Source organism: Rhinoderma darwinii, unplaced genomic scaffold, assembly GCF_050947455.1.
Source record: "Rhinoderma darwinii isolate aRhiDar2 unplaced genomic scaffold, aRhiDar2.hap1 Scaffold_729, whole genome shotgun sequence".
Classification (NCBI taxonomy): Eukaryota; Metazoa; Chordata; class Amphibia; order Anura; family Rhinodermatidae; genus Rhinoderma; species Rhinoderma darwinii.
This window is the reverse complement of record NW_027464290.1, coordinates 80,029-198,286: the sequence shown is the minus strand read 5'-3', so window position 1 is coordinate 198,286 and position 118,258 is coordinate 80,029. Positions and strand designations below refer to the sequence as shown.

The window sequence follows — 118,258 nt, the reverse complement described above, 5'->3', positions numbered from 1 at the left end:
GATGTGATTAAGTTAGATATGATTGAGATATATGTTTTTATGCGGGAAAAGTGTAGATTGGCGGAGAGTATGAAGAGTGGAGTGGTTGTGCTGATTTATAAGAAAGGGGATGAGAAGGATGTAAGGAATTGGAGACCTATAACTTTGTTGAATGTGGATTACAAGATTTTTGCTAAAATGATTGCCAATAGAATGAGAGATGTGATCGATCAGGTGATTGGGGAGGATCAAGTGTGTGGAATTCCTGGGAGAAGGATTGGGGAGAATCTTTGTTTATTGAGAGATGTGTTGTGGGATGCAAGGGAGAGAAAGCAAGAGCTTAGTGTGTTATCTATTGATTTTGAAAAAGCGTTTGATAGGTTGTCGCATGATTTTTTGTTTAGAGTGTTGGTGAGGATGGGGTTTCCTGGAGAGTTTGTGAATATGGTGAGGATGTTGTATAAGGGTGTGGGCAGTAAGATTTTGATAAACGGATGGGTGAGTGAAGAAGTGAAGGTGTGTTCGGGTGTAAGGCAGGGATGCCCTTTGTCCCCTATAATCTTTGTGTGTGCTTTAGAACCATTATTAGAGATGATTAGGAAGGATAAGTGTATGAGAGGAGTGCAGATTCCAGGGAGTGGTGGGAAAGAGCTGAAAGTGTTGGCGTATATGGACGATGTGTGTGTGCTGTGTGATTCTTTTGCAGTTTTGAGGAGGGCAAAATTATTGGTGTCTTTGTTTTGTGGTGCGTCAGCTTTTAGGGTAAATTGGAAGAAAAGTGAGTATAAGAGGTTTGGATGTTCAGGTATGAATGAGGACTTGGGGGTGAAAAGAGTGGACGGTGCGATTCAAATTTTGGGGGTTAAAATGGATGAAAAATTGGATGGAAGTGAGAGTTGGGTAGATGTGGAGAAAAGAGTGAGTAGGAAGTTGAGATTTTGGAGTTTGAGAGAGTTGACGTTTGAAGGAAAGATAATGGTGATAAAAAGTGTGATTTTGCCGATTTTTCTGTATCTTGCTGTGGTGTTTCCTCCGGGGTATATGGTTGTAAGGAAATTGAATAGAATTGTGTTTGTGTTTTTTTGGGGAACGACAATGGAGAGAGTGAGAAGAGAGACTGTGCTGAAGGAGTGGGTGAATGGGGGTATGAATTTTCCTAATATTGAAGTGTATTTAGGGGTGAATGTGATGTTTGCAGTGAAGAGGATGCTGGGAGGTGATTGGAAATTTGCATGCATGGTGAGATTTCTGGGTGGGAAGGTGTTAGGGAAAATAGGATGGATAAAAAGAGATTTAAGGAAGCCGTATGCGTTTGTGAGTCCTAAATGGTATGAGTTTATTGAGAATTTTATCAGGAAGTTTGGATTGACAGCGGTGAAGAAAGAATGTTTGAAAGATAAGAAGAGTGTGTTTAAGTGTATAAAAGATATGGAAGTCCAATGTAATATAAATATGGTGAGAGGTCAGTGTGTTGGTAAGGTGTGGAAGGGGTTGAGGACAGATGGTATTACAAATAGACAGAGAGAGATTGTATGGCAGAGTTTGCATGGTGGGTTGTCAGTTAGAGAGTTTCAGAAAAATCGTGGAGTTGTGAGGAGTGATTTGTGTCCAAGAGAGAATTGTGGTGGGAGTGAAAGTATAGTGCATCTGTTTTGGAATTGTGGGGTGGCACAGGGAGTTTGGAGGGGTATGGGTCCGTTACTTAAGGAGTTGGTTGGGATTAATAGGTTATGCATGGAAATAGTTTTGTTTGGGCTTGCGAATGTAAGTCAGAAAAATCAAAGGGTATTATTTGTCATATTAGCAATTATAAAAGAGGTTTTGTGGGATGTTAGGAACCTGTATGTGTTTAGAAAGAAAGATGTAACTGTGGAAGGATGTTTGAGAATGGTATTGGATAGGATGTATACAGTGTATTTGGTAGATAAGGAAAGGTTGGGGGAGGTGGATGCAGAAGGGATTTGGAAGGTTTTGAAGTGGAGGTATATGGTGAGAGTGTAGTGGAGGGGTGGAATTTTTTATATTGTTTCTGTATTTGCTTTGTGTTATATGAAAATTTAAAAAACCAAAATGAAAAAGCCTGATGATGATTGGATGGAATCGTTCAGAAATGTCTAGGATACTGATAGTAAGTATCGACAGGATATGAACGAGTGTTTTTAAAAATAATTAATCCAAACCTGAAGGTTTTAAAAAAAAAAAATAAAAAAAAAAATCTGTTCTTATCAGTTTAATATCTGATACGTCCCCTATCTGGGGACCATATATTAAATGGATTTTTAGAACAGGGAGATGGAAATAGAGCTTGCTCTGTCCACTCCACGCATTGACCTGGTATTGCAGTATTTCCAGGACCGGTGCACCCTTTCCTTATGTGTTGACTAAAATCAGATTCCAAAAGTGTTTTTTGTGTTTGCCATTGTTTCTGTCTTTCTGAAGGGATCTCCCCTTTTAATCCCATTATTTCAACACCTGTTGGACAATGCATGAGTGATAATGAGCTAATTGATTAAATGCAATTAATGAATACATTGCCACCTCTTGTTTTGTGTCGTCTGTGTGTCTGTGTTTCCGGCATTTCACATTGGAACAGCTCATTCACCTTCCTTGTCTTCTCTTCGCCCTCCCTTTTAGGTAAGTTAAAGAGCTGCACCTGAGCCAGCCACTGATTGATGCAGCACCACAGTCAAATAGTGGAGTGGAGTAGGGGAACAGCAAACAGCCATTAAAGCCGCCCGCCCGCCACAATGGACCTACCTGTGTACACTAGATGGATGTGATGGAATGTACTGTCATCCCTACATTTCAAGAAGGAGTAAGAATTGCAGTTGCAACAAAGCCTTGCTTGCCTACAAAGAGAGCAGCAATTTGGATTTGTTACTATGTTACCTAGAAGAATAACAAACTGTGCAAGGATGGAGGTTGTAGGAGCAAGGAGAAGTTGTCTGTAAAGTTGGTGGATGCTTATTTTCCATTTTGCAGTCCCTTGTCTCCCTCTTGTGGCCTCCTGGAGGCAACTAGCTGTGCAAAAAAAGACAGCCTGGCGGCCGGCTGTTGCAGTGTTGCCCTCTCAGGCAACACTGAGTGACTGACTGAGCCGCACCGTCTTATATAAAGTTCAGACGGAACTTTGCACGTGTCATAGTGGAGCCCTGAGGAGCCAGAGCCAGCTTTCTGACATAATAATGGGGCCTCAGAGATAAAAGCCTGGGCCCAGGCAGTGTTGGTCAGTGCTGCTCAGCAGGCAGCACTGGACTGGACTGGATTACAGCTGATACAAGGTGTGAAGGAACAAGGGGTGGCTGTGGGCATGCACTTGCTGCCGCTGCCAGTGTTTATCTGCATGGCAGCAGGGCATTTGGGCGTTGCCAGGAAGGCGTTTTTATGTAGATTCCTCCTCTTTCAGCACTGCATTGTGGTGCAAGCAAAAGAAGCAAATCCTGTCTGGCTTCCTCTCCGGCCTTTATTCACCTCCCGTGTAGCTGTGAGTGTGTGAGCCTGCAGGGCCCCATGGAATTGCCTAGAAGTAGGCTGAATCGCTGCAAGGGCTGAACAGCAGTATCGGGCAGGCTCGGGCAACGCGCGGCCCGTTCGGGTTATCGCTTCTCGGCCTTTTGGCTAAGCTCAAGTGGCTTGTCAGAGGGTCTCCTAGCCTGTCATACCCTTGGCCTTAGAGCATTGGCAGTTTACTGTCTTAAGCTCTATGCTGCTATAAGGGGAAGACCACGGAGAACAAGAAGGCGATCGACTGAGTTCCCAGACAGGGATACAGATAATATGGTTTCTTATGGCCGAATCCGATTCCTGGAGCGTGGACAAAATTTTGTGAAGAACGGCATCCGAATTGATATTGGAGAAGATTATCGGGAGGAATTCGGATTGAAACATCTGGCTACAGAGATCCTGTTTGGACTTCTTCTGGTGGAAAAGAATGACATTCTCTGCCTACAACATCCGGCAAAAGACTATTATATCCTGGTCTTGGAGACAACAGCTGCCTGCCAGAACTTCTACCAGACTCTGAAATTGAAAGAGGGGAGTCCAGAGCTGGAAGGACTTAAATTCACCTTGCTGTACTCCTATGGTGAAGCGTATGTGACTGTCTTCATGTACAATCCGTATGTCACCATGGACAATATTGCTCGGTTCCTGCTGCGGTATTGTACGGACATTAAAAATGGCCAGAAGGTGATGGACGAAGTTGGCCTATGGACAGGCAAATACAAATTTTTGGTGAAGTTTGGAGCAGACCCAGATGGGATTGGGGGAGTTCACCATCAGCCTTCCAATTTCACCATTGGCCGTGACAGAGGCTATCTGTTCTACAACAATATGCCCTCCTATTGTAGGAAATGTAGGAAGTTTGGGCACAAGCCAGATGGATGCAAAGCAGAGGCGGCTGACACACGCTTCTGCAGTCACTGTGGGAAACTTGGCCACAATAGAGACGGGTGTCAGGAGGAGATCACATGTAATCTGTGTGGTGGGAAGAGACACACGTTCAAAGATTGCCCAGATAGGGTAAAGACTTGGGCGCAGGTTGCAGCGTCAGCTCAACAACAACCTGAACTGACTATTCTATCCAAGGAGCCTGCTGCTGGGCCACCTGTTGCTGGCCTCATACGGAAGGTGGCCCCAGTATCAGAGGGAAAAAAGAACCTATCCGTTATCCTGAGTCCTTCCGTAATGGTGGCAGGTCCTGTAGCAGTTACAGAGTCCGATGTCCCATCCGAGGCCGAGGGTCTGCCATCTAGCGGTTCTCGTGTGACTGATGTCCGCTCTCCCGGTCTTCCTGATGGCCAAGAGGATGACTGGGGTGAAGTGATGGAGCTGGAGGAGAAAAGAAAAAGGAAAAAGGTTGAGTCGGCTGAGTCTAGTAGTGTCAAGTCGAAAAAGACTATGAAGGCAAAATTAAAAGACGTACAGCCAGTGCTGGCAATGGAGACACCGCAGCCAGTATCGGCAATTGAAATGTCTCAACCTATCCAGCCCACCATGGATATCCAGGAGTTCGCAACTCCAAGCCTGGGGGATATACTTCCTGAACTTTCTGATTCTGATGGGTCACCATGAAGTCTGAATGATGTCCTGTCTGAAGTTGCTCTCGCTGAATGTGAGGAGTGTGAGGAGCTCTGCCAGAAGGGCTGCCTTTTTTTCGTTTTTGAGCACATTGAACTTTGATATTGTTTTTCTGCAAGAATGTGATATAGATCACAGTATGGACTATAAAGAGCTGAGAGACAGTTGGCCTCACGGACAATCGGTTTGGTCAGGCGAAAATTCAAATAAGTCAACAGGAGTAGGTGTTTTATTGAAAGGGCAGAATTGCCGAATTATTTCCTTTGTTGAACTTATCCCCGGGAGGGCGCTTTTAGTTATTGTTGACTATAATGGGAGTGAAGTGAAACTCCTCAATGTGTATGCCTCACCTGATACTAATGAAAGGTCAGAATTGATTGAAGATATCCAGCCATTTATTGCCGGCTCAACATCGCTTGTAGTAGCAGGTGATCTCAATTGTGCACTCGAAAGTGAAGATCGAACTGGAGGTGCTGCAAGAAGAGTAGATAAAACCGTGCAACAGTGGAAAAATTTCATTTGCGATTTTGAATTGTCTGATGTATGGAGGAGTCTGAAGAGGTCTGAACCAGGTTATACCTGGGAGAACATTACAGTCAAGTCCAGACTGGATTATGTACTCACATACAAAAATATGAAGCCAGTGGATATTAAGATTGAAGACAATATCTTCTCTGACCATAAAATGCTCAGTGCAACTATTCATATCCCTGCAAATGAAAGAGGAAGAGGAGTATGGAGATTAAATACCAGCTTTCTGGAAGACAAAGTGATGCAGGAGGAATTCATTGTAGCCTATAAAAAATGGGCAACTGCTAAAGGAAAATTTCCATCAATCCTAGAATGGTGGGACAATACTAAAGAGAAGATCAAGAACTTCTTCTTAGATTATGGGATTAAAAGAGCCCGAGAGAAGAAAAGGTGGTACAAGAGACTCAACACAAAATTACAGACTTACCTGAGTTTGAAGAACGCTGGTGTTGATGTCGCTGACCTGGTGGGAAAAATTAAAAAAGAAATTAAAGAGGTCATCCATCAAAAAGGACAAGAAGTGATCTTTAATACTAAAGTGCAACAGTTGGAAAATAACGAGAAATGTTCACGCTTCTTTTTCAAGAAAAGTATGGAACAGAAAAATATCATGACCAATATCGCTGGTCAAACCAGCAAAGAAGGTATGCTTCAAGAGGCCAAGAAATTCTATCAGACTCTCTTTGAAAAAAAGAAGATAGATATGTCTTTTGTCTCACACGCCCTAGAAGCGCTAGAACTTAAGCTTGGCCAAGCTGAGAAAGAAGACTTATGCAAGGAACTTACCTTGGGAGAACTCCTGAGTGTAATCAAGAGTTTCGCAAGTTTCGGAAGGCTCCAGGATCAGATGGTCTATCAGTGGAGTTCTTTTCAACATTCTGGAACACTCTGAAGGAAGACCTGCTGGAGATCTTCAAAGCAGCAATGAAGAGCGAGCTGTTACCTGAGTCATGGAGGAGAGGAATAGTTACTTTGCTGTTCAAGAAAGGAGACAAGACCAGCCTTGAAAATTGGAGGCCAATAACCCTCCTCAATGTCGATTACAAGGTGTTATCCAAAATCTTGGTCAATAGAATTAAGAAACACATCGACAAGGTCATCCACCAAGACCAAGTTTGTGGGGTACCGGGTAGAAGTATCGCAGATAACCTAAATACCATCAGGGACTGCATCTGGTACTCCAAAGACAGAAAGCAAGATTTGGCCGTGTTGTCACTGGACTTTCAGAAGGCCTATGACCGAGTCTCGCACGAGTTTCTGTGGCTTGTGCTGAAGAAAATGAATTTTCCTGAGACAGTGATCAAACAAGTCGCATTACTGTACAAAGAATCCTATAGCCAAGTTACCATTAATGGCTTCTTGTCTGGAAAAGTGGATCTGATGTCTGGGGTAAAACAAGGATGCCCCCTGTCGCCCATCCTCTTCATCTGTGTCCTCGAACCCCTGCTCACGCTGTTGAGGAAAGAGAAGATCATTAGAGGGGTGCCGATTCCAGGAGGAGGTGGGCAGTCAGTGAAAGTAAGTGCCTATATGGACGATGTCAATATTCTATGCTCCAATAAACAATCTGTGAGGAGGGCGCTACTGCTAACAGACTTCTTCTGTCAAGCATCAGGATTCAGATTGAATAAGAATAAGTGCGACTGCTTCACACTGAAGGAATGGAGGGATTTCGACTTACCTGAGGTCAATACCCAGTGCGACAGAATCAAAATTCTTGGTGTCATATTCACGCCCCAGAATGATGGAAAAGAAAGCTGGGAGCTGATAAGTGAAAAGGTGAAGAAGAAGATTGAGTTTTGGAAACTCAGACAGCTAACAATTGAAGGGAAGAACTTGGTCATCAAGGCATTAGTACTACCTCTGCTGTTGTACTTGAGCCAGGTTTTTCTACCAAGCGAAAATCGTCTTAAGGAACTCCAAAGGATATGTTTCCATTTCATCTGGAATTCAAAAATGGAGAAAGTTAGACGAGAGATAATGTACAAGCAGAAGAAGAATGGAGGAAAGGAGATTATCTTCTTTAAACGCTTTCTATATCTGCAGTATTTCTCCTTGTGTTTCAAGAACATCAAGATGAATAAAACCTGGGCCTACTTTCTAAGGTATGCCGCTGGACACGTGTTCAGAAAGAGAAAGTGGATAGAGCTGCCCCTTACAAAGCCTACCCTGCTGCTACCACCTGTGCAGTATGTATGTTTGGAAAGAACCATCCATGTCTACCAACTGGAAGGTATGGAACAGGAACATCTTAAGAATGCCAGAAAGCTGAGAATGTTGCTGGACAGTCACCAAGAGACAACAAATGTGAGTAACTTCACAACATCAAAGTCTATGGAGCTATGGAGAATCACCAACGCTCCTTACCTATCCAATGTTCTTAAAGACTTGTCTTGGATGATTCTACACGAAAGTCTCCCTACCAGGGCATTTCAGTATAGAAGAGGGCTCGTCTCCACTCCAAGATGCCCAAGAGCTGGGTGTCCTGGAGAAGAAAGCGTCATGCACTTAATGTGGAACTGTGCCTATGCTCAGAAGGTATGGAAAACTGTTGGCATTCTACTGAAATTTACCTGTGAATTAAGGTTCCTGAACCATGAAGTGGTGCTGTATGGAGACTTCAAGCATCCTGTGGGAGAGAAGAAGAGAGTGTTGTGGATTATCTTGAACTGTTTAAAAAATGCCCAATGGAAGGTGCGCAACATCTTACTGTTCAGAAGAGACACCATTTCCGAGAAAGACTGTATAAAGCTGGCCCTAAGTGAAATTTACGTCTTCTATTTGTTGGACAGGAAGAGAGTGGGTCCAAAAGCCTCAAGCTGGTGGAATTTAAGAAGTTGGAACGTCCTGTTGGAACATGTTTGAACTGAAGCTTTTTTCTGTTTCGCAGATTTTATAAGAAATAGCTGAATAAGAACTAAAAAAATTAAAATGTAAAAAAAAAATCTGTTCTTATCAGTTTAATATCTGATATGTCCCCTATCTGGGGACCATATATTAAATGGATTTTTAGAACAGGGAGATGGAAATAGAGCTTGCTCTGTCCACTCCACGCATTGACCTGGTATTGCAGTATTTCCAGGACCGGTGCACCCTTTCCTTATGTGTTGACTAAAATCAGATTCCAAAAGTGTTTTTTGTGTTTGCCATTGTTTCTGTCTTTCTGAAGGGATCTCCCCTTTTAATCCCATTATTTCAACACCTGTTGGACAATGCATGAGTGATAATGAGCTAATTGATTAAATGCAATTAATGAATACATTGCCACCTCTTGTTTTGTGTCGTCTGTGTGTCTGTGTTTCCGGCATTTCACATTGGAACAGCTCATTCACCTTCCTTGTCTTCTCTCCGCCCTCCCTTTTAGGTAAGTTAAAGAGCTGCACCTGAGCCAGCCACTGATTGATGCAGCACCACAGTCAAATAGTGGAGTGGAGTAGGGGAACAGCAAACAGCCATTAAAGCCGCCCGCCCGCCCGCCACAATGGACCTACCTGTGTACACTAGATGGATGTGATGGAATGTACTGTCGTCCCTACATTTCAAGAAGGAGTAAGAATTGCAGTTGCAACAAAGCCTTGCTTGCCTACAAAGAGAGCAGCAATTTGGATTTGTTACTATGTTACCTAGAAGAATAACAAACTGTGCAAGGATGGAGGTTGTAGGAGCAAGGAGAAGTTGTCTGTAAAGTTGGTGGATGCTTATTTTCCATTTTGCAGTCCCTTGTCTCCCTCTTGTGGCCTCCTGGAGGCAACTAGCTGTGCAAAAAAAGACAGCCTAGCGGCCGGCTGTTGCAGTGTTGCCCTCTCAGGCAACACTGAGTGACTGACTGAGCCGCACCGTCTTATATAAAGTTCAGACGGAACTTTGCACGTGTCATAGTGGAGCCCTGAGGAGCCAGAGCCAGCTTTCTGACATCATAATGGGGCCTCAGAGATAAAAGCCTGGGCCCAGGCAGTGTTGGTCAGTGCTGCTCAGCAGGCAGCACTGGACTGGACTGGATTACAGCTGATACAAGGTGTGAAGGAACAAGGGGTGGCTGTGGGCATGCACTTGCTGCCGCTGCCAGTGTTTATCTGCATGGCAGCAGGGCATTTGGGCGTTGCCAGGAAGGCGTTTTTATGTAGATTCCTCCTCTTTCAGCACTGCATTGTGGTGCAAGCAAAAGAAGCAAATCCTGTCTGGCTTCCTCTCCGGCCTTTATTCACCTCCCATGTAGCTGTGAGTGTGTGAGCCTGCAGGGCCCCATGGAATTGCCTAGAAGTAGGCTGAATCGCTGCAAGGGCTGAACAGCAGTATCGGGCAGGCTCGGGCAACGCGCGGCCCGTTCGGGTTATCGCTTCTCGGCCTTCTGGCTGAGATCAAGTGTAGTTCTGATTACTTGTAGTCAGTGCTGCCTGGTCTTGGTTAGGAGGTGCTCAGGTACCCTCTCTCTCGGCCTCGGGGGATCGTCCAGGTTCGCCTGGACTTCACCCCCGTGCTGCTATTTGGGAGAGAGGCTTAGTCCTGAGCAACGAGTTGCGATCCACATATCCCCCGTGTAGGCTTCGGCCGAAAAGGGGAAAAGCTGCGTAGACGTTACGTCACCAACTGGTGGCGTAACTTTCCTTGAAAACCCCTCACCATGGACGAAAGTCCTGGTGAGATACCGGCGTATGCCCGGATAAAGAATACAATCCGTGTAATTGTATCAGAAGAGAAGGCGACGACCTGCGGCCTGAAGTTCTTGGTGGAGACCGTGCTTGTTGGCATTTTCAACATTCAGAAGCGGGAGATATTGGCGGTACAAGACTATCCTAGGAGAAGAACATACGACATAACTTTTGTACAGAATGGAGTGTTCCAAGATCTGCTGGCGGCATACATGGTAAAAAACGATCCGAGACTGGACGGTATTGAATTTTACGAACATGTGTTGGACATCACTAAGATGATTGTGATAAAAATGTACTGCCCGTTTGCTGATTTAAAAGATGTGATGTCCTTTTTATCCCCCTATTTCAAAAGTGTAAAATGTATTGGCAAAATAATGAACGAAGTTGGAGTTTGGACGTCAAAGTGGAGATTTTTAGTAACTTGTTATAGAGATGCCAATACAGCAGGGGGGATAATGTTGCCGCCAGCACGCTTTAAATTAGGTGATATGGCAGGAGATCTTTTTTATACAGGAATGCCTCCATTCTGTAGAAAATGTCAAAAGTACGGTCACACCAAAGAGTTCTGCGAAAGCACCTGTAGGAACTGTGGCAGCTCTGAGCACGAGGCCAAAACTTGCCCTCTGGGGAAAAGGTGTCGTTTTTGCAGCCGAGTTGGTCATCTATATGCTACTTGTCCCCACAGATCGGAACAACCCGAGGTCCGGCCGAGGCGTCCAGAGCAGCCAGCAGGCCAGATCGCCCCCGCACAAGGAGAGGAACCAAGAGGTGAAGAGGCAGATGACATGGACACCTCCAGCAGACCCCCCCAAACAGGTGACCCAAAGGAGCAAAGGCGGTTTAAGAGAAGAGCCAGTGATCAGCGGACGAAAAAGCCCCCTCAGGAAACGGAGGAGATGGGTAGTTCGGATGAAGCTGATCCGCCTGGGCCGCAGGAGGTGCTGGGTCAGCCTGTACCTGAGGCAGAGGACCCGGGCGGAGCGGCAGCAAGGACTAAAAGGCGTAGGGCGTACTCAGAGGTGGCAGCGGGGGTGCCGATGGGAGTACCTGCTAGAGCGAAAGCAGGGAAACCAGTTGACGCGCCCCCGGAAGCACCAGCTGAAGGTCTCCCCCCTTCTCGCCAGTTGGGGGAGACAAGCATAGCTACCTCTGAGGTGACAGAAGTCCCGGAAACGGCCGCGAGTGCGTTTCCTGCCCCTATCGTAGGGGAGGAGGCTGCCATACAATATGCTCCAGAAACCTTGCCCGTGGAGTCCATCTGGGACCCATTTGCGATAAGTGCCTCAGGTATGGCGGGGGGTCAGCTGTCTGACATGAGTTCCTCTCCAATCTCCTCAAGTTATACAGTCGGTTTGAAGTCGGAGGGCGATGAGAGTTCGAGTGAGGTCTCTGGTAACGCCGAGGACTGCTGAGGCCACCTCGGGTAAGATTACATAAGACTGTCTCTTTTCCCTTTTCCTCATGGCAGAGTTAGGTGGCATTTCCTTAAATGTTAGGAGCGTGCATTCTAAGACGAGAAGAGCTGCCCTGTTTGACTATCTTTCTATTTTTTCCGCCACCGTTTTTTTCCTACAGGAATGCTGTATCCCACATCGCACGAACTACAACAAATATAAGGAAGACTGGAGACTCGGACCTTCAGTGTGGTCCGGGTCTAACGATTCCAGAGCCGCAGGTGTCGCCATTTTATTTAAAGGGAACGTTTTAATTGACAGTTTTAATGAAATTTTACCAGGTAGAATTTTATTGGTCAAAGCTTTTATAGACGGTATTAGATGGCAGTTTTTAAATTTTTATGGGTCCTCGGACAAGAATGAAAGAGCTAGAATGCTAGAGATTTTACCCCTTTTTTTAAACGATTCAGAGCCACTTGTTTTAGCGGGTGATTTTAATTGTATTTTAAAGGGGGAACGCCGGTTCTCTAACTCAGTAAGCAGGAATTATGACAAAACCTCCTCATTATTAAAAGATATAGTTACTGATTTTAAACTTACTGATGTTTTTAAGAAATGTAACAGCAATTTATCTGCAGAGGCCGGCGTCACCTGGAGCAATGTGAACTGTAGCTCCAGGATCGATTTTATATTCTGCTCTTATCAAGTACTGCCTTTTAAATGTGATCTTAATCCCAATGTTTTATCTGATCATAAATTATTGTATTTTAAAGTTAAAAATGATATTGGGAAAAATACTGTCAAAAAAGCCTGGAAAATGAACGTTTCCCTTTTAGATGATCCGCAAATTTTATCTGATTTTATTACCTTTTATAAGGGCTGCAGACGGGTAAGACATCCAAATATGTCCATAGTCTCATGGTGGGAGAAAATAAAAATAAAAATAAGAGACTTTTTCATAAAAATCGGAAGGAGAAAAGCAAAAGAAAAACAGGATTTTTTTGCTAATTTGAATACCCGTCTGCAGACCCAATACAAGTTCAGAGAACAGGGTATGCAGGTGGAGGAGGAGATTATGGAGATTAGGAAGGAGATCTCCCAGTGCCTGGAGCAGAGAGGTAAGGAAATTGTCTTTCGTTCAAAAATGAAACACCTCGAGGAAAATGAGACCTGCTCCAGGTACTTTTTTAAGAAAATTAACGATAAGCATACCCTGTTAGACAATGTTGATGGAGATACAAACACTGACAATATTTTAAAAAAGGTACACAGATTTTATGCGGATCTTTTTAATATAAAGCTTGTTAATGTTGATTTGATGAACGACTCATTGAAGGAGGTTGACGCTGTTTTAAATCCTGTCTCCAAAGATTTTTTATTACAGGATATTACGGAACAGGAGATTTTAGATACCATCAAGAGTTTTAAAACAGGTAAAGTCCCTGGCCCTGATGGTATACCCATAGAGTTTTATGTCACATTTTATGGAGTTTTAAAAGAGGATCTCTATTCCCTTTTTACTCAAGTTTTTAGAACAAAAGCCCTCCCGGGGTCCTGGAAGAAAGGTGAGGTGTCCCTGCTTTATAAAAAGGGGGACAAAACAGATATTAAAAACTGGAGGCCTATCACCTTACTGAACACAGACTACAAAATAATGGCCAAGATTTGCGCGAATAGGCTAAAGGCTGTTATAGAGAAAATCGTCCACTCCAACCAAGTCTGTGGGATACCTGGGAGGAGCATATGGGACAATTTAAACCTTTTAAAAGATGCTATTGGTGATACGAAGGAGAGAAAAGGCAGATTGGCGGTTTTATCCATAGATTTCGAGAAAGCCTTTGATAGAGTATCACATTTTTATCTTTTTAAGGTTTTAGAAAAGATGGGTATACCAGAAGGCTTTTTACAGTCTCTGAAGGCCTTTTATGAAAATTGTACGAGCAAGATTTTAGTAAAGGGTTTTAAGACACAGGATGTCCTTTTAAACTCCGGAGTGAAGCAGGGGTGTCCCTTGTCCCCACTACTTTTTATATGTGCGATCGAGCCTCTACTCTGCAGATTGAGGAATGACAAGCAGATATGTGGAGTCCCCCTGCCGGGCGGGGGGGGACTAGAGGCAAAAGTAGTGGGGTACATGGATGATGTCGCGGTCCTGTGCAGGGACGCCCCGTCACTGCAAAAAGCATTACAACAGATATACCAATTTTGCTGCTCCTCCGGTTTTAAAGTCAATTTTAATAAAAGTAATATTTTAAATATTGGCAATATGATTTTACAGGACATTCCAGTCCCTGTGTCGGAGTCTGTACAGATTTTAGGGGTCTCCTTCAATGAGTCAAACAATGGTTTTATCAGTTGGGACTTGGTGGCACAAAAAGTTAATAAGAAAATTTGTTTATGGAATCTTAGAAAACTGACAATGGAGGGAAAAATTTTAATCACAAAAATGGTGATTTTACCAATTTTATTATATCTAAGTATGGTTTTCCCTCCCCCTGATATTTTATTAAAAAAGATTACCAAGGCATGTTTTACATTTTTATGGAATTCTAGGATGGAGAAGCTCAGGAGAGAAAAAGTGATGTTACCAAAGCTAATGGGTGGTAAAGATTTTCCAAATATAAAAGCATTTCTTTTAATCCATTTTTTTACACTGTGTCTTAATACTGTTTTTAAGGAACACTACTGGTCTTATTTTATCCGTTTTAACACTGGCTATTTTATGAGGAGGTACGGATGGTTCTCTACGGTTTTAAGCTCGCCATATGCTTTTAACCTGCCAGACCAGTATAAGATTTTAGAAAAAATAGTGAACCTTTTTAACCTAAAAGACAAAAGAATAGAAGATGTAAAAAATAGTAAATATGTTTTAAAGGAAATAAAAGAAAATGTTTTAATAGCCCCCATTAGCAATTTTAATGAAAACAAATGCAAAATTATCTGGAGCATGGTTAATGCTAAATTCATTTTTAATTCACAGAAGGATCTGGCCTGGAGCTGCGCCCACGAGTGTCTTCCATGCCGGGCATTCCAGCATCGAAGGGGACTGACCAACTCGGCTGCGTGTCCAAGGGGAGGATGCCGCGATGACGAGACAGTCTTACATCTCTTTTGGCAATGTTATTTTTCACAACTTATATGGACAAAAATCCTCCCCTTGATGAAGAAGATAACCGGAATAAAGAGAATTACAAGTGAAGGCGTTTTTTACGGATGTCTGGAGTGCCCAACAAGGACTCAGAAAATTATGGCATGGAAGATTACTAACTGCGTTAAAGCAGCTCTGTGGGCGGCCAGGAATATTCTTTTATTCAAACATGAAATTTTATCTGTGAATGATATTTTAGGAATTTGTTTTTATGAAATGCACAAGTATTATCTTTTAGACAAAAAATTCTCTCCTGTTTTAAGTAGAAAATGGTTTTTTAGCGAATGGAATTCTATAATATGATGCCACCAAGTGCCCTTTTATAAATTGTATGATTTTAATCTGACAATTTGTATTTATTTTTTTAACCATTGTTGTAAAATTTGAATCCCTGTAAAAATGTTGAAAAATGTTAATTTATTGTAAAACCTGAAAAATTTTAAATAAACGGTTACCCCCAAAGTTGGGGTAGTCAACTTAAAAAAAATCTGTTCTTATCAGTTTAATATCTGATACGTCCCCTATCTGGGGACCATATATTAAATGGATTTTTAGAACAGGGAGATGGAAATAGAGCTTGCTCTGTCCACTCCACGCATTGACCTGGTATTGCAGTATTTCCAGGACCGGTGCACCCTTTCCTTATGTGTTGACTAAAATCAGATTCCAAAAGTGTTTTTTGTGTTTGCCATTGTTTCTGTCTTTCTGAAGGGATCTCCCCTTTTAATCCCATTATTTCAACACCTGTTGGACAATGCATGAGTGATAATGAGCTAATTGATTAAATGCAATTAATGAATACATTGCCACCTCTTGTTTTGTGTCGTCTGTGTGTCTGTGTTTCCGGCATTTCACATTGGAACAGCTCATTCACCTTCCTTGTCTTCTCCCCGCCCTCCCTTTTAGGTAAGTTAAAGAGCTGCACCTGAGCCAGCCACTGATTGATGCAGCACCACAGTCAAATAGTGGAGTGGAGTAGGGGAACAGCAAACAGCCATTAAAGCCGCCCGCCCGCCACAATGGACCTACCTGTGTACACTAGATGGATGTGATGGAATGTACTGTCGTCCCTACATTTCAAGAAGGAGTAAGAATTGCATTTGCAACAAAGCCTTGCTTGCCTACAAAGAGAGCAGCAATTTGGATTTGTTACTATGTTACCTAGAAGAATAACAAACTGTGCAAGGATGGAGGTTGTAGGAGCAAGGAGAAGTTGTCTGTAAAGTTGGTGGATGCTTATTTTCCATTTTGCAGTCCCTTGTCTCCCTCTTGTGGCCTCCTGGAGGCAACTAGCTGTGCAAAAAGAGACAACCTGGCGGCCGGCTGTTGCAGTGTTGCCCTCTCAGGCAACACTGAGTGACTGACTGAGCCGCACCGTCTTATATAAAGTTCAGACGGAACTTTGCACGTGTCATAGTGGAGCCCTGAGGAGCCAGAGCCAGCTTTCTGACATCATAATGGGGCCTCAGAGATAAAAGCCTGGGCCCAGGCAGTGTTGGTCAGTGCTGCTCAGCAGGCAGCACTGGACTGGACTGAATTACAGCTGATACAAGGTGTGAAGGAACAAGGGGTGGCTGTGGGCATGCACTTGCTGCCGCTGCCAGTGTTTATCTGCATGGCAGCAAGGCATTTGGGCGTTGCCAGGAAGGCGTTTTTATGTAGATTCCTCCTCTTTCAGCACTGCATTGTGGTGCAAGCAAAAGAAGCAAATCCTGTCTTGCTTCCTCTCCGGCCTTTATTCACCTCCCGTGTAGCTGTGAGTGTGTGAGCCTGCAGGGCCCCATGGAATTGCCTAGAAGTAGGCTGAATCGCTGCAAGGGCTGAACAGCAGTATCGGGCAGGCTCGGGCAACGCGCGGCCCGTTCGGGTTATCGCTTCTCGGCCTTTTGGCTAAGCTCAAGTGGCTAACCAGAGGCGTCCAGTGCTGAACTCTCGGCCCTGCAGCATCGCCCTTTGGGGCTTAAGCTGCTTGTTGCTATAGGGAGACAGCCAGTGGCAGGAAGGCGATCGACAATGGGCGTAATTGTGCGCCATGCTATGGCCGGGGAAACCCGGGTCAAATATGGAGTTCGTATTGAAGTGGATGCTGGATTGGAGAAAACCCTGGATATGCGATATTTGGTACGCAATGTCATTTTCGGAATTTTGAAGGTGGAACGGACGAAGATTCTCTGTCTGCAGGAGCACAAGGTTGGTCATTATACTTTGATCTTGACGGATTTACCTGCTTGCCATAATCTGCATTTCAACTTGATGGAAAATGTTAATAACCCTGAGCTTGCTGGACTCTCTTTTGTTTTACTCTATGATGAAGGAGAAGTCTTCTTGGTGGTTTTTTTGTATAATGCACATGTACCACTGCAGGATATTGTGGCCTTTTTGTCCAGGCATTGTGCATATGTCAAGTATGAAAACAAAATCTTGAATTCTGAACTGCTATGGACCGGGAAATACAAATTTCGTGTCCGTTTTCGCCAAAGCATTGAGGAACCAGGAGGTTTTCATTTCCCTCCTTCAAATTTCTCCATTGGAAGAGATAGGGGATATTTGTTCTTTCCCAGGTGTCCACCATTTTGTAGAAACTGCAAGGTTTTTGGCCATACAAAAGAAGGGTGTCAGAAAACGGGCAGGTGCTCCAAGTGCAATCAGGAGGGGCATGCAGCAAAGGAATGTGTTAATCGCATTGTCTGTAACCTGTGTGAGGTGAAAGGTCACGCCTTCAAAGACTGCCCTCTGCGAAAAAAATCATATGCAGATGCAGCCAGAATCAGAGTGCCTGGGATGGCGGGGCTGATGGGATATGCAAATGAGGCAACTATTGTCCATCATGCCTCTGGAGTTGCAACTTTAGCAGAAGTACAAGTGGAGGAAGGGGCAGGTATGGAGGCAGCCCCTGTCGAGGAAGATCTCCCTCACCCAACTGATGTCCAGACTGGGCTGCAGGGTGAGGGTGAGGGTGAAATTGATGATGATGTGCCTGTGAATCCCGATGTCTCTTGGTGTCTGGATGAGGTGTTCCCAGAGGAATTTGGAGAGCAAGGGGACTTCACTACAGTTACCAGACCTGCTGATGAGATTCTGGACATGGGAGCCAAGAGGGCCAGGTTGACTGCGTCACCTCCGGTTACCCCTGGAAGAGATGCTGAATATCCTTCATCCATGATATCTTTGGATCAGCCTTTTCTGGAAGAAGGTCAAGGGACTCATCTCTTCATCTTAAATTGCCCGCCTCCAGAAGGCAAAGGCTGAGAAATAAATGGACAGTTTGTGGATATTTGGTTGCTAAAATCAAAGTATGGCCACCAAAACTCTATGTAATGTCGTATCCTTAAATGTGCGACAAATTAAATCTAAGCCCAGGAGGGCTGCAGTCCTTGATTTTTTTTAAAATATAGGAGCTGATATTTATGCTTTGCAGGAATGTGGAATAGCAGAACCTGTGCCTGAGCAGGAGTGGCCACATGGCCAATGTATATGGTCTGGTTCCTCTATGAATAAAAATGATGGTGTAGGAATTTTGCTAGGGAATAGGAATTTAAAGTTAGAGAGCTATACTGTGGTGGAGGTGGGGAGGTGTATTTTGGCAGAGATTAATGTCAGAGGATGGAGGGTAAGGGTAATTAATATATATGGAGCAACAAAAAAAGAAGAAAGGTTAGAGCTCCTAGAGAAATTGTCTTTTTTTTTGCCAGGGAGAATTCCCACGATTTGGGTTGGGGACTTTAACTGTGTGACGGAGGGGGAAAAAATGGATGTATCTGGTAAAAAGTTGTACCAAATAATCAAAGATTTTTCTTTTATAGATGCTGCTGAGGTTCATTTGGGAAAGCCACCACCCGACACTTATAGATCTGATAGAGGAGGGGTAACATCAAGGATAGATCGGGTGCTCTTCTCAAAAAATGTGGGGTGTATAAGTTTGCAGCAGCGTGATGTGACCTTTTCTGACCATGTGTGTATGTGTGCAACCTTTGAAGGGGATGCTCGTTTAGTGCGTGGTGCAGGCGTATGGAAGCTAAATGTAAGTTTGTTAGAGGATGAAAGAATTGTGAAGGCTTTTATATATGCTTATAAAGGATGGAAATTGCGGCAGGAATTTTTTGGGAATGTGTTGGAGTGGTGGGACTGGATGAAGAATGAATGTAAAAAATTTTTTAAAAAATGGGGCCATAAAAAAGCAGCTATGCTAAGAAACCAATATAATGAGTTGAATGTTAGAATAGAATGGTTAAGAAATCTTAGCGAGCTAGGGGTGGATGTGAGTGATTTGATGAGGGACGCAAGGAGTGAAAGTAGACGTTTACTAGAGGAAAAAGGGAAAAAAATTATATATACATCAAAAGTGGAAAACTTAGACAAAGACGAAAAATACACACGATTCTTTTTCAAAAAAATATGTGGTAAAAAGGATGATATGGATGAATTATTGAATGATAGGGGTGAGTGTGTTTCTGGAAAGGATGTGATGAGTGAAGTTGAAGGTTTTTATACCCAGTTGTATGGAGAGAAGTGGTATGATAAGGATTTGATGAATGAGGTTTTGAATGGGTTGGAAAATAAACTTGGAGAGGAAGATCGTGAGTCTCTGTGTGGTGATATTACCATGGATGAAGTGAGAAATGTGGTGATGAGTGCAAATAAAAATAAAACACCTGGGAAGGATGGGATCCCAATTGAATTATATGTGAGGATGTGGGATATAATGGGTGGGGATTTGCTTGAGGTATGTCAGTATATGTGGAAGCATGGTGTGCTGAGCGAATCTATGAAAGAAGGTGTGGTTGTGCTGATATATAAAAAAGGTGAGAAGAAAAACTTGGCAAACTGGAGGCCAATTACTTTGTTGGCTTCTGATTATAAGTGTTTTAGTAAAGTATTGGCCAATAGGATGCGTGAGGTTGTTGGTGAAGTGGTGAATGAAGATCAAGTGTGTGCAGTGCCTGGTAGAAGTATGACTGATAATTTGTTGTTACTAAGGGATATGATTGGGGACTGTATGGATAGAAAGCAGAAATGTATGGTCCTATCTGTGGATTTTGAAAAGGCATTTGATAGGGTGTCGCATGAGTTTATGTTTAGTGTGCTGTGTAAAATGGGTTTTCCAAGAAAGTTTGTGTATGCAGTGTAAGGTTTGTATAGGAACGTAACAAGTGAGTTTCTCGTAAATGGGTTTCTGAGTGGAAAAGTGGGGATAAGGTCAGGTGTCAGGCAGGGTTGCCCTATGTCCCCTGTCCTGTTCATTAGTGCGATTGAAGTATTGTTGTGTATGGTTAGAAGGGAAAAATTTATGAGGGGGTTATTAATCCCTGGGAGTAATGGGAAATTTGTGAAAGTGTTGGGTTATATGGATGATGTGGTGATTGTTAGTGAAAGAGAGGCGGAGATAAATAGAGCGAGATTGTTGTTGAGTTTGTTTTGTAGTGCGTCTGCGTTTAAAGTGAATTGGGGTAAATGTAGCTTTAAGTGTTTTGGTGACAGGTGTGTGAGAATGGATGGGGTTAATTGTGAGATGGGTGCTATTAAAATATTGGATGTGCAATTTAATGAGGATCTGAGAGGGACTGAAAGTTGGGATGAATGTGGTATGAGAATAGAACGAAAGCTGAACTTTTGGAGCCTGAGAAGTTTGACACTGACGGGAAAAATTCTGATAGTTAAAGCTGTTATATTACCAATTTTACTTTTTTGTGCAGTTGTTTTCCCTTTTGCTACCCATAAAATTAAGAAGACGGAAAAGATGATTTTTACCTTTTTTTGGGGGAGTAGAATGGAAAAATTGAAGAGAGAGTATGTGTATAAGATGTGTGTGAATGGTGGTTTAGATTTCCCAAATGTTGAGCTATTTTTCGGTTTGAATTATATCAAAGTGGTGTCTGTGTTAGTGCAGAGGAATAACAAGACTGGTTTCATGATTAGATACTTGGCTGGTTGGATGTTGTATGGTCTGAATTGGGTACAGAGAGATGCAAGTGTGCCTGTGGCTTTCAAGTGTCCAGTGTGGTATATGAGGATTGAGGTTTTTGTGAGGAAAAATGACTTGCTTGCTGTGCCAATGAGTGAGTTTAAAAATAAGAATGCGGTGATGAAGAGAATACGTGCGAAGGAAATCCCATGTGAAATTGTAGGCTTGAGGTCTAATGAAGTGCAGAGTGTATGGAGTAAATTGAAGGTGAGTGGTATGTCAAACAGACAGCGTGATATTGTATGGATGTCGCTGCATAATATCCTACCTGTTAGGCAAGTGCAGAAAAGAAGGGATCTTATTAGGTCTGAGGTTTGCCCGAGGGATGGATGTGGTGCAAGTGAGAGTGTGAGACATATGTTGTGGGATTGTGACTATTCGTATGAAGTATGGAAAGGGGTGGGTGGTTTGTGTAAAGAACTGGCGGGGGTAAAATTAGTTAATTGGAAAGTAGCGATGTTTGGAATGGGTGCAAGTAGTCGTATGAAAGATAGAATTATGTGGTTAATTATGGCATGTGTGATGGAAAGTTTGTGGGATGTGAGAAACTTGTTAGTGTTTAAAAGGAAATTAGTGCCTGAAAATGAGTGTATTAGGATGATTTTGTCTAGACTTTACGTCATGTAGTTGTGGGATAGACAGCATGGTGGTGGCTTAGATTCAGAGGGGATATGGAAGTTCAAAAAATGGAAATTCCTGATACGACGTAGGTAATATTGTTCTGTTTTTTTGTGTGATTGTTTATGTGAATTGATTATGAATAAAGAACAAACCAGAATGATGCTAAGTTTGAAGCAACGTGGTTTTGATTTTCAAGTTTTGAGAAACATTATAAGTTGCTTATAACTAACTGAAATGGTTTTAAAAAAAAAAAAAAAAAAAAAAAAATCTGTTCTTATCAGTTTAATATCTGATACGTCCCCTATCTGGGGACCATATATTAAATGGATTTTTAGAACAGGGAGATGGAAATAGAGCTTGCTCTGTCCACTCCACGCATTGACCTGGTATTGCAGTATTTCCAGGACCGGTGCACCCTTTCCTTATGTGTTGACTAAAATCAGATTCCAAAAGTGTTTTTTGTGTTTGCCATGGTTTCTGTCTTTCTGAAGGGATCTCCCCTTTTAATCCCATTATTTCAACACCTGTTGGACAATGCATGAGTGATAATGAGCTAATTGATTAAATGCAATTAATGAATACATTGCCACCTCTTGTTTTGTGTCGTCTGTGTGTCTGTGTTTCCGGCATTTCACATTGGATCAGCTCATTCACCTTCCTTGTCTTCTCTCCGCCCTCCCTTTTAGGTAAGTTAAAGAGCTGCACCTGAGCCAGCCACTGATTGATGCAGCACCACAGTCAAATAGTGGAGTGGAGTAGGGGAACAGCAAACAGCCATTAAAGCCGCCCGCCCGCCACAATGGACCTACCTGTGTACACTAGATGGATGTGATGGAATGTACTGTCGTCCCTACATTTCAAGAAGGAGTAAGAATTGCAGTTGCAACAAAGCCTTGCTTGCCTACAAAGAGAGCAGCAATTTGGATTTGTTACTATGTTACCTAGAAGAATAACAAACTGTGCAAGGATGGAGGTTGTAGGAGCAAGGAGAAGTTGTCTGTAAAGTTGGTGGATGCTTATTTTCCATTTTGCAGTCCCTTGTCTCCCTCTTGTGGCCTCCTGGAGGCAACTAGCTGTGCAAAAAAAGACAGCCTGGCGGCCGGCTGTTGCAGTGTTGCCCTCTCAGGCAACACTGAGTGACTGACTGAGCCGCACCGTCTTATATAAAGTTCAGACGGAACTTTGCACGTGTCATAGTGGAGCCCTGAGGAGCCAGAGCCAGCTTTCTGACATCATAATGGGGCCTCAGAGATAAAAGCCTGGGCCCAGGCAGTGTTGGTCAGTGCTGCTCAGCAGGCAGCACTGGACTGGACTGGATTACAGCTGATACAAGGTGTGAAGGAACAAGGGGTGGCTGTGGGCATGCACTTGCTGCCGCTGCCAGTGTTTATCTGCATGGCAGCAGGGCATTTGGGCGTTGCCAGGAAGGCATTTTTATGTAGATTCCTCCTCTTTCAGCACTGCATTGTGGTGCAAGCAAAAGAAGCAAATCCTGTCTGGCTTCCTCTCCGGCCTTTATTCACCTCCCGTGTAGCTGTGAGTGTGTGAGCCTGCAGGGCCCCATGGAATTGCCTAGAAGTAGGCTGAATCGCTGCAAGGGCTGAACAGCAGTATCGGGCAGGCTCGGGCAACGCGCGGCCCGTTCGGGTTATCGCTTCTCGGCCTTCTGGCTGAGATCAAGTGTAGTTCTGATTACTTGTAGTCAGTGCTGCCTGGTCTTGGTTAGGAGGTGCTCAGGTACCCTCTCTCTCGGCCTCGGGGGATCGTCCAGGTTCGCCTGGACTTCACCCCCGTGCTGCTATTTGGGAGAGAGGCTTAGTCCTGAGCAACGAGTTGCGATCCACATATCCCCCGTGTAGGCTTCGGCCGAAAAGGGGAAGCTGCGTAGACGTTGCGTCACCAACGGGTGGCGTAACTTTCCTTGAAATCCCCTCACCATGGACGAAAGTCCTGGTGAGATACCGGCGTATGCCCGGATAAAGAATACAATCCGTGTTATTGTATCAGAAGAGAAGGCGACGACCTGCGGCCTGAAGTTCTTGGTGGAGACCGTGCTTGTTGGCATTTTCAACATTCAGAAGCGGGAGATATTGGCGGTACAAGACTATCCTAGGAGAAGAACATACGACATAACTTTTGTACAGAATGGAGTGTTCCAAGATCTGCTGGCGGCATACATGGTAAAAAACGATCCGAGACTGGACGGTATTGAATTTTACGAACATGTGTTGGACATTACTAAGATGATTGTGATAAAAATGTACTGTCCGTTTGCTGATTTAAAAGATGTGATGTCCTTTTTATCCCCCTATTTCAAAAGTGTTAAATGTATTGGCAAAATAATGAACGAAGTTGGAGTTTGGACGTCAAAGTGGAGATTTTTAGTAACTTGTTATAGAGATGCCAATACAGCAGGGGGGATAATGTTGCCGCCAGCACGCTTTAAATTAGGTGATATGGCAGGAGATCTTTTTTATACAGGAATGCCTCCATTCTGTAGAAAATGTCAAAAGTACGGTCACACCAAAGAGTTCTGCGAAAGCACCTGTAGGAACTGTGGCAGCTCTGAGCACGAGGCCAAAACTTGCCCTCTGGGGAAAAGGTGTCGTTTTTGCAGCCGAGTTGGTCATCTATATGCTACTTGTCCCCACAGATCGGAACAACCCGAGGTCCGGCCGAGGCGTCCAGAGCAGCCAGCAGGCCAGATCGCCCCCGCACAAGGAGAGGAACCAAGAGGTGAAGAGGCAGATGACATGGACACCTCCAGCAGACCCCCCCAAACAGGTGACCCAAAGGAGCAAAGGCGGTTTAAGAGAAGAGCCAGTGATCAGCGGACGAAAAAGCCCCCTCAGGTAACGGAGGAGATGGGTAGTTCGGATGAAGCTGATCCGCCTGGGCCGCAGGAGATGCTGGGTCAGCCTGTACCTGAGGCAGAGGACCCGGGCGGAGCGGCAGCTAGGTCTAAGAGGCGTAGGGCGTACTCAGAGGTGGCAGCGGGGGTGCCGATGGGAGTACCTGCTAGAGCGAAAGCAGGGAAACCAGTTGACGCGCCCCCGGAAGCACCAGCTGAAGGTCTCCCCCCTTCTCGCCAGTTGGGGGAGACAAGCATAGCTGCCTCTGAGGTGACAGAAGTCCCTGAAACGGCCGCGAGTGCGTTTCCTGCCCCTATCGTAGGGGACGAGGCTGCCATACAAAATGCTCCAGAAACCTTGCCCGTGGAGTCCATCTGGGACCCATTTGCGATAAGTGCCTCAGGTATGGCGGGGGGTCAGCTGTCTGACATGAGTTCCTCTCCAATCTCCTCAACGTATACAGTCGGTTTAAAGTCGGAGGGCGATGAGAGTTCGAGTGAGGTCTCTGGTAACGCCGAGGACTGCTGAGGCCACCTCGGGTAAGATTACATAAGACTGTCTCTTTTCCCTTTTCCTCATGGCAGAGTTAGGTGGCATTTCCTTAAATGTTAGGAGCGTGCATTCCAAGACGAGAAGAGCTGCCCTGTTTGACTATCTTTCTATTTTTTCCGCCACCGTTTTTTTCCTACAGGAATGCTGTATCCCACATCGCACGAACTACAACAAATATAAGGAAGACTGGAGACTCGGACCTTCAGTGTGGTCCGGGTCTAACGATTCCAGAGCCGCAGGTGTCGCCATTTTATTTAAAGGGAACGTTTTAATTGACAGTTTTAATGAAATTTTACCAGGTAGAATTTTATTGGTCAAAGCTTTTATAGACGGTATTAGATGGCAGTTTTTAAATTTTTATGGGTCCTCGGACAAGAATGAAAGAGCTAGAATGCTAAAGATTTTACCCCTTTTTTTAAACGATTCAGAGCCACTTGTTTTAGCGGGTGATTTTAATTGTATTTTAAAGGGGGAACGCCGGTTCTCTAACTCAGTAAGCAGGAATTATGACAAAACCTCCTCATTATTAAAAGATATAGTTACTGATTTTAAACTTACTGATGTTTTTAAGAAATGTAACAGCAATTTATCTGCAGAGGCCGGCGTCACCTGGAGCAATGTGAACTGTAGCTCCAGGATCGATTTTATATTCTGCTCTTATCAAGTACTGCCTTTTAAATGTGATCTTAATCCCAATGTTTTATCTGATCATAAATTATTGTATTTTAAAGTTAAAAATGATATTGGGAAAAATACTGTCAAAAAAGCCTGGAAAATGAACGTTTCCCTTTTAGATGATCCGCAAATTTTATCTGATTTTATTACCTTTTATAAGGGCTGCAGACGGGTAAGACATCCAAATATGTCCATAGTCTCATGGTGGGAGAAAATAAAAATAAGAGACTTTTTCATAAAAATCGGAAGGAGAAAAGCAAAAGAAAAACAGGATTTTTTTGCTAATTTGAATACCCGTCTGCAGACCCAATACAAGTTCAGAGAACAGGGTATGCAGGTGGAGGAGGAGATTATGGAGATTAGGAAGGAGATCTCCCAGTGCCTGGAGCAGAGAGGTAAGGAAATTGTCTTTCGTTCAAAAATGAAACACCTCGAGGAAAATGAGACCTGCTCCAGGTACTTTTTTAAGAAAATTAACGATAAGCATACCCTGTTAGACAATGTTGATGGAGATACAAACACTGACAATATTTTAAAAAAGGTACACAGATTTTATGCGGATCTTTTTAATATAAAGCTTGTTAATGTTGATTTGATGAACGACTCATTGAAGGAGGTTGACGCTGTTTTAAATCCTGTCTCCAAAGATTTTTTATTACAGGATATTACGGAACAGGAGATTTTAGATACCATCAAGAGTTTTAAAACAGGTAAAGTCCCTGGCCCTGATGGTATACCCATAGAGTTTTATGTCACTTTTTATGGAGTTTTAAAAGAGGATCTCTATTCCCTTTTTACTCAAGTTTTTAGAACAAAAGCCCTCCCGGGGTCCTGGAAGAAAGGTGAGGTGTCCCTGCTTTATAAAAAGGGGGACAAAACAGATATTAAAAACTGGAGGCCTATCACCTTACTAAACGCAGACTATAAAATAATGGCCAAGATTTGCGCGAATAGGCTAAAGGCTGTTATAGAAAAAATCGTCCACTCCAACCAAGTCTGTGGGATACCTGGGAGGAGCATATGGGACAATTTAAACCTTTTAAAAGATGTTATTAGTGATACGAAGGAGAGAAAAGGCAGATTGGCGGTTTTATCTATAGATTTCGAGAAAGCCTTTGATAGAGTATCACATTTTTATCTTTTTAAGGTTTTAGAAAAGATGGGTATACCAGAAGGTTTTTTACAGTCTCTGAAGGCCTTTTATGAAAATTGCACGAGCAAGATTTTAGTAAAGGGTTTTAAGACACAGAATGTCCTTTTAAACTCCGGAGTGAAGCAGGGGTGTCCCTTGTCCCCACTACTTTTTATATGTGCGATCGAGCCTCTACTCTGCAGATTGAGGAATGACAGGCAGATATGTGGAGTCCCCCTGCCGGGCGGGGGGGGACTAGAGGCAAAAGTAGTGGGGTACATGGATGATGTCGCGGTCCTTTGCAGGGACGCCCCGTCACTGCAAAAAGCATTACAACAGATATACCAATTTTGCTGCTCCTCCGGTTTTAAAGTCAATTTTAATAAAAGTAATATTTTAAATATTGGCAATATGATTTTACAGGACATTCCAGTCCCTGTGTCGGAGTCTGTACAGATTTTAGGGGTCTCCTTCAATGAGTCAAACAATGGTTTTATCAGTTGGGACTTGGTGGCACAAAAAGTTAATAAGAAAATTTGTTTATGGAATCTTAGAAAACTGACAATGGAGGGAAAAATTTTAATCACAAAAATGGTGATTTTACCAATTTTATTGTATCTAAGTATGGTTTTCCCTCCCCCTGATATTTTATTAAAAAAGATTACCAAGGCATGTTTTACATTTTTATGGAATTCTAGGATGGAGAAGCTCAGGAGAGAAAAAGTGATGTTGCCAAAGCTAATGGGTGGTAAAGATTTTCCAAATATAAAAGCATTTCTTTTAATCCATTTTTTTACACTGTGTCTTAATACTGTTTTTAAGGAACACTACTGGTCTTATTTTATCCGTTATAACACTGGCTATTTTATGAGGAGGTACGGATGGTTCTCTACGGTTTTAAGCTCGCCATATGCTTTTAACCTGCCAGACCAGTATAAGATTTTAGAAAAAATAGTGAACCTTTTTAACCTAAAAGACAAAAGAATAGAAGATGTAAAAAATAGTAAATATGTTTTAAAGGAAATAAAAGAAAATGTTTTAATAGCCCCCATTAGCAATTTTAATGAAAACAAGTTCAAATTCATCTGGAGCATGGTTAATGCTAAATTCATTTTTAATTCACAGAAGGATCTGGCCTGGAGCTGCGCCCACGAGTGTCTTCCATGCCGGGCATTCCAGCATCGAAGGGGACTGACCAACTCGGCTGCGTGTTCAAGGGGAGGATGCCGCGATGACGAGACAGTCTTACATCTTTTTTGGCAATGTTATTTTTCTCAATTAATATGGACAAAAATCCTCCCCTTGATGAAGAAGATAACCGGAATAAAGAAAATTACAAGCGAAGGCGTATTTTACGGATGTCTGGAGTGCCCAACAAGGACTCAGAGAATTATGGCATGGAAGATTACTAACTGCGTTAAAGCAGCTTTGTGGGCGGCCAGGAATATTCTTTTATTCAAACATGAAATTTTATCTGTGAATGATGTTTTAGGAATTTGTTTTTATGAAATGCACAAATATTATCTTTTAGACAAAAAATTCTCTCCTGTTTTAAGTAGAAAATGTTTTTTTAGTGAATGGAATTCTATAATATGATGCCACCAAGTGCCCTTTTATAAATTGTATGATTTTAATCTGACAATTTGTATTTATTTTTTAACCATTGTTGTAAAATTTGAATCTCTGTAAAAATGTTGAAAAATGTTGATTTATTGTAAAACCTGAAAAATTTTAAATAAACGGTTACCCCCAAAGTTGGGGTAGTCAACTTAAAAAAAAAATCTGTTCTTATCAGTTTAATATCTGATACGTCCCCTATCTGGGGACCATATACTAAATGGATTTTTAGAACAGGGAGATGGAAATAGAGCTTGCTCTGTCCACTCCACGCATTGACCTGGTATTGCAGTATTTCCAGGACCGGTGCACCCTTTCCTTATGTGTTGACTAAAATCAGATTCCAAAAGTGTTTTTTGTGTTTGCCATTGTTTCTGTCTTTCTGAAGGGATCTCCCCTTTTAATCCCATTATTTCAACACCTGTTGGACAATGCATGAGTGATAATGAGCTAATTGATTAAATGCAATTAATGAATACATTGCCACCTCTTGTTTTGTGTCGTCTGTGTGTCTGTGTTTCCGGCATTTCACATTGGAACAGCTCATTCACCTTCCTTGTCTTCTCTCCGCCCTCCCTTTTAGGTAAGTTAAAGAGCTGCACCTGAGCCAGCCACTGATTGATGCAGCACCACAGTCAAATAGTGGAGTGCAGTAGGGGAACAGCAAACAGCCATTAAAGCCGCCCGCCCGCCAGCCCGCCCGCCACAATGGACCTACCTGTGTACACTAGATGGATGTGATGGAATGTACTGTCGTCCCTACATTTCAAGAAGTAGTAAGAATTGCAGTTGCAACAAAGCCTTGCTTGCCTACAAAGAGAGCAGCAATTTGGATTTGTTACTATGTTACCTAGAAGAATAACAAACTGTGCAAGGATGGAGGTTGTAGGAGCAAGGAGAAGTTGTCTGTAAAGTTGGTGGATGCTTATTTTCCATTTTGCAGTCCCTTGTCTCCCTCTTGTGGCCTCCTGGAGGCAACTAGCTGTGCAAAAAAAGACAGCCTGGCGGCCGGCTGTTGCAGTGTTGCCCTCTCAGGCAACACTGAGTGACTGACTGAGCCGCACCGTCTTATATAAAGTTCAGACGGAACTTTGCACGTGTCATAGTGGAGCCCTGAGGAGCCAGAGCCAGCTTTCTGACATCATAATGGGGCCTCAGAGATAAAAGCCTGGGCCCAGGCAGTGTTGGTCAGTGCTGCTCAGCAGGCAGCACTGGACTGGACTGGATTACAGCTGATACAAGGTGTGAAGGAACAAGGGGTGGCTGTGGGCATGCACTTGCTGCCGCTGCCAGTGTTTATCTGCATGGCAGCAGGGCATTTGGGCGTTGCCAGGAAGGCGTTTTTATGTAGATTCCTCCTCTTTCAGCACTGCATTGTGGTGCAAGCAAAAGAAGCAAATCCTGTCTGGCTTCCTCTCCGGCCTTTATTCACCTCCCGTGTAGCTGTGAGTGTGTGAGCCTGCAGGGCCCCATGGAATTGCCTAGAAGTAGGCTGAATCGCTGCAAGGGCTGAACAGCAGTATCGAGCAGGCTCGGGCAACGCGCGGCCCGTTCGGGTTATCGCTTCTCGGCCTTTTGGCTAAGACCAAGTGTACTTGTACAGGAGGTTTTTAGTCAGAAGGTGCTCAGGTACCCTCTCTCTCGGCCTCGGGGGATCGTCCAGGTTCGCCTGGACTTCACCCCCGTGCTGCTATTTGGGAGAGAGGCTTAGTCCTGAGCAACGAGTTGCGATCCCCCCCCAGCCCTTTGGTAAGTCTCAGGACCCCATAGGGCGCAGCAATTGCTGTGCGGTTCGGCCTGGCCACGGAAATGGCAGGCGAGCCTGATGCGGTGCCGGTGTATGCCCGGCTAAGGAACTCTGCCCGATTTATCGTGGCAGAGGGTGGAGGCGGTCCACGTGGCGTAAAGTTCTTGGTCCACAAGATCTTGGAAGAACTACTGGCGGTCCACAAGAATGAGATTCTGGCTATCCAGGACTACCCGAAACGAGGAATTTTCGACGTCACCTTTATGGGAGAAGGAATCCTCCATGATGCCATGGACCGAGCTGAGAGGAGAAAAGGTGAACTCGTGGTAGCGGGAGTCCAGGTAGTAGAACATGCCTTCGAAATTACCAAACTCGTTGTGATTAAAATGTACTCCCCATATGTGAAGGATATGGAAGTGGCAGCATTCTTAGCTGCCTACTTCAAGAATGTCAAACTGTTGGGGAGAGTTATGAACGAGTGTGGAGTGTGGACCGTCAAGTGGAAGTTTTTAGTAACATTGATAAAGGACCCCTCCACCCAAGAAACGAGATTACCACCGGCTCGTTTTAAAATTGGAAATGTGAATGGCGACCTCTATTTTTCAGGGATGCCAAACTTCTGCAGGGCCTGCGGTACCTATGGACATACCAGTTTTAACTGCGATGTCACCTGTAGAAACTGTGGAAGCAAAGAGCACAATATGAGAGAATGCTCACAAGAGAAAAAATGTAATTTTTGCCAAAAAACTGGTCATCTGTACTATTCTTGTCCCCATAGGTACCGAGGCGAAGAAAATGAGCAACCCGAGGCGCCCCCACGTGCTCCACCAGCGGACCAGTCCCACCCCCGGGGAGAGGAGCATGCCGGGGCCGCGAAGGAGCAGCCAGCAACCGCTGAGGAAAGGATGGAGTCCAGCGCCAAAGATAAAAGGCAAGCTAAGAGGAAGGCGGAAAAGGAGCAGGCCACCAATGATACTGTGGCATCCCAGAGGGCTGGTTGTCCAGTGGGTGCCGGGCCTGCTCCTGCACCTGGGTCTCAGGAGTCTGACTCCGAGCAGGAGAACTGGGTAGCGGTGGGTCCCCGAAAAAAGGGAAAACAGGAGCGTGCTGGTAGGAGGGAATCAGGGGAGGAGCAGATGGACACGTCCGTGAAGAAAAGTGAGGCTCCTCCTAGGACCACCTCCTCGCCTGACCTGGTGAGGAGGGTGGGCACTGTTCCCTCCCAGATACCGGACACCCCGCCGTGTGCGCAACCTCCCCCTCTAAGATGGCGTCAACAGAGCCTGGGGGGAGAGGCGGGGCCCTTGGGGGACCCACCCGAAATGGACCTACGTGGTCACCCAGTTGAGACCCAGGTGACGCTAAGCGAGAGTGGGCTCCCCTTGTACGAGATAAGAGTTGCTGGCACGGCTCTCAGTGAAGGTAGTTCCTCTCCCTTTTCGTCCCTCTTTGCAGGCGATTCGGACGAGGGTGAGGATATGAGCGCAAACGAGAATTCTGGTAATGCTGGTGGAGGAAATGTCTGATTTTAAGTTCCACGAATATTTATTATTTTAAAATCAAGACGTTATTTTAATCTCCACAATGTCTGAAGTAAAGGGAATCTCCCTCAACGTGAGGGGCGCCAAGTCCAAAGTTAGAAGGGTTGCTCTCTTCAGCTTTTTAGCTGGCCTGGCAGCCTCTGTTTTTTTCCTGCAGGAGTGCGGCATTCCCCATACGATGAAGTACCATAAATACCAAGAGGATTGGAAGTATGGTCCATCAGTCTGGTCTGGATCTAACGAGTCCAGATCAGCAGGGGTCGCCATTCTTTTTAAGGGAAACGTTTTAATCGATTTTATCCAAGAGATTCTTCCAGGACGTATTTTATTGGTTAAGGCTTTTATTGACAGTGTGAAATGGCAGTTTTTAAATTTTTACGGCTCACCAGACAAAAATGAAAGAGCAGAAATGTTAGCGATTTTACCTCTTTTTATTAACACGACTGAGCCTTTTATCCTCGCAGGTGATTTTAATTGTATCCTGAGAGGGGAACGCCGGCTTACCAGCGCTACAAGCAGAAACTATGACAAGACCTCTGGACTGCTCAAAGATATGGTGGGTGATTTTAAATTAAAAGACGTTTATAAAGAATGTAACAGGAGCAGTCCAGAGGAAGCCGGCGTTACCTGGAGCAACGCCACCTGTAGCTCCAGGATAGATTTAATATTTTGTAACGAGAATCTACTGCCTTTTAAATGTGAAGTTTTAACCAATGTTTTTTCCGATCACAAGCTTTTATCATTTTATGTAAAGCGTGATTTTAATAACATTATTAGTAAAAAGTCCTGGAAGTTAAATGTTTCCCTTTTAGATGATCCACAGGTTTTTACAGATTTTATTGAATTTTACAAAGAGAGTAGGCGGGTGAGAGACACACGGGCTCCCATCACTGAATGGTGGGAGAAAATGAAAAGAAAAATAAAAGAATTTTTATTAAAAAAAGTGTGGCAAAAGCCAGAGAGAAGAAAGCTTTTTTTAAAATCCTCAACACCCGCCTACAGACCCTGTACAAGATGAGAGAGCATGAGATAGATGTAAAAGACGACATCACCAACTTAAAAAAAGAGATAGCTCAGTGCCTGGAGCAGAAAGGCAAAGAAATTATTTTTCGTTCCAGGATACAACACGTGGAAGAGAACGAGACCTGCTCCAGGTACTTTTTTAAGAAGATGAACAATAAAAAAGCTATTCTTAAAAACATTGATGGGGTGTCGGATGTACAGGGTCTTTTAAGTAAAGTTCATGAGTTTTATACTGACCTTTTTAATGTGAAAACTGTGGATCGTGATTTTATGCGTGACTCGCTGAAGGAGATTACCACTGTTTTAGACCCTGTCTCCCAGAATTTTTTATTGCAGGAACTGTCGGAGCAGGAGATTTTAGAAACAGTGAAGAGTTTTAAAGCAGGTAAAGTTCCTGGCCCGGACGGTATACCCAGCGAGTTTTATGTCAAATTTTATGACATTTTAAAAGATGATCTCTTAAACCTTTTTACCGAAGTCTTTCATTCCAAGATGCTGCCTAAGTCCTGGCGGAAGGGTGAGGTCTCCTTGCTATACAAGAAAGGTGACATCGCAGTTTTAGAGAATTGGAGACCAATAACCCTTCTGAATAGTGACTACAAAATAATGGCAAAACTATGCGCAAACCGTTTAAAAGCCATAGTACCCCACATCATACACTCTAACCAGGTGTGTGGGGTGCCAGGCCGCAGCATCTGGGATAATATTAATTTAATAAAAGATGCGATTGAAGACACAAAATCTAGAAACGGAAAATTAGCAATTTTATCCATAGATTTTCAAAAAGCTTTCGACCGAGTATCGCACTTTTATCTTTTTAAGGTTTTAGAGCGGATGGGTATACCAGAAGGTTTTTTATTATCTATTAAAGCCTTTTATAAAGATTGCACAAGCAAAATTTTAGTAAATGGTTTTAAGACACAGGACGTTCTTTTAAACTCTGGGGTGAAGCAGGGGTGTCCCTTGTCCCCACTGCTTTTCATATGTGCACTAGAGCCTCTGCTATGCGCAATACGCCGTGATAAACAAATACGTGGAGTCCCCCTGCCAGGGGGAGGCGGCATAGAGGCTAAAGCAGTGGGGTACATGGATGATGTGGCGATACTTTGTAGGGACACCCTGTCGCTTCAGAAAGCCCTAAAACAAATTGAGTTTTATTGCTGTGCTTCCGGTTTTAGAATAAATTTCAGCAAAAGTAATATTTTAAGAATAGGAAGCATGGTTTTTAGAGACGTACCCGTTCCTGTGTCAGATACTATTAAAGTTTTAGGTATCTCCTTCAGTGAGCACGACAATGGTTTTATAAGTTGGGACATGGTGGCGCAGAAGGTAAACAATAAAATTTGTATGTGGAATATGAGGAAACTCACTATGGAGGGAAAAATTTTAATCATAAAAATGGTCATTTTACCCCTTCTTTTATACACAAGCATGGTGTTCCCTCCCCCAACAGTTTTATTACGAAAAATAACAAAAGCATGTTTTACCTTCTTTTGGAGTTCCAGGATGGAGAAATTGAAACGAGAAACGGTAATAAAGTCCAAACCAAAGGGTGGCAAAGATTTTCCTGATTTTAATAGGTTTCTTTTAATTAAGTTCTTTAGTTTCTGTTTTAATTCCCTTTTTAAAGAGCACTATTGGTCTTACTTTTTACGTTTTAATACTGGGTTTTTTATGCGGAGGTTTGGTTGGTTCAACATAATTTTATCCTCACCATACGCTTTTAAATTACCAGCGAATTACGTAATTTTAGAAAAAATAGTGGCTCTCTTCAATTTAAAAGGGAAGACCGTGAACGAACTTAAAAACAGCAAGAAAATAATTAAAGACCTGAGAGAGAGCGAGACGGTCAGCAATGTAGAGAATTTTAATACGCAACGATGTGCTTTTATTTTCAAAATGATTAATGTGTTTTATCTTTTTAATGCACAGATGGACCTGGCCTGGAGCTGCGTTCATCAATGTCTTCCATGCCGGGCATTCCAGTACAGAAGAGGATTCGCGAGGTCTGCCGTCTGCCCGAGGGAAGGCTGCCAGGCCGAGGAAACTATAAGACATATTTTTTGGACATGTGACTTTGCAAAACAATTTTGGAAAAAAATATTCCCTCTTTTGGTGAAGATGGCAGACCTAAAGGACTTAAACTATGAAGATATTTTATATGGACTTTTTGGATGCCCAACCGCGAGTCAGAAGATAATTGCATGGAAGACGATGAATTGCGCCAAAGAAGCTCTATGGAAGGCCAGGAACATCCTCCTTTTTAAGCACGACGTTTTATCGGTTGATGATGTTTTGGGTCTTTGTTTTAGTGAGATGTATATTTATTTTTTACTAGACAAAAAAAGGAATGCCACCCTTCTAAATAAATGGTTTGTGACTGACTGGAACTCCAAATAAATAAAGATTTGCCCCATGTCCCTCTACATAAATTTTATGAAAATTTGATTTTACTATTGTTACAATGTAAAAATTCTTTGTATATTATCTATGTAACTAAAATGTGTTTTATTGTAAAATTGAAATTTTTATAAATAAATCATTGACACCCCCGCGAGGGGGTAGCCAACTGAAAAAAAAATCTGTTCTTATCAGTTTAATATCTGATACGTCCCCTATCTGGGGACCATATATTAAATGGATTTTTAGAACAGGGAGATGGAAATAGAGCTTGCTCTGTCCACTCCACGCATTGACCTGGTATTGCAGTATTTCCAGGACCGGTGCACCCTTTCCTTATGTGTTGACTAAAATCAGATTCCAAAAGTGTTTTTTGTGTTTGCCATTGTTTCTGTCTTTCTGAAGGGATCTCCCCTTTTAATCCCATTATTTCAACACCTGTTGGACAATGCATGAGTGATAATGAGCTAATTGATTAAATGCAATTAATGAATACATTGCCACCTCTTGTTTTGTGTCGTCTGTGTGTCTGTGTTTCCGGCATTTCACATTGGAACAGCTCATTCACCTTCCTTGTCTTCTCTCTGCCCTCCCTTTTAGGTAAGTTAAAGAGCTGCACCTGAGCCAGCCACTGATTGATGCAGCACCACAGTCAAATAGTGGAGTGGAGTAGGGGAACAGCAAACAGCCATTAAAGCCGCCCGCCCGCCCGCCCGCCACAATGGACCTACCTGTGTACACTAGATGGATGTGATGGAATGTACTGTCGTCCCTACATTTCAAGAAGGAGTAAGAATTGCAGTTTCAACAAAGCCTTGCTTGCCTACAAAGAGAGCAGCAATTTGGATTTGTTACTATTTTACCTAGAAGAATAACAAACTGTGCAAGGATGGAGGTTGTAGGAGCAAGGAGAAGTTGTCTGTAAAGTTGGTGGATGCTTATTTTCCATTTTGCAGTCCCTTGTCTCCCTCTTGTGGCCTCCTGGAGGCAACTAGCTGTGCAAAAAAAGACAGCCTGGCGGCCGGCTGTTGCAGTGTTGCCCTCTCAGGCAACACTGAGTGACTGACTGAGCCGCACCGTCTTATATAAAGTTCAGACGGAACTTTGCACGTGTCATAGTGGAGCCCTGAGGAGCCAGAGCCAGCTTTCTGACATCATAATGGGGCCTCAGAGATAAAAGCCTGGGCCCAGGCAGTGTTGGTCAGTGCTGCTCAGCAGGCAGCACTGGACTGGACTGGATTACAGCTGATACAAGGTGTGAAGGAACAAGGGGTGGCTGTGGGCATGCACTTGCTGCCGCTGCCAGTGTTTATCTGCATGGCAACAGGGCATTTGGGCGTTGCCAGGAAGGCGTTTTTATGTAGATTCCTCCTCTTTCAGCACTGCATTGTGGTGCAAGCAAAAGAAGCAAATCCTGTCTGGCTTCCTCTCCGGCCTTTATTCACCTCCCGTGTAGCTGTGAGTGTGTGAGCCTGCAGGGCCCCATGGAATTGCCTAGAAGTAGGCTGAATCGCTGCAAGGGCTGAACAGCAGTATCGGGCAGGCTCGGGCAACGCGCGGCCCGTTCGGGTTATCGCTTCTCGGCCTTTTGGCTAAGCTCAAGTGGCTAACCAGAGGCGTCCAGTGCTGAACTCTCGGCCCTGCAGCATCGCCCCTTGGGGCTTAAGCTGCTTGTTGCTATAGGGAGACAGCCAGTGGCAGGAAGGCGATCGACATGGGCGTTATTGTACGTCACGCTAAGGCCGGGGAAACCCGGGTCAAGTACGGCATTCGGATCGATGTTGATGTTGGATCGGAGAAGACCCTGGACCTACGACACCTGGTGAACAACGTCTTGTTTGGAATTTTGAAAGTAGAGCGGAAGAAAATCCTTTGTCTTCAGGAGCATAAGGTTGGTCATTTTACCTTGATATTGACGGATTTACCTGCCTGCCATACTTTCCATTACAATTTGATGCAAAATGTGAACAATCCTGAGCTTGGAGGACTTACTTTTATCCTGCTGTATGATGAAGGAGAAGTCTTCCTGGTTGTTTTTCTCTACAATGCACATGTACCTTTGCAAGATATCACAGCATTCCTGTCTAGACATTGTGCATATGTTAAGTTTGAGAATAAAATCTTGAACACTGAAATGATCTGGAATGGGAAATATAAATTTCGGGTCCGGTTTCGGCAAGATATTGAGGAACCAGGAGGCTTCCATTTCCCTCCATCGAATTTCTCCATTGGAAGAGACAGGGGATATCTGTTTTTTCCCAGGTGTCCTCCCTTCTGCAGGAATTGTAACGTTTTTGGCCACACAAGGGAAGGATGTCAAAATTCAGGGAAGTGTTCCAGATGTAACCAGGAGGGTCACAAAGCAAAAGAATGTGTCAACCGCATTGTTTGTAATCTCTGCGAGGTGGAAGGGCATACATTCAAAGACTGCCCTCTGCGGAAGAAGTCATATGCAGAGGCAGCCAGGAGCCAAGTGGCTGAGATGATAGCGAGAACTGGACGGTTGGGCGAGGAGGTACCCGCTGACTATCTGGCTTCTTTAAGCACATCTCCAGTAGAAGTACGTGTGGAGGAAGGGGCAGGCATGGAGGTAGCCCCGGTCGAGGAGGATCTTCCTCACCCATCCTGTAGCCCAGACTGGGCTACAGGGTGAGGGAGAAATTGAGGGCGATGTCCCCGTGACTCCTCCTGTTTCTTGGAGTCTGGATGAAGTGTTTCTGGAAGGAGTTGGAGGTCAAGGGGATTTTACCACTGTAGGCACCCGACCTGCAGACGAAATTCTGGATATGGGGGCTAAGAGAGCCAGGCTGGCCGCGTCACCCCCTGTAACCCCTGGAAGGGAGGCGGAATACCCCTCATCAGTGATTTCGTTTGATGAGCCTTTTCTAGAAGATCAAGGGACCAGTTTCTTCACATTAGGTTGCCAGCCTCCAGAAGGCAAAGGCTGAAGTGCAAATGGACAACCTGCGGTTATCTGGTTATGAAAATTAAAATATGGCATCCAAACCTACATTTGATGTCGTATCCTTAAATGTACGACTGATTCAATCTAAGCCCAGGAGGGCTGCAGTTCTGGATTTTTTAAAAAATTTAGGAGCTGATGTATATTGTTTGCAAGAATGCGGTATTAGGGAACCTGTGCCAGAACAGGAATGGCCATATGGCCAATGTATATGGTCTGGTTCTTCTATAAATAAAAATGATGGGGTAGGAATATTGCTAGGGAATAGGAATTTAAAATTAGAAAGTTATATTGTGGTGGAAGTGGGGAGGTGTATTTTGGCAGAGATAAATGTCAGAGGGTGGAGGGTAAGGGTAATTAATATATATGGAGCAACAAAAAAAGAAGAGAGGTTAGAGCTCCTAGAGAAGTTGTCCTTTTTTTTGCCAGGGAGAATTCCTACGATTTGGGTTGGGGAGTTTAACTGTGTGACGGAAGGGGAAAAAATGGATGTATCTGGTAAAAAGTTGTACCAATTAATCAAAGATTTTTCTTTTATAGATGCTGCTGAGGTTCATTTGGGAAAGCCACCACCCGACACTTATAGGTCTGATAGAGGAGGGGTAACATCAAGGATAGATCGGGTGCTTTTCTCAAAAAATGTGGGGTGCATGAGTTTGCGGCAGCGCGATGTGACCTTTTCTGACCATGTGTGTATGTGTGCAACTTTTGAAGGGGATGATCGTTTAGTGCGTGGTGCAGGGGTATGGAAGTTAAATGTAAGTTTATTAGAGGATGAAAGAATTGTGAAGGCTTTTATATATGCGTATAAAGGATGGAAATCGCGGCAGGAATCTTTTGGGAATGTGTTGGAGTGGTGGGATTGGATGAAGAATGAATGTAAAAAATTCTTTAAAAAATGGGGCTATAAAAAAGCAGCTATGCTAAGAAACCAATATAATGAGTTGAATGTTAGAATAGAATGGTTGAGAAAACTTGGCGAGCTTGGTGTGGATGTCAGTGATTTGATGAGGGACGCAAGGAATGAAAGTAGGCTTTTTTTAGAGGAAAAAGGGAAAAAAATTATATACAGATCAAAAGTTGAGAACTTAGACAAAGATGAAAAATGTACAAGATTTTTTTTCAAAAAAATATGTGGTAAAAAGGATGATATGGATGAATTATTGAATGATAGGGGTGAGTGTGTTTCTGGAAAGGATGTGATGAGTGAAGTTGAAGGTTTTTATACCCAGTTGTATGGAGAGAAGTGGTATGATAAGGATTTGATGAATGAGGTTTTGAATGGGTTGGAAAATAAACTTGGAGAGGAAGATCGTGAGTCTCTGTGTGGTGATATTACCATGGATGAAGTGAGAAATGTGGTGATGAGTGCAAGTAAAAATAAAACACCTGGGAAGGATGGGATCCCAATCGAATTATATGTGAGGATGTGGGATATAATGGGTGGGGATTTGCTTGAGGTATGTCAGTATATGTGGAAGCATGGTGTGTTGAGCAAATCTATGAAAGAAGGTGTGGTTGTGCTGATATATAAAAAAGGTGAGAAGAAAAATTTGGCAAATTGGAGGCCAATTACTTTGTTGGATTCTGACTATAAGTGTTTTAGTAAAGTATTGGCCAATAGGATGCGTGAGGTTGTTGCTGAAGTGGTGAATGAAGATCAAGTGTGTGCAGTGCCTGATAGAAGTATGACTGATAATTTGTTGTTACTAAGGGATATGATTGGGGACTGTATGGATAGAAAGCAGAAATGTATGGTCCTATCTGTGGATTTTGAAAAGGCATTTGATAGGGTGTCGCATGAGTTTATGTTTAGTGTGCTGTGTAAAATGGGTTTTCCGAGAAAGTTTGTGTATGCAGTGAAAGGTTTGTATGGGAACGTAACAAGTGAGTTTCTCGTAAATGGGTTTCTAAGTGGAAAAGTGGGGATAAGGTCAGGTGTCAGGCAGGGTTGTCCTATGTCCCCTGTCCTGTTCATTAGTGTGATTGAAGTATTGTTGTGTATGGTTAGAAGGGAAAAATTTATGAGGGGGTTATTAATTCCTGGGAGTAATGGTAAGTTTCTGAAAGTATTGGGTTATATGGACGATGTGGTGATTGTTAGTGAAAGAGAGGCGGAGATAAATAGAGCGAGATTGTTGTTGAGGTTGTTTTGTAGTGCGTCTGCGTTTAAAGTGAATTGGGGTAAATGTAGCTTTAAGTGTTTTGGTGATAGGAGTGTGAGAATGGATGGGGTTAATTGTGAGATGGGTGCTATTAAAATATTGGGTGTGCAATTTAATGAGGATTTGAGAGGGAATGAAAGTTGGGATGAATGTGGTATGAGAATAGAACGAAAACTGAACTTTTGGAGACTGAGAAGTTTGACACTGACGGGAAAAATTTTGATAGTCAAATCTGTTGTGTTACCAATTTTACTTTTTTGTGCAGTTGTTTTCCCTTTTGCTACTCACAAAATTAAGAAGACGGAAAAGATGATTTTTACATTTTTTTGGGGGAGTAGAATGGAAAAATTGAAGAGAGAGTATGTGTATAAGATGTGTGTGAATGGTGGTTTGGATTTTCCAAATGTTGAGGTATTTTTGGCTTTGAATTATATCAAAGTGGTGTCTGTGTTAGTGCAGAGGAATAACAAGACTGGTTTCATGATTAGATACTTGGCTGGTTGGATGTTGTATGGTCTGAATTGGGTAAAGAGAGATGCAAGTGTGCCTGTGGCTTTCAAGTGTCCAGTGTGGTATATGAGGATTGAGGTTTTTGTGAGGAAAAATGACTTGCTTGCTGTGCCAATGAGTGAGTTTAAAAATAAGAATGCGGTGATGAAGAGAATACGTGCGAATGAAATTCCATGTGAAATTGCAGGTTTGAGGTCTAATGAAGTGCAGAGTGTAAGGAGTAAATTGAAGGTGAGTGGTATGTCAAACAGACAGCGTGATATTGTGTGGATGTCGCTGCATAATATCCTACCTGTTAGGCAAGTGCAGAAAAGAAGGGATCTTATTAGGTCTGAGGTTTGCCCGAGGAATGGATGTGGAGCAAGTGAGAGTGTGAGACATATGTTGTGGGATTGTGACTATTCGTATGAAGTATGGAAAGGGGTGGGTGGTTTGTGTAAAGAACTAGCGGGGGTAAAATTTGTTAATTGGAAAGTAGCAATGTTTGGAATGGGTGCAAGTAGTCGTATGAAAGATAGAATTATGTGGTTAATTATGGCATGTGTGATGGAAAGTTTGTGGGATGTCAGAAACTTGTTAGTGTTTAAAAGGAAATTAGTGCCTGTAAATGAGTGTATTAGGATGATTTTGTCTAGACTTTACGTCATGTATTTGTGGGATAGACAGCGTGGTGGTGGCCTAGATTCAGAGGGGATATGGAAGTTCAAAAAATGGAAATTCCTGATACGATGTAGGTAATATTGTTCTGTTTTTTTTTTGTGATTGTTTATGTAAATTGAAGAAAAAATAAAGAACAAACCAGAATGATGATAAGTTTGAAGCAACGTGGATTTGATTTTCAAGTTTTGAGAAACATTATAAGTTGCTTATAACTAACTGAAATGGTTTTAAAAAAAAACCCCGCGAGGGGGTAGCCAACTGAAAAAAAATCTGTTCTTATCAGTTTAATATCTGATACGTCCCCTATCTGGGGACCATATATTAAATGGATTTTTAGAACAGGGAGATGGAAATAGAGCTTGCTCTGTCCACTCCACGCATTGACCTGGTAATGCAGTATTTCCAGGACCGGTGCACCCTTTCCTTATGTGTTGACTAAAATCAGATTCCAAAAGTGTTTTTTGTGTTTGCCATTGTTTCTGTCTTTCTGAAGGGATCTCCCCTTTTAATCCCATTATTTCAACACCTGTTGGACAATGCATGAGTGATAATGAGCTAATTGATTAAATGCAATTAATGAATACATTGCCACCTCTTGTTTTGTGTTGTCTGTGTGTCTGTGTTTCCGGCATTTCACATTGGAACAGCTCATTCACCTTCCTTGTCTTCTCTCCGCCCTCCCTTTTAGGTAAGTTAAAGAGCTGCACCTGAGCCAGCCACTGATTGATGCAGCACCACAGTCAAATAGTGGAGTGGAGTAGGGGAACAGCAAACAGCCATTAAAGCCGCCCGCCCGCCCGCCACAATGGACCTACCTGTGTACACTAGATGGATGTGATGGAATGTACTGTCGTCCCTACATTTCAAGAAGGAGTAAGAATTGCAGTTGCAACAAAGCCTTGCTTGCCTACAAAGAGAGCAGCAATTTGGATTTGTTACTATGTTACCTAGAAGAATAACAAACTGTGCAAGGATGGAGGTTGTAGGAGCAAGGAGAAGTTGTCTGTAAAGTTGGTGGATGCTTATTTTCCATTTTGCAGTCCCTTGTCTCCCTCTTGTGGCCTCCTGGAGGCAACTAGCTGTGCAAAAAAAGACAGCCTGGCGGCCGGCTGTTGCAGTGTTGCCCTCTCAGGCAACACTGAGTGACTGACTGAGCCGCACCGTCTTATATAAAGTTCAGACGGAACTTTGCACGTGTCATAGTGGAGCCCTGAGAAGCCAGAGCCAGCTTTCTGACATCATAATGGGGCCTCAGAGATAAAAGCCTGGGCCCAGGCAGTGTTGGTCAGTGCTGCTCAGCAGGCAGCACTGGACTGGACTGGATTACAGCTGATACAAGGTGTGAAGGAACAAGGGGTGGCTGTGGGCATGCACTTGCTGCCGCTGCCAGTGTTTATCTGCATGGCAGCAGGGCATTTGGGCGTTGCCAGGAAGGCGTTTTTATGTAGATTCCTCCTCTTTCAGCACTGCATTGTGGTGCAAGCAAAAGAAGCAAATCCTGTCTGGCTTCCTCTCCGGCCTTTATTCACCTCCCGTGTAGCTGTGAGTGTGTGAGCCTGCAGGGCCCCATGGAATTGCCTAGAAGTAGGCTGAATCGCTGCAAGGGCTGAACAGCAGTATCGGGCAGGCTCGGGCAACGCGCGGCCCGTTCGGGTTATCGCTTCTCGGCCTTTTGGCTACGATCAAGTGCAGTACTGACGTAGTCAGAGGTGCGTGGCTTCTGGCTTGTCCAGGAGCGTTCCTTGAGGAGGGATACATTTTGTTTCTGTGGGAAAACGACAGATTTGAAGATGGCTGGAATCAGGAACACCATTCGTCTGCAGGTGGATCCAAACGATGGAAGAAGGAACAACGTGGTGTACTTGATCTGGGATATCGTGGAGACAAGGGCTGGAGCATCCCGGAAGGATATTTTCAGTGTCCAGGAGTTCCCAAGGCAGGGTCTGTATGACGTAACCTTTGTGGATGAAGGTATGTGCCTGACAATTTATGAGTGGATGCGGGGACATGCTGAGGATCAGGTAATGACCGGGATCCGTTTCCAACCGCTGTTTGGTCTTCAGGAGAAGGTAATCACTGTACATGTGTATAACCCCTTCACTGAGGTGGAAGTCCTGATGAACTTTCTGCGCCAGTACTGCGAGTATGTGCATGCGGGAGTACCACAGACAAATGTGTTGGGAATTTTTAATTGCAAGTATAAATTTAGGGTCAAGTTCAGACTGGATGCTGGGTGTATTGGAGGATGCAGACATCCCCCAGCAAATTTTACTGTGGCTGGGCATAGAGGGTTCCTGACTTACCCAGGTCAGCCCCAGTATTGCAGAAATTGCTTTATGTTTGGGCATACCAAGGCTGACTGTGCAAAAAAGCAGTGTTGCAGGAATTGCAAACAGGAGGGTCATTTGGCGGGAAATTGCCCAAGTCCCAAAGCGTGTGATATGTGTGGACAGACAACTCACATGTATAGAGACTGCCCTAATGTGCATAAAGAAAAAGCAGAGAGGGAGGAAAAGCAGCAGGAAGCAGAAAGAAGTCGCAAATCCTATGCTGAAATGGCTAAGGAAGTGGCCAGACTGGAGAAAGAGCTGCGTGTACCAGTTCAGAGGCCAGGAGTGAGAGTGTTGGTTGCTCCAGAGTTGCCTCCTATGAGAAACCTGGAGGAATTAATTGAGGAGACCATAAGCCCAGTTCACCTCTCTGACCCTGTTAATATTGAGGTGTTTCCATCTGGTGAACCTGGAGGTGGAAAGTGTCCCAGGGAGGGTGGAGGGAATACTGTTTCAGAGGAGGAGGAGGAGGACTTTGTGCAGGTTGAAGGGAAGAAGGCCTTCAAAAAGAGAAGATGTGAGAGGAGTGAAACAAGCACTACAAAAACCAGCAATGTCTATCAAGCGCTGGAGGAGAACAGTATGGACTCTGGTGGAGGTGGCTCTACAGTATAGATAGCCATGTGCTGGTTGTATGGCCTTACTTTCTGGCTTCATGTAAAATGAAGGCCTGTTTCCTTTTTTAGCTATGAAAAAGTGGAGTAACATGTGCTTTAAAAGTTGTAACATGTGCTTAACATGTGCTTGTGTCTATGTACTGCTTTGCCTTGCCTCATTTGTGTTTGCAGGTGTTCCAGCAATGAAGAAAGGGCTGGGGGTTGGAAAATGCTCCACCTGTATTTTTTTTGTCTGTCTTAGGCTTCCTAATCAAAGGGAAAAGAAAGTGGTTGCTGCTGGAATGCTGGGAAGTATGCAAATTATGCAAATTTTATGTTCCCCTTAGGTTTGTGGGTTTACACCAGAGTGTGATATTTTGTTTTTGTGCATTTGCTTCTTTTTAGGATGGTTTTTTCTATTTGCTCTCAGAATGTTAGAGTGTTTAAGAGCAAGGTTCGGAGGAGTGCAATTTTGGAATTTTTAGCACAAGAAAATGCTTCAATATATTGTTTACAGGAGTGTGGACTGTGTGAATGTATTGGAAGTGATGAATGGGCGTATGGTAGTACAGTATGGTCAGGTAGTACATTGAATAAAAATGATGGGGTGGGTATTTTAGTAAAGGGGAGGGAAGTGTCTTTAGTTAACTATACAGTAATAGAGGAGGGTAGGTGTATATCTGCAATTTTTGAATATAGAAATATTAAGTTTTGTGTTATAAATGTTTATGCCTCAACAGATAAATTAGAGAGGAAGTTATTATTTGAAAAAATTAAGTTATTTATCCCAGGGAGAATGCCCTTAATTGTAGTGGGGGATTTGAATTGTGATATCACAAAAAGTCATGTGGATGTGTCTGGGAAAACTTTTTTGGAGATTGTTAGCGACTTTAATTTGGGAGATATGCAGAAATTATGTAAAGTAGATCCGATGTTAGACACATATCATGCAGACAGAGGGAAAATTCACAGTCGTTTAGATTATTGTTTTGTGTCCCAGAATGTGGTACCTGTAAATTATAAACAAAAAGGTGTTTTTTTTTCTGATCATGAGTGTGTAATGTGTGATTTGGATCTGGATGTAAAGGGTGTGTATGGGCGGGGTTTATGGAAACTGAATGTGAGTCTGTTAGAAAGTGAGGATGTGAGGCGGGAATATGCAAATCGGTATGAATGTTGGGTAAGGAAGAAAAGTGAGTTTACTGATATCTGTAGGTGGTGGGATTGGGTGAAGATGAAAACAAGATCCTTTTTTAAGACTATTGGGTATAAAGTTGCCGCAATAAAGAGGGAGAAGTATGTGAGGTTGAATGCTCAGTTAAGTTTGTTGTATAAGTTAAGGGATGGAGGTGCGGAGGTGAGTGAAGATATAATAATTGTTAAAAGAGAAATTAATGAGTTTTTGTCTGAAAGAGGTAGAAGTATTATTTATAGGGCTAAGTTGGAAAGAATGGAGTTTGATGAGAAATGTACTCGTTTCTTTTTCAAGAAGGTTTTTGGTAAAAAGCAAAGTATGAATGTGTTAATTGGATTGGATGGTAGTGAGGTGAGTGGTGATGATGTGAGTGAGGAAGTTGCAAAGTTCTATGAAGAATTGTACGCAGAAAAATGGAGGGATGATACTTTGGAGAGTGAGGTGTTGAATGGAATGGACAAAAATTTGAGTGAGGCTGAGAAAGAAGGTGTTATGAAGGATGTGACTATGGATGAAGTATGGAAGGTAATAAATAGTATGGCTGTGAATAAGACACCAGGGGAAGATGGACTCCCTATAGAGTTCTATAGGCTAATGTGGGATGTGATTGGAAAAGATGTGATAGAATTGTGTAAGTATATGTGGGTGAATGAAGCAATTACTGAAAGTATGCGTGCGGGTGTGATTGTGTTGATTCCGAAAAAGGGAGATCTGAAAAACTTGAAGAATTGGCGCCCGATTACGTTACTTAATTGTGATTACAAGATTTATGCGAAGGTGATAGCCAATAGGATGCGTGATGTGATTGAGAGTGTGGTTGGGGATGAGCAATGTTGTGCGGTGCCTGGGAGAAGAATACATGAGAATTTGTGTATGTTAAGAGATTGCTTGTGGGATTGTATGGGAAGGAAGAAGGATGTGCATTTGTTAAGTTTGGATTTTGAAAAAGCCTACGATAGGTTGTCTCATAAATTTTTGTATAAGGTGTTGCTGAAAATGGGGTTTCCAGCTGAGTTTGTATGTAGAATCAGGAGTTTGTATGGTGGGATATATAGTCGTGTGTTATTGAATGGTTGTGTGGGTAGGAGAGTGATTGTGTCTTCTGGTGTGCGTCAAGGATGTCCGTTGTCGCCGGTTGCTTTCATTTGTGCGATTGAGCCATTATTGTGTTTGTTAAGGAAGGATAAGGTTGTACGTGGTGTTCAGGTTCCAGGGAGTGGGGGGAGAGAGTGGAAGGTAAGTGGCTATATGGATGATGTGTGTGTTCTATGTGATTCTGAATGTACTATAAAACGTGTGAAATTGCTAGTGTCGTTTTTTTGTGGCGCGTCTGCTTTCCGTGTTAATTGGAATAAGAGTGAATGTAAAAGCTTTGGGAATGGTAGATTGAGGGGTGATATAGGTGTAAATGTGGTGGATGGACCTATCAAAGTTTTGGGAGTGAAATTTACAGAAAAATTAGATGGGAAAGAATGTTGGGATGATGTGAAGAAGAAAGTGGAAAGTAAATTATGTTTTTGGAAGATGAGAAGTTTATCGTTTATTGGGAAGATTTTGATTATTAAGAGTGTTGTCTTGCCAATATATTTGTATATTGCTTTAGTGTTTCCACCAAATTATATGTCTTTGAGGAGCTTAAATAGGATTCTGTTTGTTTTTTTGTGGGGCTCGAAAATGGAGCGAGCGAGGAGGGAGGTGGTAATTAAATCTGTGAGGAATGGTGGATTGGGTTTTCCTAACTTAGAAGTATTCTTTGGGGTAAATATGTGTATCTTTCTTCTAAGAGTAGTCAGGGCAGATTTAAAATATTCTGTTATGTGTAGATATTTGTTTGGGACTTACCTGATTCGGATGAAGTGGTGTGCGAGAGATTTACGTAGGCCAGTCGCGTTTGTTGTGCCTGTGTGGTATGAGTGGATGTATAAGTTTCTTGTGAAATATAAGTTGCATGGTGTGGATGTTAGGATGTTGCGCAATAAGAGTTTGGTGTATAGGATGATTGAGTGTGCGGAGACTGAGTGCGGTATAAATATGGTGAGAGGAAGAGATGTGGGGAAAGTATGGAAGAAAGTAAGAATGGATGGTTTGACAAATAAGCAGAGTGAATTGTTGTGGCAAAGTTTGCATGGAGTGTTGCCAGTAAGAGAATTCCAGAGGAATCGTGGGCTAGTCAGGAGTGATATGTGTCCAAGGTCTGACTGTAATGGAAGGGAGAGTGTTACTCATCTGTTCTGGAATTGTAAGTATGCAAGAGAAGTGATAAAGAGAATGGGACCGTTATGTAAGGAGTTGACTGGGGTGAGTTTGTTGTCTTTTGAAATGTTTATGTTTGGTTTGTGTGCGTGTAGTGGAGAAAAAGAGAGAGTGTTGTGGTTGTTGCTTGCATGTATAAAAGAAGTACTATGGGATGTTCGGAATGTATATGTGTTTAAGAGAAAAGAATTAGCTGTTAGAGATAGTGTGTGAATGGCATTGGGAAAATTGTATGTTTGTTTTTTGTGGGATAAAAAAAGAAAAGGGGAAATGGACGCAGAGGGGGTGTGGAAGGTGATGAAGTGGATAGATATTGTTGATTATTCATCATGATATTGTTTTCTGTATTTTCTATGTGAAGACATTGTTTGTTTTTCTTGTACATATTAAAGAAAAGAGTAATGAACGCTGTCTAGATGATGATGGGGACAATTGATGGAAATTGTCTTGGATTGAATATGGTTGGTTTTTGATCGTATTAATTCCCATCTGAGGGATAGCAAAAAAAAAAAAAATCTGTTCTTATCAGTTTAATATCTGATACGTCCCCTATCTGGGGACCATATATTAAATGGATTTTTAGAACAGGGAGATGGAAATAGAGCTTGCTCTGTCCACTCCACGCATTGACCTGGTATTGCAGTATTTCCAGGACCGGTGCACCCTTTCCTTATGTGTTGACTAAAATCAGATCCCAAAAGTGTTTTTTGTGTTTGACATTGTTTCTGTCTTTCTGAAGGGATCTCCCCTTTTAATCCCATTATTTCAACACCTGTTGGACAATGCATGAGTGATAATGAGCTAATTGATTAAATGCAATTAATGAATACATTGCCACCTCTTGTTTTGTGTCGTCTGTGTGTCTGTGTTTCCGGCATTTCACATTGGAACAGCTCATTCACCTTCCTTGTCTTCTCTCTGCCCTCCTGTAAAGGATCTGCCAGGCACTGCGGGGTTAACTCCCAGAACTAATCAGTCAGCACCTGAGAATACATCCCTGAGACTGACTCCTGCTTCCACCATTCAGGCTGGCAGGCTTAGGAGTGGGAGAGCCTATCGTAACCTGGCCAGACTCAGCTAGCTCCCGCCCTCGGTCTATTTAAGCCTGCACTTCCTGTCCCTCGGTGCTTGTTATTGCTTTTGTTTCCTTCCTTGTGGTTCCTGGCCCAGCTACAGCTCCTGCTATTTTTGATCCTGCTCCATACCGACCCTGGCTTACCGACTACTCTTCTGCTTTTCGTTTTGTACCTCGCACACTCCTGGCTTGACTCGGCTCGTTCACCACTCTGGTTGCTCACGGTGTTGCCGTGGGCAACGGCCCCTTTTCCTTGCTTGTGTTCCTTGTATGTTTGTCGTGTTTGTCGTGCACTTACTGAGCGCAGGGACCGCCGCCCAGTTGTACCCCGTCGCCTAGGGCGGGTCGTTGCAAGTAGGCAGGGACAGAGTGGCGGGTAGATTAGGGCTCACTTGTCCGTCTCCCTACCCCCTGCCGTTACATAATAACAAGCCCATACCTAGTCTACCCCTGGTCCCTGACACCACTATGGATCCCCGTGAGACCCTGGCTCAGCAAATGCAGGGTCTCTCCCTACAGGTCCAGGCCCTGGCTCAGAGGGTCAACCAGCCTGATGCTACCCTGGTAGTTCCCCGCACCGCACCTCTTGAACCCCACCTCAAGTTGCCCGACCGGTTCTCAGGGGACCGGAGGACTTTTCTCTCCTTTCGGGAGAGTTGTAGGCTTTACTTTCGTTTAAAGCCTCATTCCTCAGGTTCTGAGAGCCAGCGGGTGGGTATAATTAGGTCCCGGCTCCAGGAAGGGCCCCAAGAGTGGGCCTTCTCCTTGGCTCCTGACGCCCCTGAACTTTCCTCCGTTGATTGTTTCTTTTCTGCTCTCGGACTTATTTATGACGAGACTGACAGGACTGCCTTTGCCGAGAGTCAGCTGGTGACCTTAAGTCAGGGTAAGAGACCTGTTGAGGAGTATTGCTCTGACTTTCGGAAGTGGTGCGTAGCTTCTCGGTGGAATGACCCTGCCTTAAGGTGCCAGTTTAGGTTGGGTCTGTCGAATGCCCTGAAAGACCTGCTAGTTAGCTATCCCTCTTCTGACTCCCTAGACCAGGTTATGGCTTTAGCGATACGACTTGACCGACGTCTCAGGGAACGACAACGTGAACGTTTATGTGTTTTCTCCTCCGACTCCCCCATGATGCCTCCCAAAGCTCCGTTGCTTCGTTCCTCCCCGAAAGATTCAGAGATACCTATGCAACTCGGGGCCTCCGTGTCCCCCCAACAACGTAGAGAATTCCGCAGGAAGAATGGTCTCTGCTTCTACTGTGGGGACGACAAGCATCAAGTGAACAACTGTCCTAAGCGTAAGGTTGCAGCCAGAGAACTTCCGCGTCTAAGTGATCATCGGGGAGGTCACTTGGGCGCACAGGTATTTCCCGTAAATATGAAACGTACTAAGATCTTGCTTCCCTTTCAGGTCTCTTTTGGTGGTAGGTCTGCTACCGGCAGTGCTTTCGTGGATTCAGGGTCCTCTACTAATATCATGTCTGTGGAATTTGCTATGTCCCTTGCTATGCCTCTTATTGATTTGCCTAAACCTGTCCCGGTAGTGGGTATCGACGCCACTCCTCTTGCTAATGGTTATTTTACACAGCATACCCCTGTTTTTGAACTCCTTGTTGGCTCCATACATTTGGAGCAATGCTCTGTACTGTTGATGCAGGGATTATCGTACGATTTGGTGCTAGGTCTTCCCTGGTTGCAGTTGCATAATCCTACGTTTGACTGGAATACTGGGGAGCTAACCAAATGGGGTAATGAATGTTGTACGTCATGTTTTTCTGTTAATTCTATTTCTCCCCCTAAGGAGGCGAATACGCTACCCGAGTTTGTTCAGGACTTCGCTGATGTTTTCTCTAGGGAGGCCTCCGAAGTGTTACCTCCTCATAGAGAATACGATTGCGCTATCGAATTGGTACCAGGAGCTAAGCTTCCTAAGGGTAGGATATTTAATCTTTCTTGTCCCGAACGTGAAGCTATGAGAGTGTATATCCAGGAATCCCTGGCCAAGGGTTACATTCGTCCCTCTTCTTCTCCGGTAGGTGCTGGCTTCTTCTTCGTGGGGAAGAAGGATGGTGGTCTTAGGCCATGCATTGACTACCGTAGCCTGAATAAGGTCACGGTAAGGAACCAGTATCCCCTTCCTTTGATTCCTGATCTCTTTAATCAGGTTCAGGGGGCCCAATGGTTTTCTAAATTGGATCTACGGGGGGCGTATAACCTTATTCGCATCAAAGAGGGGGATGAGAGGAAGACTGCGTTTAACACGCCCGAAGGCCATTTTGAATACCTCGTCATGCCCTTTGGGTTGTGTAATGCCCCTGCGGTCTTCCAGAATTTCATAAATGAGATTTTGAGAAATTACCTGGGGATTTTTCTGGTAGTGTACCTTGATGACATACTGGTGTTTTCCAAGGACTGGTCCTCCCACGTGGAGCATGTCAGGAAGGTGCTCCAGGTCCTTCGGGAAAATAAACTGTTTGCCAAAACCGAAAAATGTGTGTTTGGGGTACAGGAGATTCCATTTTTGGGTCAAATCCTCACTCCTCATGAATTCCGCATGGACCCAGCCAAGGTTCAGGCTGTGGCGGAATGGGTCCAACCTGCCTCCCTGAAGGCGTTACAGTGTTTTTTGGGGTTTGCTAATTATTACAGGAGATTTATTGCTAACTTCTCGGTCATCGCTAAGCCCCTTACGGACCTCACTCGCAAAGGTGCTGATCTCCTCCACTGGCCTCCTGAGGCTGTCCAGGCTTTTGAGGTCCTTAAGAAGTGCTTTGTCTCGGCCCCGGTGCTGGTTCAGCCCAACCAAATGGAGCCATTTATCGTGGAAGTTGACGCATCTGAGGTGGGAGTGGGGGCTGTCTTGTCCCAGGGTACCAGGTCCCTCACCCATCTCCGCCCCTGTGCCTACTTCTCCAGGAAGTTTTCGCCAACTGAAAGTAACTATGATATTGGCAACCGCGAACTCTTAGCCATTAAATGGGCATTTGAAGAGTGGCGCCACTTCCTGGAGGGGGCTAGGCACCAGGTAACGGTCCTTACCGACCACAAGAATCTGGTGTTCCTAGAATCTGCCCGGAGGCTAAACCCGAGACAAGCTCGATGGGCGTTATTTTTTACCAGATTCAATTTTTTGGTTACCTATAGGGCTGGGTCTAAAAATATTAAGGCTGATGCACTGTCGCGTAGCTTCATGGCCAGCCCTCCTTCGGAGGAAGATCCTGCTTGTATTTTGCCTCCAGGTATAATCATTTCCTCGATCGATTCTGATTTAGTCTCTGAAATTGCTGCTGATCAAGGTGCAGCTCCCGGGAACCTTCCTGAGAACAAGCTGTTTGTTCCCCTGCAATTCCGGCTAAGGGTACTTAGGGAAAATCATGACTGCGCACTATCTGGCCATCCAGGCATCCTGGGTACCAAACACCTCATTACCAGAAATTATTGGTGGCCTGGGTTGCCTAAAGACGTTAAGGCCTACGTCGCCGCTTGTGAGGTTTGTGCTAGGTCCAAGACTCCCAGGTCCCGACCAGCGGGCTTACTGCGTTCGTTGCCCATTCCCCAGAGACCTTGGACACATATCTCCATGGATTTTATCACCGATTTGCCTCCATCCCAAGGCAAGTCGGTGGTGTGGGTGGTGGTGGACCGCTTCAGTAAGATGTGCCACTTTGTGCCCCTCAAGAAACTACCCAACGCCAAAACGTTGGCTACCTTGTTTGTCAAACACATCCTGCGTCTCCATGGGGTCCCTGTCAATATTGTTTCGGACAGAGGGGTACAATTTGTTTCATTGTTTTGGAGAGCCTTCTGTATGAAGTTGGGGATTGATCTGTCCTTCTCCTCTGCCTTCCATCCTGAAACCAATGGCCAAACGGAGAGGACTAATCAGTCTCTAGAACAATACTTAAGGTGTTTTGTCTCTGACTGTCAATTTGATTGGGTCTCTTTCATTCCCCTCGCCGAATTTTCCCTTAATAACCGGGTCAGTAACTCGTCTGGGGTCTCTCCTTTTTTTTGTAATTTTGGGTTTAATCCACGGTTCTCCTCCGTTTCACCTGGTAGTTCCAACAATCCTGAGGTAGAGGTCGTTCATCGGGAACTGTGCACAGTCTGGGCCCAGGTTCAGAAAAACCTAGAGGTGTCCCAGAGCGTACAAAAAACTCAGGCTGATAAAAAACGTTCTGCTAACCCCCTGTTTATGGTCGGGGATCTGGTGTGGTTGTCGTCTAGGAACTTGCGTCTCAAGGTTCCGTCCAAGAAGTTTGCTCCCTGGTTTATTGGGCCGTATAAGGTCATTGAGGTCCTCAATCCTGTCTCCTTCCGGCTGGAGTTACCCCCGTCTTTTCGGATACACGACGTGTTTCATGCCTCCCTCCTCAAACGCTGCTCCCCGTCCTTGGCTCCCTCGAGGAGACCTCCTGTTCCCATCCTCACCCCGGAGGGGGTGGAATTCGAGGTGGCCAGGATTGTGGACAGCAAGATGGTCCAAGGCTCCCTCCAGTACCTGGTCCATTGGAGAGGATACGGGCCCGAGGAGAGGACTTGGGTACCCGCCCGGGATGTTCACGCTGGGGTATTGGTCAGGAAGTTCCACCTGCGTTTCCCCAGTAAGCCAGGTCCACTTAGAAAGGGTCCGGTGGCCCCTCATAAAAGGGGGGGTACTGTAAAGGATCTGCCAGGCACTGCGGGGTTAACTCCCAGAACTAATCAGTCAGCACCTGAGAATACATCCCTGAGACTGACTCCTGCTTCCACCATTCAGGCTGGCAGGCTTAGGAGTGGGAGAGCCTATCGTAACCTGGCCAGACTCAGCTAGCTCCCGCCCTCGGTCTATTTAAGCCTGCACTTCCTGTCCCTCGGTGCTTGTTATTGCTTTTGTTTCCTTCCTTGTGGTTCCTGGCCCAGCTACAGCTCCTGCTATTTTTGATCCTGCTCCATACCGACCCTGGCTTACCGACTACTCTTCTGCTTTTCGTTTTGTACCTCGCACACTCCTGGCTTGACTCGGCTCGTTCACCACTCTGGTTGCTCACGGTGTTGCCGTGGGCAACGGCCCCTTTTCCTTGCTTGTGTTCCTTGTATGTTTGTCGTGTTTGTCGTGCACTTACTGAGCGCAGGGACCGCCGCCCAGTTGTACCCCGTCGCCTAGGGCGGGTCGTTGCAAGTAGGCAGGGACAGAGTGGCGGGTAGATTAGGGCTCACTTGTCCGTCTCCCTACCCCCTGCCGTTACACCTCCCTTTTAGGTAAGTTAAAGAGATGCACCTGAGCCAGCCACTGATTGATGCAGCACCACAGTCAAATAGTGGAGTGGAGTAGGGGAACAGCAAACAGCCATTAAAGCCGCCCGCCCGCCGGCCCGCCCGCCCGCCACAATGGACCTACCTGTGTACACTAGATGGATGTGATGGAATGTACTGTCGTCCCTACATTTCAAGAAGGAGTAAGAATTGCAGTTGCAACAAAGCCTTGCTTGCCTACAAAGAGAGCAGCAATTTGGATTTGTTACTATTTTACCTAGAAGAATAACAAACTGTGCAAGGATGGAGGTTGTAGGAGCAAGGAGAAGTTGTCTGTAAAGTTGGTGGATGCTTATTTTCCATTTTGCAGTCCCTTGTCTCCCTCTTGTGGCCTCCTGGAGGCAACTAGCTGTGCAAAAAAAGACAGCCTGGCGGCCGGCTGTTGCAGTGTTGCCCTCTCAGGCAACACTGAGTGACTGACTGAGCCGCACCGTCTTATATAAAGTTCAGACGGAACTTTGCACGTGTCATAGTGGAGCCCTGAGGAGCCAGAGCCAGCTTTCTGACATCATAATGGGGCCTCAGAGATAAAAGCCTGGGCCCAGGTAGTGTTGGTCAGTGCTGCTCAGCAGGCAGCACTGGACTGGACTGGATTACAGCTGATACAAGGTGTGAAGGAACAAGGGGTGGCTGTGGGCATGCACTTGCTGCCGCTGCCAGTGTTTATCTGCATGGCAGCAGGGCATTTGGGCGTTGCCAGGAAGGCGTTTTTATGTAGATTCCTCCTCTTTCAGCACTGCATTGTGGTGCAAGCAAAAGAAGCAAATCCTGTCTGGCTTCCTCTCCGGCCTTTATTCACCTCCCGTGTAGCTGTGAGTGTGTGAGCCTGCAGGGCCCCATGGAATTGCCTAGAAGTAGGCTGAATCGCTGCAAGGGCTGAACAGCAGTATCGGGCAGGCTCGGGCAACGCGCGGCCCGTTCGGGTTATCGCTTCTCGGCCTTTTGGCTAAGATCAAGTGTAGTATCTGTTCTTATCAGTTTAATATCTGATACGTCCCCTATCTGGGGACCATATATTAAATGGATTTTTAGAACAGGGAGATGGAAATAGAGCTTGCTCTGTCCACTCCACGCATTGACGTGGTATTGCAGTATTTCCAGGACCGGTGCACCCTTTCCTTATGTGTTGACTAAAATCAGATTCCAAAAGTGTTTTTTGTGTTTGCCATTGTTTCTGTCTTTCTGAAGGGATCTCCCCTTTTAATCCCATTATTTCAACACCTGTTGGACAATGCATGAGTGATAATGAGCTAATTGATTAAATGCAATTAATGAATACATTGCCACCTCTTGTTTTGTGTCGTCTGTGTGTCTGTGTTTCCGGCATTTCACATTGGAACAGCTCATTCACCTTCCTTGTCTTCTCTCCGCCCTCCCTTTTAGGTAAGTTAAAGAGCTGCACCTGAGCCAGCCACTGATTGATGCAGCACCACAGTCAAATAGTGGAGTGGAGTAGGGGAACAGCAAACAGCCATTAAAGCCGCCCGCCCGCCCGCCACAATGGACCAACCTGTGTACACTAGATGGATGTGATGGAATGTACTGTCGTCCCTACATTTCAAGAAGGAGTAAGAATTGCAGTTGCAACAAAGCCTTGCTTGCCTACAAAGAGAGCAGAAATTTGGATTTGTTACTATGTTACCTAGAAGAATAACAAACTGTGCAAGGATGGAGGTTGTAGGAGCAAGGAGAAGTTGTCTGTAAAGTTGGTGGATGCTTATTTTCCATTTTGCAGTCCCTTGTCTCCCTCTTGTGGCCTCCTGGAGGCAACTAGCTGTGCAAAAAAAGACAGCCTGGCGGCCGGCTGTTGCAGTGTTGCCCTCTCAGGCAACACTGAGTGACTGACTGAGCCGCACCGTCTTATATAAAGTTCAGACGGAACTTTGCACGTGTCATAGTGGAGCCCTGAGGAGCCAGAGCCAGCTTTCTGACATCATAATGGGGCCTCAGAGATAAAAGCCTGGGCCCAGGCAGTGTTGGTCAGTGCTGCTCAGCAGGCAGCACTGGACTGGACTGGATTACAGCTGATACAAGGTGTGAAGGAACAAGGGGTGGCTGTGGGCATGCACTTGCTGCCGCTGCCAGTGTTTATCTGCATGGCAGCAGGGCATTTGGGCGTTGCCAGGAAGGCGTTTTTTTGTAGATTCCTCCTCTTTCAGCACTGCATTGTGGTGCAAGCAAAAGAAGCAAATCCTGTCTGGCTTCCTCTCCGGCCTTTATTCACCTCCCGTGTAGCTGTGAGTGTGTGAGCCTGCAGGGCCCCATGGAATTGCCTAGAAGTAGGCTGAATCCCTGCAAGGGCTGAACAGCAGTATCGGGCAGGCTCGGGCAACGCGCGGCCCGTTCGGGTTATCGCTTCTCGGCCTTTTGGCTAAGATCAAGTGTAGTATCTGTTCTTATCAGTTTAATATCTGATACGTCCCCTATCTGGGGACCATATATTAAATGGATTTTTAGAACAGGGAGATGGAAATAGAGCTTGCCCTGTCCACTCCACGCATTGACCTGGTATTGCAGTATTTCCAGGACCGGTGCACCCTTTCCTTATGTGTTGACTAAAATCAGATTCCAAAAGTGTTTTTTGTGTTTGCCATTGTTTCTGTCTTTCTGAAGGGATCTCCCCTTTTAATCCCATTATTTCAACACCTGTTGGACAATGCATGAGTGATAATGAGCTAATTGATTAAATGCAATTAATGAATACATTGCCACCTCTTGTTTTGTGTCGTCTGTGTGTCTGTGTTTCCGGCATTTCACATTGGAACAGCTCATTCACCTTCCTTGTCTTCTCTCCGCCCTCCCTTTTAGGTAAGTTAAAGAGCTGCACCTGAGACAGCCACTGATTGATGCAGCACCACAGTCAAATAGTGGAGTGGAGTAGGGGAACAGCAAACAGCCATTAAAGCCGCCCGCCCGCCACAATGGACCTACCTGTGTACACTAGATGGATGTGATGGAATGTACTGTCGTCCCTACATTTCAAGAAGGAGTAAGAATTGCAGTTGCAACAAAGCCTTGCTTGCCTACAAAGAGAGCAGCAATTTGGATTTGTTACTATGTTACCTAGAAGAATAACAAACTGTGCAAGGATGGAGGTTGTAGGAGCAAGGAGAAGTTGTCTGTAAAGTTGGTGGATGCTTATTTTCCATTTTGCAGTCCCTTGTCTCCCTCTTGTGGCCTCCTGGAGGCAACTAGCTCTGCAAAAAAAGACAGCCTGGCGGCCGGCTGTTGCAGTGTTGCCCTCTCAGGCAACACTGAGTGACTGACTGAGCCGCACCGTCTTATATAAAGTTCAGACGGAACTTTGCACGTGTCATAGTGGAGCCCTGAGGAGCCAGAGCCAGCTTTCTGACATCATAATGGGGCCTCAGAGATAAAAGCCTGGGCCAAGGCAGTGTTGGTCAGTGCTGCTCAGCAGGCAGCACTGGACTGGACTGGATTACAGCTGATACAAGGTGTGAAGGAACAAGGGGTGGCTGTGGGCATGCACTTGCTGCCGCTGCCAGTGTTTATCTGCATGGCAGCAGGGCATTTGGGCGTTGCCAGGAAGGCGTTTTTATGTAGATTCCTCCTCTTTCAGCACTGCATTGTGGTGCAAGCAAAAGAAGCAAATCCTGTCTGGCTTCCTCTCCGGCCTTTATTCACCTCCCGTGTAGCTGTGAGTGTGTGAGCCTGCAGGGCCCCATGGAATTGCCTAGAAGTAGGCTGAATCGCTGCAAGGGCTGAACAGCAGTATCGGGCAGGCTCGGGCAACGCGCGGCCCGTTCGGGTTATCGCTTCTCGGCCTTTTGGCTAAGATCAAGTGTAGTACCTGCTCAAGCTGAGGTTAGTAATCATCCCTGCCGGTGGTACGTGGGCCATCGTAGGGGGATGACAGTACGCCGAGGTGAGGGCAGGGAACCACAACGGTCATCGCTCTGGTGTACGCATTTGGTTTAAAGGTACCATTTGTAGGTGACCAGGCGACCGCCGGATCGAGGTCAGGAGGTCGGGTAGTTTGAAAGCCCGAGTTGCTATGTGCCCCAGGGCTGGTGACCCTGGGGTGCCCTAACTCACTGGGGGTGGGATCCCACTGAGTGAAGGCACACTTGCACGCACTCTCTTTCACGCTATATGAGCACACACCTTTTTTCTCCCGGCCTTCTGGCTGGGAGATGAGGAATTTTTTTATACCTGGCGGATGTCCAGGCTGTATCACAGCGCACATCCACTTATTTAATTTTGTTTTTCACTGTGTGTTTGTCACGTTTGTCACAGGATTGCGGATGCGGTGCCCTTTTGGGACCCGTCCAAGGTCTAGGGGGAAAATGTGTGGCCTTCTGGTTCCTTTTTCCCCTGCAACCCGGCCTCCCTTCTTCGGAAGGGAGGTGCAAGTAGAAGCAGGCTCCAAGGTGGACACTGGGGTGGCAGCCCAGGTAGAAGCCTTGGAGTGTTGTTGGGTCTCCCTAAGCTTTGGCAAGGGGGGATCATCGATCCTCGATCCTCTTGGCCTAAGGCTTGGAGGGTCGGGGAATGGTTATGCGGGGCCTCTCTCTCTTTTAAGAGAAGGGCTGCGATAGACCGCATCCTTGTGCACTTTTTGTGTGGCACCCCTGCACTTTTTTTTGCACTTGGGTGATAGAAAGCACGACTCGGAAGAAAAAAAAAAAAAAAAAAAAAAAATCTGTTCTTATCAGTTTAATATCTGATACGTCCCCTATCTGGGGACCATATATTAAATGGATTTTTAGAACAGGGAGATGGATATAGAGCTTGCTCTGTCCACTCCACGCATTGACCTGGTATTGCAGTATTTCCAGGACCGGTGCACCCTTTCCTTATGTGTTGACTAAAATCAGATTCCAAAAGTGTTTTTTGTGTTTGCCATTGTTTCTGTCTTTCTGAAGGGATCTCCCCTTTTAATCCCATTATTTCAACACCTGTTGGACAATGCATGAGTGATAATGAGCTAATTGATTAAATGCAATTAATGAATACATTGCCACCTCTTGTTTTGTGTCGTCTGTGTGTCTGTGTTTCCGGCATTTCACATTGGAACAGCTCATTCACCTTCCTTGTCTTCTCTCCGCCCTCCCTTTTAGGTAAGTTAAAGAGCTGCACCTGAGCCAGCCACTGATTGATGCAGCACCACAGTCAAATAGTGGAGTGGAGTAGGGGAACAGCAAACAGCCATTAAAGCCGCCCGCCCGCCCGCCACAATGGACCAACCTGTGTACACTAGATGGATGTGATGGAATGTACTGTCGTCCCTACATTTCAAGAAGGAGTAAGAATTGCAGTTGCAACAAAGCCTTGCTTGCCTACAAAGAGAGCAGCAATTTGGATTTGTTACTATGTTACCTAGAAGAATAACAAACTGTGCAAGGATGGAGGTTGTAGGAGCAAGGAGAAGTTGTCTGTAAAGTTGGTGGATGCTTATTTTCCATTTTGCAGTCCCTTGTCTCCCTCTTGTGGCCTCCTGGAGGCAACTAGCTGTGCAAAAAAAGACAGCCTGGCGGCCGGCTGTTGCAGTGTTGCCCTCTCAGGCAACACTGAGTGACTGACTGAGCCGCACCGTCTTATATAAAGTTCAGACGGAACTTTGCACGTGTCATAGTGGAGCCCTGAGGAGCCAGAGCCAGCTTTCTGACATCATAATGGGGCCTCAGAGATAAAAGCCTGGGCCCAGGCAGTGTTGGTCAGTGCTGCTCAGCAGGCAGCACTGGACTGGACTGGATTACAGCTGATACAAGGTGTGAAGGAACAAGGGGTGGCTGTGGGCATGCACTTGCTGCCGCTGCCAGTGTTTATCTGCATGGCAGCAGGGCATTTGGGCGTTGCCAGGAAGGCGTTTTTTTGTAGATTCCTCCTCTTTCAGCACTGCATTGTGGTGCAAGCAAAAGAAGCAAATCCTGTCTGGCTTCCTCTCCGGCCTTTATTCACCTCCCGTGTAGCTGTGAGTGTGTGAGCCTGCAGGGCCCCATGGAATTGCCTAGAAAGCTGGCTCTGGCTCCTCAGGGCTCCACTATGACACGTGCAAAGTTCCGTCTGAACTTTATATAAGACGGTGCGGCTCAGTCAGTCACTCAGTGTTGCCTGAGAGGGCAACACTGCAACAGCCGGCCGCCAGGCTGTCTTTTTTTGCACAGCTAGTTGCCTCCAGGAGGCCACAAGAGGGAGACAAGGGACTGCAAAATGGAAAATAAGCATCCACCAACTTTACAGACAACTTCTCCTTGCTCCTACAACCTCCATCCTTGCACAGTTTGTTATTCTTCTAGGTAACATAGTAACAAATCCAAATTGCTGCTCTCTTTGTAGGCAAGCAAGGCTTTGTTGCAACTGCAATTCTTACTCCTTCTTGAAATGTAGGGACAACAGTACATTCCATCACATCCATCTAGTGTACACAGGTAGGTCCATTGTGGCGGGCGGGCGGCTTTAATGGCTGTTTGCTGTTCCCCTACTCCACTCCACTATTTGACTGTGGTGCTGCATCAATCAGTGGCTGGCTCAGGTGCAGCTCTTTAACTTACCTAAAAGGGAGGGCGGAGAGAAGACAAGGAAGGTGAATGAGCTGTTCCAATGTGAAATGCCGGAAACACAGACACACAGACGACACAAAACAAGAGGTGGCAATGTATTCATTAATTGCATTTAATCAATTAGCTCATTATCACTCATGCATTGTCCAACAGGTGTTGAAATAATGGGATTAAAAGGGGAGATCCCTTCAGAAAGACAGAAACAATGGCAAACACAAAAAACACTTTTGGAATCTGATTTTAGTCAACACATAAGGAAAGGGTGCACCGGTCCTGGAAATACTGCAATACCACGTCAATGCGTGGAGTGGACAGAGCAAGCTCTATTTCCATCTCCCTGTTCTAAAAATCCATTTAATATATGGTCCCCAGATAGGGGACGTATCAGATATTAAACTGACAAGAACAGATACTACACTTGATCTTAGCCAAAAGGCCGAGAAGCGATAACCCGAACGGGCCGCGCGTTGCCCGAGCCTGCCCGATACTGCTGTTCAGCCCTTGCAGCGATTCAGCCTACTTCTAGGCAATTCCATGGGGCCCTGCAGGCTCACACACTCACAGCTACACGGGAGGTGAATAAAGGCCGGAGAGGAAGCCAGACAGGATTTTCTTCTTTTGCTTGCACCACAATGCAGTGCTGAAAGAGGAGGAATCTACATAAAAACGCCTTCCTGGCAACGCCCAAATGCCCTGCTGCCATGCAGATAAACACTGGCTGCGGCAGCCAGTGCATGCCCACAGCCACCCCTTGTTCCTTCACACCTTGTATCAGCTGTAATCCAGTCCAGTCCAGTGCTGCCTGCTGAGCAGCACTGACCAACACTGCCTGGGCCCAGGCTTTTATCTCTGAGGCCCCATTATGATGTCAGAAAGCTGGCTCTGGCTCCTCAGGGCTCCACTATGACACGTGCAAAGTTCCGTCTGAACTTTATATAAGACGGTGCGGCTCAGTCAGTCACTCAGTGTTGCCTGAGAGGGCAACACTGCAACAGCCGGCCGCCAGGCTGTCTTTTTTTGCACAGCTAGTTGCCTCCAGGAGGCCACAAGAGGGAGACAAGGGACTGCAAAATGGAAAATAAGCATCCACCAACTTTACAGACAACTTCTCCTTGCTCCTACAACCTCTATCCTTGCACAGTTTGTTATTCTTCTAGGTAACATAGTAACAAATCCAAATTGCTGCTCTCTTTGTAGGCAAGCAAGGCTTTGTTGCAACTGCAATTCTTACTCCTTCTTGAAATGTAGGGACGACAGTACATTCCATCACATCCATCTAGTGTACACAGGTAGGTCCATTGTGGCGGGCGGGCGGGAGGCTTTAATGGCTGTTTGCTGTTCCCCTACTCCACTCCACTATTTGACTGTGGTGCTGCATCAATCAGTGGCTGGCTCAGGTGCAGCTCTTTAACTTACCTAAAAGGGAGGGCGGAGAGAAGACAAGGAAGGTGAATGACCTGTTCCAATGTGAAATTCCGGAAACACAGACACACAGACGACACAAAACAAGAGGTGGCAATGTATTCATTAATTGCATTTAATCAATTAGCTCATTATCACTCATGCATTGTCCAACAGGTGTTGAAATAATGGGATTAAAAGGAGAGATCCCTTCAGAAAGACAGAAACAATGGCAAACACAAAAAACACTTTTGGAATCTGATTTTAGTCAACACATAAGGAAAGGGTGCACCGGTCCTGGAAATACTGCAATACCAGGTCAATGCGTGGAGTGGACAGAGCAAGCTCTATTTCCATCTCCCTGTTCTAAAAATCCATTTAATATATGGTCCCCAGATAGGGGACGTATCAGATATTAAACTGATAAGAACAGATAAGGTTTCAACAAAATTTTATTGACAAATATTCACATACATAGAATGCAATTTTTACAAAATAAAATTCAGTAATGAAATGCTGTTAAATAAAATTCCGTAATAATAAATTTGTTTATACATTCAATTGTCCAATAAGATTAGTAATAAAACGTTTTTAATACATTTCATTAAAAAACCTTTTTATAGCATAAAATTCGGTACTAAAAATGTTTATTTTTAATACATTTCATTAAAACGATAAAGGCAATATATTTTCAACGAGAAGAAGGTTTCTTTAAAAGTATGACAATGGCAGGATAAAACATCATAAAACAAGCAATAAAATCACAATTATAAATACATGGATAATTTACATAATAATTGTGTTCCATAGAGACAGACACCACATGGATGCCGCCTCTTTTGCTCCGAGATGTTTTTTGTCTCTTAGATAATATACATATAATTCACTCAACGCGATTTTAACACAATCTTTAATATCAATAAAATCACGTTTAAAAAGAAGAATGTTCCTAACCTTCCAGATGGCATTTTTAAAACAATTAATAATCATCCAGCAGATCATCTGCTGTCTGAATGATGGGCAGGTAAAAAGGCCATAAAAAACGTACTCGTATTTAAAATCGTTAAGACCGCAAATCCATTTTAATAAAAGGCCAGCTTTCCTCCAAATCTCCTGTGCATAGTGGCAGTTCCAGAATAAGTGCATTACCGTCTCATCATTTCTGCACATATCTCTCGGGCACTTGGCTCTCGCCACCAGTCCTCGCCTGTGTTGGAACTCACGTGTAGGGAGGCACTGGTGCACGATCGCCCAGGCAAGGTCCTTATGCACATATGCAAGGTATTTCCCAAAAACATTCCGCCACACTTGCTTGGACCTTGCCTGTGAGAGATTGGAAACTGCCACCATTTCTTCTCTGTGTCTACACGCCACTGACACCTTCCTCTGGTCCCCCAATATATCAGGCTCCAACTCATGGAGGCTCAGGAGCCTGACAGTCTTCTCCAGCACCACGTAGTGTTCTGGGGGACACAGGAGCACAGGAGAATTTAGGGAGATACGAAACCAACGCTTAAAAACCATGCCCGCTGCATATTTTAAAAAGCAGCTAAAAATGCCATCGGATTTAAACATTTTAAAACAGAAGCAGAAATATTTGATATAAAAAAATGTAAAAAGGTTAGGAACATCTCTCCCGCCATTGTCCTTACATTTATACATAAAATCACGTTTTAATTTTTCCATCTTGGAGCCCCACAGAAACATAAAACAAATGCGTGTTAGCTTTTTAATATATAAAATGGACGGAGGGAAAACCATGGCAACATAAAGCATTATTGGGATTAAAACCATTTTTATAATTAAAATTTTCCCCTCCATCGTGAGGCTCCTAAGATTCCACATTAAAACCTTCTTCTCTATTTTTGCTATCACTGAGTCCCAGTTAGAGGTCCCATTGTTCGCCTGATTAAAAACAATGCCTAAAATTTTAATCTGGTCCTTCTGCATTCTGACTCCTGGGGTCAGGGAGGAATCCCAGCCTCCTATATTAAAACAATCACATTTATCAATGTTTAGTTTAAAACCAGAAGCCTCACAGAAAAAGGTGGTGTTCCTCAGCGCCCTCCTCATGGATGTTGAATCAGGGCATAAAATTGTTACGTCATCCATGTAGCCCAATACCTTTATTTGGTTACCCCTCCCACCAGGTATCGGGGCGCCTCTGACTACTTTGTCACTTCTGAGCATAGCTAACAGGGGCTCCATTGCGCATATAAATAGTAGGGGAGACAATGGGCACCCTTGCTTGACTCCAGATAAAAGAGGAACACCTTTAGTTAAAAATCCATTTACAGAAATTTCACTAAAACAGGACCGATATAAAAGCATAACACGACTTATCATAAAATCAGGCACCGCCATCTTTTTAAGAACCATAAAAAGGAACTCATGGGACACTCTATCAAAGGCCTTTTCAAAGTCTAGTGATAAAATAGCAAGATTTTGGCCTCGATCTTTAAAATACCAAATAACATCTCTTAAAATATTAAGGGACTCAGTGATAGATCTACCAGGTACCCCACAGACCTGGTTTGGGTGGATTAGCTTACTGATAAAAGGTTTAAAGCGGACCGCTATCAATTTGGCTAAAATCTTGTAGTCTACATTTAAAAGTGTAATGGGACGCCAATTTTTCAGTTGGTCCTTTTCACCTTTTTTAAAAATTAAAGACACGATCCCCCTTCTCCAGGAAGGGGGCAGCTCTTCAGTGATAAAAACCTCTTTGTACAGTAAAATCATATCCTCTTTTAAAACATCCCAAAAAGTTAGATAAAATTCAATAGGCAACCCATCCTCCCCAGGGGCCTTTCCCGCTGAAAAACTTTTAAAAACAGATAAAAGTTCCTCTAAATTAAGATCTCGGGATAAAACCTCCTGGTCTAAAATATCTAACTTAAAATCAAGGGAGTTAAGAGCATGATTTAAAAAGGATTTATCAATAGCTTTTTTACTAAAAAGGAGTTGGTAAAAGTTAAAAGCTGCATTCAACATTCCTCCCATAGAAGTCTCCCCTTCTAGGTTTAAAATAGCATCTCGCCTACCATTTACCTTTTTAAAAAAGAATCGGGAGCACTTCTCATCTTCTTCAAGGTGTTTTACATGGGAGTTAAAAATGATTTGTTTGCCTTTATCATCTAAACATTTTTTTATTTCAGCTTTTAAATTTAAAATATCCGAATCCACCTCAAACCCAACATCCTTTAGTTTAAAAAGCACATGCAAACGCTTATTAAGAACATAAAACCACTGTTTCTTTTCTCTAGCTTTCTTCCTACCTGCTCGGATAAAAAATAATTTAATTCTGGGTTTAATGCCCTCCCACCAGTGCAGCATGGTCTCGTGGGGTTTTTTCTGTGATTGCCAGCACTGGTAGGTCCGCACAAACTCACTTTTGTTTTCAGGGTCCTCTAGGAGCGTGGTGTTTAACCTCCAGAGGCCCTTACTCACTTTTTGCTCTCCCTCCAGCTCCAGGGACACACTAAGGAGCTTATGGTCTGAAAATATATTTGTTAAAATCATACATTTTTGAGAGATAAAATCATGGGAAGCAAAAATAAAATCGATTCTGGAGCTCACTCTTCCATTAGACCATGTGGCACCTGCGTCTCCTGGCAAGAGTTCCCTCCAGCAATCGCGCAATTTAAAATCTTCAATAAAATTTTTGAGCAGGTAGGTAGTGCGGTCTTTTCTATTTGCATCCCCACCCTGCCGGCCTTCTCCTTCTCTTGTGCAGTTAAAATCACCTCCTACCAGCAGGGGGGTAGACCCAACACAAAACAGTGGTAAAATATTAAAAAGCTCTGCCCGCTCCTGTTTATCAGGAGGGGCATAGACATTTAAAATACGTATTAAAAGTCCATTAATGTGCAGGTGGGTTAAAATAGCTCTGCCAGGCATAATCTCAGTGACGGTTTGTATCGAAATAGAATGGCCACGGCAGAGCAATCCCACACCTGAAGAACGACAGTCATTAGCACCCGACCACACCGAAGGGCCCAGCTTCCAGTCTTTTTTCAAGTCCATATAGTCCATGCTGTTAGGGATTCCACACTCCTGCAGTAGGCAAAAATCAAAGTCCATAGTCTGTAGAAAAGAGAATAAAGCAGCCCTGCGAACAGGGCTCTTTAGGGACCTCACATTTAGCGAGGCAACTTTCAGAGGAATACAAGGCATAGTTATTGTTAGGCGTCAGTGTCCACCTCCGAGGAATCCGACTCCGATATAAATTGGGAGCCAGACTCCCCTGTATCAGGGGATGCAAACTCCAGGATTTTCCCAGGGTCAGAGCCAGATATATGAATCGACCCGACTCTTCCCCTGAACTCACTCTCATCCGAGCTGCGGCATATTGTCTTCCTCTTTATGGTGGGCACATCTTCTTCTCTTAGCCTTTTCCCCGTACTCGTCAGGTCCATCCTTGATTCCTCCTCCCCGTCACTGGATGTCACCTCCGACTCCTGGCTGTTGTCATCACCATCGCGAACTCCGGCCGCTGCTACCTCCGGTACGGCTGCAGGTATCTCCGGGTCACTCATCTGCTCAGGGCGCTCAGGAGCCTGTGAGGTCCCCTCCTTCTCTCTCGTCATCTTGCCTACTGCACCTGAAGCCGTCAATGCCCGACCCCCTGTTGGCGTAATAAGAGGGTCAGACTCGGGCTTCTCAGTCGGTCGGAGGCAGCTGGTGGCAGGGAGGTCCAGCGTGGAGCCCCTCCTTCTAGATCCCTTAATTGGATCATCACCAGCCACCACCTCTGCCCAGTCCTCCTTTGACGGCACCGAGGACCGGCGAGATTTCCTACCAACCGACTCAGGTAAGGAGCTCGGGGCCTTCATCGCAGAACCAGAACAGCCCTGCTCCGGCCCTTTGGAATCCCCAGGACCACCCTCCACTCGTGACTTGGAGGGTCTTGGTCCTGGCCCTTCGGCGGGTGCCGTTTCCGGGGCATTACCAGCAGAGTCCGCACCTGTTGTGGACTGCTGCCCTGGCCCTGGACGGGATGGACCAGGCCTAGGCCCACCCCTCAATGACTGCGTTCTTTTAGGACAGTCTTTATACATGTGACCTGCCTCCCCGCACAGGTTACATGTTGCTCTGGAACTGCACTTGGCGGCCACGTGCCCCAGGCCTCCACATTTGTTACAGCGAACAACACGGTTTTCACTGCATGACTCTTTTGTGTGCCCATATTTTTGGCAGTTCCAGCAAAACCGGGGCATCTGGGGGTAAAACAGGTATCCCCGGTTCTTCCCAATGGCAAAATTCGCTGGAGGGTGCACAAAGCCACGTATGCCATTGGGGTCTTGAAAGAACTTGACAAAGTACTTTCTCTTTCCGTTCCAAAATCCCTCAGCATTTTTTACTTCATGCGAGAAGTGAATTTCCTTGCAATAGCGCCCTAGGAATGTGTCAATGTCCTTGGCGGGGACAAAGGGGCTATGCATTACCACGACCAGTGGAATAGACTCTTCTCCGTAGAGGAGAGAAAAATGAAGCCCATCTAGGCGCTCATCTGTCTGGTCGGAACCAGACAGGGCTGCACAGATTGTATCGCAGCAGGCCGCGGTGCAGAAGGAGATGGTATACCGACCGCGGCCTTCCTGGTCATTCAGACACAGGATATTTTCCCGTCTGAGGCCGAAGGAGCCAAGCAGGATTTCCCCTACTATGAATTTCAGGTTCTTCCGCTGGCGATGTTCCTCTCCGACCTCGATCCGGATGGTTTGGCGTAACTGGGTCTCCCCAGTTACAAACCCATAGGTGAACGGCATTCCTGCTTGTCCCAACAAGTTTTTCCGCCCTTCTAGGCCGTCCAGCGCAAGCTGTCCGCCTAGCGATCCCTTCCCGTTGCCTGAGGACTAGTCCGACTACCCAATAGCTGCAGGGGGGTGAAGTCAAGGCGATAAACCAGTGACGATCCCCCCAGGCCAAGTAGCCGGGTACCCCAGGCACCTTCTGACTGAAACCTCCTGTACGAATACACTTGGTCGCAGCCAAAAGGCCGAGAAGCGATAACCCGAACGGGCCGCGTGTTGCCCGAGCCTGCCCGATACTGCTGTTCAGCCCTTGCAGCGATTCAGCCTACTTCTAGGCAATTCCATGGGGCCCTGCAGGCTCACACACTCACAGCTACACGGGAGGTGAATAAAGGCCGGAGAGGAAGCCAGACAGGATTTGCTTCTTTTGCTTGCACCACAATGCAGTGCTGAAAGAGGAGGAATCTACATAAAAACGCCTTCCTGGCAACGCCCAAATGCCCTGCTGCCATGCAGATAAACAATGGCAGCGGCAGCAAGTGCATGCCCACAGCCACCCCTTGTTCCTTCACACCTTGTATCAGCTGTAATCCAGTCCAGTCCAGTGCTGCCTGCTGAGCAGCACTGACCAACACTGCCTGGGCCCAGGCTTTTATCTCTGAGGCCCCATTATGATGTCAGAAAGCTGGCTCTGGCTCCACTATGACACGTGCAAAGTTCCGTCTGAACTTTATATAAGACGGTGCGGCTCAGTCAGTCACTCAGTGTTGCCTGAGAGGGCAACACTGCAACAGCCGGCCGCCAGGCTGTCTTTTTTTGCACAGCTAGTTGCCTCCAGGAGGCCACAAGAGGGAGACAAGGGACTGCAAAATGGAAAATAAGCATCCACCAACTTTACAGACAACTTCTCCTTGCTCCTACAACCTCCATCCTTGCACAGTTTGTTATTCTTCTAGGTAACATAGTAACAAATCCAAATTGCTGCTCTCTTTGTAGGCAAGCAAGGCTTTGTTGCAACTGCAATTCTTACTCCTTCTTGAAATGTAGGGACGACAGTACATTCCATCACATCCATCTAGTGTACACAGGTAGGTCCATTGTGGCGGGCGGGCGGGCCGGCGGGCGGGCGGGCGGCTTTAATGGCTGTTTGCTGTTCCCCTACTCCACTCCACTATTTGACTGTGGTGCTGCATCAATCAGTGGCTGGCTCAGGTGCAGCTCTTTAACTTACCTAAAAGGGAGGTGTAACGGCAGGGGGTAGGGAGACGGACAAGTGAGCCCTAATCTACCCGCCACTCTGTCCCTGCCTACTTGCAACGACCCGCCCTAGGCGACGGGGTACAACTGGGCGGCGGTCCCTGCGCTCAGTAAGTGCACGACAAACACGACAAACATACAAGGAACACAAGCAAGGAAAAGGGGCCGTTGCCCACGGCAACACCGTGAGCAACCAGAGTGGTGAACGAGCCGAGTCAAGCCAGGAGTGTGCGAGGTACAAAACGAAAAGCAGAAGAGTAGTCGGTAAGCCAGGGTCGGTATGGAGCAGGATCAAAAATAGCAGGAGCTGTAGCTGGGCCAGGAACCACAAGGAAGGAAACAAAAGCAATAACAAGCACCGAGGGACAGGAAGTGCAGGCTTAAATAGACCGAGGGCGGGAGCTAGCTGAGTCTGGCCAGGTTACGATAGGCTCTCCCACTCCTAAGCCTGCCAGCCTGAATGGTGGAAGCAGGAGTCAGTCTCAGGGATGTATTCTCAGGTGCTGACTGATTAGTTCTGGGAGTTAACCCCGCAGTGCCTGGCAGATCCTTTACAGTACCCCCCCTTTTATGAGGGGCCACCGGACCCTTTCTAAGTGGACCTGGCTTACTGGGGAAACGCAGGTGGAACTTCCTGACCAATACCCCAGCGTGAACATCCCGGGCGGGTACCCAAGTCCTCTCCTCGGGCCCGTATCCTCTCCAATGGACCAGGTACTGGAGGGAGCCTTGGACCATCTTGCTGTCCACAATCCTGGCCACCTCGAATTCCACCCCCTCCGGGGTGAGGATGGGAACAGGAGGTCTCCTCGAGGGAGCCAAGGACGGGGAGCAGCGTTTGAGGAGGGAGGCATGAAACACGTCGTGTATCCGAAAAGACGGGGGTAACTCCAGCCGGAAGGAGACAGGATTGAGGACCTCAATGACCTTATACGGCCCAATAAACCGGGGAGCAAACTTCTTGGACGGAACCTTGAGACGCAAGTTCCTAGACGACAACCACACCAGATCCCCGACCATAAACAGGGGGTTAGCAGAACGTTTTTTATCAGCCTGAGTTTTTTGTACGCTCTGGGACACCTCTAGGTTTTTCTGAACCTGGGCCCAGACTGTGCACAGTTCCCGATGAACGACCTCTACCTCAGGATTGTTGGAACTACCAGGTGAAACGGAGGAGAACCGTGGATTAAACCCAAAATTACAAAAAAAAGGAGAGACCCCAGACGAGTTACTGACCCGGTTATTAAGGGAAAATTCGGCGAGGGGAATGAAAGAGACCCAATCAAATTGACAGTCAGAGACAAAACACCTTAAGTATTGTTCTAGAGACTGATTAGTCCTCTCCGTTTGGCCATTGGTTTCAGGATGGAAGGCAGAGGAGAAGGACAGATCAATCCCCAACTTCATACAGAAGGCTCTCCAAAACAATGAAACAAATTGTACCCCTCTGTCCGAAACAATATTGACAGGGACCCCATGGAGACGCAGGATGTGTTTGACAAACAAGGTAGCCAACGTTTTGGCGTTGGGTAGTTTCTTGAGGGGCACAAAGTGGCACATCTTACTGAAGCGGTCCACCACCACCCACACCACCGACTTGCCTTGGGATGGAGGCAAATCGGTGATAAAATCCATGGAGATATGTGTCCAAGGTCTCTGGGGAATGGGCAACGAACGCAGTAAGCCCGCTGGTCGGGACCTGGGAGTCTTGGAACTAGCACAAACCTCACAAGCGACGACGTAGGCCTTAACGTCTTTAGGCAACCCAGGCCACCAATAATTTCTGGTAATGAGGTGTTTGGTACCCAGGATGCCTGGATGGCCAGATAGTGCGCAGTCATGATTTTCCCTAAGTACCCTTAGCCGGAATTGCAGGGGAACAAACAGCTTGTTCTCAGGAAGGTTCCCGGGAGCTGCACCTTGATCAGCAGCAATTTCAGAGACTAAATCAGAATCGATCGAGGAAATGATTATACCTGGAGGCAAAATACAAGCAGGATCTTCCTCCGAAGGAGGGCTGGCCATGAAGCTACGCGACAGTGCATCAGCCTTAATATTTTTAGACCCAGCCCTATAGGTAACCAAAAAATTGAATCTGGTAAAAAATAACGCCCATCGAGCTTGTCTCGCGTTTAGCCTCCGGGCAGATTCTAGGAACACCAGATTCTTGTGGTCGGTAAGGACCGTTACCTGGTGCCTAGCCCCCTCCAGGAAGTGGCGCCACTCTTCAAATGCCCATTTAATGGCTAAGAGTTCGCGGTTGCCAATATCATAGTTACTTTCAGTTGGCGAAAACTTCCTGGAGAAGTAGGCACAGGGGCGGAGATGGGTGAGGGACCTGGTACCCTGGGACAAGACAGCCCCCACTCCCACCTCAGATGCGTCAACTTCCACGATAAATGGCTCCATTTGGTTGGGCTGAACCAGCACCGGGGCCGAGACAAAGCACTTCTTAAGGACCTCAAAAGCCTGGACAGCCTCAGGAGGCCAGTGGAGGAGATCAGCACCTTTGCGAGTGAGGTCCGTAAGGGGCTTAGCGATGACCGAGAAGTTAGCAATAAATCTCCTGTAATAATTAGCAAACCCCAAAAAACACTGTAACGCCTTCAGGGAGGCAGGTTGGACCCATTCCGCCACAGCCTGAACCTTGGCTGGGTCCATGCGGAATTCATGAGGAGTGAGGATTTGACCCAAAAATGGAATCTCCTGTACCCCAAACACACATTTTTCGGTTTTGGCAAACAGTTTATTTTCCCGAAGGACCTGGAGCACCTTCCTGACATGCTCCACGTGGGAGGACCAGTCCTTGGAAAACACCAGTATGTCATCAAGGTACACTACCAGAAAAATCCCCAGGTAATTTCTCAAAATCTCATTTATGAAATTCTGGAAGACCGCAGGGGCATTACACAACCCAAAGGGCATGACGAGGTATTCAAAATGGCCTTCGGGCGTGTTAAACGCAGTCTTCCACTCATCCCCCTCTTTGATGCGAATAAGGTTATACGCCCCCCGTAGATCCAATTTAGAAAACCATTGGGCCCCCTGAACCTGATTAAAGAGATCAGGAATCAAAGGAAGGGGATACTGGTTCCTTACCGTGACCTTATTCAGGCTACGGTAGTCAATGCATGGCCTAAGACCACCATCCTTCTTCCCCACGAAGAAGAAGCCAGCACCTACCGGAGAAGAAGAGGGACGAATGTAACCCTTGGCCAGGGATTCCTGGATATACACTCTCATAGCTTCACGTTCGGGACAAGAAAGATTAAATATCCTACCCTTAGGAAGCTTAGCTCCTGGTACCAATTCGATAGCGCAATCGTATTCTCTATGAGGAGGTAACACTTCGGAGGCCTCCCTAGAGAAAACATCAGCGAAGTCCTGAACAAACTCGGGTAGCGTATTCGCCTCCTTAGGGGGAGAAATAGAATTAACAGAAAAACATGACGTACAACATTCATTACCCCATTTGGTTAGCTCCCCAGTATTCCAGTCAAACGTAGGATTATGCAACTGCAACCAGGGAAGACCTAGCACCAAATCGTACGATAATCCCTGCATCAACAGTACAGAGCATTGCTCCAAATGTATGGAGCCAACAAGGAGTTCAAAAACAGGGGTATGCTGTGTAAAATAACCATTAGCAAGAGGAGTGGCGTCGATACCCACTACCGGGACAGGTTTAGGCAAATCAATAAGAGGCATAGCAAGGGACATAGCAAATTCCACAGACATGATATTAGTAGAGGACCCTGAATCCACGAAAGCACTGCCGGTAGCAGACCTACCACCAAAAGAGACCTGAAAGGGAAGCAAGATCTTAGTACGTTTCATATTTACGGGAAATACCTGTGCGCCCAAGTGACCTCCCCGATGATCACTTAGACGCGGAAGTTCTCTGGCTGCAACCTTACGCTTAGGACAGTTGTTCACTTGATGCTTGTCGTCCCCACAGTAGAAGCAGAGACCATTCTTCCTGCGGAATTCTCTACGTTGTTGGGGGGACACGGAGGCCCCGAGTTGCATAGGTATCTCTGAATCTTTCGGGGAGGAACGAAGCAACGGAGCTTCGGGAGGCATCATGGGGGAGTCGGAGGAGAAAACACATAAACGTTTACGTTGTCGTTCCCTGAGACGTCGGTCAAGTCGTATCGCTAAAGCCATAACCTGGTCTAGGGAGTCAGAAGAGGGATAGCTAACTAGCAGGTCTTTCAGGGCATTCGACAGACCCAACCTAAACTGGCACCTTAAGGCAGGGTCATTCCACCGAGAAGCTACGCACCACTTCCGAAAGTCAGAGCAATACTCCTCAACAGGTCTCTTACCCTGACTTAAGGTCACCAGCTGACTCTCGGCAAAGGCAGTCCTGTCAGTCTCGTCATAAATAAGTCAGAGAGCAGAAAAGAAACAATCAACGGAGGAAAGTTCAGGGGCGTCAGGAGCCAAGGAGAAGGCCCACTCTTGGGGCCCTTCCTGGAGCCGGGACATAATTATACCCACCTGCTGGCTCTCAGAACCTGAGGAATGAGGCTTTAAACGAAAGTAAAGCCTACAACTCTCCCGAAAGGAGAGAAAAGTCCTCCGGTCCCCTGAGAACCGGTCGGGCAACTTGAGGTGGGGTTCAAGAGGTGCGGTGCGGGGAACTACCAGGGTAGCATCAGGCTGGTTGACCCTCTGAGCCAGGGCCTGGACCTGTAGGGAGAGACCCTGCATTTGCTGAGCCAGGGTCTCACGGGGATCCATAGTGGTGTCAGGGACCAGGGGTAGACTAGGTATGGGCTTGTTATTATGTAACGGCAGGGGGTAGGGAGACGGATAAGTGAGCCCTAATCTACCCGCCACTCTGTCCCTGCCTACTTGCAACGACCCGCCCTAGGCGACGGGGTACAACTGGGCGGCGGTCCCTGCGCTCAGTAAGTGCACGACAAACACGACAAACATACAAGGAACACAAGCAAGGAAAAGGGGCCGTTGCCCACGGCAACACCGTGAGCAACCAGAGTGGTGAACGAGCCGAGTCAAGCCAGGAGTGTGCGAGGTACAAAACGAAAAGCAGAAGAGTAGTCGGTAAGCCAGGGTCGGTATGGAGCAGGATCAAAAATAGCAGGAGATGTAGCTGGGCCAGGAACCACAAGGAAGGAAACAAAAGCAATAACAAGCACCGAGGGACAGGAAGTGCAGGCTTAAATAGACCGAGGGCGGGAGCTAGCTGAGTCTGGCCAGGTTACGATAGGCTCTCCCACTCCTAAGCCTGCCAGCCTGAATGGTGGAAGCAGGAGTCAGTCTCAGGGATGTATTCTCAGGTGCTGACTGATTAGTTCTGGGAGTTAACCCCGCAGTGCCTGGCAGATCCTTTACAGGAGGGCAGAGAGAAGACAAGGAAGGTGAATGAGCTGTTCCAATGTGAAATGCCGGAAACACAGACACACAGACGACACAAAACAAGAGGTGGCAATGTATTCATTAATTGCATTTAATCAATTAGCTCATTATCACTCATGTATTGTCCAACAGGTGTTGAAATAATGGGATTAAAAGGGGAGATCCCTTCAGAAAGACAGAAACAATGGCAAACACAAAAAACACTTTTGGAATCTGATTTTAGTCAACACATAAGGAAAGGATGCACCGGTCCTGGAAATACTGCAATACCAGGTCAATGCGAGGAGTGGACAGAGCAAGCTCTATTTCCATCTCCCTGTTCTAAAAATCCATTTAATATATGGTCCCCAGATAGGGGACGTATCAGATATTAAACTGATAAGAACAGATACTACACTTGATCTTAGCCAAAAGGCCGAGAAGCGATAACCCGAACGGGCCGCGTGTTGCCCGAGCCTGCCCGATACTGCTGTTCAGCCCTTGCAGCGATTCAGCCTACTTCTAGGCAATTCCATGGGGCCCTGCAGGCTCACACACTCACAGCTACACGGGAGGTGAATAAAGGCCGGAGAGGAAGCCAGACAGGATTTGCTTCTTTTGCTTGCACCACAATGCAGTGCTGAAAGAGGAGGAATCTACATAAAAACGCCTTCCTGGTAACGCCCAAATGCCCTGCTGCCATGCAGATAAACACTGGCAGCGGCAGCAAGTGCATGCCCACAGCCACCCCTTGTTCCTTCACACCTTGTATCAGCTGTAATCCAGTCCAGTCCAGTGCTGCCTGCTGAGCAGCACTGACCAACACTGCCTGGGCCCAGGCTTTTATCTCTGAGGCCCCATTATGATGTCAGAAAGCTGGCTCTGGCTCCACTATGACACGTGCAAAGTTCCGTCTGAACTTTATATAAGACGGTGCGGCTCAGTCAGTCACTCAGTGTTGCCTGAGAGGGCAACACTGCAACAGCCGGCCGCCAGGCTGTCTTTTTTTGCACAGCTAGTTGCCTCCAGGAGGCCACAAGAGGGAGACAAGGGACTGCAAAATGGAAAATAAGCATCCACCAACTTTACAGACAACTTCTCCTTGCTCCTACAACCTCCATCCTTGCACAGTTTGTTATTCTTCTAGGTAACATAGTAACAAATCCAAATTGCTGCTCTCTTTGTAGGCAAGCAAGGCTTTGTTGCAACTGCAATTCTTACTCCTTCTTGAAATGTAGGGACGACAGTACATTCCATCACATCCATCTAGTGTACACAGGTAGGTCCATTGTGGCGGGCGGGCGGGCGGGCGGCTTTAATGGCTGTTTGCTGTTCCCCTACTCCACTCCACTATTTGACTGTGGTGCTGCATCAATCAGTGGCTGGCTCAGGTGCAGCTCTTTAACTTACCTAAAAGGGAGGGCGGAGAGAAGACAAGGAAGGTGAATGAGCTGTTCCAATGTGAAATGCCGGAAACACAGACACACAGACGACACAAAACAAGAGGTGGCAATGTATTCATTAATTGCATTTAATCAATTAGCTCATTATCACTCATGCATTGTCCAACAGGTGTTGAAATAATGGGATTAAAAGGGGAGATCCCTTCAGAAAGACAGAAACAATGGCAAACACAAAAAACACTTTTGGAATCTGATTTTAGTCAACACATAAGGAAAGGGTGCACCGGTCCTGGAAATACTGCAATACCAGGTCAATGCGTGGAGTGGACAGAGCAAGCTCTATTTCCATCTCCCTGTTCTAAAAATCCATTTAATATATGGTCCCCAGATAGGGGACGTATCAGATATTAAACTGATAAGAACAGATACTACACTTGATCTTAGCCAAAAGGCCGAGAAGCGATAACCCGAACGGGCCGCGCGTTGCCCGAGCCTGCCCGATACTGCTGTTCAGCCCTTGCAGCGATTCAGCCTACTTCTAGGCAATTCCATGGGGCCCTGCAGGCTTACACACTCACAGCTACACGGGAGGTGAATAAAGGCCGGAGAGGAAGCCAGACAGGATTTGCTTCTTTTGCTTGCACCACAATGCAGTGCTGAAAGAGGAGGAATCTACATAAAAACGCCTTCCTGGCAACGCCCAAATGCCCTGCTGCCATGCAGATAAACACTGGCAGCGGCAGCAAGTGCATGCCCACAGCCACCCCTTGTTCCTTCACACCTTGTATCAGCTGTAATCCAGTCCAGTCCAGTGTTGCCTGCTGAGCAGCACTGACCAACACTGCCTGGGCCCAGGCTTTTATCTCTGAGGCCCCATTATGATGTCAGAAAGCTGGCTCTGGCTCCTCAGGGCTCCACTATGACACGTGCAAAGTTCCGTCTGAACTTTATATAAGTCGGTGCGGCTCAGTCAGTCACTCAGTGTTGCCTGAGAGGGCAACACTGCAACAGCCGGCCGCCAGGCTGTCTTTTTTTGCACAGCTAGTTGCCTCCAGGAGGCCACAAGAGGGAGACAAGGGACTGCAAAATGGAAAATAAGCATCCACCAACTTTACAGACAACTTCTCCTTGCTCCTACAACCTCCATCCTTGCACAGTTTGTTATTCTTCTAGGTAACATAGTAACAAATCCAAATTGCTGCTCTCTTTGTAGGCAAGCAAGGCTTTGTTGCAACTGCAATTCTTACTCCTTCTTGAAATGTAGGGACGACAGTACATTCCATCACATCCATCTAGTGTACACAGGTAGGTCCATTGTGGCGGGCGGGCGGGCGGGCGGCTTTAATGGCTGTTTGCTGTTCCCCTACTCCACTCCACTATTTGACTGTGGTGCTGCATCAATCAGTGGCTGGCTCAGGTGCAGCTCTTTAACTTACCTAAAAGGGAGGGCGGAGAGAAGACAAGGAAGGTGAATGAGCTGTTCCAATGTGAAATGCCGGAAACACAGACACACAGACGACACAATTGGTTTAATCGGTTTAATCAATTAGCTCATTATCACTCATGCATTGTCCAACAGGTGTTGAAATAATGGGATTAAAAGGGGAGATCCCTTCAGAAAGACAGAAACAATGGCAAACACAAAAAACACTTTCTGAACTTTGCTGCCAGCCGCGAAAGCGAAAGTAACCAAGATCGAGCGTCTAGGATTTACTTGTGAATAGCTCGCCTGGGAAACATCCAGATAAGTCAAAGACAGTGCTTCTATACTAATTGCCAGGCGCTGAGACGAATGCCGCCAAGATCAAGCGTCTAAGACTTACGGTTCAATAATTAGCCTCAGAAACAGTGGGAAACAGTGCTTCTATACTAATTGCCAGGCGCTGAGATGAATGCCGCCAAGATCAAGCGTCAAAGACTTACGGTTCAAGAATTAGCCTCAGAAACAGTGGGAAACAGTGCTTTTATACTAATTGCCAGGCGCTGAGACGAATGCCGCCAAGATCGAGCGTCTATGACTTACGGTTCAAGAATTAGCCTCAGAAACAGTGGTTCTAAACATGCTGCCAATAGCTCGCCTGGGAAACATCCAGAGAAGTCCAAGATAGTGTTTTTTAGACTGGCTGCCACGAGCTGAAACGAATGCAGCCAAGAGCGAGCGTCTGTCACTTACGGTTCAAGAGTTATTCACAGAAACATGGTTCTGAACTTTGCTGCCAGCCGCGAAAGCGAAAATAACCAAGATCGAGCGTCTAGGATTTACTTGTCAATAGCTCGTCTGGGAAACATCCAGAGAAGTCAAAGACAGTGCTTCTATACTAATTGCCTGGCGCTGAGACGAATGCCGCCAAGATCAAGCGTCTAAGACTTACGGTTCAAGAATTAGCCTCAGAAACAGTGGTTTTGAACATGCTGCCAATAGCTCGCCTGGGAAACATCCAGAGAAGTCCAAGATAGTGTTTTTTAGACTGGCTGCCACGAGCTGAAACGAATGCAACCAAGAGCGAGCGTCTGTGACTTACGGTTCAAGAGTTATTCACAGAAACATGGTTCTGAACATTGCTGCCAGCCGCGAAAGCGAAAGTAACCAAGATCGAGCGTCTAGGATTTACTTGTCAATAGCTCGCCTGGGAAACATCCAGAGAAGTCAAAGACAGTGCTTCTATACTAATTGCCAGGCGCTGAGACGAATGCCGCCAAGATCGAGCGTCTAAGACTTACGGTTCAAGAATTAGCCTCAGAAACAGTGGTTCTGAACATGCTGCCAATAGCTCGCCTGGGAAACATCCAGAGAAGTCCAAGATAGTGTTTTTTAGACTGGCTGCCACGAGCTGAAACGAATGCAGCCAAGAGCGAGCGTCTGTCACTTACGGTTCAAGAGTTATTCACAGAAACATGGTTCTGAACTTTGCTGCCAGCCGCGAAAAAGAAAGCAACCAAGATCGAGCGTCTAGGATTTACTTGTGAATAGCTCGCCTGGAAAACATCCAGAGAAGTCAAAGACAGTGCAGCTATACTAATTGCCAGGCGCTGAGACGAATGCCGCAAGGATCAAGCGTCTAAGACTTACGGTTCAAGAATTAGCCTCAGAAACAGTGGGAAACAGTGCTTCTATACTAATTGCCAGGCGCTGAGACGAATGCCGCCAAGATCGAGCGTCTATGACTTACGGTTCAAGAATTAGCCTCAGAAACAGTGGTTCTGAACATGCTGCCAATAGCTCGCCTGGGAAACATCCAGAGAAGTCCAAGATAGTGTTTTTTAGACTGGCTGCCACGAGCTGAAACGAATGCAGCCAAGAGCGAGCGTCTGTCACTTACGGTTCAAGAGTTATTCACAGAAACATGGTTCTGAACTTTGCTGCCAGCCGCGAAAGCGAAAATAACCAAGATCGAGCGTCTAGGATTTACTTGTCAATAGCTCGCCTGGGAAACTTTCAGATAAGTCAAAGACTGCTTCTATACTAATTGCCAGGCGCTGAGACGAATGCCGCCAAGATCAAGCGTCTAAGACTTACGGTTCAAGAATTAGCCTCAGAAACAGTGGGAAACAGTGCTTCTATACTAATTGCCAGGCGCTGAGACGAATGCCGCCAAGATCGAGCGTCTATGACTTACGGTTCAAGAATTAGCCTCAGAAACAGTGGTTCTGAACATGCTGCCAATAGCTCGCCTGGGAAACATCCAGAGAAGTCCAAGATAGTGTTTTTTAGACTGGCTGCCACGAGCTGAAACGAATGCAGCCAAGAGCGAGCGTCTGTGACTTACGGTTCAAGAGTTATTCACAGAAACATGGTTCTGAACTTTGCTGCCAGCCGCGAAAGCGAAAGTAACCAAGATCGAGCGTCTAGGATTTACTTGTCAATAGCTCGCCTGGGAAACATCCAGAGAAGTCAAAGACAGTGCTTCTATACTAATTGCCAGGCGCTGAGACGAATGCCGCCAAGATCGAGCGTCTATGACTTACGGTTCAATAATTAGCCTCAGAACCAGTGGTTCTGAACATGCTGCCAATAGATCGCCTGGGAAACATCCAGAGAAGTCCAAGATAGTGTTTTTTAGACTGGCTGCCACGAGCTGAAACGAATGCAGCCAAGAGCGAGCGTCTTTGACTTACGGTTCAAGAGTTATTCACAGAAACATGGTTCTGAACTTTGCTGCCAGCCGCGAAAGCGAAAATAACCAAGATCGAGCGTCTAGGATTTACTTGTCAATAGCTCGCCTGGGAAACTTTCAGATAAGTCAAAGACTGCTTCTATACTAATTGCCAGGCGCTGAGACGAATGCCGCCAAGATCAAGCGTCTAAGACTTACGGTTCAAGAATTAGCCTCAGAAACAGTGGGAAACAGTGCTTCTATACTAATTGCCAGGCGCTGAGACGAATGCCGCCAAGATCGAGCGTCTATGACTTACGGTTCAAGAATTAGCCTCAGAAACAGTGGTTCTGAACATGCTGCCAATAGCTCGCCTGGGAAACATCCAGAGAAGTCCAAGATAGTGTTTTTTAGACTGGCTGCCACGAGCTGAAACGAATGCAGCCAAGAGCGAGCGTCTGTGACTTACGGTTCAAGAGTTATTCACAGAAACATGGTTCTGAACTTTGCTGCCAGCCGCGAAAGCGAAAGTAACCAAGATCGAGCGTCTAGGATTTACTTGTCAATAGCTCGCCTGGGAAACATCCAGAGAAGTCAAAGACAGTGCTTCTATACTAATTGCCAGGCGCTGAGACGAATGCCGCCAAGATCGAGCGTCTATGACTTACGGTTCAATAATTAGCCTCAGAACCAGTGGTTCTGAACATGCTGCCAATAGATCGCCTGGGAAACATCCAGAGAAGTCCAAGATAGTGTTTTTTAGACTGGCTGCCACGAGCTGAAACGAATGCAGCCAAGAGCGAGCGTCTTTGACTTACGGTTCAAGAGTTATTCACAGAAACATGGTTCTGAACTTTGCTGCCAGCCGCGAAAGCGAAAATAACCAAGATCGAGCGTCTAGGATTTACTTGTCAATAGCTCGCCTGGGAAACATCCAGAGAAGTCAAAGATAGTGCTTCCATACTAATTGCCAGGCGCTGAGACGAATGCCGCCAAGATCAAGCGTCTAAGACTTACGGTTCAATAATTAGCCTCAGAAACAGTGGGAAACAGTGCTTCTATACTAATTGCCAGGCGCTGAGACGAATGCCGCCAAGATCGAGCGTCTATGACTTACGGTTCAAGAATTAGCCTCAGAAACAGTGGTTCTGAACATGCTGCTAATAGCTCGCCTGGGAAACATCCAGAGATGTCCAATATAGTGTTTTTTAGACTGGCTGCCACGAGCTGAAACGAATGCAGCCAAGAGCGAGCGTCTGTGACTTACGGTTCAAGAGTTATTCACAGAAACATGGTTCTGAACTTTGCTGCCAGCCGCGAAAGCGAAAGTAACCAAGATCGAGCGTCTAGGATTTACTTGTGAATAGCTCGCCTGGGAAACATCCAGAGAAGTCAAAGACAGTGCTTCTATACTAATTGCCAGGCGCTGAGACGAATGCCGCCAAGATCAAGCGTCTAAGACTTACGGTTCAAGAATTAGCCTCAGAAACAGTGGTTCTGAACATGCTGCCAATAGCTCGCCTGGGAAACATCCAGAGAAGTCCAAGATAGTGTTTTTTAGACTGGCTGCCACGAGCTGAAACGAATGCAGCCAAGAGCGAGCGTCTGTCACTTACGGTTCAAGAGTTATTCACAGAAACATGGTTCTGAACTTTGCTGCCAGCCGCGAAAGCGAAAGCAACCAAGATCGAGCGTCTAGGATTTACTTGTGAATAGCTCGCCTGGAAAACATCCAGAGAAGTCAAAGACAGTGCAGCTATACTAATTGCCAGGCGCTGAGACGAATGCCGCAAGGATCAAGCGTCTAAGACTTACGGTTCAAGAATTAGCCTCAGAAACGGTGGGAAACAGTGCTTCTATACTAATTGCCAGGCGCTGAGACGAATGCCGCCAAGATCGAGCGTCTATGACTTACGGTTCAAGAATTAGCCTCAGAAACAGTGGTTCTGAACATGCTGCCAATAGCTCGCCTGGGAAACATCCAGAGAAGTCCAAGATAGTGTTTTTTAGACTGGCTGCCACGAGCTGAAACGAATGCAGCCAAGAGCGAGCGTCTGTGACTTACGGTTCAAGAGTTATTCACAGAAACATGGTTCTGAACTTTGCTGCCAGCCGCGAAAGCGAAAGTAACCAAGATCGAGCGTCTAGGATTTACTTGTGAATAGCTCGCCTGGGAAACATCCAGAGAAGTCAAAGACAGTGCTTCCATACTAATTGCCAGGCGCTGAGACGAATGCCGCCAAGATCGAGCGTCTATGACTTACGGTTCAAGAATTAGCCTCAGAAACAGTGGTTCTGAACATGCTGCCAATAGCTCGCCTGGGAAACATCCAGAGAAGTCCAAGATAGTGTTTTTTAGACTGGCTGCCACGAGCTGAAACGAATGCAGCCAAGAGCGAGCGTCTGTCACTTACGGTTCAAGAGTTATTCACAGAAACATGGTTCTGAACTTTGCTGCCAGCCGCGAAAGCGAAAATAACCAAGATCGAGCGTCTAGGATTTACTTGTCAATAGCTCGCCTGGGAAACTTTCAGATAAGTCAAAGACTGCTTCTATACTAATTGCCAGGCGCTGAGACGAATGCCGCCAAGATCAAGCGTCTAAGACTTACGGTTCAAGAATTAGCCTCAGAAACAGTGGGAAACAGTGCTTCTATACTAATTGCCAGGCGCTGAGACGAATGCCGCCAAGATCGAGCGTCTATGACTTACGGTTCAACAATTAGCCTCAGAAACAGTGGTTCTGAACATGCTGCTAATAGCTCGCCTGGGAAACATCCAGAGAAGTCCAATATAGTGTTTTTTAGACTGGCTGCCACGAGCTGAAACGAATGCAGCCAAGAGCGAGCGTCTGTCACTTACGGTTCAAGAGTTATTCACAGAAACATGGTTCTGAACTTTGCTGCCAGCCGCGAAAGCGAAAGCAACCAAGATCGAGCGTCTAGGATTTACTTGTGAATAGCTCGCCTGGAAAACATCCAGAGAAGTCAAAGACAGTGCAGCTATACTAATTGCCAGGCGCTGAGACGAATGCCGCAAGGATCAAGCGTCTAAGACTTACGGTTCAAGAATTAGCCTCAGAAACAGTGGGAAACAGTGCTTCTATACTAATTGCCAGGCGCTGAGACGAATGCCGCCAAGATCGAGCGTCTATGACTTACGGTTCAAGAATTAGCCTCAGAAACAGTGGTTCTGAACATGCTGCCAATAGCTCGCCTGGGAAACATCCAGAGAAGTCCAAGATAGTGTTTTTTAGACTGGCTGCCACGAGCTGAAACGAATGCAGCCAAGAGCGAGCGTCTGTCACTTACGGTTCAAGAGTTATTCACAGAAACATGGTTCTGAACTTTGCTGCCAGCCGCGAAAGCGAAAATAACCAAGATCGAGCGTCTAGGATTTACTTGTCAATAGCTCGCCTGGGAAACTTTCAGATAAGTCAAAGACTGCTTCTATACTAATTGCCAGGCGCTGAGACGAATGCCGCCAAGATCAAGCGTCTAAGACTTACGGTTCAAGAATTAGCCTCAGAAACAGTGGGAAACAGTGCTTCTATACTAATTGCCAGGCGCTGAGACGAATGCCGCCAAGATCGAGCGTCTATGACTTACGGTTCAAGAATTAGCCTCAGAAACAGTGGTTCTGAACATGCTGCTAATAGCTCGCCTGGGAAACATCCAGAGAAGTCCAATATAGTGTTTTTTAGACTGGCTGCCACGAGCTGAAACGAATGCAGCCAAGAGCGAGCGTCTGTGACTTACGGTTCAAGAGTTATTCACAGAAACATGGTTCTGAACTTTGCTGCCAGCCGCGAAAGCGAAAGTAACCAAGATCGAGCGTCTAGGATTTACTTGTGAATAGCTCGCCTGGGAAACATCCAGAGAAGTCAAAGACAGTGCTCCTATACTAATTGCCAGGCGCTGAGACGAATGCCGCCAAGATCAAGCGTCTAAGACTTACGGTTCAAGAATTAGCCTCAGAAACAGTGGTTCTGAACATGCTGCCAATAGCTCGCCTGGGAAACATCCAGAGAAGTCCAAGATAGTGTTTTTTAGACTGGCTGCCACGAGCTGAAACGAATGCAGCCAAGAGCGAGCGTCTGTCACTTACGGTTCAAGAGTTATTCACAGAAACATGGTTCTGAACTTTGCTGCCAGCCGCGAAAGCGAAAGCAACCAAGATCGAGCGTCTAGGATTTACTTGTGAATAGCTCGCCTGGAAAACATCCAGAGAAGTCAAAGACAGTGCAGCTATACTAATTGCCAGGCGCTGAGACGAAAGCCGCAAGGATCAAGCGTCTAAGACTTACGGTTCAAGAATTAGCCTCAGAAACAGTGGGAAACAGTGCTTCTATACTAATTGCCAGGCGCTGAGACGAATGCCGCCAAGATCGAGCGTCTATGACTTACGGTTCAAGAATTAGCCTCAGAAACAGTGGTTCTGAACATGCTGCCAATAGCTCGCCTGGGAAACATCCAGAGAAGTCCAAGATAGTGTTTTTTAGACTGGCTGCCACGAGCTGAAACGAATGCAGCCAAGAGCGAGCGTCTGTCACTTACGGTTCAAGAGTTATTCACAGAAACATGGTTCTGAACTTTGCTGCCAGCCGCGAAAGCGAAAATAACCAAGATCGAGCGTCTAGGATTTACTTGTCAATAGCTCGCCTGGGAAACTTTCAGATAAGTCAAAGACTGCTTCTATACTAATTGCCAGGCGCTGAGACGAATGCCGCCAAGATCAAGCGTCTAAGACTTACGGTTCAAGAATTAGCCTCAGAAACAGTGGGAAACAGTGCTTCTATACTAATTGCCAGGCGCTGAGACGAATGCCGCCAAGATCGAGCGTCTATGACTTACGGTTCAAGAATTAGCCTCAGAAACAGTGGTTCTGAACATGCTGCTAATAGCTCGCCTGGGAAACATCCAGAGAAGTCCAATATAGTGTTTTTTAGACTGGCTGCCACGAGCTGAAACGAATGCAGCCAAGAGCGAGCGTCTGTGACTTACGGTTCAAGAGTTATTCACAGAAACATGGTTCTGAACTTTGCTGCCAGCCGCGAAAGCGAAAGTAACCAAGATCGAGCGTCTAGGATTTACTTGTGAATAGCTCGCCTGGGAAACATCCAGAGAAGTCAAAGACAGTGCTTCTATACTAATTGCCAGGCGCTGAGACGAATGCCGCCAAGATCAAGCGTCTAAGACTTACGGTTCAAGAATTAGCCTCAGAAACAGTGGTTCTGAACATGCTGCCAATAGCTCGCCTGGGAAACATCCAGAGAAGTCCAAGATAGTGTTTTTTAGACTGGCTGCCACGAGCTGAAACGAATGCAGCCAAGAGCGAGCGTCTGTCACTTACGGTTCAAGAGTTATTCACAGAAACATGGTTCTGAACTTTGCTGCCAGCCGCGAAAGCGAAAGCAACCAAGATCGAGCGTCTAGGATTTACTTGTGAATAGCTCGCCTGGAAAACATCCAGAGAAGTCAAAGACAGTGCAGCTATACTAATTGCCAGGCGCTGAGACGAATGCCGCAAGGATCAAGCGTCTAAGACTTACGGTTCAAGAATTAGCCTCAGAAACAGTGGGAAACAGTGCTTCTATACTAATTGCCAGGCGCTGAGACGAATGCCGCCAAGATCGAGCGTCTATGACTTACGGTTCAAGAATTAGCCTCAGAAACAGTGGTTCTGAACATGCTGCCAATAGCTCGCCTGGGAAACATCCAGAGAAGTCCAAGATAGTGTTTTTTAGACTGGCTGCCACGAGCTTAAACGAATGCAGCCAAGAGCGAGCGTCTGTGACTTACGGTTCAAGAGTTATTCACAGAAACATGGTTCTGAACTTTGCTGCCAGCCGCGAAAGCGAAAGTAACCAAGATCGAGCGTCTAGGATTTACTTGTGAATAGCTCGCCTGGGAAACATCCAGAGAAGTCAAAGACAGTGCTTCCATACTAATTGCCAGGCGCTGAGACGAATGCCGCCAAGTTCAAGCGTCTAAGACTTACGGTTCAAGAATTAGCCTCAGAAACAGTGGTTCTGAACATGCTGCCAATAGCTCGCCTGGGAAACATCCAGAGAAGTCCAAGATAGTGTTTTTTAGACTGGCTGCCACGAGCTGAAACGAATGCAGCCAAGAGCGAGCGTCTGTCACTTACGGTTCAAGAGTTATTAACAGAAACATGGTTCTCAACTTTGCTGCCAGCCGCGAAAGCGAAAATAACCAAGATCGAGCGTCTAGGATTTACTTGTCAATAGCTCGCCTGGGAAACTTTCAGATAAGTCAAAGACTGCTTCTATACTAATTGCCAGGCGCTGAGACGAATGCCGCCAAGATCAAGCGTCTAAGACTTACGGTTCAAGAATTAGCCTCAGAAACAGTTGGAAACAGTGCTTCAATACTAATTGCCAGGCGCTGAGACGAATGCCGCCAAGATCGAGCGTCTATGACTTACGGTTCAAGAATTAGCCTCAGAAACAGTGGTTCTGAACATGCTGCTAATAGCTCGCCTGGGAAACATCCAGATAAGTCCAATATAGTGTTTTTTAGACTGGCTGCCACGAGCTGAAACGAATGCAGCCAAGAGCGAGCGTCTGTGACTTACGGTTCAAGAGTTATTCACAGAAACATGGTTCTGAACTTTGCTGCCAGCCGCGAAAGCGAAAGTAACCAAGATCGAGCGTCTAGGATTTACTTGTGAATAGCTCGCCTGGGAAACATCCAGAGAAGTCAAAGACAGTGCTTCTATACTAATTGCCAGGCGCTGAGACGAATGCCGCCAAGATCAAGCGTCTAAGACTTACGGTTCAAGAATTAGCCTCAGAAACAGTGGTTCTGAACATGCTGCCAATAGCTCGCCTGGGAAACATCCAGAGAAGTCCAAGATAGTGTTTTTTAGACTGGCTGCCACGAGCTGAAACGAATGCAGCCAAGAGCGAGCGTCTGTCACTTACGGTTCAAGAGTTATTCACAGAAACATGGTTCTGAACTTTGCTGCCAGCCGCGAAAGCGAAAGTAACCAAGATCGAGCGTCTAGGATTTACTTGTGAATAGCTCGCCTGGGAAAAATCCAGAGAAGTCAAAGACAGTGCTTCTATACTAATTGCCAGGCGCTGAGACGAATGCCGCCAAGATCAAGCGTCTAAGACTTACGGTTCAAGAATTAGCCTCAGAAACAGTGGGAAACAGTGCTTCTATACTAATTGCCAGGCGCTGAGACGAATGCCGCCAAGATCGAGCGTCTATGACTTACGGTTCAAGAATTAGCCTCAGAAACAGTGGTTTTGAACATGCTGCCAATAGCTCGCCGGGGAAACATCCAGAGAAGTCCAAGATAGTGTTTTTTAGACTGGCTGCCACGAGCTGAAACGAATGCAGCCAAGAGCGAGCGTCTGTGACTTACGGTTCAAAAGTTATTCACATAAACATGGTTCTGAACTTTGCTGCCAGCCGCGAAAGCGAAAGCAACCAAGATCGAGCGTCTAGGATTTACTTGCGAATAGCTCGCCTGGAAAACATCCAGAGAAGTCAAAGACCGTGCAGCTATACTAATTGCCAGGCGCTGAGACGAATGCCGCAAGGATCAAGCGTCTAAGACTTACGGTTCAAGAATTAGCCTCAGAAACAGTGGGAAACAGTGCTTCTATACTAATTGCCAGGCGCTGAGACGAATGCCGCCAAGATCGAGCGTCTATGACTTACGGTTCAAGAATTAGCCTCAGAAACAGTGGTTCTGAACATGCTGCCAATAGCTCGCCTGGGAAACATCCAGAGAAGTCCAAGATAGTGTTTTTTAGACTGGCTGCCACGAGCTGAAACGAATGCAGCCAAGAGCGAGCGTCTGTCACTTACGGTTCAAGAGTTATTCACAGAAACATGGTTCTGAACTTTGCTGCCAGCCGCGAAAGCGAAAATAACCAAGATCGAGCGTCTAGGATTTACTTGTCAATAGCTCGCCTGGGAAACTTTCAGATAAGTCAAAGACTGCTTCTATACTAATTGCCAGGCGCTGAGACGAATGCCGCCAAGATCAAGCGTCTAAGACTTACGGTTCAAGAATTAGCCTCAGAAACAGTGGGAAACAGTGCTTCTATACTAATTGCCAGGCGCTGAGACGAATGCCGCCAAGATCGAGCGTCTATGACTTACGGTTCAAGAATTAGCCTCAGAAACAGTGGTTCTGAACATGCTGCTAATAGCTCGCCTGGGAAACATCCAGAGATGTCCAATATAGTGTTTTTTAGACTGGCTGCCACGAGCTGAAACGAATGCAGCCAAGAGCGAGCGTCTGTGACTTACGGTTCAAGAGTTATTCACAGAAACATGGTTCTGAACTTTGCTGCCAGCCGCGAAAGCGAAAGTAACCAAGATCGAGCGTCTAGGATTTACTTGTGAATAGCTCGCCTGGGAAACATCCAGAGAAGTCAAAGACAGTGCTTCTATACTAATTGCCAGGCGCTGAGACGAATGCCGCCAAGATCAAGCGTCTAAGACTTACGGTTCAAGAATTAGCCTCAGAAACAGTGGTTCTGAACATGCTGCCAATAGCTCGCCTGGGAAACATCCAGAGAAGTCCAAGATAGTGTTTTTTAGACTGGCTGCCACGAGCTGAAACGAATGCAGCCAAGAGCGAGCGTCTGTCACTTACGGTTCAAGAGTTATTCACAGAAACATGGTTCTGAACTTTGCTGCCAGCCGCGAAAGCGAAAGCAACCAAGATCGAGCGTCTAGGATTTACTTGTGAATAGCTCGCCTGGAAAACATCCAGAGAAGTCAAAGACAGTGCAGCTATACTAATTGCCAGGCGCTGAGACGAATGCCGCAAGGATCAAGCGTCTAAGACTTACGGTTCAAGAATTAGCCTCAGAAACAGTGGGAAACAGTGCTTCTATACTAATTGCCAGGCGCTGAGACGAATGCCGCCAAGATCGAGCGTCTATGACTTACGGTTCAAGAATTAGCCTCAGAAACAGTGGTTCTGAACATGCTGCCAATAGCTCGCCTGGGAAACATCCAGAGAAGTCCAAGATAGTGTTTTTTAGACTGGCTGCCACGAGCTGAAACGAATGCAGCCAAGAGCGAGCGTCTGTCACTTACGGTTCAAGAGTTATTCACAGAAACATGGTTCTGAACTTTGCTGCCAGCCGCGAAAGCGAAAATAACCAAGATCGAGCGTCTAGGATTTACTTGTCAATAGCTCGCCTGGGAAACTTTCAGATAAGTCAAAGACTGCTTCTATACTAATTGCCAGGCGCTGAGACGAATGCCGCCAAGATCAAGCGTCTAAGACTTACGGTTCAAGAATTAGCCTCAGAAACAGTGGGAAACAGTGCTTCTATACTAATTGCCAGGCGCTGAGACGAATGCCGCCAAGATCGAGCGTCTATGACTTACGGTTCAACAATTAGCCTCAGAAACAGTGGTTCTGAACATGCTGCTAATAGCTCGCCTGGGAAACATCCAGAGAAGTCCAATATAGTGTTTTTTAGACTGGCTGCCACGAGCTGAAACGAATGCAGCCAAGAGCGAGCGTCTGTCACTTACGGTTCAAGAGTTATTCACAGAAACATGGTTCTGAACTTTGCTGCCAGCCGCGAAAGCGAAAGCAACCAAGATCGAGCGTCTAGGATTTACTTGTGAATAGCTCGCCTGGAAAACATCCAGAGAAGTCAAAGACAGTGCAGCTATACTAATTGCCAGGCGCTGAGACGAATGCCGCAAGGATCAAGCGTCTAAGACTTACGGTTCAAGAATTAGCCTCAGAAACAGTGGGAAACAGTGCTTCTATACTAATTGCCAGGCGCTGAGACGAATGCCGCCAAGATCGAGCGTCTATGACTTACGGTTCAAGAATTAGCCTCAGAAACAGTGGTTCTGAACATGCTGCCAATAGCTCGCCTGGGAAACATCCAGAGAAGTCCAAGATAGTGTTTTTTAGACTGGCTGCCACGAGCTGAAACGAATGCAGCCAAGAGCGAGCGTCTGTCACTTACGGTTCAAGAGTTATTCACAGAAACATGGTTCTGAACTTTGCTGCCAGCCGCGAAAGCGAAAATAACCAAGATCGAGCGTCTAGGATTTACTTGTCAATAGCTCGCCTGGGAAACTTTCAGATAAGTCAAAGACTGCTTCTATACTAATTGCCAGGCGCTGAGACGAATGCCGCCAAGATCAAGCGTCTAAGACTTACGGTTCAAGAATTAGCCTCAGAAACAGTGGGAAACAGTGCTTCTATACTAATTGCCAGGCGCTGAGACGAATGCCGCCAAGATCGAGCGTCTATGACTTACGGTTCAACAATTAGCCTCAGAAACAGTGGTTCTGAACATGCTGCTAATAGCTCGCCTGGGAAACATCCAGAGAAGTCCAATATAGTGTTTTTTAGACTGGCTGCCACGAGCTGAAACGAATGCAGCCAAGAGCGAGCGTCTGTGACTTACGGTTCAAGAGTTATTCACAGAAACATGGTTCTGAACTTTGCTGCCAGCCGCGAAAGCGAAAGTAACCAAGATCGAGCGTCTAGGATTTACTTGTGAATAGCTCGCCTGGGAAACATCCAGAGAAGTCAAAGACAGTGCTTCTATACTAATTGCCAGGCGCTGAGACGAATGCCGCCAAGATCAAGCGTCTAAGACTTACGGTTCAAGAATTAGCCTCAGAAACAGTGGTTCTGAACATGCTGCCAATAGCTCGTCTGGGAAACATCCAGAGAAGTCCAAGATAGTGTTTTTTAGACTGGCTGCCACGAGCTGAAACGAATGCAGCCAAGAGCGAGCGTCTGTCACTTACGGTTCAAGAGTTATTCACAGAAACATGGTTCTGAACTTTGCTGCCAGCCGCGAAAGCGAAAGCAACCAAGATCGAGCGTCTAGGATTTACTTGTGAATAGCTCGCCTGGAAAACATCCAGAGAAGTCAAAGACAGTGCAGCTATACTAATTGCCAGGCGCTGAGACGAATGCCGCAAGGATCAAGCGTCTAAGACTTACGGTTCAAGAATTAGCCTCAGAAACAGTGGGAAACAGTGCTTCTATACTAATTGCCAGGCGCTGAGACGAATGCCGCCAAGATCGAGCGTCTATGACTTACGGTTCAAGAATTAGCCTCAGAAACAGTGGTTCTGAACATGCTGCTAATAGCTCGCCTGGGAAACATCCAGAGAAGTCCAATATAGTGTTTTTTAGACTGGCTGCCACGAGCTGAAACGAATGCAGCCAAGAGCGAGCGTCTGTCACTTACGGTTCAAGAGTTATTCACAGAAACATGGTTCTGAACTTTGCTGCCAGCCGCGAAAGCGAAAGCAACCAAGATCGAGCGTCTAGGATTTACTTGTGAATAGCTCGCCTGGAAAACATCCAGAGAAGTCAAAGACAGTGCAGCTATACTAATTGCCAGGCGCTGAGACGAATGCCGCAAGGATCAAGCGTCTAAGACTTACGGTTCAAGAATTAGCCTCAGAAACAGTGGGAAACAGTGCTTCTATACTAATTGCCAGGCGCTGAGACGAATGCCGCCAAGATCGAGCGTCTATGACTTACGGTTCAAGAATTAGCCTCAGAAACAGTGGTTCTGAACATGCTGCCAATAGCTCGCCTGGGAAACATCCAGAGAAGTCCAAGATAGTGTTTTTTAGACTGGCTGCCACGAGCTGAAACGAATGCAGCCAAGAGCGAGCGTCTGTCACTTACGGTTCAAGAGTTATTCACAGAAACATGGTTCTGAACTTTGCTGCCAGCCGCGAAAGCGAAAATAACCAAGATCGAGCGTCTAGGATTTACTTGTCAATAGCTCGCCTGGGAAACTTTCAGATAAGTCAAAGACTGCTTCTATACTAATTGCCAGGCGCTGAGACGAATGCCGCCAAGATCAAGCGTCTAAGACTTACGGTTCAAGAATTAGCCTCAGAAACAGTGGGAAACAGTGCTTCTATACTAATTGCCAGGCGCTGAGACGAATGCCGCCAAGATCGAGCGTCTATGACTTACGGTTCAAGAATTAGCCTCAGAAACAGTGGTTCTGAACATGCTGCTAATAGCTCGCCTGGGAAACATCCAGAGAAGTCCAATATAGTGTTTTTTAGACTGGCTGCCACGAGCTGAAACGAATGCAGCCAAGAGCGAGCGTCTGTGACTTACGGTTCAAGAGTTATTCACAGAAACATGGTTCTGAACTTTGCTGCCAGCCGCGAAAGCGAAAGTAACCAAGATCGAGCGTCTAGGATTTACTTGTGAATAGCTCGCCTGGGAAACATCCAGAGAAGTCAAAGACAGTGCTTCTATACTAATTGCCAGGCGCTGAGACGAATGCCGCCAAGATCAAGCGTCTAAGACTTACGGTTCAAGAATTAGCCTCAGAAACAGTGGTTCTGAACATGCTGCCAATAGCTCGCCTGGGAAACATCCAGAGAAGTCCAAGATAGTGTTTTTTAGACTGGCTGCCACGAGCTGAAACGAATGCAGCCAAGAGCGAGCGTCTGTCACTTACGGTTCAAGAGTTATTCACAGAAACATGGTTCTGAACTTTGCTGCCAGCCGCGAAAGCGAAAGTAACCAAGATCGAGCGTCTAGGATTTACTTGTGAATAGCTCGCCTGGGAAAAATCCAGAGAAGTCAAAGACAGTGCTTCTATACTAATTGCCAGGCGCTGAGACGAATGCCGCCAAGATCAAGCGTCTAAGACTTACGGTTCAAGAATTAGCCTCAGAAACAGTTGGAAACAGTGCTTCTATACTAATTGCCAGGCGCTGAGACGAATGCCGCCAAGATCGAGCGTCTATGACTTACGGTTCAAGAATTAGCCTCAGAAACAGTGGTTCTGAACATGCTGCTAATAGCTCGCCTGGGAAACATCCAGAGAAGTCCAATATAGTGTTTTTTAGACTGGCTGCCACGAGCTGAAACGAATGCAGCCAAGAGCGAGCGTCTGTGACTTACGGTTCAAGAGTTATTCACAGAAACATGGTTCTGAACTTTGCTGCCAGCCGCGAAAGCGAAAGTAACCAAGATCGAGCGTCTAGGATTTACTTGTGAATAGCTCGCCTGGGAAACATCCAGAGAAGTCAAAGACAGTGCTTCTATACTAATTGCCAGGCGCTGAGACGAATGCCGCCAAGATCAAGCGTCTAAGACTTACGGTTCAAGAATTAGCCTCAGAAACAGTGGTTCTGAACATGCTGCTAATAGCTCGCCTGGGAAGCATCCAGAGAAGTCCAATATAGTGTTTTTTAGACTGGCTGCCACGAGCTGAAACGATTGCAACCAAGAGCGAGCGTCTGTGACTTACGATTCAAGAGTTATTCACAGAAACATGGTTCTGAACTTTGCTGCCAGCCGCGAAAGCGAAAGTAACCAAGATCGAGCGTCTAGGATTTACTTGTGAATAGCTCGCCTGGGAAACATCCAGAGAAGTCAAAGACAGTGCTTCTATACTAATTGCCAGGCGCTGAGACGAATGCCGCCAAGATCAAGCGTCTAAGACTTACGGTTCAAGAATTAGCCTCAGAAACAGTGGGAAACAGTGCTTCTATACTAATTGCCAGGCGCTGAGACGAATGCCGCCAAGATCGAGCGTCTATGACTTACGGTTCAAGAATTAGCCTCAGAAACAGTGGTTCAAAACATGCTGCCAATAGCTCGCCTGGGAAACATCCAGAGAAGTCCAAGATAGTGTTTTTTAGACTGGCTGCCACGAGCTGAAACGAATGCAGCCAAGAGCGAGCGTCTGTGACTTACGGTTCAAGAGTTATTCACAGAAACATGGTTCTGAACTTTGCTGCCAGCCGCGAAAGCGAAAATAACCAAGATCGAGCGTCTAGGATTTACTTGTCAATAGCTCGCCTGGGAAACATCCAGAGAAGTCAAAGACAGTGCTTCTATACTAATTGCCAGGCGCTGAGACGAATGCCGCCAAGATCAAGCGTCTAAGACTTACGGTTCAAGAATTAGCCTCAGAAACAGTGGTTCTGAACATGCTGCCAATAGCTCGCCTGGGAAACATCCAGAGAAGTCCAAGATAGTGTTTTTTTTAGACTGGCTGCCACGAGCTGAAACGAATGCAGCCAAGAGCGAGCGTCTGTGACTTACGGTTCAAAAGTTATTCACATAAACATGGTTCTGAACTTTGCTGCCAGCCGCGAAAGCGAAAGCAACCAAGATCGAGCGTCTAGGATTTACTTGTGAATAGCTCGCCTGGAAAACATCCAGAGAAGTCAAAGACAGTGCAGCTATACTAATTGCCAGGCGCTGAGACGAATGCCGCAAGGATCAAGCGTCTAAGACTTACGGTTCAAGAATTAGCCTCAGAAACAGTGGGAAACAGTGCTTCTATACTAATTGCCAGGCGCTGAGACGAATGCCGCCAAGATCGAGCGTCTATGACTTACGGTTCAAGAATTAGCCTCAGAAACAGTGGTTCTGAACATGCTGCCAATAGCTCGCCTGGGAAACATCCAGAGAAGTCCAAGATAGTGTTTTTTAGACTGGCTGCCACGAGCTGAAACGAATGCAGCCAAGAGCGAGCGTCTGTCACTTACGGTTCAAGAGTTATTCACAGAAACATGGTTCTGAACTTTGCTGCCAGCCGCGAAAGCGAAAATAACCAAGATCGAGCGTCTAGGATTTACTTGTCAATAGCTCGCCTGGGAAACTTTCAGATAAGTCAAAGACTGCTTCTATACTAATTGCCAGGCGCTGAGACGAATGCCGCCAAGATCAAGCGTCTAAGACTTACGGTTCAAGAATTAGCCTCAGAAACAGTGGGAAACAGTGCTTCTATACTAATTGCCAGGCGCTGAGACGAATGCCGCCAAGATCGAGCGTCTATGACTTACGGTTCAACAATTAGCCTCAGAAACAGTGGTTCTGAACATGCTGCTAATAGCTCGCCTGGGAAACATCCAGAGAAGTCCAATATAGTGTTTTTTAGACTGGCTGCCACGAGCTGAAACGAATGCAGCCAAGAGCGAGCGTCTGTCACTTACGGTTCAAGAGTTATTCACAGAAACATGGTTCTGAACTTTGCTGCCAGCCGCGAAAGCGAAAGCAACCAAGATCGAGCGTCTAGGATTTACTTGTGAATAGCTCGCCTGGAAAACATCCAGAGAAGTCAAAGACAGTGCAGCTATACTAATTGCCAGGCGCTGAGACGAATGCCGCAAGGATCAAGCGTCTAAGACTTACGGTTCAAGAATTAGCCTCAGAAACAGTGGGAAACAGTGCTTCTATACTAATTGCCAGGCGCTGAGACGAATGCCGCCAAGATCGAGCGTCTATGACTTACGGTTCAAGAATTAGCCTCAGAAACAGTGGTTCTGAACATGCTGCCAATAGCTCGCCTGGGAAACATCCAGAGAAGTCCAAGATAGTGTTTTTTAGACTGGCTGCCACGAGCTGAAACGAATGCAGCCAAGAGCGAGCGTCTGTCACTTACGGTTCAAGAGTTATTCACGGAAACATGGTTCTGAACTTTGCTGCCAGCCGCGAAAGCGAAAATAACCAAGATCGAGCGTCTAGGATTTACTTGTCAATAGCTCGCCTGGGAAACTTTCAGATAAGTCAAAGACTGCTTCTATACTAATTGCCAGGCGCTGAGACGAATGCCGCCAAGATCAAGCGTCTAAGACTTACGGTTCAAGAATTAGCCTCAGAAACAGTGGGAAACAGTGCTTCTATACTAATTGCCAGGCGCTGAGACGAATGCCGCCAAGATCGAGCGTCTATGACTTACGGTTCAAGAATTAGCCTCAGAAACAGTGGTTCTGAACATGCTGCTAATAGCTCGCCTGGGAAACATCCAGAGAAGTCCAATATAGTGTTTTTTAGACTGGCTGCCACGAGCTGAAACGAATGCAGCCAAGAGCGAGCGTCTGTCACTTACGGTTCAAGAGTTATTCACAGAAACATGGTTCTGAACTTTGCTGCCAGCCGCGAAAGCGAAAGCAACCAAGATCGAGCGTCTAGGATTTACTTGTGAATAGCTCGCCTGGAAAACATCCAGAGAAGTCAAAGACAGTGCAGCTATACTAATTGCCAGGCGCTGAGACGAATGCCGCAAGGATCAAGCGTCTAAGACTTACGGTTCAAGAATTAGCCTCAGAAACAGTGGGAAACAGTGCTTCTATACTAATTGCCAGGCGCTGAGACGAATGCCGCCAAGATCGAGCGTCTATGACTTACGGTTCAAGAATTAGCCTCAGAAACAGTGGTTCTGAACATGCTGCCAATAGCTCGCCTGGGAAACATCCAGAGAAGTCCAAGATAGTGTTTTTTAGACTGGCTGCCACGAGCTGAAACGAATGCAGCCAAGAGCGAGCGTCTGTCACTTACGGTTCAAGAGTTATTCACGGAAACATGGTTCTGAACTTTGCTGCCAGCCGCGAAAGCGAAAATAACCAAGATCGAGCGTCTAGGATTTACTTGTCAATAGCTCGCCTGGGAAACTTTCAGATAAGTCAAAGACTGCTTCTATACTAATTGCCAGGCGCTGAGACGAATGCCGCCAAGATCAAGCGTCTAAGACTTACGGTTCAAGAATTAGCCTCAGAAACAGTGGGAAACAGTGCTTCTATACTAATTGCCAGGCGCTGAGACGAATGCCGCCAAGATCGAGCGTCTATGACTTACGGTTCAAGAATTAGCCTCAGAAACAGTGGTTCTGAACATGCTGCTAATAGCTCGCCTGGGAAACATCCAGAGAAGTCCAATATAGTGTTTTTTAGACTGGCTGCCACGAGCTGAAACGAATGCAGCCAAGAGCGAGCGTCTGTGACTTACGGTTCAAGAGTTATTCACAGAAACATGGTTCTGAACTTTGCTGCCAGCCGCGAAAGCGAAAGTAACCAAGATCGAGCGTCTAGGATTTACTTGTGAATAGCTCGCCTGGGAAACATCCAGAGAAGTCAAAGACAGTGCTTCTATACTAATTGCCAGGCGCTGAGACGAATGCCGCCAAGATCAAGCGTCTAAGACTTACGGTTCAAGAATTAGCCTCAGAAACAGTGGTTCTGAACATGCTGCCAATAGCTCGCCTGGGAAACATCCAGAGAAGTCCAAGATAGTGTTTTTTAGACTGGCTGCCACGAGCTGAAACGAATGCAGCCAAGAGCGAGCGTCTGTCACTTACGGTTCAAGAGTTATTCACAGAAACATGGTTCTGAACTTTGCTGCCAGCCGCGAAAGCGAAAGCAACCAAGATCGAGCGTCTAGGATTTACTTGTGAATAGCTCGCCTGGAAAACATCCAGAGAAGTCAAAGACAGTGCAGCTATACTAATTGCCAGGCGCTGAGACGAATGCCGCAAGGATCAAGCGTCTAAGACTTACGGTTCAAGAATTAGCCTCAGAAACAGTGGGAAACAGTGCTTCTATACTAATTGCCAGGCGCTGAGACGAATGCCGCCAAGATCGAGCGTCTATGACTTACGGTTCAAGAATTAGCTCAGAAACAGTGGGAAACAGTGCTTCTATACTAATTGCCAGGCGCTGAGACGAATGCCGCCAAGATCGAGCGTCTATGACTTACGGTTCAAGAATTAGCCTCAGAAACAGTGGTTCTGAACATGCTGCTAATAGCTCGCCTGGGAAACATCCAAAGAAGTCCAATATAGTGTTTTTTAGACTGGCTGCCACGAGCTGAAACGAATGCAGCCAAGAGCGAGCGTCTGTCACTTACGGTTCAAGAGTTATTCACAGAAACATGGTTCTGAACTTTGCTGCCAGCCGCGAAAGCGAAAGCAACCAAGATCGAGCGTCTAGGATTTACTTGTGAATAGCTCGCCTGGAAAACATCCAGAGAAGTCAAAGACAGTGCAGCTATACTAATTGCCAGGCGCTGAGACGAATGCCGCAAGGATCAAGCGTCTAAGACTTACGGTTCAAGAATTAGCCTCAGAAACAGTGGGAAACAGTGCTTCTATACTAATTGCCAGGCGCTGAGACGAATGCCGCCAAGATCGAGCGTCTATGACTTACGGTTCAAGAATTAGCCTCAGAAACAGTGGTTCTGAACATGCTGCCAATAGCTCGCCTGGGAAACATCCAGAGAAGTCCAAGATAGTGTTTTTTAGACTGGCTGCCACGAGCTGAAACGAATGCAGCCAAGAGCGAGCGTCTGTCACTTACGGTTCAAGAGTTATTCACAGAAACATGGTTCTGAACTTTGCTGCCAGCCGCGAAAGCGAAAATAACCAAGATCGAGCGTCTAGGATTTACTTGTCAATAGCTCGCCTGGGAAACTTTCAGATAAGTCAAAGACTGCTTCTATACTAATTGCCAGGCGCTGAGACGAATGCCGCCAAGATCAAGCGTCTAAGACTTACGGTTCAAGAATTAGCCTCAGAAACAGTGGGGAAACAGTGCTTCTATACTAATTGCCAGGCGCTGAGACGAATGCCGCCAAGATCGAGCGTCTATGACTTACGGTTCAAGAATTAGCCTCAGAAACAGTGGTTCTGAACATGCTGCTAATAGCTCGCCTGGGAAACATCCAGAGAAGTCCAATATAGTGTTTTTTAGACTGGCTGCCACGAGCTGAAACGAATGCAGCCAAGAGCGAGCGTCTGTGACTTACGGTTCAAGAGTTATCACAGAAACATGGTTCTGAACTTTGCTGCCAGCCGCGAAAGCGAAAGTAACCAAGATCGAGCGTCTAGGATTTACTTGTGAATAGCTCGCCTGGGAAACATCCAGAGAAGTCAAAGACAGTGCTTCTATACTAATTGCCAGGCGCTGAGACGAATGCCGCCAAGATCAAGCGTCTAAGACTTACGGTTCAAGAATTAGCCTCAGAAACAGTGGTTCTGAACATGCTGCCAATAGCTCGCCTGGGAAACATCCAGAGAAGTCCAAGATAGTGTTTTTTAGACTGGCTGCCACGAGCTGAAACGAATGCAGCCAAGAGCGAGCGTCTGTGACTTACGGTTCAAGAGTTATTCACAGAAACATGGTTCTGAACTTTTGCTGCCAGCCGCGAAAGCGAAAGTAACCAAGATCGAGCGTCTAGGATTTACTTGTGAATAGCTCGCCTGGGAAACATCCAGAGAAGTCAAAGACAGTGCTTCTATACTAATTGCCAGGCGCTGAGACGAATGCCGCCAAGATCAAGCGTCTAAGACTTACGGTTCAAGAATTAGCCTCAGAAACAGTGTTCTGAACATGCTGCTAATAGCTCGCCTGGGAAGCATCCAGAGAAGTCCAATATAGTGTTTTTAGACTGGCTGCCACGAGCTGAAACGATTGCAACCAAGAGCGAGCGTCTGTGACTTACGATTCAAGAGTTATTCACAGAAACATGGTTCTGAACTTTGCTGCCAGCCGCGAAAGCGAAAGTAACCAAGATCGAGCGTCTAGGATTTACTTGTGAATAGCTCGCCTGGGAAACATCCAGAGAAGTCAAAGACAGTGCTTCTATACTAATTGCCAGGCGCTGAGACGAATGCCGCCAAGATCAAGCGTCTAAGACTTACGGTTCAAGAATTAGCCTCAGAAACAGTGGGAAACAGTGCTTCTATACTAATTGCCAGGCGCTGAGACGAATGCCCGCCAAGATCGAGCGTCTATGACTTACGGTTCAAGAATTAGCCTCAGAAACAGTGGTTCAAAACATGCTGCCAATAGCTCGCCTGGGAAACATCCAGAGAAGTCCAAGATAGTGTTTTTTAGACTGGCTGCCACGAGCTGAAACGAATGCAGCCAAGAGCGAGCGTCTGTGACTTACGGTTCAAGAGTTATTCACAGAAACATGGTTCGGAACTTTGCTGCCAGCCGCGAAAGCGAAAATAACCAAGATCGAGCGTCTAGGATTTACTTGTCAATAGCTCGCCTGGGAAACATCCAGAGAAGTCAAAGACAGTGCTTCTATACTAATTGCCAGGCGCTGAGACGAATGCCGCCAAGATCAAGCGTCTAAGACTTACGGTTCAAGAATTAGCCTCAGAAACAGTGGTTCTGAACATGCTGCCAATAGCTCGCCTGGGAAACATCCAGAGAAGTCCAAGATAGTGTTTTTTTTAGACTGGCTGCCACGAGCTGAAACGAATGCAGCCAAGAGCGAGCGTCTGTGACTTACGGTTCAAAAGTTATTCACATAAACATGGTTCTGAACTTTGCTGCCAGCCGCGAAAGCGAAAGCAACCAAGATCGAGCGTCTAGGATTTACTTGTGAATAGCTCGCCTGGAAAACATCCAGAGAAGTCAAAGACAGTGCAGCTATACTAATTGCCAGGCGCTGAGACGAATGCCGCAAGGATCAAGCGTCTAAGACTTACGGTTCAAGAATTAGCCTCAGAAACAGTGGGAAACAGTGCTTCTATACTAATTGCCAGGCGCTGAGACGAATGCCGCCAAGATCGAGCGTCTATGACTTACGGTTCAAGAATTAGCCTCAGAAACAGTGGTTCTGAACATGCTGCCAATAGCTCGCCTGGGAAACATCCAGAGAAGTCCAAGATAGTGTTTTTTAGACTGGCTGCCACGAGCTGAAACGAATGCAGCCCAGAGCGAGCGTCTGTGACTTACGGTTCAAGAGTTATTCACAGAAACATGGTTCTGAACTTTGCTGCCAGCCGCGAAAGCGAAAGTAACCAAGATCGAGCGTCTAGGATTTACTTGTGAATAGCTCGCCTGGGAAACATCCAGAGAAGTCAAAGACAGTGCTTCTATACTAATTGCCAGGCGCTGAGACGAATGCCGCCAAGATCAAGCGTCTAAGACTACGGTTCAAGAATTAGCCTCAGAAACAGTGGTTCTGAACATGCTGCTAATAGCTCGCCTGGGAAGCATCCAGAGAAGTCCAATATAGTGTTTTTTAGACTGGCTGCCACGAGCTGAAACGAATGCAACCAAGAGCGAGCGTCTGTGACTTACGATTCAAGAGTTATTCACAGAAACATGGTTCTGAACTTTGCTGCCAGCCGCGAAAGCGAAAGTAACCAAGATCGAGCGTCTAGGATTTACTTGTGACTAGCTCGCCTGGGAAACATCCAGAGAAGTCAAAGACAGTGCTTCTATACTAATTGCCAGGCGCTGAGACGAATGCCGCCAAGATCAAGCGTCTAAGACTTACGGTTCAAGAATAGCCTCAGAAACAGTGGAAACAGTGCTTCTATACTAATTGCCAGGCGCTGAGACGGAATGCCGCCAAGATCGAGCGTCTATGACTTACGGTTCAAGAATTAGCCTCAGAAACAGTGGTTCAAAACATGCTGCCAATAGCTCGCCTGGGAAACATCCAGAGAAGTCCAAGATAGTGTTTTTTAGACTGGCTGCCACGAGCTGAAACGAATGCAGCCAAGAGCGAGCGTCTGTGACTTACGGTTCAAGAGTTATTCACAGAAACATGGTTCGGAACTTTGCTGCCAGCCGCGAAAGCGAAAATAACCAAGATCGAGCGTCTAGGATTTACTTGTCAATAGCTCGCCTGGGAAACATCCAGAGAAGTCAAAGACAGTGCTTCTATACTAATTGCCAGGCGCTGAGACGAATGCCGCCAAGATCGAGCGTCTATGACTTACGGTTCAAGAATTAGCCTCAGAACAGTGGTTCTGAACATGCTGCCAATAGCTCGCCTGGGAAACATCCAGAGAAGTCCAAGATAGTGTTTTTTTTAGACTGGCTGCCACGAGCTGAAACGAATGCAGCCAAGAGCGAGCGTCTGTGACTTACGATTCAAGAGTTATTCACAGAAACATGGTTCTGAACTTTGCTGCCAGCCGCGAAAGCGAAAGTAACCAAGATTCGAGCGTCTAGGATTTACTTGTGAATAGCTCGCCTGGGAAACATCCAGAGAAGTCAAAGACAGTGCTTCTATACTAATTGCCAGGCGCTGTGACGAATGCCGCCAAGATCAAGCGTCTAAGACTTACGGTTCAAGAATTAGCCTCAGAAACAGTGGGAAACAGTGCTTCTATACTAATTGCCAGGCGCTGAGACGAATGCCGCCAAGATCGAGCGTCTATGACTTACGGTTCAAGAATTAGCCTCAGAAACAGTGGTTCAAAACATGCTGCCAATAGCTCGCCTGGGAAACATCCAGAGAAGTCCAAGATAGTGTTTTTTAGACTGGCTGCCACGAGCTGAAACGAATGCAGCCAAGAGCGAGCGTCTGTGACTTACGGTTCAAGAGTTATTCACAGAAACATGGTTCGGAACTTTGCTGCCAGCCGCGAAAGCGAAAATAACCAAGATCGAGCGTCTAGGATTTACTTGTCAATAGCTCGCCTGGGAAACATCCAGAGAAGTCAAAGACAGTGCTACTATACTAATTGCCAGGCGCTGAGACGAATGCCGCCAAGATCGAGCGTCTATGACTTACGGTTCAAGAATTAGCCTCAGAAACAGTGGTTCTGAACATGCTGCCAATAGCTCGCCTGTGAAACATCCAGAGAAGTCCAAGATAGTGTTTTTTTTTAGACTGGCTGCCACGAGCTGAAACGAATGCAGCCAAGAGCGAGCGTCTGTGACTTACGGTTCAAAAGTTATTCACATAAACATGGTTCTGAACTTTGCTGCCAGCCGCGAAAGCGAAAGCAACCAAGATCGAGCGTCTAGGATTTACTTGTGAATAGCTCGCCTGGAAAACATCCAGAGAAGTCAAAGACAGTGCAGCTATACTAATTGCCAGGCGCTGAGACGAATGCCGCCAAGATCAAGCGTCTAAGACTTACGGTTCAAGAATTAGCCTCAGAAAACAGTGGGGAAAACAGTGCTTCTATACTAATTGCCAGGCGCTGAGACGAATGCCGCCAAGATCGAGCGTCTATGACTTACGGTTCAAGAATTAGCCTCAGAAAACAGTGGTTCTGAAACATGATGCTAATAGCTCGCCTGGGAAACATCCAGAGAAGTCCAATATAGTGTTTTTTAGACTGGCTGCCACGAGCTGAAACGAATGCAACCAAGAGCGAGCGTCTGTGACTTACGGTTCAAGAGTTATTCACAGAAACATGGTTTCGGAACTTTGCTGCCAGCCGCGAAAGCGAAAATAACCAAGATCGAGCGTCTAGGATTTACTTGTCAATAGCTCGCCTGGGAAACATCCAGAGAAGTCAAAGACAGTGCTTTCTATACTAATTGCCAGGCGCTGAGACGAATGCCGCCAAGATCAAGCGTCTAAGACTTACGGTTCAAGAATTAGCCTCAGAAACAGTGGGAAACAGTGCTTCTATACTAATTGCCAGGCGCTGAGACGAATGCCGCCAAGATCGAGCGTCTATGACTTACGGTTCAAGAATTAGCCTCAGAAACAGTGGTTCTGAACATCCTGCCAATAGCTCGCATGGGAAACATCCAGAGAAGTCCAAGATAGTGTTTTTTAGACTGGCTGCCACGAGCTGAAACGAATGCAGCCAAGAGCGAGCGTCTGTCCACTTACGGTTCAAGAGTTATTCACAGAAACATGGTTCTGAACTTTGCTGCCAGCCGCGAAAGCGAAAGTAACCAAGATCGAGCGTCTAGGATTTACTTGTGAATAGCTCGCCTGGGAAAACTTTCAGATAAGTCCAAAGACAGTGCTTCTATACTAATTGCCAGGCGCTGAGACGAATGCCGCCAAGATCAAGCGTCTAAGACTTACGGTTCAAGAATTAGCCTCAGAAAACAGTGGGAAACAGTGCTTCTATACTAATTGCCAGGCGCTGAGACGAATGCCGCCAAGATCGAGCGTCTATGACTTACGGTTCAAGAATTAGCCTCAGAAACAGTGGTTTTTGAACATGCTGCCAATAGCTCGCCTGGGAAAACATACAGAGAAGTCCAAGATAGTGTTTTTTTTAGACTGGCTGCCACGAGCTGAAACGAATGCAGCCAAGAGCGAGCGTCTGTGACTTACGGTTCAAGAGTTATTCACAGAAACATGGTTCTGAACTTTGCTGACAGCCGCGAAAGCGAAAGTAACCAAGATCGAGCGTCTAGGATTTACTTGTCAATAGCTCGCCTGGGAAACATCCAGAGAAGTCAAAGACAGTGCTTCCATACTAATTGCCAGGCGCTGAGACGAATGCCGCCAAGATCGAGCGTCTATGACTTACGGTTCAAGAATTAGCCTCAGAAACAGTGGTTCTGAACATGCTGCCAATAGCTCGCCTGGGAAACATCCAGAGAAGTCCAAGATAGTGTTTTTTTTAGACTGGCTGCCACGAGCTGAAACGAATGCAGCCAAGAGCGAGCGTCTGTGACTTACGGTTCAAGAGTGATTCACAGAAAACATGGTTCTGAACTTTGCTGCCAGCCGCGAAAGCGAAAATAACCAAGATCGAGCGTCTAGGATTTACTTGTCAATAGCTCGCCTGGGAAAACATCCAGTGAAGTCAAAGACAGTGCTTCTATACTAATTGCCAGGCGCTGAGGACGAATGCCGCCAAGATCGAGAGTCTATGACTTACGGTTCAAGAATTAGCCTCAGAAAACAGTGGGAAAACAGTGCTTCTATACTAATTTTCCAGGTGCTGAGACGAATACCGCCAAGATCGAGCGTCTATGACTTACGGTTCAAGAATTAGCCTCAGAAAACAGTGGTTCTAAACATGCTGCCAATAGCTCGTCTGGGAAACATCAAGAGAAGTCCAAGATAGTGTTTTTTTAGTCCAAGATAGTGTTTTTTAGACTGACTGCCACGAGCTGAAACGAATGCAGCCAAGAGCGAGCGTCTGTCACTTACGGTTCAAGAGTTATTCACAGAAACATGGTTCTGAACTTTGCTGCCAGCCGCGAAAGCGAAAATAACCAAGATCGAGCGTCTAGGATTTACTTGTCAATAGCTCGCCTGGGAAACATCCAGAGAAGTCAAAGACAGTGCTTCTATACTAATTGCCAGGCGCTGAGACGAATGCCGCCAAGATCGAGCGTCTATGACTTACGGTTCAAGAATTAGCCTCAGAAACAGTGGGAAACAGTGCTTCTATACTAATTGCCAGGCGCTGAGACGAATGCCGCCAAGATCGAGCGTCTATGACTTACGGTTCAAGAATTAGCCTCAGAAACAGTGGTTCTGAACATGCTGCCAATAGCTCGCCTGGGAAACATCCAGAGAAGTCCAAGATAGTGTTTTTTAGACTGGCTGCCACGAGCTGAAACGAATGGAGCCAAGAGCGAGCGTCTGTGACTTACGGTTCAAGAGTTATTCACAGAAACATGGTTCTGAACTTTGCTGCCAGCCGCGAAAGCGAAAGTAACCAAGATCGAGCGTCTAGGATTTACTTGTGAATAGCTCGCCTGGGAAACATCCAGAGAAGTCAAAGACAGTGCTTCTATACTAATTGCCAGGCGCTGAGACGAATGCCGCCAAGATCAAGCGTCTAAGACTTACGGTTCAAGAATTAGCCTCAGAAACAGTGGTTCTGAACATGCTGCCAATAGCTCGCCTGGGAAATATCCAGAGAAGTCCAAGATAGTGTTTTTTAGACTGGCTGCCACGAGCTGAAACGAATGCAGCCAAGAGCGAGCGTCTGTGACTTACGGTTCAAGAGTTATTCACAGAAACATGGTTCTGAACTTTGCTGCCAGCCGCGAAAGCGAAAGTAACCAAGATCGAGCTTCTAGGATTTACTTGTGAATAGCTCGCCTGGGAAACTTTCAGATAAGTCAAAGACAGTGCTTCTATACTAATTGCCAGGCGCTGAGACGAATGCCGCCAAGATCAAGCGTCTAAGACTTACGGTTCAAGAATTAGCCTCAGAAACAGTGGGAAACAGTGCTTCTATACTAATTGCCAGGCGCTGAGACGAATGCCGCCAAGATCGAGCGTCTATGACTTACGGTTCAAGAATTAGCCTCAGAAACAGTGGTTTTCAACATGCTGCCAATAGCTCGCCTGGGAAACATCCAGAGAAGTCCAAGATACTGTTTTTTTAGACTGGCTGCCACGAGCTGAAACGAATGCAGCCAAGAGCGAGCGTCTGTCACTTACGGTTCAAGAGTTATTCACAGAAACATGGTTCTGAACTTTGCTGCAAGCCGCGAAAGCGAAAGTAACCAAGATCGAGCGTCTAGGATTTACTTGTGAATACCTCGCCTGGGAAACTTTCAGATAAGTCAAAGACAGTGCTTCTATACTAATTGCCAGGCGCTGAGACGAATGCCGCCAAGATCAAGCGTCTAAGACTTACGGTTCAAGAATTAGCCTCAGAAACAGTGGGAAACAGTGCTTCTATACTAATTGCCAGGCGCTGAGACGAATGCCGCCAAGATCGAGCGTCTATGACTTACGGTTCAAGAATTAGCCTCAGAAACAGTGGTTTTGAACATGCTGCCAATAGCTCGCCTGGGAAACATCCAGAGAAGTCCAAGATAGTGTTTTTTTAGACTGGCTGCCACGAGCTGAAACGAATGCAGCCAAGAGCGAGCGTCTGTGACTTACGGTTCAAAAGTTATTCACATAAACATGGTTCTGAACTTTGCTGCCAGCCGCGAAAGCGAAAGCAACCAAGATCGAGCGTCTAGGATTTACTTGTGAATAGCTCGCCTGGAAAACATCCAGAGAAGTCAAAGACAGTGCAGCTATACTAATCAGGCGCTGAGACGAATGCCGCCAAGATCAAGCGTCTAAGACTTACGGTTCAAGAATTAGCCTCAGAAACAGTGGGAAACAGTGCTTCTATACTAATTGCCAGGCGCTGAGACGAATGCCGCCAAGATCGAGCGTCTATGACTTACGGTTCAAGAATTAGCCTCAGAAACAGTGGTTCAAAACATGCTGCCAATAGCTCGCCTGGGAAACATCCAGAGAAGTCCAAGATAGTGTTTTTTAGACTGGCTGCCACGAGCTGAAACGAATGCAGCCAAGAGCGAGCGTCTGTGACTTACGGTTCAAGAGTTATTCACAGAAACATGGTTCGGAACTTTGCTGCCAGCCGCGAAAGCGAAAATAACCAAGATCGAGCGTCTAGGATTTACTTGTCAATAGCTCGCCTGGGAAACATCCAGAGAAGTCAAAGACAGTGCTTCTATACTAATTGCCAGGCGCTGAGACGAATGCCGCCAAGATCAAGCGTCTAAGACTTACGGTTCAAGAATTAGCCTCAGAAACAGTGGTTCTGAACATGCTGCCAATAGCTCGCCTGGGAAACATCCAGAGAAGTCCAAGATAGTGTTTTTTTTTAGACTGGCTGCCACGAGCTGAAACGAATGCAGCCCAGAGCGAGCGTCTGTGACTTACGGTTCAAGAGTTATTCACAGAATCATGGTTCTGAACATTGCTGCCAGCCGCGAAAGCGAAAGTAACCAAGATCGAGCGTCTAGGATTTACTTGTGAATAGCTCGCCTGGGAAACATCCAGAGAAGTCAAAGACAGTGCTTCCATACTAATTGCCAGGCGCTGAGACGAATGCCGCCAAGATCAAGCGTCTAAGACTTACGGTTCAAGAATTAGCCTCAGAAACAGTGGTTCTGAACATGCTGCTAATAGCTCGCCTGGGAAGCATCCAGAGAAGTCCAATATAGTGTTTTTTAGACTGGCTGCCACGAGCTGAAACGAATGCAACCAAGAGCGAGCGTCTGTGACTTACGATTCAAGAGTTATTCACAGAAACATGGTTCTGAACTTTGCTGCCAGCCGCGAAAGCGAAAGTAACCAAGATCGAGCGTCTAGGATTTACTTGTGAATAGCTCGCCTGGGAAACATCCAGAGAAGTCAAAGACAGTGCTTCTATACTAATTGCCAGGCGCTGAGACGAATGCCGCCAAGATCAAGCGTCTAAGACTTACGGTTCAAGAATTAGCCTCAGAAACAGTGGGAAACAGTGCTTCTATACTAATTGCCAGGCGCTGAGACGAATGCCGCCAAGATCGAGCGTCTATGACTTACGGTTCAAGAATTAGCCTCAGAAACAGTGGTTCAAAACATGCTGCCAATAGCTCGCCTGGGAAACATCCAGAGAAGTCCAAGATAGTGTTTTTTAGACTGGCTGCCACGAGCTGAAACGAATGCAGCCAAGAGCGAGCGTCTGTGACTTACGGTTCAAGAGTTATTCACAGAAACATGGTTCGGAACTTTGCTGCCAGCCGCGAAAGCGAAAATAACCAAGATCGAGCGTCTAGGATTTACTTGTCAATAGCTCGCCTGGGAAACATCCAGAGAAGTCAAAGACAGTGCTTCTATACTAATTGCCAGGCGCTGAGACGAATGCCGCCAAGATCGAGCGTCTATGACTTACGGTTCAAGAATTAGCCTCAGAAACAGTGGTTCTGAACATGCTGCCAATAGCTCGCCTGGGAAACATCCAGAGAAGTCCAAGATAGTGTTTTTTTTAGACTGGCTGCCACGAGCTGAAACGAATGCAGCCAAGAGCGAGCGTCTGTGACTTACGGTTCAAAAGTTATTCACATAAACATGGTTCTGAACTTTGCTGCCAGCCGCGAAAGCGAAAGCAACCAAGATCGAGCGTCTAGGATTTACTTGTGAATAGCTCGCCTGGAAAACATCCAGAGAAGTCAAAGACAGTGCAGCTATACTAATTGCCAGGCGCTGAGACGAATGCCGCCAAGATCAAGCGTCTAAGACTTACGGTTCAAGAATTAGCCTCAGAAACAGTGGGAAACAGTGCTTCTATACTAATTGCCAGGCGCTGAGACGAATGCCGCCAAGATCGAGCGTCTATGACTTACGGTTCAAGAATTAGCCTCAGAAACAGTGGTTCTGAACATGCTGCTAATAGCTCGCCTGGGAAACATCCAGAGAAGTCCAATATAGTGTTTTTTAGACTGGCTGCCACGAGCTGAAACGAATGCAACCAAGAGCGAGCGTCTGTGACTTACGATTCAAGAGTTATTCACAGAAACATGGTTCTGAACTTTGCTGCCAGCCGCGAAAGCGAAAGTAACCAAGATCGAGCGTCTAGGATTTACTTGTGAATAGCTCGCCTGGGAAACATCCAGAGAAGTCAAAGACAGTGCTTCTATACTAATTGCCAGGCGCTGTGACGAATGCCGCCAAGATCAAGCGTCTAAGACTTACGGTTCAAGAATTAGCCTCAGAAACAGTGGGAAACAGTGCTTCTATACTAATTGCCAGGCGCTGAGACGAATGCCGCCAAGATCGAGCGTCTATGACTTACGGTTCAAGAATTAGCCTCAGAAACAGTGGTTCAAAACATGCTGCCAATAGCTCGCCTGGGAAACATCCAGAGAAGTCCAAGATAGTGTTTTTTAGACTGGCTGCCACGAGCTGAAACGAATGCAGCCAAGAGCGAGCGTCTGTGACTTACGGTTCAAGAGTTATTCACAGAAACATGGTTCGGAACTTTGCTGCCAGCCGCGAAAGCGAAAATAACCAAGATCGAGTGTCTAGGATTTACTTGTCAATAGCTCGCCTGGGAAACATCCAGAGAAGTCAAAAAGAGTGCTTCTATACTAATTGCCAGGCGCTGAGACGAATGCCGCCAAGATCGAGCGTCTATGACTTACGGTTCAAGAATTAGCCTCAGAAACAGTGGTTCTGAACATGCTGCCAATAGCTCGCCTGGGAAACATCCAGAGAAGTCCAAGATAGTGTTTTTTTTAGACTGGCTGCCACGAGCTGAAACGAATGCAGCCAAGAGCGAGCGTCTGTGACTTACGGTTCAAAAGTTATTCACATAAACATGGTTCTGAACTTTGCTGCCAGCCGCGAAAGCGAAAGCAACCAAGATCGAGCGTCTAGGATTTACTTGTGAATAGCTCGCCTGGAAAACATCCAGAGAAGTCAAAGACAGTGCAGCTATACTAATTGCCAGGCGCTGAGACGAATGCCGCCAAGATCAAGCGTCTAAGACTTACGGTTCAAGAATTAGCCTCAGAAACAGTGGGAAACAGTGCTTCTATACTAATTGCCAGGCGCTGAGACGAATGCCGCCAAGATCGAGCGTCTATGACTTACGGTTCAAGAATTAGCCTCAGAAACAGTGGTTCTGAACATGCTGCTAATAGCTCGCCTGGGAAACATCCAGAGAAGTCCAATATAGTGTTTTTTAGACTGGCTGCCACGAGCTGAAACGAATGCAACCAAGAGCGAGCGTCTGTGACTTACGGTTCAAGAGTTATTCACAGAAACATGGTTCGGAACTTTGCTGCCAGCCGCGAAAGCGAAAATAACCAAGATCGAGCGTCTAGGATTTACTTGTCAATAGCTCGCCTGGGAAACATCCAGAGAAGTCAAAGACAGTGCTTCTATACTAATTGCCAGGTGCTGAGACGAATGCCGCCAAGATCGAGCGTCTATGACTTACGGTTCAAGAATTAGCCTCAGAAACAGTGGTTCTGAACATGCTGCCAATAGCTCGCCTGGGAAACATCCAGAGAAGTCCAAGATAGTGTTTTTTTTTAGACTGGCTGCCACGAGCTGAAACGAATGCAGCCAAGAGCGAGCGTCTGTGACTTACGGTTCAAAAGTTATTCACATAAACATGGTTCTGAACTTTGCTGCCAGCCGCGAAAGCGAAAGCAACCAAGATCGAGCGTCTAGGATTTACTTGTCAATAGCTCGCCTGGGAAACATCCAGAGAAGTCAAAGACAGTGCTTCTATACTAATTGCCAGGTGCTGAGACGAATGCCGCCAAGATCGAGCGTCTATGACTTACGGTTCAAGAATTAGCCTCAGAAACAGTGGTTCTGAACATGCTGCCAATAGCTCGCCTGGGAAACATCCAGAGAAGTCCAAGATAGTGTTTTTTTTAGACTGGCTGCCACGAGCTGAAACGAATGCAGCCAAGAGGGAGCGTCTGTGACTTACGGTTCAAAAGTTATTCACATAAACATGGTTCTGAACTTTGCTGCCAGCCGCGAAAGCGAAAGCAACCAAGATCGAGCGTCTAGGATTTACTTGTGAATAGCTCGCCTGGAAAACATCCAGAGAAGTCAAAGACAGTGCAGCTATACTAATTGCCAGGCGCTGAGACGAATGCCGCCAAGATCAAGCGTCTAAGACTTACGGTTCAAGAATTAGCCTCAGAAACAGTGGGAAACAGTGCTTCTATACTAATTGCCAGGCGCTGAGACGAATGCCGCCAAGATCGAGCGTCTATGACTTACGGTTCAAGAATTATCCTCAGAAACAGTGGGAAACAGTGCTTCTATACTAATTGCCAGGCGCTGAGACGAATGCCGCCAAGATCGAGCGTCTATGACTTACGGTTCAAGAATTAGCCTCAGAAACAGTGGTTCTGTACATGCTGCCAATAGCTCGCCTGGGAAACATCCAGAGAAGTCCAAGATAGTGTTTTTTTAGACTGGCTGCCACGAGCTGAAACGCATGCAGCCAAGAGCGAGCGTCTGTGACTTACGGTTCAAGAGTTATTCACAGAAACATGGTTCTGAACTTTGCTGCCAGCCGCGAAAGCGAAAGTAACCAAGATCGAGCGTCTAGGATTTACTTGTGAATAGCTCGCCTGGGAAACTTTCAGATAAGTCAAAGACAGTGCTTCTATACTAATTGCCAGGCGCTGAGACGAATGCCGCCAAGATCAAGCGTCTAAGACTTACGGTTCAAGAATTAGCCTCAGAAACAGTGGGAAACAGTGCTTCTATACTAATTGCCAGGCGCTGAGACGAATGCCGCCAAGATCGAGCGTCTATGACTTACGGTTCAAGAATTAGCCTCAGAAACAGTGGTTTTGAACATGCTGCCAATAGCTCGCCTGGGAAACATACAGAGAAGTCCAAGATAGTGTTTTTTTTAGACTGGCTGCCACGAGCTGAAACGAATGCAGCCAAGAGCGAGCGTCTGTGACTTACGGTTCAAGAGTTATTCACAGAAACATGGTTCTGAACTTTGCTGCCAGCCGCGAAAGCGAAAATAACCAAGATCGAGCGTCTAGGATTTACTTGTCAATAGCTCGCCTGGGAAACATCCAGTGAAGTCAAAGACAGTGCTTCTATACTAATTGCCAGGCGCTGAGACGAATGCCGCCAAGATCGAGAGTCTATGACTTACGGTTCAAGAATTAGCCTCAGAAACAGTGGGAAACAGTGCTTCTATACTAATTTCCAGGTGCTGAGACGAATACCGCCAAGATCGAGCGTCTATGACTTACGGTTCAAGAATTAGCCTCAGAAACAGTGGTTCTAAACATGCTGCCAATAGCTCGTCTGGGAAACATCCAGAGAAGTCCAAGATAGTGTTTTTTAGACTGACTGCCACGAGCTGAAACGAATGCAGCCAAGAGCGAGCGTCTGTCACTTACGGTTCAAGAGTTATTCACAGAAACATGGTTCTGAACTTTGCTGCCAGCCGCGAAAGCGAAAATAACCAAGATCGAGCGTCTAGGATTTACTTGTCAATAGCTCGCCTGGGAAACATCCAGAGAAGTCAAAGACAGTGCTTCTATACTAATTGCCAGGCGCTGAGACGAATGCCGCCAAGATCGAGCGTCTATGACTTACGGTTCAAGAATTAGCCTCAGAAACAGTGGGAAACAGTGCTTCTATACTAATTGCCAGGCGCTGAGACGAATGCCGCCAAGATCGAGCGTCTATGACTTACGGTTCAAGAATTAGCCTCAGAAACAGTGGTTCTGAACATGCTGCCAATAGCTCGCCTGGGAAACATCCAGAGAAGTACAAGATAGTGTTTTTTTAGACTGGCTGCCACGAGCTGAAACGAATGCAGCCAAGAGCGAGCGTCTGTGACTTACGGTTCAAGAGTTATTCACAGAAACATGGTTCTAAACTTTGCTGCCAGCCGCGAAAGCGAAAGTAACCAAGATCGAGCGTCTAGGATTTACTTGTCAATAGCTCGCCTGGGAAACTTTCAGATAAGTCAAAGACAGTGCTTCTATGCTAATTGCCAGGCGCTGAGACGAATGCCGCCAAGATCAAGCGTCTAAGACTTACGGTTCAAGAATTAGCCTCAGAAACAGTGGGAAACAGTGCTTCTATACTAATTGCCAGGCGCTGAGACGAATGCCGCCAAGATCGAGCGTCTATGACTTACGGTTCAAGAATTAGCCTCAGAAACAGTGGTTTTGAACCGGCTGCCAATAGCTCGCCTGGGAAACATCCAGAGAAGTCCAAGATAGTGTTTTTTTAGACTGGCTGCCACGAGCTGAAACGAATGCAGCCAAGAGCGAGCGTCTGTGACTTACGGTTCAAGAGTTATTCACAGAAACATGGTTCTGAACTTTGCTGCCAGCCGCGAAAGCGAAAGTAACCAAGATCGAGCGTCTAGGATTTACTTGTCAATAGCTCGCATGGGAAACATCCAGAGAAGTCAAAGACAGTGCTTCTATACTAATTGCCAGGCGCTGAGACGAATGCCGCCAAGATCGAGCGTCTATGACTTACGGTTCAAGAATTAGCCTCAGAAACAGTGGGAAACAGTGCTTCTATACTAATTGCCAGGCGCTGAGACGAATGCCGCCAAGATCGAGCGTCTATGACTTACGGTTCAAGAATTAGCCTCAGAAACAGTGGTTCTGAACATGCTGCCAATAGCTCGCCTGGGAAACATCCAGAGAAGTCCAAGATAGTGTTTTTTTAGACTGGCTGCCACGAGCTGAAACGAATGCAGCCAAGAGCGAGCGTCTGTGACTTACGGTTCAAGAGTTATTCACAGAAACATGGTTCTAAACTTTGCTGCCAGCCGCGAAAGCGAAAGTAACCAAGATCGAGCGTCTAGGATTTACTTGTCAATAGCTCGCCTGGGAAACTTTCAGATAAGTCAAAGACAGTGCTTCTATGCTAATTTCCAGGCGCTGAGACGAATGCCGCCAAGATCAAGCGTCTAAGACTTACGGTTCAAGAATTAGCCTCAGAAACAGTGGGAAACAGTGCTTCTATACTAATTGCCAGGCGCTGAGACGAATGCCGCCAAGATCGAGCGTCTATGACTTACGGTTCAAGAATTAGCCTCAGAAACAGTGGTTTTGAACATGCTGCCAATAGCTCGCCTGGGAAACATCCAGAGAAGTCCAAGATAGTGATTTTTTAGACTGGCTGCCACGAGCTGAAACGAATGCAGCCAAGAGCGAGAGTCTGTGACTTACGGTTCAAGAGTTATTCACAGAAACATGGTTCTGTACTTTGCTGCCAGCCGCGAAAGCGAAAGTAACCAAGATCGAGCGTCTAGGATTTACTTGTGAATAGCTCGCCTGGGAAACTTTCAGATAAGTCAAAGACAGTGCTTCTATGCTAATTGCCAGGCGCTGAGACGAATGCCGCCAAGATCAAGCGTCTAAGACTTACGGTTCAAGAATTAGCCTCAGAAACAGTGGGAAACAGTGCTTCTATACTAATTGCCAGGCGCTGAGACGAATGCCGCTAAGATCGAGCGTCTATGACTTACGGTTCAAGAATTAGCCTCAGAAACAGTGGTTTTGAACCGGCTGCCAATAGCTCGCCTGGGAAACATCCAGAGAAGTCCAAGATAGTGTTTTTTTAGACTGGCTGCCACGAGCTGAAACGAATGCAGCCAAGAGCGAGCGTCTGTGACTTACGGTTCAAGAGTTATTCACAGAAACATGGTTCTGAACTTTGCTGCCAGCCGCGAAAGCGAAAGTAACCAAGATCGAGCGTCTAGGATTTACTTGTGAATAGCTCGCCTGGGAAACTTTCAGATAAGTCAAAGACAGTGCTTCTATACTAATTGCCAGGCGCTGAGACGAATGCCGCCAAGATCAAGCCTCTAAGACTTACGGTTCAAGAATTAGCCTCAGAAACAGTGGGAAACAGTGCTTCTATACTAATTGCCAGGCGCTGAGACGAATGCCGCCAAGATCGAGCGTCTATGACTTACGGTTCAAGAATTAGCCTCAGAAACAGTGGTTTTGAACATGCTGCCAATAGCTCGCCTGGGAAACATACAGAGAAGTCCAAGATAGTGTTTTTTTTAGACTGGCTGCCACGAGCTGAAACGAATGCAGCCAAGAGCGAGCGTCTGTGACTTACGGTTCAAGAGTTATTCACAGAAACATGGTTCTGAACTTTGCTGCCAGCCGCGAAAGCGAAAGTAACCAAGATCGAGCGTCTAGGATTTACTTGTCAATAGCTCGCCTGGGAAACATCCAGAGAAGTCAAAGACAGTGCTTCCATACTAATTGCCAGGCGCTGAGACGAATGTCGCCAAGATCGAGCGTCTATGACTTACGGTTCAAGAATTAGCCTCAGAAACAGTGGTTCTGAACATGCTGCCAATAGCTCGCCTGGGAAACATCCAGAGAAGTCCAAGATAGTGTTTTTTTTAGACTGGCTGCCACGAGCTGAAACGAATGTAGCCAAGAGCGAGCGTCTGTGACTTACGGTTCAAGAGTGATTCACAGAAACATGGTTCTGAACTTTGCTGCCAGCCGCGAAAGCGAAAATAACCAAGATCGAGCGTCTAGGATTTACTTGTCAATAGCTCGCCTGGGAAACATCCAGTGAAGTCAAAGACAGTGCTTCTATACTAATTGCCAGGTGCTGAGACGAATGCCGCCAAGATCGAGAGTCTATGACTTACGGTTCAAGAATTAGCCTCAGAAACAGTGGGAAACAGTGCTTCTATACTAATTTCCAGGTGCTGAGACGAATACCGCCAAGATCGAGCGTCTATGACTTACGGTTCAAGAATTAGCCTCAGAAACAGTGGTTCTAAACATGCTGCCAATAGCTCGTCTGGGAAACATCCAGAGAAGTCCAAGATAGTGTTTTTTAGACTGACTGCCACGAGCTGAAACGAATGCAGCCAAGAGCGAGCGTCTGTCACTTACGGTTCAAGAGTTATTCACAGAAACATGGTTCTGAACTTTGCTGCCAGCCGCGAAAGCGAAAATAACCAAGATCGAGCGTCTAGGATTTACTTGTCAATAGCTCGCCTGGGAAACATCCAGAGAAGTCAAAGACAGTGCTTCTATACTAATTGCCAGGCGCTGAGACGAATGCCGCCAAGATCGAGCGTCTATGACTTACGGTTCAAGAATTAGCCTCAGAAACAGTGGGAAACAGTGCTTCTATACTAATTGCCAGGCGCTGAGACGAATGCCGCCAAGATCGAGCGTCTATGACTTACGGTTCAAGAATTAGCCTCAGAAACAGTGGTTCTGAACATGCTGCCAATAGCTCGCCTGGGAAACATCCAGAGAAGTACAAGATAGTGTTTTTTTAGACTGGCTGCCACGAGCTGAAACGAATGCAGCCAAGAGCGAGCGTCTGTGACTTACGGTTCAAGAGTTATTCACAGAAACATGGTTCTGAACTTTGCTGCCAGCCGCGAAAGCGAAAGTAACCAAGATCGAGCGTCTAGGATTTACTTGTCAATAGCTCGCCTGGGAAACTTTCAGATAAGTCAAAGACAGTGCTTCTATGCTAATTGCCAGACGCTGAGACGAATGCCGCCAAGATCAAGCGTCTAAGACTTACGGTTCAAGAATTAGCCTCAGAAACAGTGGGAAACAGTGCTTCTATACTAATTGCCAGGCGCTGAGACGAATGCCGCCAAGATCGAGCGTCTATGACTTACGGTTCAAGAATTAGCCTCAGAAACAGTGGTTTTGAACCGGCTGCCAATAGCTCGCCTGGGAAACATCCAGAGAAGTCCAAGATAGTGTTTTTTTAGACTGGCTGCCACGAGCTGAAACGAATGCAGCCAAGAGCGAGCGTCTGTGACTTACGGTTCAAGAGTTATTCACAGAAACATGGTTCTGAACTTTGCTGCCAGCCGCGAAAGCGAAAGTAACCAAGATCGAGCGTCTAGGATTTACTTGTCAATAGCTCGCATGGGAAACATCCAGAGAAGTCAAAGACAGTGCTTCTATACTAATTGCCAGGCGCTGAGACGAATGCCGCCAAGATCGAGCGTCTATGACTTACGGTTCAAGAATTAGCCTCAGAAACAGTGGGAAACAGTGCTTCTATACTAATTGCCAGGCGCTGAGACGAATGCCGCCAAGATCGAGCGTCTATGACTTACGGTTCAAGAATTAGCCTCAGAAACAGTGGTTCTGAACATGCTGCCAATAGCTCGCCTGGGAAACATCCAGAGAAGTCCAAGATAGTGTTTTTTTAGACTGGCTGCCACGAGCTGAAACGAATGCAGCCAAGAGCGAGCGTCTGTGACTTACGGTTCAAGAGTTATTCACAGAAACATGGTTCTAAACTTTGCTGCCAGCCGCGAAAGCGAAAGTAACCAAGATCGAGCGTCTAGGATTTACTTGTCAATAGCTCGCCTGGGAAACTTTCAGATAAGTCAAAGACAGTGCTTCTATGCTAATTTCCAGGCGCTGAGACGAATGCCGCCAAGATCAAGCGTCTAAGACTTACGGTTCAAGAATTAGCCTCAGAAACAGTGGGAAACAGTGCTTCTATACTAATTGCCAGGCGCTGAGACGAATGCCGCCAAGATCGAGCGTCTATGACTTACGGTTCAAGAATTAGCCTCAGAAACAGTGGTTTTGAACATGCTGCCAATAGCTCGCCTGGGAAACATCCAGAGAAGTCCAAGATAGTGATTTTTTAGACTGGCTGCCACGAGCTGAAACGAATGCAGCCAAGAGCGAGCGTCTGTGACTTACGGTTCAAGAGTTATTCACAGAAACATGGTTCTGTACTTTGCTGCCAGCCGCGAAAGCGAAAGTAACCAAGATCGAGCGTCTAGGATTTACTTGTGAATAGCTCGCCTGGGAAACTTTCAGATAAGTCAAAGACAGTGCTTCTATGCTAATTGCCAGGCGCTGAGACGAATGCCGCCAAGATCAAGCGTCTAAGACTTACGGTTCAAGAATTAGCCTCAGAAACAGTGGGAAACAGTGCTTCTATACTAATTGCCAGGCGCTGAGACGAATGCCGCTAAGATCGAGCGTCTATGACTTACGGTTCAAGAATTAGCCTCAGAAACAGTGGTTTTGAACCGGCTGCCAATAGCTCGCCTGGGAAACATCCAGAGAAGTCCAAGATAGTGTTTTTTTAGACTGGCTGCCACGAGCTGAAACGAATGCAGCCAAGAGCGAGCGTCTGTGACTTACGGTTCAAGAGTTATTCACAGAAACATGGTTCTGAACTTTGCTGCCAGCCGCGAAAGCGAAAGTAACCAAGATCGAGCGTCTAGGATTTACTTGTGAATAGCTCGCCTGGGAAACTTTCAGATAAGTCAAAGACAGTGCTTCTATACTAATTGCCAGGCGCTGAGACGAATGCCGCCAAGATCAAGCCTCTAAGACTTACGGTTCAAGAATTAGCCTCAGAAACAGTGGGAAACAGTGCTTCTATACTAATTGCCAGGCGCTGAGACGAATGCCGCCAAGATCGAGCGTCTATGACTTACGGTTCAAGAATTAGCCTCAGAAACAGTGGTTTTGAACATGCTGCCAATAGCTCGCCTGGGAAACATACAGAGAAGTCCAAGATAGTGTTTTTTTTAGACTGGCTGCCACGAGCTGAAACGAATGCAGCCAAGAGCGAGCGTCTGTGACTTACGGTTCAAGAGTTATTCACAGAAACATGGTTCTGAACTTTGCTGCCAGCCGCGAAAGCGAAAGTAACCAAGATCGAGCGTCTAGGATTTACTTGTCAATAGCTCGCCTGGGAAACATCCAGAGAAGTCAAAGACAGTGCTTCCATACTAATTGCCAGGCGCTGAGACGAATGTCGCCAA

The 118,258-nt window shown here is 46.0% G+C and overlaps 1 long non-coding RNA gene, 11 other non-coding genes and 5 pseudogenes across 12 annotated transcripts; 12 read left to right on the top strand and 5 right to left on the bottom strand.

Annotated features, from left to right (window-relative positions):
- Positions 1 to 2,161: 2,161 nt before the first annotated feature.
- LOC142729607 (U2 spliceosomal RNA) lies at positions 2,162 to 2,347 on the top strand. Its single transcript, XR_012878384.1, has one exon. It is a non-coding gene; the product is annotated as a U2 spliceosomal RNA (small nuclear RNA).
- A 4,589-nt stretch (positions 2,348 to 6,936) lies between these two features.
- Positions 6,937 to 8,043, bottom strand: LOC142729596 (uncharacterized). The gene is made up of 4 exons (XR_012878376.1): positions 7,957 to 8,043; positions 7,451 to 7,532; positions 7,271 to 7,353; positions 6,937 to 7,041 (listed from the first exon to the last, which is right to left on the bottom strand). It is a non-coding gene; the product is annotated as an uncharacterized LOC142729596 (long non-coding RNA).
- Positions 8,044 to 8,464: 421 nt separating this feature from the next.
- LOC142729611 (U2 spliceosomal RNA) lies at positions 8,465 to 8,687 on the top strand (annotated as a pseudogene).
- Positions 8,688 to 15,242: 6,555 nt separating this feature from the next.
- On the top strand, positions 15,243 to 15,423 carry LOC142729618 (U2 spliceosomal RNA; annotated as a pseudogene).
- Positions 15,424 to 21,600: 6,177 nt separating this feature from the next.
- Positions 21,601 to 21,786, top strand: LOC142729609 (U2 spliceosomal RNA). Its single transcript, XR_012878385.1, has one exon. It is a non-coding gene; the product is annotated as a U2 spliceosomal RNA (small nuclear RNA).
- Positions 21,787 to 28,328: 6,542 nt separating this feature from the next.
- LOC142729633 (U2 spliceosomal RNA) lies at positions 28,329 to 28,511 on the top strand. The gene has a single exon (XR_012878398.1). It is a non-coding gene; the product is annotated as a U2 spliceosomal RNA (small nuclear RNA).
- A 6,530-nt stretch (positions 28,512 to 35,041) lies between these two features.
- Positions 35,042 to 35,239, top strand: LOC142729628 (U2 spliceosomal RNA). The gene has a single exon (XR_012878396.1). It is a non-coding gene; the product is annotated as a U2 spliceosomal RNA (small nuclear RNA).
- A 6,184-nt stretch (positions 35,240 to 41,423) lies between these two features.
- On the top strand, positions 41,424 to 41,624 carry LOC142729631 (U2 spliceosomal RNA; annotated as a pseudogene).
- Positions 41,625 to 48,053: 6,429 nt separating this feature from the next.
- On the top strand, positions 48,054 to 48,244 carry LOC142729613 (U2 spliceosomal RNA). Its single transcript, XR_012878387.1, has one exon. It is a non-coding gene; the product is annotated as a U2 spliceosomal RNA (small nuclear RNA).
- A 6,627-nt stretch (positions 48,245 to 54,871) lies between these two features.
- LOC142729638 (U2 spliceosomal RNA) lies at positions 54,872 to 55,062 on the top strand. Its single transcript, XR_012878401.1, has one exon. It is a non-coding gene; the product is annotated as a U2 spliceosomal RNA (small nuclear RNA).
- Positions 55,063 to 56,296: 1,234 nt separating this feature from the next.
- Positions 56,297 to 56,487, top strand: LOC142729634 (U2 spliceosomal RNA). Its single transcript, XR_012878399.1, has one exon. It is a non-coding gene; the product is annotated as a U2 spliceosomal RNA (small nuclear RNA).
- A 1,230-nt stretch (positions 56,488 to 57,717) lies between these two features.
- LOC142729637 (U2 spliceosomal RNA) lies at positions 57,718 to 57,787 on the top strand (annotated as a pseudogene).
- A 754-nt stretch (positions 57,788 to 58,541) lies between these two features.
- Positions 58,542 to 58,760, top strand: LOC142729606 (U2 spliceosomal RNA; annotated as a pseudogene).
- A 1,966-nt stretch (positions 58,761 to 60,726) lies between these two features.
- Positions 60,727 to 60,917, bottom strand: LOC142729599 (U2 spliceosomal RNA). The gene has a single exon (XR_012878378.1). It is a non-coding gene; the product is annotated as a U2 spliceosomal RNA (small nuclear RNA).
- Positions 60,918 to 62,151: 1,234 nt separating this feature from the next.
- LOC142729601 (U2 spliceosomal RNA) lies at positions 62,152 to 62,336 on the bottom strand. The gene has a single exon (XR_012878380.1). It is a non-coding gene; the product is annotated as a U2 spliceosomal RNA (small nuclear RNA).
- Positions 62,337 to 74,504: 12,168 nt separating this feature from the next.
- LOC142729622 (U2 spliceosomal RNA) lies at positions 74,505 to 74,695 on the bottom strand. Its single transcript, XR_012878391.1, has one exon. It is a non-coding gene; the product is annotated as a U2 spliceosomal RNA (small nuclear RNA).
- A 1,228-nt stretch (positions 74,696 to 75,923) lies between these two features.
- On the bottom strand, positions 75,924 to 76,114 carry LOC142729598 (U2 spliceosomal RNA). Its single transcript, XR_012878377.1, has one exon. It is a non-coding gene; the product is annotated as a U2 spliceosomal RNA (small nuclear RNA).
- Between the last annotated feature and the right edge of the window lie 42,144 nt (positions 76,115 to 118,258).